At 35.9% G+C, this 144,179-nt stretch overlaps 6 protein-coding genes and 2 long non-coding RNA genes across 8 annotated transcripts; all 8 read right to left on the reverse strand.

Moving 5' to 3' along the window:
* Positions 1 to 6,968: 6,968 nt before the first annotated feature.
* On the reverse strand, positions 6,969 to 8,609 carry LOC128222488 (uncharacterized). Its single transcript, XM_052931515.1, has 2 exons — positions 8,104 to 8,609; positions 6,969 to 7,845 (listed from the first exon to the last, which is right to left on the reverse strand). Exons 1-2 carry the CDS (start codon positions 8,411 to 8,413, stop codon positions 7,439 to 7,441), a joined length of 717 nt encoding a protein of 238 aa, XP_052787475.1. The 5' UTR covers positions 8,414 to 8,609; the 3' UTR covers positions 6,969 to 7,438.
* A 32,090-nt stretch (positions 8,610 to 40,699) lies between these two features.
* LOC128221143 (uncharacterized) lies at positions 40,700 to 42,053 on the reverse strand. The gene is made up of 2 exons (XM_052929599.1): positions 41,649 to 42,053; positions 40,700 to 41,364 (listed from the first exon to the last, which is right to left on the reverse strand). Exons 1-2 carry the CDS (start codon positions 41,980 to 41,982, stop codon positions 40,958 to 40,960), a joined length of 741 nt encoding a protein of 246 aa, XP_052785559.1. The 5' UTR covers positions 41,983 to 42,053; the 3' UTR covers positions 40,700 to 40,957.
* A 7,392-nt stretch (positions 42,054 to 49,445) lies between these two features.
* LOC128221357 (translation initiation factor IF-2-like) lies at positions 49,446 to 55,402 on the reverse strand. The gene is made up of 6 exons (XM_052929957.1): positions 54,801 to 55,402; positions 52,963 to 53,145; positions 52,769 to 52,797; positions 51,853 to 52,533; positions 51,403 to 51,616; positions 49,446 to 50,759 (listed from the first exon to the last, which is right to left on the reverse strand). The coding sequence occupies exons 1-6, from the start codon at positions 54,967 to 54,969 to the stop codon at positions 50,419 to 50,421; spliced, it is 1,617 nt and encodes a 538-aa protein (XP_052785917.1). The 5' UTR covers positions 54,970 to 55,402; the 3' UTR covers positions 49,446 to 50,418.
* Positions 55,403 to 55,821: 419 nt separating this feature from the next.
* Positions 55,822 to 66,061, reverse strand: LOC128221412 (uncharacterized; the record flags this gene model as incomplete). The annotated part of the gene is made up of 7 exons (XM_052930023.1): positions 55,822 to 55,918; positions 57,582 to 57,705; positions 61,222 to 61,384; positions 61,850 to 61,940; positions 63,722 to 63,897; positions 64,996 to 65,150; positions 65,945 to 66,061. Coding segments are annotated over 7 exons (885 nt in total), but the record flags the coding sequence as incomplete, so codon positions are not given.
* LOC128221873 (uncharacterized) lies at positions 66,062 to 67,874 on the reverse strand. Its single transcript, XR_008259011.1, has 3 exons — positions 67,787 to 67,874; positions 67,056 to 67,129; positions 66,062 to 66,087 (listed from the first exon to the last, which is right to left on the reverse strand). It is a non-coding gene; the product is annotated as an uncharacterized LOC128221873 (long non-coding RNA).
* A 3,866-nt stretch (positions 67,875 to 71,740) lies between these two features.
* Positions 71,741 to 109,538, reverse strand: LOC128222566 (protein-glucosylgalactosylhydroxylysine glucosidase-like). Its single transcript, XM_052931644.1, has 12 exons — positions 109,281 to 109,538; positions 108,604 to 108,815; positions 91,886 to 92,096; positions 91,003 to 91,187; positions 89,777 to 89,988; positions 89,004 to 89,187; positions 88,178 to 88,387; positions 87,579 to 87,788; positions 86,734 to 86,834; positions 83,331 to 83,456; positions 80,776 to 80,933; positions 71,741 to 72,032 (listed from the first exon to the last, which is right to left on the reverse strand). The coding sequence occupies exons 1-12, from the start codon at positions 109,445 to 109,447 to the stop codon at positions 71,783 to 71,785; spliced, it is 2,226 nt and encodes a 741-aa protein (XP_052787604.1). The 5' UTR covers positions 109,448 to 109,538; the 3' UTR covers positions 71,741 to 71,782.
* Positions 100,198 to 102,813, reverse strand: LOC128222567 (uncharacterized). Its single transcript, XR_008259167.1, has 4 exons — positions 102,674 to 102,813; positions 101,508 to 101,584; positions 101,093 to 101,174; positions 100,198 to 100,319 (listed from the first exon to the last, which is right to left on the reverse strand). It is a non-coding gene; the product is annotated as an uncharacterized LOC128222567 (long non-coding RNA).
* A 17,537-nt stretch (positions 109,539 to 127,075) lies between the features above and the next one.
* LOC128222230 (uncharacterized) lies at positions 127,076 to 133,297 on the reverse strand. The gene is made up of 3 exons (XM_052931177.1): positions 133,204 to 133,297; positions 130,969 to 132,062; positions 127,076 to 130,366 (listed from the first exon to the last, which is right to left on the reverse strand). Exons 2-3 carry the CDS (start codon positions 132,052 to 132,054, stop codon positions 129,320 to 129,322), a joined length of 2,133 nt encoding a protein of 710 aa, XP_052787137.1. The 5' UTR covers positions 132,055 to 132,062; positions 133,204 to 133,297; the 3' UTR covers positions 127,076 to 129,319.
* Positions 133,298 to 144,179: the final 10,882 nt, after the last annotated feature.

The following is a 144,179-nucleotide window of genomic DNA, read 5'->3' on the forward strand; positions in this document are numbered from 1 at the left end:
AAAGACATAGAACACAAAAACAAACATTCACAAACAAAAAACATGGAACAACAGCACAAAACTACACAAACAACACAGTGCATATATACCATATAAAATACTAGGTATGTTATCAGGGAATGTTAGGTACTCCCTTGGAACGGTCAGTAAAATGTAAATTTTCTGGGAGTTTAAACCATTAGGTATGCACAACCTCACTCTTATCCCAACAATCTCAAATAAAGTAAATATGAAAACGGTAAATCTTACAAAAGTGGGTAAACGTCAAAGACATAGAACACAAAAACATTTCCATAATGAGCAAATACGTCAAGGATGGAATATAAATGGAACAGAGGAAGAAGAAGAAGAAGAAGAAGAAGAAGAAGAAGAAGAAGAGGACAGGTGCATACGATATAATAATTATCACTCGTGGTAGTTTTAAATACTGAGAAGAGATCCATTTAAAGAGTTTTGAAGGTGAAATTATGCAAAGAGTCTACAAGATAATTCTGGAATAAGATACATTAATGTGGTGTTATTCATGTCCTTAACATGAATGATGTTATCATTAAATTATGGTTATCATATAGATAACCATTTAAGCCGGGCACAGGGGTTGTCGAAAAATTGTTGTACCGGGTGATAAACTATAACCTTAACAATCTGAACGTTTTGCAAACATATCAAGACAATAAGTTTCATCATGACCTTATAAAGTTAATGATGGAAATAAAATTAGAAAAAAGTGCGCTGGCAGCAGCATTCGATAAGTTTCAGTCTGCTGTCATGGATAAAAACCAGTGCGCTAGGGTATTCATTTAGGTGGTAAAATGTATCAAAACTATTTATTTTTTGACATTTGAATGTCTATATTTATGTTGAAAATGTCAAGAAAGCATACCTTTGAACAATCTCCACACTTTGCACTTTCATACAAAATGTTAATAAGAAGTTTTAAAGAGGTCAAGTGCAATCAATAAAAATGAAAACACTGTCCAAAAATGAAATTGGGACTTTAAGTAGTAGTACTGTCGATGAACAGGTTCAATCAAAGGGAGACGGCTTTGTTCAAATTTTGAATGTATTTTGTACTTCCAAAGGATCGTCCTTCCTAAATGCGTTGTTTTCATAACAGCCACTTAGAATTTCTGACATAAATGTTACATAACAGCTACAGGGACAGAAGTAAACAAATAAAAATGTTCCCGGATTAGAGGCACAAGGCAATGAACCAAACGACAGTGTATTAGAGACAGAAACGTATAAATACCAGATATATTAATACACAAATACATATCACACACACATCAAAATTACTTTACCGATAATGGAAGCAAGTACTGCCTTGGAACGGCCAGAGGAACACGAGTTCACCGGAACAAATGTCTTCTGGGGGACTTAAATTAGTCTGTATAGCCATAAACTCATGACGGACAAATGCTAACGGTCATGCGACATGTGCTCGAGAAATTGATCTTACGGCCTCCATGTAAAATGAGTTAATGAAAATTTATTAAAACCCTTGTTACGAACAATTATTCAAACGTTATTAAATAAAAGAATTCAAACTCTGTAAATATACGCCGTGCTTAGTCTTATATTGCGAGTCATTACGTCTTTAAGCATCGTTTTCTGCGTTATTTTGATGAAATGTAAAGAAACACTGGATTTATTTGCTTTCCAATCAAGTACAAAACACGAGAAGAGAGGCTTTATGGTCAATAAGTAGCCAATATTATTGCTATAAGTCTTTTTCGTCCGCTAGATTTGGCAATACCATTACTAGACGTCCATAATAGTCGTACCTAAAACTGCCGTGAGGAGAATCTTAAGTAGAAAAAACGCCATTGTCTACACGTTTAATAGCACTGTTGGTAATTTTGTATTGACCTCAATGCATATCTATCTGTTGACGTCATTTCATTATCGGAATCAATTATTCGGTACAAGTAATCTTGTTCAATAATTTAGGCATTATCATTTCTTACCACAAACGATACAATCACTCCTGTATTAATTGTATCTCATCAAATTACAACAATATGCCGCAATGTAAAGAAGAAATGAAATCGTGATTGAGATTGCGAGTAATGACATTAAACTTACATTGGCATATGTCTGTTGTTCTTCAGGCAATTCCTTGTTATACAGTTCAATGGTGTGCAATGACATCGCCAGTGACATCTTGTTAAGTCACTTTCGGCATTTCGGTCTGTGCGTTGACGCCAAGAATGACGAGTAATTAACAGCGTTTCTAATGAATGCCAATTGCAGAAACATCACATGCGTCCATAATCCTCAAGGCCAAGGCAAGGTTTTTGCCTTTCATAAGGACATCAAGTATGACCTTTTAATGGAGAAGTGGCAAACAAAGATTTTATCATCCAAGACAAAACGTCCATTAGGCATTACGGCAAGGGTCGCTCAATGTTTATTGCCGCCATCTTCTCAGGGCTAAAGAAACTTGTGCCTACCAGGCTTACCTACGGTGACCTATATTACGTAGAGAACGTAATCCACCTGGGAATCATTGGCGACGATAACGACCAGTATCTTTTGGACGCGACTACCAATGGTACCGATGTGTCGCTAGAGCGACTGATACTCCGATATAGTGGCTTACAAATGGACTTTTCTCCGAGGCACTATCGGGTCTACTCTTACCATACAAATGCTAACGGCTACAAATAAATACGTCGGTTACATAGATACATAGATGGGATATGATGAGGAGGACGAAATGTACACTACACACTTATTGCCAACGTGGATAACACTCAAAGCATGGTGTCCTATCAATTGACTGATATTACTGACATCGGTGCCGATTATGCCATTATTCATGGGCAAAAACGGGTAGTGAAAATGGTAAAACGAAATATCGAACAAATCGTCAAATCTATGGACAAGTGAATCTATTCATCTATCGGAATCAATACTGAAGCGATCAAGCTTCTTGCCAAATATCGAGAGGAAATCAATGGTGAATCTCGCTGGTACCGATAGAAGTGATAACAATAATGACAGGTAAAAATCCCTCCCAATATTTTTGGAGAAACTAACATTGAGCTAATGAATGGGAAGCGGCACAGCATTTGGTTGAGGTATTTATCAAATCACGATAGTATAGATTAACAACTTTAATAACTTTAAAAGAAATGCCAAGTTACTTTTAACACGGATGGCACTGAATACTCGTTCCATGCTAGCCCAGTTCATATGTGGATGGAACGGATTCAACGTTTGGTACGATCAATGATAACGGTAATCTCATCTGTTTCTTTGTTTGACTGTTGTAAATTTGTGTGTAACACAAAGGAGCGGAATCTTCCATAACGACTCAACCTTAATTCATTAGCATTTTTCAAGAAAGATACATATTCAATATATAGCTCTCGTGTGCACTGTATGGTAAAGTTCGGTTTGATGAAAACTTGTCATCCTGGTAATTACAACGACAGAATGTAGGAAAGCGGTAATACGTCCAAATTTATTACGGCCTGTCTTGTTCTAAAAGCGTATTAAAACTAGGATGTACGACAATATCGGAGAATTCCTGTCAACTTCATTTTTGTTATGTATTGCAAATAAAGTAATAACCAGTTTCAATGCTACAGAAGTCTTTCTTCTACTATGATTCTCGTTTTGGCTGAAACTCCCATGTAAGTGTAGGGTCCTTATTAAAATTTGAGTGTGTATAGCATGTAAGATTGTAGTGAATCCCTGAACTCACCACAATTGTTACTCTGTATTTATTAAAAAAGGTTTTACATTTATTAAATCTTGTTCTGATTCTTTTCAATACATACACTTGACAATACATTAATGATTTGGTATTTCGCTGATTTCTTTACTTTATAATTTGTTGTCATTCTATACTCGCATAAAATGGTTAGTGCATGTTACTCTGATGAAGTTTAGATTAAACATGTATTGATCCACGGGAATGCCTTGGCTAAGGGTAGTGCAGGCTGCGGGTCAGAAACAAGCCTGACCCCTCCCCCGGATTTTATTTCCAGCTTCATGTTCGGTGTTGCGTTTTGGCGTACAGGTAAAATATAAGCGATATTTTGGCTTTTCTAATGGGGAATATGTCGCCACGTAGCTTTTAATTTAAAAACGGCTGATGAGTGTTGATCTGTACACAAATCATTTGCTTTTTTATCATTTACGAGTCGAAAGTCAAATGAGGGAAAATGATAATGCATTAAAATTATTAAAAAATGTTTTTGCAGCAACATTTATTGTGCACCTTTAAAGATGATATCTACAGTGTATTCTACCAGATATAACATTATGTAATCTATGAACGTATTTCCTGTTTATGATTTACAAATAATACATCGAATGTTTCATTTTTAATGATCACCTTTATAAAAATGGGGGGAATCGTTTTCTGATGCCATTTCCTCTTGAATAAGGTCATCCAATTTACATTTGGGTGAAAACGCGTCTTAAACTTGAACTTACTTTGTACGTATAAAATGAGATTTGCAATTACCGTGGTTTTATAAAATTTTATAAAGAAACCTATGTTGAAGGCTATGTTTCTTACATCAGTTTTAAAAGGGTCAATTCGTATTTACAGGAATAATCAGAAGCCTCTCCCTTCGCATACTAAATTAACATTTTACCTTACGGCCTAGTATATACGAACGGATATACAAAACATTGGTTTAAAACATACTACATATACTAATATATTTAAGCTTGATTGAAAAGACAGCGTTCAAGTAATATAAATCAAGCTCCTGACCTAGCAAGTAAGAATAAATATTATACCTTACATAAATTTGTCCCTTCCTTGAATATATAAAGTCGATCGGTCCGTATATCAATTTATTTTGATAAAAATCCAGTTTTATGACGTCAGCGGTCCGTATCATATGTTTGGCCGATCCAGACCTCGCCAAAAATGTGATATGAACCGCTGACGTTATACAACTGCTAAGTGCGGCTTGCTTTTTTCACGACTGCGAAAATTTGTCGCAAGTAGATATTGTCAGCTTTGTTCAATAAAATGCATCTAAAGCGCATTACAATATTGAATGGTACTATAAAATATTCGGAATAATAAAAGAAATATTTACATACCACTTCGGGATATATGGATTTATAAGAACCGGCCACTCAGCCCCTGAAGGTAAGAAAACCTCGGCTAACGCATCGGTTCATATACACTTTCGATGGCTGACTGGCCCGTCCTTATAATGTCATATGACCCTCAGTGATGTGTAATATTTCTAAAATATATGTTCTCTGATATAGTTAAAGCAATTTCGTCTTTAAAGTTTATGGTTATAGTAAAAAACCGTGCAAAAACAGAAATAAGCAAAACATCTGTAAACTATTTATGATTTGCTTAAAGTTATTTTTATATATTATACAGTATAGACTCAAAAGATACGTTAACGAGTACCCTAACTTTTTTCATGACACGAAACGTCGTAATCGAATATTTAGTTGCTTTACAACTTGCAAAGACACTGTGTTTTTACCACTTTTAAGGGAATGGTGGCGGGGCTCTCTGATCAAGGAAAAAATAGCGTCGTTTTGGCAAAAACAGGAATAATACTATTAACAAGATTTGTTTAATTTTTAACTGTTTTTAAATACTTTTATTCAACAAACATGTCCATCAATTGCACTATATTGCTACAATTGACAAAGGTTTAGAGGAAAATGCTCCTCCAAAAAGAAGAATTTAAAAGGATTTTTTTTTCCTTGAGAGGAGAAAATATATACTTTTTCTGGAGGGGAATAGGGCAAAAATTCCCCTAAAATGTCGATGAAACGATTTTCATCATGATTTCAAATGCTCTTTGACATGTCATTCAACTAACTGAGTAGTGGCTACACGCAACATTCTCTCTAATATTCTTCTTGATATTCGTTTGGCAGGATGAAAGCATTTCGCAAATGTTTATTATAAAGACATTTCCCTTTTTGGACGATATATTTCGTTATTTTATTTCATACGAAGAGGGTTTAAATTTCTTGGTACAATTTTGTGAAAACGAATAACAAAAGCACATGCTTAGTTCGCAAAGTTGCAAGCTACACCAAGGCTGCACCGATCAAATACTTGATGTATTTGTCAATATACATCCATTCAAGTTTTACCACATATGCTTGCATTTTTTAAACAAATGGGGGGGGGGGGGGTGAAGGTGAAACGGAAAACGTGGTGGAATAAAACATATGACATCAACATTTCTGCTCATTTTGCTTAACTAGGATAGACTTATCGAATGAAACCAATGTCACAAAGAACAATTCCTAAATATGGTTGTCTGGTTAGGGCAGTTGTCAGTGCATTTTCTTCTCATCAAAGCGACCCGGGTACGATTCCCGGCCTGGGCGCATGTGAGTTTGATAAGTGGTCAATCTGGATACTCCGGTTTCCCCCACAACACAAGACCACACTCTCGCGAAACATCGTGCCATAGTATAAGTCATCATAACTTTCCTAACAATCGTTGTAAAACGTTTTATGTTAAAACTGACTAAAAGGAAACATACTCCAGACCAATACACAAGGATATAATTACTTAAATGAATTAGCTGTGGATGACTGAACACAAGCAGCATACAACAAGTGGCTTGCCGGTATTGTAGTTTTAATCGTAGCCAGGCTTTAACCAGCTTACGCTGTTATTTTTACTACACTGACTTAAGCCTCATTTTATACATCAATAATAGCTAATTATATGCATCAGAAGAACTAAAGCAAAACCAAGCAAGCTATGAAATGGTTTAAAGGCAAATAAGGTTTTGAAAATAAAACAACGCAATAATTCAAAACGTTTACCATTATACCATAGACTCTCTCTCGATTTAGACAAATGAAACTAAAATGCATTCGGTGTTAGAATTTATTTTGATTCCATCACAGTTCAAACAAGTATAATTAATATTTGATAAAACTGCAGAATACAAAAAATGGCTTTTTTTCTAATGAAGGGTCTTTATCACGCCCCTCATATTAATGAACTTCGAGTATGTATTTTTAATGTGTATTTATCACAAACAAAGATCTGATATAAGTAAGAACTTCATGAACCGTTGAAATCATTTCAGGTGTTAGAAATATTAAAATCACATGACATATATAACATTTAATTTCAGAACCTCCAGAATGCCATGGGCCGTGTGATTAATAATCTAGTTTAATTAACAGTGTATTTTCTTAAAAGTTATGGCATAAAATAATGAGTTCATTATGACATCAGAGCTACATAATAATTATCCTTTGTTGCCATTTGTTCAAACATGCTATAGCTTGGAAAACAGTATATGGCAAATAGCTAACTTAGTTTTTAATTAGCCAAGGAATATTTCCAATTAATCTCTTATAGAGTTTTTTGAGCAATTGGTTTATCAGCTGACTATGTTAAGACACACTTTACTCAGTTGAACCCAATACCACTAATACAATCAATTAAAACAAGGGACTTTAGCAAACGTGCATCAGTGCTCCTGAGAAACTTGAATGAATACTTTCTACGTCATATGTACCGGTAATGTGACCGGTACCCTCAACATACACAATATCTCCAACTTCTAGGTAAAGAAAGGCTGTTTTTCCTGCCTGGTCCCACCCGGAAGTGTACCCGGCGAAGACATATTCGATGGATTCTAAATTTTTCTTCAAGAAAACTCGTCCTGGCTGTCCTGTTGGATTACCTATGGAAATTTGAAACACATACGTTCCGTTTAAAGGAGGCGTAAAGATGCCATTCATAGGATTGTAAGCGTTGCCGAAATTCTCATGGACGATATCGAAGACGGCAGTTTTCACAGTGCTTAATGCCAAAGAACGCGTACTAAGTGTTGCTCTGAATATGATCTTGTTGTTTGAACCTACAAAAAAGAGTTAAATCCATCAAATAACATGTTTTTTTAGTGTTTTAATGTGCCCTCAATTTATTTTATAAATATATAGCTTAAATATCAAAATATGTAATAATTGATACATGTTCAATTACATATGTTAAACTAAATGAATGGTTCAATATTGCAAATTCAATCATACTTGCAGACATAATATTCAAAATATTAATAAAGGAAAAATTAAATTGCACAAAAACGACTATTAGGAGAAATTTGTGCAGTACTTACAATATCCATTGGTATATTTTTCCACTTCAGCAAATCGTGTTTCGATGTTCAGACCATTTGCGAGTCTCTGCGCTTCTAATTCATCAATCCTTGTTTCCAAGGCAGTTAGACCAGTATTGTAGTTATACTGTGCAAACAGCAGCTCTCTTTTTAGTTCTTTGTTAGCTTTTTGTAACAATTTTATTTGCAGTTCCATTTGCATAGTTTTTTCCAGAATTTTCTCTTGAAAGTCGTAGCCAGAGCATTCAGGTTCAGATAACACTAGAACACTCAGTTGAATGAAAATAACAAAACATGTTATCGTATTCATGGTGAATATCAATTGATTTCTCTAATACGAATCAATTGAATATGTCCTCCGTATCCTTTTTTTACGTTTTGTACAGCTTACAGTCAATCACTTTAGGATGAATATGACGTTTGTTCACAGTATTTGACATAGCAGACAAGATTAAAGTTATTTTAAATACACAAGTATATAAGAATGCGGGTATGGGCTTGCGGAAACAAAACAATTTATATTTTCCGCTTCAAAATTATCAAAAGGATAGCCGCAAAATACCTTTTTACATTAATTCAATAAACAAACCATAAGCCGTCGGCGCCCAACAATAGGAAGTTTTTCCTCTTTGTTTAGAAAAGAGGAAGAGTTGCATAATCTTTTGTGACCAATTATTGTCGATGCTCTTTATGAACGCCATTTATTTAACAAGTTTACCGTGACTTTTGAGAGGTTATTCATAAAAGTTATAAACATGAATTTGAAAAGCCTTCATTTAAAATCTGCAAGAATACTAAATAGAATAGACGTAGGTTATTTCATTACTTGTAACCAATTTAATTCATCGCTTCAGTACTTGTGGTCAACGATTACCTAAAATATAATTACTTGCCAAATAGTTTAATCGTTTTTCAACAAAAGTAACTCTCCCCGAAGATAGTCATTGACTTGAATCATTTGGTATACACTGTTGAAAAGTTATCTGTTTTCGTCGACACGTTTTCTCTACTCATTGAACTTCAGGTACTGTTTGTGAAAGGGCAACTGCCAAATTTCTTTTTGGCAGTACTATGGATGTATGACTTTCGGCAACTGCCAAGCATCTTCCTTGGCAGGTAAATCGCCCCTTTGGCGGCACTATGGTAATTGTCGAGAAGAGGTGGCTGCCAAATCTCTTCTTTGATAGCACCGGGAAAGTATACAGCAGTAGTATACTTTGGCAGCACTGCAGGATTTTGAGAAGATGATACTGCCGCGCTGGAGGCACTACGGAAAATTGAGAAAAGACCGCTGCACTATAGGAATCTGTAAATCCTCTTTTTTGACAGCTCTACTAACGTCTGTTGAAACCACTGCTAAAAACCTCCTTGGTGGCATTACGGACGTTTGGGGAAAAGCCACTTCCTTGGTGAAACTACGGACGCCAGAGGAAAAACAGTGCCAAACATATTCTTTAGACATACTATGGACATTTCAAGACGAACCACCGCCAAACCAATCCTTTGGCGGCACCTCAGACCTTTGAGGTAAAAACAACTGCCAAGACATTCCTTCGGGGGACAACGAATGTTTGAGCAAAAGCCATAACCAAACCTCTCGTTTGGTGGACTTACGAACTTCAAATGAAAGGACTCTGCCAACTTTTTTGTTTGGTGACTTTACGGACGTTTGAGGAATGGACGCTACCATTTCCTCCTTTGGTGACCCTTCAGACGAGTAAGGAAAGGTCAAGCCAACTTTCTCCTTTTGTGGTCGTACGGGCGTTTTAGGAAAGGACGCTGCACATTTTCTCCTTTGGTGGACTTACGGATGTTTGAGGAAAGTACGCTGCAAACTCTCCCCTTTGGTGAACCTACAGACGTTCGAGGAAAATACGCTGCAAACTCTCTCCTTTGGTGAACCTACAGACGTTCGAGGAAAGGACGCTGCAAGCTCTCTCCTTTGGTGAACCTACAGACGTTCGAGGAAAGGACGCTGCCAACTTTCTCCTTTAATTCTCTTACGGGCGTCAAATGAAAGCTACTGCCATCTCCCTCCATTGTTGTCCTTACGTACGTTTAAAGAAAGGAAGTCGCCAACTCTCTTTTGGTGGTACTACGGGCGTTTAAGGAAAGGACGCTGCCAACTCTCTGCTTTGGTGGCCTTATGGACGTTTAAGGAAAGGCCACTTCAACTCCCTTCTTCGGTGACCTAATGACGTTTGAGAAAGGTAGCAGCCAGCCCCTCCTTTCGTTGCATTGCATTACAAACTTTAATCCAGGGAAAGATCTTGGCTAAGGGTGGTGCACGCTGAATTCAAGTTGGTCAGGAACAAGCCTGACACCTTCCCCGCATTTATTTCCAGCTATATTGTCGGAGATGTGTTTTAACGTATATATTGTACGTGTCAATACTTTAACAATTAGAACTTCAATATTGTACCGGTAAAATACTTTAACATTAAGAACTTCGATATTGTACCTGTTTATAATTATACATTAAGAACTTTAATATTTTACCGGTAAATACATTTACATTTAGAACTTCAATATTGTATCGGTAAATACTTTCACATTAAAAACTTCAATATGTTACCGATAAATACTTTAATACGTTGAACTCCAATATTGTACCGGTCAATACTTTCACATTACGAACTTTAATATTTTACCGGTAAATACATTTGCATTTAGAACTTCAATATTATACCGGTAAATACATATACATTTAGAAATTCAATAGTACACGGGTAAATACTTTACATGTTATACTCCAATATGTACCGGTGAATACTTTCACATTAAGAACATTTTACCGTATATTGATATGTTATATTACATAATAAGACATTTGTCAGAACTTATGATATAGTTCAATTTAAAAGTTTCGTTTTAATATCGCCCCTGGTATCAAATCAATATTTATGCAATGTGACATTCAAGCAACCCTTTTAATCCCGAAATAAATACTAATGTTTCAATATTATTTCTATCAAAATAAAAAAAAAAAATTTCGTCATCATCTATTGTGCACCTGTAAAAATAATATCTACAGTGTATGCTGCAAGGTAATCTTTATTTCATCTTTATACGTATTTCTTGCAAATGATCTACAAAAAAAATCACCGAATGCATCATATTTTATTATCACCTTTATCAGATTTATTAACACATTAAATTTGTTTATCAATGTAATCCTGATATATTTCAGGCCGAAAAGTCATGTATAATTGAAATTTTACAAAGTAATATTTTCAAGACTCACGGCTATAAATATATCAATTAGAGCAGTGGAAATGTATTAACGTCAATCTTTTTGATCCCTTTATCGTGATATGTTGCAATTTCCTCTTGATTAAGGACAGTTGAGTATATTTGGGCCATATCTGCTCGTCGTTTTGTAAAAATCCCCATTTGTGTTGGTATGTACGAGTACATGTATTATTCATTGAGCGCTTTACAAAAACAACAAGGACTGCAGATAAAAATAAACTTGCAAAAATATTCATTGGTGGGGAATTAAATATTTCGCTATAATTATTAATGAGAAACTCATATTAGCAGTTATGTCAATGCCTACGTGCATGTGAGTTTGGTTAGTTGTCACCAAGTGGGCTTTCTCCGAGTACTCCGGTTCATCCCAAAACAGAAGACCAATGAGTTTAAGCAATTCCCTCATCAAAACTTGATATTTTCTGTAAAGAAGAAAATCATGTCGTACCCTGGAATAGCATGATAATTTTGATGAAAACCTGTATATAAGGAATTCCTTTTGAATTCCACTTAAAATATATTGGTATAGCTGAATTTGTTTTGTCAAGCAACATCGTGCAAACGAGAGTGACATAGTATAGGTTATCATAATTTTCTTCACAAAAGTTGTTAAACATATAATGTTTACATTAACATAAAGGGAACATACTCCAGACCGAAACGTAAGGACATAACCGTATTGAAATAATTAAGCTTTGTTTGACGGAGCACAAACGGCATAAAACAAGTGGCTAGCCGGTATTGTGGAGAGAGAGTGAGAGATTGAGAGAGAGAGAGAGAGAGAGGGGAGAGAGAGAGAGAGAGAGAGAGAGAGAGAGAGAGATAATACACGTTAAATATAATTTAAGGATTTGCATTAATATATTGAATCGGATTGAAACAAAAGCATAGCTTATATAGTTTTTCTCCGTGAATTCGAATTGTAGCCTGGCTTTGACAAGCTTACGTTTTTGTTTCCAACTTCACTTACTTAGATCTCATTTTTAAGCAATAAAAGCTCAATACATGCATTAGGACAACTGAAGCAAAAACAAGCAAACTATGAAATGGTTTAAAGGCAAATAATGTTTTGGAAATAAAACAACACAATAATTCAGAACGTTTACCATCATACTCTAGACACTTTCTCGATTTACATAAATGAAACGAAAATGCATTCGGTGTTAGAATTTTTTTTATTCCATTACACTGCAAACAAGTTTAATTAATATTTCATAAAACTGCAGAATGCAAAATAATGACGACCTTTTTTATAAATAAAGGTCATTATCACGCTCTTCATAATGATGAACTTGGTGTATGTATTTTTCATGTCCATTTATTATAAACAACAATCAAAAAACTATTCGCACAATAATTGTATTCCCATTGCGAAATGTTCAAGCATGCTATAGCTTGAAAAAAATATGTGGCAATTAGTTTACTTAGTTTTTAATTAGCCAAGGAATATTGCCAATGAATCTGTATATAGTCTTCCTTGAATAATTTATTCATCAGTTGACTATGTTAAGTAACATAATTCAAGTTGACCCCATGCCACTGAAAACAAACAATTTATAAAACAATGGTCTTTAGCAAGCGTGCATTAGTGCTCCGGAGAAACTTGAATGAATACTGTCTACGCCATATGTACCGGCAATGTAACCTGTACCCTCAACATACACAATATCTCCAACTTCTAGGTAAAGAAAGGCTGTTTTTCCTGTAATGTTCCACTCAGAAGTGTGCCGGCGATGACATAGTCGATGAACTCTGCATTTTTCTTCAAGAAAAGTCGTCCTGGCTTTCCAGTTGGATTACCCATGGAAATTTGAAACACATACGTTCCGTTTAAAGGAGACGTAAAGATACCACTGATTTGGTTGTAAGCGTTGTCTACTAAGTTAATTTCGATTGATGTTCTCCATACGGAGCTATGTTGGCCTACTCTATCAGAAAGACGCATTAATCACAAACTATGTCTCTTCTATAAAATGAAAAACGGCCTTGCCCCAGAATATCAATCATCCCTTGCACCTTTAAATGTCAGTACACAGAATTATCCACTACGGAATGCATCTAACACAAGAACGGTTATGTCACGCACAGATTCTTACTTTTCCTCATTCTTACCTTCAACTATACGTGCATGGAATGAACTTCCACAGAATATGCGGGATTGTCGTTCAATTGCATCCTTTAAATATGCACTTCGTAGTCGATTGCCAGTCTGCCCGCCTTACTATTATTACGGTAACCGCCGATTACAAGCACTTCACACTCGACTGCGTACTAGTTGCAGTGGTCTTAACTATCACCTTAATTGTAAAAATATTATCAGCTCTCCTCTTTGCGAGTGTGGTGAAGTTGAAAGTAGTACTCACTATTTTATGCATTGTCCTTTATATACCGACTCTCGACAAACTTTCTTTCGTGATATGTCAATTATCACAGAAATTAACATTGGTTTCATTCTCTATGGCAATACAACCCTAAACAACGAGAACAACTCCAAAATATTTTATACTGTTCATAAATTCATACAAGACTCGAAACGTTTCTGATCATAACCTGACTTACAATGTGTTTCCCCAATATGGTATGTACCCAACTTCTTTTCTTCCTTCATATCTGTCCACACCCTACTTATATATCCTTTATACTGTCACTTGTGCTTATTTTGTATCTATTATGTATCATGTTTGATTTATTGAATCCATATCTAAAAAATAAAACAAACTTATTCCTATTTTTTTAGCATTAGAAACAACCTTTCTCGCATAAATGATATATATCGTCTAATCGTCAATCATACGCATTTTTCTGGAAATGAGTAATTTAATTCCTTTGGAGAAGAACTCTATAAGCTTTGCTTTCGTTCCAATCCATTTCAATATTAAAAACAACTTGTGTGTGTGTGTATATTCTGTGTAGTTTGTTTGTATATGTTGAATAAAATATGTTTAGATCAAGCGTTGCCGAAATTCTCATGAACGGTATCGAAGATGGCAGATTTCCCATTTCAAAGATCGCATACTGAGGGTGGCTCTGAACATAATCTTGTTTTGTGTACCTATGAATAAAATGAAACTTAGCTCATCATAAAACCAGATTATAGCTGTTGTTTAATTTTACCCCCAATTTGTTAAAAGAATGTCAGATGTATAGCTATAAATGTCAAATATGAATTGATATGATACACGTTTAAGTCTTTTTTAAATGTTAAGTGAAATGAGCTCTTGAATATTGTTCCAAATCAAATCAACTTTGCAGAATTAATACTTAAACGTAATTCTGCAGAATAAAGTGTGCGATTAATATCTTACAAAGGAAAAATTACACAAAATACGACCATCACGAGAAATATTTGTAGTACATACAATATCCGTTGGTATAACGTTCCGTAAGAGAATCTGCGGCTTCAGCAATTCGTTTGTCTGTGTTCATACTGTTCGCGAGTATCTGTGCTTTTATTTCATCAAGCGTTGTTTCCAGGACAGCAAGGCCAGTGTTGTAGTTATTCTGTGCAGCTGATTTTCCAGTTCTTTATTCTCCTTTTGTAACAATTCTATATGCAGTCCCATCCGCACCGTTTTTTCCAGAATTTTCTCTTGAAAATCATAGTTGGAGCACTTAGGTTCAGGTAATGCAACCAATAATTCGAAACTAAGTGCAACCAAAAACACAATGTATGCTATCGTATTCATTTTAGATATAAATCAATTTTACTTACACAACACTTTTTGAAATCATCAGTTTTACGTTATTCCCCCTTAATGTTTCAATCTTTTTTACAGTCTAGTAATTCCCGATAAATGTTGTTTATGGTACAACGGTATTTGCCAAAGCAAACCAGATGGTAGCTGTTTTGAATAGATAAGCATGTGAAAATAAATGATATCGTACTCATGATGAATAAATATTTAGTTTTAATTAACACAGTACGTGTGAAAATAAACATTTTAATCGTTTGTCCGTGTTATGTTTGAAACAACTTCCAGTCAAATATGTTTAAATAGATATAACTATTGTAAACTATGTAACAATTTGCGCGTTAATATTTACCATATCTGAAAGGGACTCAAGTTTTATGAGGTTAGACATTGACTTTTGTTGGTATGAATTGTGAACAAAAGGATTGCAATAATGATAAAACTTCATCAAAAATAAAGCTCTTTTGTAAATGATTATTGAAAACTGTGACAAATTATTCTCTTTTTGCGGAAAGGCCTTTGCAACACTATTGAAAACAATATAACTGACAATATTAGGTTAAACGGAGTTTCTTCCAATTGTCGTTTGGTGTTTTTTCATAAAAGTAAGTAAAATAACAATATTCAACAAAATCAAAAAGCAAATTGCTATTGCGATCAAAACAGTGAACGACCCATTGAAATGACATTATTAAACGCTGGTACCAATTAGATAGTCAATAATGTGTAAATCAAATGAAAGAAAACAATGGAATATAATTATGCTCTATATTGCGTCAAAACAGCAGAATCAATAGTACATTTTTCCAAATCCCACTTGCCAGAAATAAAATTTAACAAACCCAAACATGCTTTCTGTGATATAAATATAAAATACCTTGAACATTTAGTACATAAAAGAAGAGTATAGAAAATCACCAATGTTTATCTTTTGCACATGTTTTTATTTCTACTTATTAACAATGATTTATTATAATACTTGTTTAACATTTATCGCCCGGGGAATTATATGCTTACGACAGTTTTGTTATAAACAGCACAATTATGGCATCGTTCGATCTCAATATTTAGGCAGAGTATCTCTAGAGTTCCATTCGGGGCTTTTTATACCTGATAACCTTTATTGCTTTGTGGTCGCTTTGTTGCGAAACGCTTCTTGTGCAGGTATGATAAAATTGGGAGTATGTCATTGATGTATATGCTATTTGTACACGTTCAATTATTATTTAATTTAGACTGTATTAAATATATAACTTTTCACTTAGACACGTCTGTATTGTTACGAGATTGAATATTTTCACAACGTTTCCATGTACAAAGATTCCCTGAAGGATGCCACCTAAATAGTTTTAAACTAAACTTAACTAATTCAGATAAGACTTTTACAAAAGTTTTAGTTATTTCTCTTAGGCTCCCAATAGTATCGTTAAAGGTATTTGCAAATATAACTCAATTTATTTTGTGTCCGCAACACATTTTCAAGTAAACAGTTTTGTTCCTTTTATATTTCGACGTATTTTAAAATCAAGTAATCTCGGATGAATATTATTATTGTAATGGTATTAGCCAGATTAGATTCTAGATCATAATTGTTTTAGATAGAGTATGTTAAAATGCAAGAGTAAAAACGGTTTATGATCTTGCGCAAAGAAAATAATTTAATTCCGCTCTAAACAGATTAAGACGATACCTTAAATTATCTTTGTCACAATTAATAAATAAACCAACCATGCCCGAAAACAGGATGCTTTTCTTCTTTTACATCATCGTTTGTGCCACAATTATATGCGAAACAACCTATGCGTTTGAGAGGTAATATGCTTTCATCGCCTTACTTGCCATGACTTTAGTTATAAGTAAATATGTGAGGTAGGTGGTGAAGGAGTACCAGGAAAAAACTTTTCTCGACTTGATAACCACCAACCAAATTCAAATGCGACAGGGCCTGAATCGAACTTCGGACGCTTTGGCGAGAAGCGAGCAGGCGTACCACTGCGCTAACCGGTCAACCGGACAACCGCTTATTTCAAAATACTATTAATCTTTTGACCGGAATAGACAGCCGTTCCCAAAAGCAGTATCCATCCTAAATGATTATGTCAGCTAAAGTAAAGCTTCCCTATTGATAAATCCGAAGGGGTCACTGCCAAACCTTTCATTTGCATTAGGATGGACGTATAACTGGAGTCTGGACTAACGAACAGCGATGAGAAAGAAACTTATCAAAACCACTAACCTAAAGCCCCATGTTTGAAAATGTTTTGCATGACAAACTTACTTAAATTACCTAAACTAACTGAAATGCATTAAGTAGCAAAATGTTTACCGTTCAAACGAAACCGTCATTTTTTATACCATATATTTCGTTAAGGTCCATACAATTTGTACCAGCTAAGAGACAAAACTTAAGCAGTCACTTTTATAATTAGATACAAATATTCGTTAATCAGAGGAGGTATAGCGTAATTTCCTTCGGGACAAATAACTGAAACTGTTTAAGTACCATTGAAAGATCCACATCTGTAGGTATATAAATTATTTCAAAATCAATTGAAGGAAATATGCTCAAGCAATTTTTTTTTAATTTTTTTACGTTTCCCCCTTCTGAAAGATTATCAATTTCTATTTTGATACATGCAAACTTTCTTTATCGGACTAAAACGCGTACAACGAATAATGAGATATATATTTTACAGACTAGACAATTCCAGAAATGTATCATGTTATGGAAATTAGTCATGCATCGCTGTATATAAACTAACATTTTCGTAAAATTGTAGTTTCCGGTGTCTTTTAGCCCATCTAACACCATACATAGACCAGACCAATTGGTTACCAATGTCTTGACCCAAATCTCAAGAGACCAAATCCTCATTCCATTTTAAAATTGAGTCTAAGTCTTAAATTCAGACTCAATATGCTAGATAATATCGGTATTGTTCTTTCTTTCCTGCAGCTGATGTCAAAATGTGAAATTTATAAAGCGAGCAACAGAACAATATATGGATATGATTACAAACACGTGACTCTCCTGAAGCTTATGTCAAAATGTGAAATTGGTAACGCGAGCAACAGAACAATCTATGGATATGATTACAAACACGTGACTCTCCTGAAGCTTATGTCAAAATGTGAAATTTATAAAGCGAGCAACAGAACAATCTATGAATATGATTACAAACACGTGACTCTCCTGAAGCTTATGTCAAAATGTGAAATTTATAAAGCGAGCAACAGAACAATCTATGAATATGATTACAAACACGTGAACCTCGGATGCTTGGTGACCCCTTATTATTTTGGATTCATTTGAAAGGGTTGTGTGTTCAATAATAGAAAATTAGATGTAAAACAATCCCGAGTATAGTAAAGCAAACACATTTGTTTGGACTTCAAATAGTCCAAGATACATCATTCACGTGCGAGTAGAGTTCATTGAGAGCAATAATACCGACATTTTACTTATTGTAATAGCTTTACGAACGATATAATGATTTCGGTTATTTTTTTATCTATGTTAAGCAAGCTTATACCCCACAAATGGTACAAAAACTATGTGGAGTAGCCAGGCAATATAATGCTTATTTGTTGGTCGGATTTCTAAACAGATGAAACTCTTGCAACAACAACACCAGCAACTGCGACGTCCCATGCATGAAATTTGATCAATATATACACTGTCAGCTCATGAAAAAGTTCAGCCGAAAGCAAGTCTCAATTTCTGATTGCAACAGCAAAAATGTCATCCTGGATTCACGCAACAATAACTTTAATTATCATTCTTGATCACAGTGCGACAGGATGCAAGAAGTTCGCCTTTCTCTGTCATTTTCATTTTTACCACAGACATCAAAAGATTGAAATATTATTATTATTACAGGCGCTGAGCTCAACAATCTGGCAAAGCAAACGTTTAAAGTAATGCTGTTTACTTGAAGGTTGATAACACTAAAATTAATCTTTTATACACGTTAAACTTAGAAAATTACTTCTGATTTGCTTCATGGTTATTAAAGGTTTATTAAGTTTTTTTTTCTTACTTTTGATTTAATTTCAGCAAATGTCTGGGTGTTTTTTCCCAATTAGCACTGTTCTCCGCGCTGTTACCCACTAGAGCATTGCTACCCGCGGCTGATTTCATAGTACTATGCGATACGGGGTTTATCTTCTACCTTTTTGCCTGTGCCGTTTAGGTGCTTTGTTTATATTTTGAAATCAGACGACAATGTTAAGGTTTCGTAACTTTTTTCGATTGAAAGAAATAAGGTAAAAATTATTCATTATAATAAAATGAATATCCTCGCCCCCGTTGAGGCGAACATTGCGAATGCAAATGTAAACATTCGGCAAACAAGCCGCGCTGCGCTCCGTTAACAAGATGCACCCTTCCCCTTTAATGAGTCATTTTTTTAATCACGTCACTTATTCCTTAAAACCTATATATTTGGAATGTTCCAAGCCACTCACCATATTGTCCTGACTGAGGATCACTCATCGGACCATAGCAACAACAAAGCGACGGTGTATTTTTAGTTATTCGTTCACCTGTTTGTTGCAATTCTTTGTTTCAGTGCATTTGCAGCTTCACCGATTGTGTATTTTTTCAAATGCGTTATCTCTATACGTCACTTCTGGCGTCTCGGTCTGAGCATTGACGCCAAGAAAAAAAAGAGATTCGTATTGCTTTTTATGAAGGCAAGAACATTGAAATATCACGTGGCCAAAGTCCTGATCGGTTAAGGCAAGACTTCTAACTTTCATCAGAACAGCAAGTATGGCTTCTTGGTGGAGAAGTGGATGGCAAAGAAACGTATCACCATCAAAGACATAACGCTCACCTGACATGACGACAAGGGTCACTTATGGTTTGTCAAGCTGGCAAACAATGCGGCCACCTACTCAAGGCTATACCACCTTGAGAAAATTTTCTTTCCGCCGCGAATTTTAGTGATATTGATGCGTCGATAGAGTTTATTGGCGGGATGCAGCACACCATTACGCTTACATAGACAACCTACAGAACAACCTATACCGGTCCTTGTTCTAGGACATTAGGACTAACCATAAAGACCCCTAGCCAAGTTTTAGCACCCTCGGTCTCCGGCAGCCCGAACTCCAACAACAGCGATGGTCCGATATTCCAACTAACGTTAAATATCGCTCCTTTACGCGTGAATGGTGTAAGTGTTTCATTTTCCTTTGTTGAGGGATAAAACAAATCAAGAAAGTATAGATTAACAACTTTGTGCGATTGGTTTATAAAGGTTACGTGAAATAATTTAAAAATATTGCTATTTTACGTCAAACATGGGTGGCACTGAATGCTCTCGCCACACTAGCCCAGTTCATATGCAGATGAAACGGTTTTACTTTCGGAACTTAATGATTACGGTATTATTGTCTATTTGCCAGAAATATGTGTGCTTTACAAAGCAGCAGAATCTTCCATACCTACTGAACATTTGTTTTTGTTTTCAAGAAAATATATTCGGTATATTTGATCACGCATTCGTACTATTTGGATAATTGCATTCAAGGTTCGCCTTGGATAAAACCTTTCATTCTGATTATTAATAACATCTAGGACTCTGGTAATACGTCAACAATTATTATCTCCTGTCTTGTTCCTATCCATATTAGCACCACGATGTACGACAATATAGGGTAATTTCTGACAACTCCACTTTCGTTATGTATTGTCAATTACGTAATTAACCAGTTTCCATGCTATAAAAGGAATATGTCTGCGATTTTTTTCGTTTCAGCCCAGACTATAATATCGTTGTGTGTTATTCGTTATGCGTAAGTAGAAATGCGCCCTATGGTTTTCTTGTGGAAGCCTGTAAATTATGTAATGAACCAGTGAATGCACACCATTTGTTACACTTTATTTATCAAAGATGCACTATTACTCCCAAATAAAGTTTTACACATTTAATACAATTGTTTTAATATACCGAAAAGGATGAACAAATGTCGAAAAGGTGTGCTTATGAAAACACGGGTATGGCTACCTTATGAGACGAAAGTAGATCGCAGTAAATCTTTAAGCATTCACCGAACATTTAATATATTTGCGTTTTCAGCAAATACTGTTATCAGTAATTAATATTTTCCATAAATGCATTATTTAGTAAGTAGCTGACGGTTTATACTCAAAATGTATGTGTGTTAAACATGTGTATGTATTGATTTTGAATAAGAGTGTCACTTTGAATGAGTTTGACGCATATCCGATCGTTTTGTTAATTTCTGCAATAGATGCATTACACATAAAGACATGATTTGGTATTTCGCTGATTTATGTGCCTATGTTACTTTCTTATTTGTTGCCATTTTGTGCCCGCATTCAAATTGTGCCAACAGAGCCTCCAGTAATGCTTATAATAGTAAGTTAAACATAATTATATTCCTGGCTAAGAGTCGTGCCGGCCGAATTCTTTGGAGTCTGTAAACAAGCCTCACCTTACACATATTTATCCAGGTGCATACCTTGGCTAACAGTGGTGCAGGCATAATTCTTGGGAGAAAACAGGACTGGTATTTACACAAACTATAAACAAAATAATTTACTTCCTCAAAAAATTCCAAATCATTTAATAAAGTGATTTTTTTTACATTTAAGAGAGCAATATAGGATAAAAGTTTGTTTAAGTAAGATCAATCAGCTTAACAATAATAAATAAAAAATATATTGCAACATGACAGTAAGGCAAATGGCTAAATATGTTTTAAATGCCGTTTTTATTTCACTTGTAATTATCGGCTGATTTTGTTTTCGTATAATTAAGTCGTTGAAGCATTGCGATCTTAATTGGCAATTAAAAACGAATGACAAATAACTAAATTTTATTGACGTTTGCATTTCAATACACTCAGTCATGTATTTCATGAAGCTGCATGCACTCTTATTTTACATAACATTTTCTATTATTTCGTTCGAAATATAAGTGATTTAAGTGATTATTGTTTACAGGTGAACACTTATAAAAAAATCCGATTTTCTCAAACATGTTTCTTGGATAAAAGCAACGTTGCTAATTTAGAACAGAAATGGATGCGTTTATGACAGGAACTGGCTGGCGACCAACTATCACGTTAACGTATTTCTTACAATAGAATTAAAAAAAATTCTCTAAACGAGGCTCAGGTGTTATGGCCGTTCAAACTTTTGGTTTGAGAAAAATAGTTTTATTCGCAAACGATAGGTCCCAAAATGAGTTATTAACTGTTAACAACTTTACTACTTAAGGATTTTTGATAAACTTTGTATTTCTACAAATGTCAGAGCATGCTTAACAAAGCAAGAAAACGAGTAAACAAGGAAAGGTGCAAATTGCGGGTTCACAGAAGTTACCCGATAGAGAATTTCACATCAACGGAAACCAAAAATCAGCCCCTGCAGCAGCCATATCAAAGTCAAAAGTTCAGCAGGGTACGTTCGATTACAAGAATATATTTTAACAATATGCTGATTTTCATCACTATGTTTTCAACTCCTCCCGGTACACTAACTCTCCAACACAGCCCCCGTGTAACTCTTTACTGATGTCATAAAGCATGTCATCAGCAGCAAACCGTTATACCCAAATGCTCATTAATCCAGTCAGCAAAATAAACGATAGACTGGCAGTGATTGAAAACAGCTGCTATTAATTGTCTAACAGAGAAGCAATTGTATCAGCAGAAGTTACAACACTCAAGCAATGTCAGTATGATTTTACAAAACAAAACTATCTGATGTGGAAACATTTATGAACTTCATCTCAGATTAAACTTATGATAACAAAAATGCTATTGAAACATTTCAACGTGAAAATCAAAATTTGCCAACAAAGCTCAACGACGAATCAATCTCAACTGAAACTATGCAAACACAAATCAATTAACTGACCTGAGGTGTAAATCCCTGCAAAACAACCTTGTATTCACATGCATCGCAGAAGATCCAGATAATAGTCCAGATGGAACACCAGGCAGGGAAAACTACACTCACAAACTTTACCACTGATAAACTATAAAATGACACAGATATAATATAAACAAGTTTGATTTATCAAACAATAAACTTCTAAAAGGTACATCGAATAGGAGGCCCGAATTACTCTTAATGTCCGATACTGGCGACTTTTCAAAATGTAAACGATAGACAGCTAATTCGAGAATCAGTCAAAGGAAAAGGATACAAATGTTCTATTGTTACAGTCCGCCTCTATGTTTATGGTCAATGATATGATGTTAATATATACTATGTGCATTTGTACAAGGATCAACCACAAGAGTGCGACACAAAATAATCGATCTCGCCAAAAAACCTTCTACGAAAGATATACGGGCCCTATGAAATTCGAAACATCGGATAGATAAGGCCTCTTTGTGAACGCAGTCATAGTCAGCAAAATAAACACAAAGCATCTCCCCTTGAGGAGACCGGTGTTAAACGCGTCGGTGACAATTCGAACGATGTAACGACTGTGTCCCCCGCCGAACCTCAATCGGGAGGTTTGCATACAAGCGAAACGCACGAGGAGATTGACAGTAACCTTAAAGACAGGCCGGTAGAATACCCCGTTAGTGATCACAGTCAAATCAATGACGCTGAAACGTGTTCACATAATCTTCGATTTCTTTTATTAAATGAATGCGGATTAAAATCGAAATTAATAAATCCAGAATTTATTAGTGATTTTGAAATTATTGGGAGTCAGGAAACTAAAACTGATTATTTAGATACTGTGTTGGTTTTTCGAGTTTGTTTACACATAGAAAAGAGTTTATGAAAAGAAAGTCTGTGGGTTTAGCATTGTTTGCTAAGAACAATATCTCGAAATATGTAAATCTGGTAAAAAAAGGATTCAAATATAACTATTTGGTTTCCCGCTATCAAACCTGAATTCTTAAACAAACGATACTGTTTTGGGTGTTGTGGACATACCACTTGCAAATTGATCTTTCGCCTCAGATTATCTATTTTTGGAAATAGATAACGTCAAAGAAATGTGTTATTGACAAAGTCAAATAACGAATGCATGTTTTGAGATTTTAACTGTAATGTAAACATCTGTAAAGATTATTTAAGAAGTTACTGTTTAATATGTACACTTTTGAATAACAATGAACTTCATTTGTTGGATATCTACGATGATATAATTATTTCTGAAATGAAAATGTCAGTGTAGAAAGAAACGGCAAACAATTATGGAAGCAAATGTTTAGATTATTTTTTCAAAGATATTCTCTTCATATTAAATGGAAGGACTTATGGTGCTTAAGTCGGTTATTTCACATTAAAGGAATTAATTGACTGTTGTCTCACTTCAGCTGCTTTATTTACCGGTTTAAAGTAGTTGATTTCTGTCCAATCATGTTCGACGGCCACTGTCCGATATCTTTCACTCTTTATATAATCATAAAACATATAAAACACAATCACTTAGGCTTCGATCCTGATTATGTGGAATAAAAACCAAATCTAAGCTATTTATCGAAAATATTGATGAAACTTAAACGTGTTTAATTGATGCGAAATTAGAAGATATCATAAACAGTAACGATGTAACGCCAAGCGATAGTGATACCATTATAAATAAATTATCAATTATATTTTTACAATGCAGAATTGTCTTTTAACACCAGGCGGGACAATAATACAAATTAAAAATAAAGAGCAAACAACACAAAACATTGTTGGTATAATAAAACATTGAAAAAAAAAACCGATAGAAATTTCATCGCAACAATAACTTTAATTATAATTCTTGATCACAGTGCGACAGGATGCAAGAAGTTCGCCTTTCTCTGTCATTTTCATTTTTACCACAGACATCAAAAGATTGAAATATTATTATTCTTACAGGCGCTGAGCTCAACAATCTGGCAAAGCAAACGTTTAAAGTAATGCTGTTTACTTGAAGGTTGATAACACTAAAAGTAATCTTTTATACACGTTAAACTTAGAAAAATACTTCTGATTTGCTTCATGGTTATTAAAGGTTTATTAAGTATTTTTCTTACTTTTGATTTAATTTGAGCAAATGTCTGGGTGTTTTTCCCCAATTAGCACTGTTCTCCGCGCTGTTACCCACTAGAAACATTGCTACCCGCGGCTGATGTCATAGTACTATGCGATACGGGGTTTATCTTCTACCTTTTTGCCTGTGCCGTTTAGGTGCTTTGTTTATATTTTGAAATCAGACAACAATGTTAAGGTTTCGTAACTTGTTTCGATTGAAAGAAATAAGGTAAAAATTATTCATTATAATGAAATGAATATCCTCGCCCCCGTTGAGGCGAACATTGCGAATGCAAATGTAAACATTCGGCAAACAAGCCGCGCTCCGTTAACAAGATGCACCCTTCCCCTTTAATGAGTCATTTTTTTAATCACGTCACTTATTCCTTAAAACCTATATATTTGGAATGTTCCAAGCCACTCACCATATTGTCCTGACTGAGGATCGCTCATCGGACCATAGCAACAACAAAGCGACGGTGTATTTTTAGTTATTCGTTCACCTGTTTGTTGCAATTCTTTTTTTCAGTGCATTTGCAGCTTCACCGATTGTGTATTTTTTCAAATGCGTTATCTTTATACGTCACTTCTGACGTCTCGGTCTGAGCATTGACGCCAAGAAAAAAAAGAGATTCGTATTGCTTTTTATGAAGGCAAGAACATTGAAATATCACGTGGCCAAAGTCCTGATCGGTTAAGGCAAGACTTCTAACTTTCATCAGAACAGCAAGTATGGCTTCTTGGTGGAGAAGTGGATGGCAAAGAAAGGTATCATCATCAAAGACATAACGCTTACCTGACATGACGACAAGGGTCACTTATGGTTTGTCAAGCTGGCAAACAATGCGGCCACCTACTCGAGGCTATTCCACCTTGAGAAAATTTGACTTTTCAGCCGCGAATTTTAGTGATATTGATGCGTCGATAAAGTTTATTGACGGGATTCAGCACACCATTACGCTTTCATTGACAACCTACAGAACAACCTATACCGGTCCCTGTTCTAGGACATTAGGACTAACCATAAAGACCCCTAGCCAAGTTTCAGCACCCTCGGTCTCCGGCAGCCCGAACTCCAACAACAGCGATGGTCCGATATTCCAACTAACGTTAAATATCGCTCCTTTACGCGTGAATGGTGTAAGTGTTTCATTTTCCTTTGTTGAGGGATAAAACAAATCAAGAAAGTATAGATTAACAACTTTGTGCGTTTGGTTTATAAAGGTTACGTGAAATAATTTAAAAATATTGCTATTTTACGTCAAACATGGGTGGCACTGAATGCTCTCGCCACACTAGCCCAGTTCATATGCAGATGAAACGGTTTACTTTCGGAACTTAATGATTACGGTATTATTGTCTATTTGCCAGAAATATGTGTGCTTTACAAAGCAGCAGAATCTTCCATACCTACTGAACATTTGTTTTTGTTTTCAAGAAAATATATTCGGTATATTTGATCACGCATTTGTACTATTTGGATAATTGCATTCAAGGTTCGCCTTGGATAAAACCTTTCATTCTGATTATTAATAACATCTAGGACTCTGGTAATACGTCAACAATTATTACCTCCTGTCTTGTTCCTATCCATATTAGCACCATGATGTACGACAATATCGGGGAATTTCTGACAACTCCACTTTCGTTATGTATTGTCAATTACGTAATTAACCAGTTTCCATGCTATAAAAGGAATATGTCTGCGATTTTATTCGTTTCAGCCCAGACTAAAATATCGTTGTGTGTTATTCGTTATGCGTAAGTAGAAATGCGCCCTATGGTTTTCTTGTGGAAGCCTGTAAATTATGTAATGAACCAGTGAATGCACACCATTTGTTACACTTTATTTATCAAAGATGCACTATTACTCCCAAATAAAGTTTTACACATTTAATACAATTGTTTTAATATACCGAAAAGGATGAACAAATGTCGAAAAGGTGTGCTTATGAAAACACGGGTATGGCTACCTTATGAGACGAAAGTAGATCGCAGTAAATCTTTAAGCATTCACCGAACATTTAATATATTTGCGTTTTCAGCAAATACTGTTATCAGTAATTAATATTTTCCATGAATGCATTATTTAGTAAGTAGCTGACGGTTTATACTCAAAATGTATGTGTGTTAAACATGTGTATGTATTGATTTTGAATAAGAGTGTCACTTTGAATGAGTTTGACGCATATCCGATCGTTTTGTTAATTTCTGCAATAGATGCATTACACATAAAGACATGATTTGGTATTTCTCTGATATATGTGCCTATGTTACTTTCTTATTTGTTGCCATTTTGTGCCCGCATTCAAATTGTGCCAACAGAGCCTCCAGTAATGCTTAAAATAGTAAGTTAAACATAATTATATTCCTGGCTAAGAGTCGTGCCGGCCGAATTCTTTGGAGTCTGTAAACAAGCCTCACCTTACACATATTTATCCAGGTGCATACCTTGGCTAACAGTGGTGCAGGCATAATTCTTGGGAGAAAACAGGACTGGTATTTACACAAACTATTAACAAAATAATTTACTTCCTCAAAAAATTCCAAATCATTTAATAAAGTGATTTTTTTACATTCAAGAGAGCAATATAGGATAAAAGTTTGTTTAAGTAAGATCAATCAGCTTAACAATAATAAATAAAAAATATATTGCAACATGACAGTAAGGCAAATGGCTGAATATGTTTTAAATGCCGTTTTTATTTCACTTGTAATTATCGGCTGATTTTGTTTTCGTATAATTAAGTCTTTGAAGCATTGCGATCTTAATTGGCAATTAAAAACGAATGACAAATAACTAAATTTTATTTACGTTTGCATTTCAATACACTCAGTCATGTATTTCATGAAGCTGCATGCACTCTTATTTTACATAACATTTTCTATTATTTCGTTCGAAATATTTAAGTGATTTAAGTGATTATTGTTTACAGGTGAACACTTATAAAAAATCCGATTTTCTCAAACATGTTTCTTGGATAAAAGCAACGTTGCTAATTTAGAACAGAAATGGATGCGTTTATGACAGGAACTGGCTGGCGACCAACTATCACGTTAACGTATTTCTTACAATAGACTTAAACAAAATTCTCTAAACGAGGCTCAGGTGTTATGGCCGTTCAAACTTTTGGTTTGAGAATAATAGTTTTATTCGCAAACGATAGGTCCCAAAATGAGTTATTAACTGTTAACAACTTTACTACTTAAGGATTTTTGATAAACTTTGTATTTCTACAAATGTCAGAGCATGCTTAACAAAGCAAGAAAACGAGTAAACAAGGAAAGGTGCAAATTGCGGGTTCACAGAAAATATCCGGTAGAGAATTTCACATCAACGGAAACCAAAAATCAGCCCCTGCAGCAGCAATATCAAAGTCAAATGTTCAGCAGGGTACGTTCGATTACAAGAATATATTTTAACAATATGCTGATTTTCATCACTATGTTTTCAACTCCTCCCGGTACACTAACTCTCCAACACAGCCCCCGTGTAACTCTTTACTGATGTCATACAGCATGTCATCAGCAGCAAACCGTTATACCCAAATGCTCATTATTCCAGTCAGCAAAATAAACGATATACTGGCAGTGATTGAAAACAGCTGCTATTAATTGTCTAACAGAGAAGCAATTGTATCAGCAGAAGTTACAACACTCAAGCAATGTCAGTATGATTTTACAAAACAAAACTATCTGATGTGGAAACATTTATGAACTTCATCTCAGATTAAACTTATGATAACAAAAATGCTATTGAAACATTTCAACGTGAAAATCAAAATTGCCAACAAAGCTCAACGACGAATCAATCTCAACTGAAACTATGCAAACACAAATCAATTAACTGACCTGAGGTGTAAATCCTTGCAAAACAACCTTGTATTCACATGCATCGCAGAAGATCCAGATAATAGTCCAGATGGAACACCAGGCAGGGAAAACTACACTCACAAACTTTACCACTGATAAACTATAAAATGACACAGATATAATATAAACAAGTTTGATTTATCAAACAATAAACTTCTAAAAGGTACATCGAATAGGAGGCCCGAATTACTCTTAATGTCCAATACTAGCGACTTTTCAAAATGTAAACGATAGACAGCTCATTCGAGAATCAGGTGTCAAATTCAATATGCAAAATGGAATCAGAATGTCAACGAACTTTTTTTATATGTTGTTTATCAGAAGAGGAGGCAACTCTTCCCATGATACAAATATTAAAGGAAAAGGATACAAATGTTCTATTGTTACAGTCCGCCTCTATGTTTATGGTCAATGATATGATGTTAATATATACTATGTGCATTTGTACAAGGATCAACCACAAGAGTGCGACACAAAATAATCGATCTCGCCAAAGAATCTTCTACGAAAGATATACGGGCCCTATGAAATTCGAAACATCGGATAGATAGGGCCTCTTTGTGAACGCAGTCATAGTCAGCAAAATAAACACAAAGCATCTCCCCTTGAGGAGACCGGTGTTAAACGCGTCGGTGACAATTCGAACGATGTAACGACTGTGTCCCCCGCCGAACCTCAATCGGGAGGTTTGCATACAAGCGAAACGCACGAGGAGATTGACAGTAACCTTAAAGACAGGCCGGTAGAATACCCCGTTAGTGATCACAGTCAAATCAATGACGCTGAAACGTGTTCACATAATCTTCGATTTCTTTTATTAAATGAATGCGGATTAAAATCGAAATTAATAAATCCAGAATTTATTAGTGATTTTGAAATTATTGGGAGTCAGGAAACTAAAACTGATTATTTAGATACTGTGTTGGTTTTTTGAGTTTGTTTACACATAGAAAAGAGTTTATGAAAAGAAAGTCTGTGGGTTTAGCATTATTTGCTAAGAACAATATCTCGAAATATGTAAATCTGGTAAAAAAAGGATTCAAATATAACTATTTGGTTTCCCGCTATCAAACCTGAATTCTTATACAAACGATACTGTTTTGGGTGTTGTGAACATACCACTTGCAAATTGATCTTTCACCTCAGATTATCCATTTTTGGAAATAGATAACGTCAAAGAAATGTGTTATTGACAAAGTCAAATAAGGAATGCTTGTTTTGAGATTTTAACTGTAATGTAAACATCTGTAAAGATTTTTTAAGAAGTTACTGTTTAATATGTACACTTTTGAATAACAATGAACTTCATTTGTTGGATATCTACGATGATATAATTATTTCTGAAATGAAAATGTCAGTGTAGAAAGAAACGGCAAACAATTATGGAAGCAAATGTTTAGATTATTTTTTCAAAGATATTCTCTTCATATTAAATGGACGGACTTATGGTGCTTAAGTCGGTTATTTCACATTAAAGGAATTAATTGACTGTTGTCTCACTTCAGCTGCTTTATTTACCGGTTTAAAGTAGTTGATTTCTGTCCAATCATGTTCGACGGCCACTGTCCGATATCTTTCACTCTTTATATAATCATAAAACATATAAAACACAATCAATCAGGCTTCGACCCTGATTATGTGGAATAAAAACCAAATCTAAGCTATTTATCGAAAATATTGATGAAACTTAAACGTGTTTAATTGATGCGAAATTAGAAGATATCATAAACAGTAACGATGTAACGCCAAGCGATAGTGATACCATTACAAATGAATTATCAATTATTTTTTGACAATGCAGAATTGTCTTTTAACAACAGGGGGACAATAATACAAATTAAAAATACAGAGCAAACAACACAAAGCATTGTTGGTATAATAAAACATTGAAAAAAAAAACATATAGAAATTTCATCGAGCAAAACATAATAACAAATTAAGTAAGAATATATGTGCAAACTTACAATTAAGACGAAGAGAAAGTAAAGAGTTTAAGAAAAGATTTAAACATTTAAAAACTATTAAAGGACAATGTTAAAAATCTTTATTCAAACAAAGATAAAGAAAAACTTCCAACGCAATTTTTGAAAATATTTAGAGCAAAATAATGTTGAAGCATCATTAAAAGTCATATACAATCATTTCAAAAATGTATAAGCAACTTGTGTTGTATTAGGCACAAATCATAACCCACTTTTTGAGACACCTTAGCATATTGATAGTTTTCTAAACGCCCAAGTTAACTAAGTAAGATATACAAAAGTTTGTTGGAAAAGGGTAAAGCTGATGTTCAACATAGATTAATTTATTGGTGAATCATGGACAATGGAATAATTCATTTAAAAAAATGAAAGTCGTGCTGGATTTCAGTTCGATTGTTATGACAGCTTTGTAGAAATCAGTACAAATGCTATTCCCCGAAAACGAAAAGCAAACGCACCTGCATCGGCTTACTAAGGCAATCAAGGCTGCACTGAGAATATAGTTGATTTCTTTTTGGTCGCCCAGGTGAAACTAAACTAATCAAAACGAAGCGCAGGTGTTTTATTTAGTTATTGAAATAATGTGTTGTAATTGGTAGAAATAAACGTGTCTTCAGTTCTAATTGATACTGTATACGGGAACGTGAAATATTTCGACGGCATAAAACAAGTGGTTCGCCGCACTGGCACCGGATTTTCAAACTCAAACATTTTTTAAAAAAATCAAAAAAAATCTTATAATTGCTTACTAAAAGTTATAATACCGAATATGTAAAAAAATATTGAAAAATATTTTTTTTTTCAAATATGCACTTTGTACTGTATAATATACTAACATGGTATTGAACGCTTCTCTACCCGGGTCACGTAATCATCTTATTACTCAGTTCAAAAGAACTTCTGCAGATTGACAGTCATCGCAATCTAAGGACATGATATCCATCTTCAAAATAATCAACCTTAACCCGCGAAGAAATTCGCCGGTCATACGATTTTTTTGACTTTATTCCCATTTTTCTGTTTTCCTGGATTTTCTACCACCCTTGACTTCCGGTTTCAGAGTAAGGTTTTATAACGGCTCATTTCATTGGTCCATGAACTCCGCGAGACATTTCGCGTATAAGTGTCAACAACTGTAATATTTGGACCGAAAATGTTAATCACAGAGAAGTCTTTGACATTAAATTCCGCATTGAGTGACTTGAGCGTGCTTATTTCGGGTCAGACTGGTTCTGGAATTACACATACAATCAAAGCCGAATACGAAATTGCATGAGACAACGGAAAGTGGCTTAATATGCACCACAGGATTGACTTGTTTCCTTGACAGCGATCTGATTGCAAAAAACGTTTCACAGGTAAGAGGTGCAAAATGTTTTATTTATAAAAAAGAGCTGTTTACCAATACGCCGTGTTAAATAATAATCTATATAATTGTAAAAACATGCGTTTGGTTCATTTACACATGTATATATATGCCAGTGGTTCGCCGGTTTTGTAAATTAAATCTCAGTCTGGATAAAATTAGCTCACGAGATTTTTACATAATACGTTTCAAAATCACATATTCTTCCATCGAAATACACTGGGTTTGAAAAAAGAACAACACAATAATTCAAAACATTTACCTTTATATACTAGCTTTTACTCGATTACGCTAAATTAAAGAAAATGCTTTTTGTCGAGGATTTTTATTATTCCATTACAATAAAAGGAAGTATAATTACTCGTAATGTATATTGATAAAACTGCTTGAAAACATTATGTAAATTTCTTCTTTATCACGGTCAAAAATATGCAACTGGAATTTGCCGTTTTCATGTGTATAAATCATAAACAAAGGTAAGAAACCTATTTACAAAACAGCTGTATTCCGATGTTTTATGTTTTATATTGTTTCGTGCTATGCCCACGTGCACTTTAGGAAAGCATAGATCAATAGACATTTTATAAAAACAATGGTTGATCGTTCATTTGGGTGGCCTTCCGTGCAATTAATTTAAGTCTCATGATTAAAGATGCACTCTAATTCTCAAACAAGATTAGCCACAATTTATACAATTCGATATTTATCCAATGTGTAATTGGCCAAAGGCAAGATGCAGATTTGCCAATAAAATCTTGTAAACTTGTTTTAATAAACATTAGAAATGTAAAACAAGATGTACACTAAAAAAGTCAACAAAAATTACATACTGGCAATGTTAAGATTTTGCGTAATACTGGCAATATAAAAGTGATTTGATTAATAACTTAATAATAAGTGAATACTTTGTTTTATTTATTGTATCTGTCAGTTAAAGCTGTCAAACTGAAAAAGCGTGTCAAAAATTACATGTAAAAAACACACTTTTTATTGATAATATCAGATCACGTGTCAAAAACAAACTTAAATGAATAGTCACTTCAAAATGTAATTTTAAAGCTCAAATTATGAATTTTTAAATTTAAAGTCTCCTCATAAAAAATCAATCAACTATGTTTGGGAAACTTACAACGGATGTTGCAGCATTCGCTTGTGACTTTCGCTCTTTGAAGGCTGCCAAATCCACCACCATTTTTTTGAGGGGGAAAGAGATCGGAACTGCATCTTGCGCTTAACCTCTCGCCAGGATGAGACGTACGAGCTGTGTATGCTGTCGCATTTGCTCCTGCTGGTTTTCCAAAATCCCAAAGATCCAGGTGTCCCGATCTGGAACAAATAACATTCTGTCAAAAATAAAAATTTAAACAAGACACTTCAGGTAATATACAGTGAACCATTAAACCAATAATGTGATTGGCTGTTTATGAATGTTTATAATTATAAAAAGATGCAAGGTTCAATTATGAAAACCATTTTACATGGCATTAAAATTTTCTATTTACCTTCTTGGATTCTGCTCTGCCGAGCATCGAATAATGAACAGGTATCTGGAATGTTGGGGGTGTTGGTCTTGGCTGTAACAGGGCCATCATCCTCATCATCACCATTAGCAGCATTGGCAGGCTGTTCACCCTGGCTCATATCCTCGTACAGCCTCGATCCTTGGTGCACTTTTAAATTGGATAAAAGATTAATGATTGTCAGAATCCATTCAAGAGAAAAGAATATGTTAAAGTCTCTTTGGAGGTCTATATGTAAATAGGTTCCCCACAGCTGCATGAACCATTAATTTGCTGTTGTTTTTTAGTTTTGTTTTGGCATCTGCCATCCCGAATGCCTTTACTTTATAATTTATATATCATCGCGAAATTATGTGACAAAATACAAAATCGTAGCACAAACAATACCTCTACATGAAAGTCATGAGTAATTCACTTGTTTAAAACCAAATTACTATAAATATAAATACAAGTTGCTTTATAAGTTAAATAAGAACATTTACCTTTTCTTTAAAGATGAATTTAACCATTGTGTTTTCACTCAATCAGGTTCATCATCCGCGCGTCGATAAAATGTCACGTGACATATTTTTTGCATATTTATTTTTATTTGTGACTAAATCGTTATTAAAAACACAATTGCAAAAAGTTTATATATAAGAAGTTATAAAAAATGAAAATACGGAAAAATATATGTTCCTTGTGTATTATGTATCATCGCCATAACATCGTGCCTTACCATGCAACACTGCCCCACTATAATGATAATGCCGAGTATACGGGACCCATATGGGACCTATCTGGGGCATAACATGGTTAAAGATGTGAAGCCGATTCATGAAATAATGAACTTTTTTCTTATTGTATCGATGTTTACATATGTATATATAACAATGATCTTCGTTTCCCTTTGTGTATCCAATTGATATAGATGAGCAGCTATATGGGTCCCATCCGGGTCCCATCTGGGCATTTCCAACCATATGGGTCCTATGTGGGCCCCATATGGGCTTTTTGCCCAGATTCAGCCCATATGTGACCCATTTAGCCTTGCTTGCTGGGCAGTAACCTCAACATACACAATATCTCCAGCTTCAAGGTAGATGAAGGCCGTTTTCCCTGTAGTGTCCAATCAAGAAGTGTGCCCGGCGATAACAAAGTTCCTTTTTCTTTAAGGACGGTCGTCCTGGATCTCCATATGGATTGAAACACATACGTTCCGTTTAAAGGAGGTGTAAAGATACCATTGGTAGGGTTGTAAGCGTTGCCGAAATTCTAATGAACGGTAACGAAGACCGTTGTCCAAGCTGTTAATGTCAAAGATGGCATACTATGCGTTGCTCTGAATATGATCTTGTTTTGTGTTCCTTTAGGAATAAAAATGTTTGAGGGCACATTTAGACACTGAGTACTACTCAATTGAATCAGATGTATAGTTGAACAATGTATTACATTAATACACGTTTAAGTACGCATTAAATGTGAAGCGAAATGAGTTGCCAAATACTGTTCCAAATTCATGCATGTTTGCAGACTTAATTCTCAAAACATAACGTATATGTGCATAGTAGTGTGTGAGATGTTAAAAGGAAAACCAAAATTACACAAAACACGACCACGAGGAAACGTTTTATAGCCCTTACAATATCCATCTTTCCGTACGAGTATCTGCGGCGTCAGCAATTCGTTTTCGGTCTTCAAACTGTTCGTGAGTATCTGCGCTTCTGTTTCTTCAAGCCTTGTTTCCATGGTAGCCGGGCCGGTGTTGAAGTTATATACTATGCAAACAACATCTTTTTTGGGGTCCTTTGTTATATTGTTGTAGTAATAATATGTTCATCTCCATTTGCATCATTTTTCAAGAGATTTCTCTTGAAAGTCGTAACCTGAGCATATTGGTTAAGACACCAATTCCAACACTAATTGGACACTAAGATGAATGATACTCACACTATTTATGTGAAAAACTACTGAAACAAGATCAGTAACCAAAGGTTTAAACATAAAACCCGTTAAATGGCACAGATTAAACGCCAAATACATAAAACACAAAAACAAACATTCACAAACAAGAAACATGGAACAACAGCACAAAACTACACAAACAACTCAGTGCATATATACCATATAAAATACTAGGTATATTTATCGGGGAATGTTAGGTACCACCTTGGAACGGTCAGTAAAATGTTAATTTTCTGGGAGTTTAAACCAGTTTGTATGCACAACCTCACTCTTATCCCAACAATCTCAAATAAAGTAAATATAAAAATGGTAAATCTTACCAAAGTGGGTAAACGTAAAAGACATAAAACACAAAAACATTTCCATAATGAGCAAATACGTCAAGGATGGAATATAATTGAAACAGAAGAAGAAAAAGAAGAAGAAGTCTCGTGCATACGAGATAATAATTATCACTCGTTGTAGTTTAAAATACTGAGAAAAGATCCATTTAAAGAGTGTTGAATGTGAAATTGTGCAAAGAGTCTACAAGATACTTCTGGAATAAGATACAGTAATATGGTGTTATTCATGTCCTTAACATGGATGTTGTTATCATTGAGTTATGGTTATCATATAGATAACCATTTAAGCCGGGCACAGGGATTGTCAAAAATTTGTTATATCGGGTGATAAACTATAACCTTAATAATCTTAACTTTTTGAAAACATATCAAGACAATAAGTTTCATCATGAACTTAGATATAAATTTAATGATGAAAATTAATTGAGAAAAAAGTAATGCGCTGGCAGCAGCATTCGATCAGTCTCAGATTGCTTTAATGTATCAAAACAATTTATTTTTTGGCATTCGAATGTCTATATTTATGTTGAAAATGTTGAGTAAGCATACTTTTGAACAAACTCCACACTTTAAACTTTCATACAAAATGTTAATAGCAAGACGTTTTAAAGAGGTCAAGTGCAATCAATTAAAACGAAAACACTGTCCAAAAATGAAATTGGGACTTTAGGTAGTATTACTGTCGATGAACAGGTTCAATCAAAGGGAGACTGCTTTGTTCAAATGTTGAATGTATTTTGTACTTCCAAAGAATCGTCCTTCCTGTGATGTGTTGTTTTCAAAATAGCAATTGATAACTACTGACATTAATACTACCTAACAGCTACAGGGACAGAAGGTAACAAATAAAACGTTCCCGGATTAGAGGCACAAGGTAATGAACCGAACGACAGTGAACTAGAGACACAAACGTATCAATACCAGATACATTAATAGACAAATACATACCACACACACATCAAAATTACTTTATAATGGAAGCAATTACTGCCTTGGAACGGCCAGAGGAATCACGAGTTCACCGGTACAAATGTCTTCTGGGGGCTTAAATTAGTATGTATGGCAATAACCTCGTGACAGACAAATGTTTACGGTCATGCGACCAGTGCTCGGGAAATTGATCTTACAGACTTCATATAAAATAATTTCATTAAAATTTATTAAAACACTTGTTACGAACAATTATTCAAACGTAATTAAATAAAGAATTCAAACTCTGTAAATATACTCCGTGCTTTGAACAATTTGGCATTTATTGTGATTTCAAAATATTGCGCGTCATTACGTCCTTAAACAACGTTTTTTGCGTTATTTTGATGAAATGTAAAGACACACTGTATTTTCGCTTACCAATTGAGTAAACAACAAAATGGTCAATAAGTAGCCAATACTATTCAAGAAGTCTTTTTCGTCAGCTAGATTTGGCAATACCATTACTAGACGTCCATAATAACCGTACCTAAAACTGCCGTGGGGAGAATCTTAACAGAAAAAAAACAACATTGTCTACACGTTCAATAGCACTGTTAATAATTTTGTTTTGACTTCAATGCATATCTATCTGTTGATGTCATTTCATTATAGGAATCAATTATTCTGTACAAGCAATCTTGTTCATTAATTTACGCATTATCCTTTCTTACCACATACGATACAATCACTCCTGCATTAATTGTATCTCATCAAATTACTGCAGTATGCCGCAGTGAAAAGGAGAAATGAAAATGTTCGTGAAGTTGGCAGACTGGCAGCCCAGCAAAATCCTTATTGAAAATGCGAGTAATGACATAAAACTTACACTGGCATATGTTTGTTCTTCAGGCAATACCGTGTTATACATAGCAACGGTCGGCAATGACATCGCCTGCGATATCTTGATACGTCACTTTCGACATTTCGGTCAGAACGTTGACGCCAAGAATGACGAGTGATTCATGGCGTTTCTTGTGGAGGCCATTAAGAAAACATCACATGTATGCATAACCCCACTGGCCAAGGCAAGGTTTCTGCCCTTAAAAGGGACATGAACTATGACCTTTTGGTGGAAGAGTGGCTGGTAAGCAAAGGTTTTATCATCCAAGATATAATGCCCATTAGACATTACGGCAAGGGTCGCTCAAGGTTTATTGCCGCCATCTTTTCAGGGCTAAAGAAACTTGTTGCCCACCAGGCTTACCTACGGTGACCTAAATTACGTTGTAAACGTAATCCACCTGGGAAACAGACGACGATGACGACCAGTATCTTTCAGACGCGACTACCGATAGTACCGATGTGTCGCTAGAGCAATACCCCGATATAATGGCTTAGACATGGACTTTTCTTCGACGCACTATCAGGTCTACTCTTATCATACAATAGGCAAAAACTGAATACGTCGGCTACATAGATGGGATAGGGGAATTAGGGTACCATGGAATTTTACGAAGAAACGCATGTTAAAAGCTATGTTTCTGGCTTCAGTTTTAAAAGCGTCAATTCGTATTTACAGGAATAATCAGAAGCCTTTTCCTTCGCATACTAAATTAACATTTCAAACTCTTACGAGCTATTATATACTCACGGCTACACAACAAAACGTTGGTTTAAAAACATTATACTAATCTATTTAAGCTTGATTGAATAGACAGCTTTCAAGTTATATAAATTAAGCTCCTGACCTGGCAAGTAAGAGTAAATATTATACCTTTTCTTTGAATATATAAAGTCACTCACTCCGTATATCAATGTATTTTGATAAAAATCCAGCTTTATGACGTCAGCGGTCCGTATAATATGTTTGTTTGGCCTGTCCGCACCTCGCCAAAAATGTGATATGGACCGCTGACGTCATACAACTGCTAAGTGCGGCTTGTTTTTTCACATCGGCGAAATTTTTCGCAGCTAAACATTGTCAGCTTTGTTCAATAATACACAACTAAAGCGCTTTACAATATTGAATGGTAATATAAAATGTTTGGTATAATATAAGAAATATTTAGGCACCACTTCGGGGTATATGGTATTTTAAGAACCGGCCAAGAGGAATCAATTGCGTCGTTTTGGCAAAAATAGGAATAATGCTAGTAACAAGATTTGTTTAAAGATAAACTGTTTTTCAATACTTTTATTCAACACACATGTTCATAAATTGCACTATATTCCTACAATTGACAAATGTTTAGAGGCCAAAGCTCCTCAAAAAAGAAATCAAATGGATTTTTTTCCATGGCAGGAGAAAAGATACACTATTTTAGGAGGGGAATGGGGCAAAATATCGTGTTAAATGTCGATGAAACGATTTTCATCATGATTGCAAATGCTCTTCGACATGTCATTCAACTAACTGAGTCGTGGCTACACGCTACATTCACATTAATATTCTTCTTGATATCCGTTTGGCAGGATGAAAGCATTTCGCAAATGTTTATAATAAAGGCATTTCCCTTTTTTGGACGATATATTTCGCTATTTTACTTATTTCGAAGAGGATTTAAATTTCCTGGTGAATTTTGTGAAAACAAATAATAAAAGTACCTGCATAGTTCACAAAACTGCAAGCTACATCACAGCTGCACCGATCAAATACTTATAATTAGCATATTGGCGGCCACTCTGGTTTAACCATACTAATTATTGAACCGTAGCCCAGATGTTTAATGGAATAAATAGGATAGTTGTTATTGGTAGAAAAAGGAACATGCTGAAACAAACTTTACTTCATTTATATTTCTAATACCGGGAAGCTCGAAAGCGTTTCGCTGAAAGCCTGTCTAACTGCTTTAAGAGGTCGTACACGTCAATATGCACAACCATATATTCAAGTTTTCTTGTTTGCATTTCTTTTAAAATGGGGGTGAAACGGATAACGTTGTGGAATAAAACATGTGACATGAACACTTCTGCTTATTGTGCTTATCTAGGATAGTCTTATCGAATGTCACCTAGTACAATTCCCAAAATAGGGTTGTCCGGTTAGCGCAGTCGTCAGTGCATTCGCTTCTCACTAAGGCGACCCGGGTACGATTCCCAGCCTAGCGCTTGTGAGTTTGATAAGTGGTCGATCTGTAACATCGTGCCATCGAGAGTGTCATAGTTCAAGTTATCATATATCATAATTTTCTTCACAATCGTTGTAAAATATGTTAAAACTAACATAAAGGGAACATACTAAACACAGGGATATAATTATTGAAATGAATGAGCTGTGTTTGATTACACACAAACGGCAGAAAAAGTGGCTTGCCGGTATTGTAATTTAAATCATAACCTGCCTTTAACCAGATAACGCTGCTGTTTTTACTACACTGACTATACCTCATTTTATAAAGCAATAATAGCTCATTAGATGCATTAGAAGAACTGGAGCAAAATCAAGCAAACTATGAAATGGTTTAAAGGCAAATAAGGTTTTGAAAATAAAACAACATAAGAATTCAGAACGTTTACCATTATACCATAGACTCTTTCTCGGTTTAGACAAATGAAACTAAAATGCATTCGGTGTTAGAATTTATTTTTATTCCATAACACTGCAAACAAGAATAATTAATATTTCATAAAACTGCAGAATTCAAAATAATAACGACTTTTTGTATAAATAAAGGTCCTTATCACGCTCTTCATAATAATGAACTTGGAGTATGTATTTTTCATGACCATTTATCATAAACAAAGATCAGAAAACAGAAAAACACAATAGTTGTTAACCAATTGCCATATGTTCAAACATACTATAGCTTGGCAAATAGTTTACTTAGTTTTTATTTACCCAAGGAATATTTCCAATGAATCCAATATAGACTTCCTTAAACAGTTGATTTATCAGCTAAAACACAAAACTCAATTTGACCCCATGCCACTGAAAACAAACAATTAAAACAATGGTCTTTAGCAAGCGTGCATCAGTGCTCCGGAGAAACTTGAATGAATACTGTCTACGCCATATGTACCGGCAATGTGACCGGTACCTTCAACATACACAATATCTCCAACTTCTAGGTAGAGAAAGGCTGTCTTTCCTGCAATGTTCCACCCAGAAGTGTGCCCGGCGATGACATAGTCGATGAACTCTGCATTTTTCTTCAAGAAAAGTCGTCCTGGCTTTCCAGTTGGATTACCCATGGAAAATTGAAACACATACGTTCCGTTTAAAGGAGGTGTAAAGATACCATTGATAGGGTTGTAAGCGTTGCCGAAATTTGCATGAACGGTATCGAAGACGGCAGTTTTCCCAGCGGTCAATGCCAAAGATTGCGCACTAAGTGTTGCTCTGAATATGATCTTGTGTTTTGTACCTACAGGAATAAAAAAATAAGCTTAGCTCATAAAAAGACGGATTATGAAGTTTGTCTTCAGAATATCAGATCTATAGCTAAAAATGTCCAATATGAATTGATATTATACACCTTTAAGTACTTATCAAATGTTAATTGAGCATTGTTCCAAATCAAATCAACTTTGCAAAACTATTACTCAAACGTTATTCTGCAGCAGAATAATGTGTGCGACTGATTTTTTACAAAGGGAAAATAAAATTACACAAAACATGACCAGCACGGGAAAGAGTTGTAGTACTTACAATAACCATTGGTATATTTTTCCGTAATAGTCTCTGCGGCTTCAGCAATTCGTTTTTCAGTGTTTAAACTGTTCGCGAGTATCTGCGCTTCTATTTCACCCAGCCTTGCATTTTGGGCAGCCAGATCAACGTTGTAGTTATTCTGTGTCAATAACAGCTGATTTTTCAGTTCTTTATTCTCCTTTTCTAACAACTCTATGTGCAGTTCCATTCGCACCGTTTTTTCCAGAATTTTTTCTTGGAAATCGTAGTTGGAGCACTGAGGTTCAGGAAACGCGACCAACATTTGGAATCTAATTGCAGCCAAAATCACAATAAATATCATTGTGTTCATATTAAATATCAATAAATTTCACTCACGCAACACTTTTTGAAATTTTGTTTTACGTTATTTTCCCTAAATGTTTCAATCTATTTTACAGTCTAGTTATTCCGGATGAATGTTGTTTATGGTGTAACAGTATTTGCCAAAGCAGACCAGATGGAAGCTGTTTTGAATAGATAAGCATGTGAAAATCCATGATATCGTACTCATGTTAAATAAATAGTTTTCATTTAGTTTTCATTTACGATGCATGTTTGAAAATAAACATCTTAATAGGTTTTTCGTTTATGTTTCAAACAACTTACTGTCAAATAATTTTGGATAATTGTGAATATTGTGAACGGTATTTAAAATAAATACACAAGTATGTTAGAGTGCGAGTGCTAAAACAGTTTGTGACCATGCGCAAATAAAATATTATTTTACCGCTTTAAGATTAAAACGATTCTAACATGAAAATGAAATATTTTTCAAAGAATTGACTGAAATGTGTCACATTTTGGCATATAATTTCAGTATTTATTCTATCAACGCTTAAATCAAAAGAACAAAGAATACAATAGCATCCAAAACAGAATGATAAATCTTACATTAACAGGATATCTTATTACATTTTCCCTTTTTTAAAAAGAAAATGTCCCCAGACACAAAGCATTTCCTATGATTTGTATACACAATCTCATATTTTTCATGAATATTACAACCACCGCCTTATAGGGGTAATAAATGACAATCATGGTCGCAGATAAGGTGTCGATCCGCAAACAAATACGTCGTTGTATGCCTTAAAGTAGTGCTTAAAATAATGAGTGTTTATTCCCTTCTTGTATGTTATTTCATGTGTGCGCACGAATGTCAATCAAAATGCAGGATACTGTAAATATTTTCCATATCTTAATGTTAATAATAATAATTTGCATGAAGTGTAATAAAAGTAATGGATTTAAATTGTTCTTTGTTGGTTGAATAGCATAGCAGTCCAACCTCATTTGATATTGTTACATATGCAGGCATATGTTAATTAATTTTTTCCTCCACCTATTTACTTAATATGCAATGAATTGATTAGAAATGTATATGTCACTTCATATATTATGTAAACTAAACTTACCATGTAACAAAAGCAATATGTTTACGTAACTTAATAGATATGTTTGAATCTTGAATCTTAAAGGGACTCGTTCAAGTTCTATAGGGTAAGACATGCACTTTTGTTGGTGTGTAATGAGAACAAAAGGTTTGCAATAATGATAAAACATCATCGAAAATGTAAATCTGTAAATGTGACACATTATTCCCTTTCTTGTGGAATGGCCTAAGTAACACTATTGAAAGTATAATATCTGACAACATCAGGTTAAATGAAGTTTCTTCCAGTTTTCGTTGGTGTTACTTCATAAAAGTAAGTAAAATAACAATATTCAACAAAATCTAACAAAAATCGCTACCACCATATACTTTGTAAACGACTCCTTTCAAAGCTCTAGTATGCAAATGACATAAGAAAAGCTGGGACCATTAAGATGGCCAATATTATGTACATCAAATGAGAGAAGCAATGGAATATTATTTTGCTAGATATTGCGTCAAAACAGAAGAATAAATAGTACATTTTCCAAATTTTACTTGCCAGAAATCAAATATATCAAGACCAAAAAAGCTTCCAGTGATATAAATATAAAATACCTTGTTCAATTGTTATATATATCTGTTTAGTATATAAAATACGAGTATCAAAAAAATCACCAATGTTTATCTTTTGCACATGTTTTAATTCTACTTATTAACAATGATCTATTTCAATATTTGTTTGACATTTATCGCCCAGGGAAATATATGCTTACGACATTTTTGTTATAAAAAGCGCAATTATGGCATCGTTCGATCTCAATATTTAGACAGAGTATTCCTAGACAGAGTTTAACTCGGGGCTTTTTATAGCGGAAAATCTGAAGCGCTAATTTGTCGTCTGGTTGCGAAACGCTTCTTGTGCAGAAATGTGAAAATTGGGAGTATGTCATCCATGTATGTGCTAGTTTTACACGTTCAATTTTTATTTAACTCAGAATGTATTGAATATATCACTTTTCACTTCGACACTTACTTTCTGTTTGTTATGTTACGGGATTGAATATTTACACAAGATTTTCATGTACAATGATTCTCTTAAATATTTTACCATAACAGTTTAAACTAATCATACCTCATTCAGGTAACACTTTTACAAAAGATAATTTTAAAGTTTTGATTATTATTGTTCTTAGGCTCCTTATAGTTATCAAATTATTTATCTTACGCAACACGTGTCGAAGTAATCAGTTTTACGTATGGTCCTTTCATGTGTCAATGTCTTTTACAGTAATTTCGGATGAATATTACTTATGTGTATGGCATTAGCCAGATTAAATCATAATTGTTTTAGAAAGACTATGATAATTTTCAAAGGTTTAAACAATTTGTGATCTTGCGCAAAGCAAATAATATTATTCCGGTCCGTACAGAATAAGACGACATCTTAACTTATCTTTGTCAGAGTTAATAAATAAACTAACCATAAACAGTCGATGCCCGAAGTCAGGAAGTTTTTTCATCATTTACATCATCAGATGTGCCACAATGCTATGCGTTTGAGGGGTAACATGCTTTCATTGCCTGAATAGTCATGACTTTAAGTTAATAGTTTATGTGTGGGTAGGGGGCGGAGTACCATGGAGAAACCTTTCTCGACTTGGTAACTACCAACCAAAGTCAAATCCGCCCGGGCCTGAATCGAACTCCGGAGGCCTTTGCAAGAAGCGAGCGAGCTAACCACTGCGCTAACAGGAGATCCACTTACTGCAAAATACTGTTTTTCTATTGGAAGGAATAAAAGGCCGTTCCCGGGAAGAGTGTTCCCAATATGAGTGATTATATCCGCTAAAGTAAAGCTTCTCCATTGATAAATCCCCAGGGGTCAGTGCCAAACCTTTTATTTAGCAATAGAATGAACGTTAATAGCTGCAGTCTGCATTAACGAACAGCGATGAGAATGAAACTTATCAAAACAACTTACCTACAGCCCCGTGTTTGAAAAAGTTTTGCATGACAAATACAGGTTCAAACGAAACCGTGAATTTTATACTTTATATTTCTATAGGATCCATACAATTTTTACCAGCTGTCAGACAAAATTGAAGCAATCAGTTTTATAATTAGATAAAACTATACCTTTATAAAAGGAAGTATGGCGTAATTGCCTTCTATACCAATAATTGAAGCTGTTTAAGTACCATTGAAAGATCCACAGCTTTAAGTTTATCAATTTGATCAGAATAAATATTTCAAAGTGAATTGAAGGAAATCTGTTCAAGCATTTATTTTGCTTTATTTTGACGTTTTCCCCATAAGAAAGATATTCATTTTCCATTTTGATTAATGCAAACTTTCTTTATCGGACTAAAACGCGTATAACGAAGAAATGAAAGATATATTTTATAGACTAGACAATTTCAGAAATGAATCATGTTATAAAAAATAGTGATGCATCGTGGCATCTTAAAATAACATTTTCGTTAATTTGATTTGCCGATGTCATTTAGTCCAACAAACACCATACCTAGACCAGAACAATTGGTTACCAATGACTTGACCCAAAACTCAAGACACCAAATCTTCGTTTCATTTTAAATTGCATCCAAAAGTATAAGGTTAGGGAAAATTGTTGTGCAAATTACAAATAGCACATTCTAAAATCATAAACTACTAGTTTTTAAAACAAAATGGTAGAAAATGTGTTTCATAAGTGTTTTAAAGGAATAGCCTGTCTGAGTCTTAAATTCAGACCCAATATGTCAGAGAATATCGGCATTGTTCCTTCTCTCCTGAAGCTTATGTCAAAATGTGAAATTGGTAACGCGACCAACAGAACAAGCCATGGATATGATTACAAACACGTGACTCTCCTGAAGCTTATGTCAAAATGTGAAATTGGTAACGCGACCAACAGAACAAGCCATGGATATGATTACAAACACGTGACTCTCCTGAAGCTTATGTCAAAATGTGAAATTGGTAACGCGACCAACATAACAAGCCATGGATATGATTACAAACACGTGACTCTCCTGAAGCTTATGTCAAAATGTGAAATTGGTAAAGCGAGCAACAGAACAATCTATGAATATGATTACAAACACGTGACTCTCCTGAAGCTTATGTCAAAATGTGAAATTGGTAGCGCGACCAACAGAACAAGCCATGGATATGATTACAAACACGTGACTCTCCTGAAGCTTATGTCAAAATGTGAAATTGGTAACGCGACCAACAGAACAAGCCATGGATATGATTACAAACACGTGACTCTCCTGAAGCTTATGTCAAAATGTGAAATTGGTTACGTGACCAACAGAACAAGCCATGGATATGATTACAAACACGTGAACCTCGGATGCTTGGTGACCCCTTATTATTTTGGATTCATTTGAAAGGGTTGTGTGTTCAATAATTGAAAATAAGATGTAAAACAACATCCCGAACATATTAAAGCAAACACATTTTTGGGCCTTAAAATAGTCCAAGATAGATCATTCACATGCGGTTATAGTTCATTGAGAGCAATAATACCGACTAAATTCAACTGATTTTAATACCTTTATGAATGATATACTTTCGTTTATTTTGTTAACGTATCGATGTTAAGCAAGCAAATTCCTCGCAATTGATACAAAAACTATGTGGGATAACCAGGTTTCACAATGCTTATTTGTGGGTCGGATTTCTAAACAGAAATTCAATAACACCACCAGCAACTGTGAACGTCCCATGCATGAAATTTGATCAATACATACACTGTCAGCTCATGAAAAAGCCGAAAACAACTCTCCATTTCTGATTGCAACAGCAAAAATGTCATCCAGGATTCACGCAGCAATAACTTATTAAATTATTATTCTTGATCACAGTGCGACATGATGCAAGACGTTCCCCCTTGTGTGTAATTTTCATTTTTACCACCAACAACAAACAGTGAAATATTATTAATCTTACAGCTGCTGAGCCCACCAATCTGACAATGCATTTTTTTCTTAAAGTAATGCTCTTTACTTGTAGGTTGATAACACCAGAAGTAATCTAGTATAAACGGTAGTAAAATACTTTAAAATTTGCTTCATGGTCATGTAAGCTTTATAAATTCATTTTTCTTAGTTTCAATTTCATTTAAGCAAATGTCCGGGTGTTTTTCCACCAATTTTTACTGTTCCACGCTGTTACACGCTAGCGCACTATTATCCGCTGGCGCCAAAGTACGATGCGATACAGGGTTTTTCCTCTACCGTTTCGTTTGTATCGTTTAGGCGTTATATATATATATATAAATATATATATTGGTATCAGACGACAATGGTGGGATTCGTAACAATTTCCGAAAGAATGAAATGAAGTAAGTTGTGTTCTTTAGAATAAAATGAAAACCCCACACACACTTAAGGGGAACATTACAAGTGCAAATGCAAACCCTCGGCAAACACTAAAGCCTCGGAAGTGATGCATCCGTTGACAAGATGCACCGTTTACCTCAAGGGATGCAATACAATGATGTATCCATCATTTATTAATAACTTCCTTAAAACCAACATGTTTGGAATGTTCCAACCGACTCACCAAAATGACCTGACTTAGGATTACACCTCGTAACTAAGCAACAATGTATCAGGTTGGGTATTTATTGAAAAACGTCCATTTAGTTAAACAAGTCTGGATCAGGCAACTGAAAATAACTAAAGCCTAATTAGTCCATAGTAAGAAGTATTGCATCTCAAATGTTCATTTGTAGCTGTCTTATTGAGTTAACAAGCGTGCATCAGCACTCCTGAAAAGCTAGAGTGATGTCTATCGGTACCATATGTGCCGGCAACGTGACCTTCACCGACAACATACACAGTATCTCCGGCTTCTAAGTAGAGGAAGGCCGTTTTTCCTGCAATGTTCCATCCAGAAGTGTGTCCTGCGATAGCATAGTCGATGACTTCAGAATTCTTCTTCAAAAACATTGCTCCCGGTTTTGCAATTGAGTTGCCAATGGCAAATTGAAACACGTACGTTCCGTTTAACTGGGACGTGAATACGCCACTATAAGAGTTGTAAGCGTTGCCGACGTTGTCCTGAACGGTATCGAAGACGACAGTTTGTTGAGTGGTCAAGGGCAGAGATTGTTTACAAAGTTTTGCTCTGAATATGATCTTGTTTGTTGTACACAAAGGAATAATAAAAATAACGAATCATAAAACCGAATTTTCCGTGTCTAAATGTGCCCTAAATAAATTTCAACATGATCAGATGAATAGCTAAATTAAAAAGATGTGACTTAACTGAATTAATGTTTCGTTTCTTATTAAATTCGAAGTGAAATGAATGGTAGGATATTGTTTAGGATGAATTATCTTTGCTGACTTGGTCCTCATAATAATAATACACAATATTGCAGAATAACTGGAAAGATGTATATCTAAGAATGAAAAGTAAACAAAAACACAAAATACAACTATCACAAAATAGTTTCTGAAAACTTATATCCGTTAAGTATATCTTTCCGTAAGAGTATCTGCGGCGGCAGCTATTCGTTCGTCGATGTTGGAATTGTCCGCTCTATGCTTTTATTTCATAAAGCCTTTTTTCAAGGACAACAAGACCAATGTTGTTATTCTTTGCAGACGACAGCTGCTTTTTTAAATTCTTCGTTCTCCTTTTGTTGCAATTCGTTCGTTTCAGTGCAATTTGCAGCCTCACCGATTTCCCTCAGTTTGCCGTATAGAAAATCAAGGCTAAGGCATTGCGCATCACAAGACGCAGCCAGGATATAAACAGCTTGGGTTACAAATATCACGAAGATTGCCTTGATCATAATGATACTCTTTATCATACCAAGGGAATAAATTTCCGTAGTATCTATTTCATACATCATTTCAAGTACTCCAGATAAATGTGAGTAAAGTGTAATATAAGCTAGAGTAGTCACTAAAGATGACTGTTGTTTTTTTAGAAAAAACCCACCTTAAAATATGCAAGTTTGCAATTGTGCCAGCTTGAAACATTTTAGGGACAAGAAACCGCTCCAGCATAAATGAAAAGAGAGCGTTTGTTTGTAACAGATAAAAGACTAAACACCGATTATGTATCATCCTCATCATCATCATCATCATCATAATGAGTAGCAGCTGCAGCTGCTGCAGCAGAATCAGCAGAAACAGCTGCCAAACCACTACCGACACCACTTTAACTGTTACAGGCGCATTTTTATCTCAGTCTTTTTGAAACTTGGTCAGAGTTTGTATCTCTATAAAATCTAGGACAACCTCACTATATCTTTTGTTTCTTGATAATTTTATTTTTGCAAAATTATATATATACCTTTAATAAAAAATATTTGCTATACCTCTTTGTTGGTGCCTTTCACGTTTACACATAATTCTTAACATTAATTATAAACAAAATGATTTTAAAAATCTTTATTGGCTAAAAACACCTTAATAAATATTTCGAAGTCCGAAATACAATAGTATGCGTTCGTTGACTCTTCCAAAAAAAATTCTAGCAATGTCATACTTCTAAATAAATCACTTCTTTTTAAGAGCATGTAAACATAAAGATAAAACGTTAAAATATACGAGTTCACACAATGTTTACACATATCAATGTACATCATGCAAGAAATATTTTGAATTCAGATTTTTTTATCTCTCCGAGCAAAATCGAACTTAAAAACATAATAAAAAACTACGTGACAATTAACAAGAGCTTACCCGACTCCCATGGGCTGGGTCGGTAGGCAGTTGTTTTATTATTTTACTTCCTTTACCGTGAAATCCGTTATGAAAAGGGAAAATAAATAATTATGATTACCAGTGACAGTGGTCAGGTATTTGTTAACAACGTTGTTAACGTCATAGTTGTTAACTTTCAAATCGTTTCTGCTCCGGAAAATTAATGGATACACTTGTGATCTGCAGTATTGCTAGCAAGATTATAGACAACTGTTTCAGCTGTACCTGTTTCATTTCAATACATGATCACATCGTCAAACAGTTCACCTTTAAAGATTAACAAAGATTTTCTAAAACGTCATCCATCGCATCAAACAAACTTCAAATTAGCTAAATGGCCGATTCGGTTACAACTGGACGATTTAAGGTGAAAGGTAATCTAGAGTCCTGAAACAGACTGGCAGTATCAGTCAGAAATGAAATAACATAATTGATATAATTACAGCCGAAGCTCGTTTGCTCGAACTTCCGGGGACCGACGAAAATACCTCGAGTCTCGGGAAATTCGAGCCAAACGAGTTCGAAGCAACGGGGTTTCGACTGTTTATACTTGTGATTTTAAAATTATATCAAAATCACTGTCCGACTGATACAGCCACCTTCGGATTCGTTAAAATCGTCCCGAGCCTTCGACATTCGTTTATCAGATGAACGGCCAACCAGCCTTGCCCGTAGTTGACGTCTTTTTGGAGCCATTTCTCTGAGGATCGAACTTGATCTCGGACTGGTACTTGACGTTGGCGTGGTGCGAGCGGTCCATGATACCATTCATCCAGTGACTCCGGGGCGGCGACATGACGCGCCTCTGGCGACCGGGACGGCGCGGCGCCTGCTCAAGGTTCATGAGACGCTCTTCCAGCGAGACGAGGCGGCTCTCGCCGGCGCGCTGCATTTCCTCAAGAGCGTCTATCTGATCCCGCTGCCGTTCCTTCTCCTCCACGAGGGTGGAGATCTGTTCCTGCTGCAAGTTCCGCTCCATGATCCCTGGAAGGCAGATACAGAAGTAAACTTAAATTTATGTTCCGAACGTACACACCATAAAGGGGTCCAGTTAATATTGGTAATGGTTTAACAAGTAGCTTCTTGTGTTAATGAACTGTTAACGTCATAGAGATATAACAATATTAAGCCCTTAATATTAAGTAACTTGCATACGTTCACCCATACAGGTACACTCGTCCCACCAACGTTTTCCCAACAATCTGCTTCTAAAGTATACCCAACCTATTCGTCTCAATATATAAAACGCCCTCCAATGTGCTATTGTACATAATTATGTACATTAATCTGTCGCATCTCTCTACATTTTAACCATTTAATAAATTAACATTAAGTTGTCACGACCTCATTATTTTGATTCACCCTGAACATACAATCTAACTACTTCTTTTGTAATGTAAACAATATTTCAAAAATATTAGATTCACATTCGCTTTTCTGAGTATAAAGTTTACGCCCAAAGATCCCTCTCCCGAACTAAACCTCCATACCCAATCATGACCCCCACGACACAGACCTTTACTAGTTCATAGATGCCATTAATCAAAAACGTCATGACTACCAAACCTACTCATCATTCATCCCACCAAAAAACAATCCTCTAAATAAAACCCAAATCGTTCCCTACCTTCGTCCTGAAGCTCCTCGAGTTTGTCAATTTTCTCCCGCTGGGCGGCGTTCTCTTCCTCTATCTCTTCCAACTTTCGAAGCTGTGAGTTCAGCTCCGCCTCCTTCTCCTCCAAGGCGGCGCGGTGCTCCTCCAGCCGCCGCTCCATGGATTTCAGCTCAACCGCCTTCTGCTGCAGCTCGTCACCGCGCACGCGCCCCGCCTCGCTGTTCTCCTAAAATGGAAGGGAAGTAATTGCGGTTTACGAAATAATGCAACGTAGTACTTGTTGAAGACTAAATGGTTAATCGCAATACAGGCATTTTGATAGTCACGTGATACCTTTGGATCATCAGATTGTGTTATTTATGTGTGTACACTCATTTCAGTTTTGTGGCATAATAAAGAACAAACTTTGAGGTGTTCTGCGAGATATTGAAACGAAAATCAAGATAGAAATTTGGTCCATACCTTCAGGCGTTTGTTATCAAGTTGCAACTGTATGATCTTTTGCTGAAAAGCGTTCAGTTTCTCGATTAGGGATTTGTTTGTCTTTCGGAGTCGCTCGTTCTCCTCTTTGACTTTCTGCAATTCCTCGTCGCTCGTCGGAAGCCCGCCGGTCGTCTGTTGATGTATCTTCTTAAATAGGTCTCTGATAGTCGGAGCTATGCGTACCAGTTCCTGCTCAAGAACTTTCATGTCCATCGGCGTATCCGATCCCTTGGTTTCACTAGTTCCGCTTCCGGTGTTGTTTGGTGTCACAGCCACCTCGCGCTCCCCGCATCCAGACGCTTGTTGTGGGGTATTCGCGGCGGACCCGAACTCTTCAGTGGACTCCGAATTAAAGGACGAAAGCGATATCGTGCTCTGGCTTGCTCGACCTGACGATGCCTCACTTCCAGCGGCCATGCGGCTCTCAATGAACAGGGCCTGTGGAGTGCTGCTGGCTGATTCCGCTCCCATGCTGCTTTGTTGAGACGTCACTACAGGTGGCGCCTGCGCAGTTGACACTGGGACATGCACGGCCGGTTGGGGCGCGACCGTGGCGACAGGTGCCTGACCCATGACGTTGTGGGGGCTGTCGTCAGAGCGGAGAGTCTGCAGGTGCCGTCTGTGTTTTTCTCCAGTCTCGCTGTTGATAGTGCCACTGCTCTATTATATGTGAGGCAAGTTGTTAGAATAACACGACGTTGACCAGAAAAAGGTATGTTTGCATCGAGGACATTCAAAAAGTATTTGTTATTGAAACTTATTGAGAATAGAATTAATTCAAAACCCGTTTTGTTTAAGTTCATTTACGTTATACTTTCATTGCTTAAAGCAATGTTAATACTGGAAATCAGCAACAATAGAACAATAAATATTAAAAATAAGGTAGTTTACTTACGGTCGCAGTTGACGGTCTTGAGTCTGCGGCTGAAATGAAAAAGGAAAAGTAGCTGGCTTTAAAACCAAAACTGAAGATAAAATCTTTATAACTTCAGTACACGTTGTACTGGAACAACAGGTATCGTAAATTTCATCAAAATGAATAAACTATCAATAGTCATTTCAAAATAAATAAAAAAAAAAACGTCTTACGGTGCTGTGCATTATTTCCGGTGACTGGGCGTCCTGTTGGGGCGTTGTTACCGTGATTACCCGCTATACCAAGCGCCTCGGTGACCCGGGCGAATCGATTATCTGTCTGCTCGGTGAGAAAGCGGCAAAGCGCCTGGTAACCCGGACTTCCGGATTGTATCACAGCGTTCAAGAACTTCTCGGCTGAATTAAGAAAGTTTAAACTTTGAATTGTGTTATCCTCCGTTTCGGTCAATCGATAGGCATTAGTCAGTTTGGCGTACTTTTCTGTCATTTTATATACTTTTAGTCATATTATAAACAGAAAAAAGTGTTTGTTTCAGTTTAAACTCCCAAAATATTTCATCTCTAAAATACCAAAGTAAATATAGCTTTAGTTGTTCAGTCTTTGAAATATATTACTGTTTTACACTAAAACAGACAAGTATTTTTTTTAATATTTCATATATCAACATATTTTATCACAAGCAAGTTCGATCATAGGAAAGTGCACTTGACTATACGCCGTTTTGTCTAAGACATAAATACAATAATGATGTAAGGTATACCTGTCAAAAGCAAATAAAAGTAAAATTAACAAGTAATCAACAAACGCCGCAATGCGATGACACCTGGTTTCCAATGATTGACAAGAGAATTTCAACCTTCGTTGTGAGATTTAATTTCAACTGGGGGGGGGGGGGGGGGGGGGTATCGTTAGTAACAGTGACCTTGACTTTACCCTTTTGGTATCTAACGCAAAATCATTTAAGTCCTGAATAACACTTCCTGCATACCAAGTATGACAATAATATTGTAATTGTAAAGTGAAAAGTTGTGAATACGATTTTATATATCTATACATGTTTTGTTTTTTTAATTCTGGTTCATGCTTTAAGCTTTAACAGCATCAAGAAAAACACAGCCTCAATCATATTTACCTTGCGCATGCGCAGAGGACAGAGTTATCTATGAAAGTCAAACGACTGTACCAAGTTTCATGTCGTCTGACAAAATATGCTCTACGGAAATATATATGTTTGTTTTTACCGTCAAATCTGCTCTACATGATATAGAGCTACAGTAACTGGCCCACAAATGTGAGCGAACACCAATGATTGCATTGCAGCTTTTGGTCGGGAAAAATCCACGCGTGTTGAATACAACCTCCCGGATAATAAAATCAGTACTAATTAAAAGGCAACTCATTTAAGATCCAATATTAAGACTATTTTTTCCAAATTACCAAATTGCAAATTGTTTTTATCATTCAATACCATCCATTCTGAAATTAACCGAAATGATTTTAGAAGCTTAATTCAAAAGCTGCCCTCTTTAATTGAATTATTAGGAAGGAGTTGACACATTGTAATTACTTTCGTCTAATTCTTTGTGTTCCAATTTCTATTTCGATCTAGTTATTTGAAAGGCGTTTCTACAAATTGGTTCTAAGTACTTCAGAAATAAAATATTACAACTTGACGGTAAACCCAAGAAGAGGACTTTCTGTGTGTGTTTTTTTCGAAAGTGTTGAGGTTTACTCCGAAATAAAATTTTTAATCAATTGACAAGCAGTGAAACAAAAGGAAACACATTGTTGTTGTTGTTTTTACTTTCGTTTCACTGTCTGCGGTCTAAGCACAAATGCTTAATTTTAATTGCCCGATCGGGAATTCGTTGTCTTTATTTATTGACCGATCGGGAAAATTATATAAATATTGACTGCCTTGATGTTAACAGTGCATATTGTCAACCTGAGGTAAATACTGTCGACTTAGCGAATTTTCAATTAGGCTTGACTTCACATATTTTAAAAAGGGAATGCTTTATTTAAGATGTGTTTTTTTTTAAAAATGAACCTCTCATGCTTGGTGTATTTGGCAGCACGTTGGTGATCTCGGACCGCTGTGTAGGCCCCAGGACACCCTCGTCCACGAGGCGATGCACGAGCGCCTCTACCGGAAGTTCCGTCTTCAGAAGCGTCCAGTTTCGTCGCAGCCTCCTCTCATCGTCACCCGAGATTGCCATTGTTTATGAACGTTTCCGTGACAAGTTTATGTACCACTAACGATCCCAGCTTTTTTAACACCGAGCGTTCTTTCGTTTATTTCAAGCGTGTTAAAGTACAGCGCTGAACATACGTAATCTTACTATTACGTCAAAGTTAAAGCGTGTGTATTATTAAATCAAAATTTTTTAGTTGATTTACAAAATAATAAAACACAACAAACTTTCTGCTTAAAACAGCCTTAAACTATTGTAAAGATGAAATGGTTAAATTGTTATTCTGTTTTTCCGTTCACAACCTTCAAAAAGAAGTGTTCATATTTTACAGTTTTCGTTTTATATTCCATCTTATTAATTTTCCTCATTGAACATTTAACTTTACATGAAGAGGTGCATACATCTATGTTTAAGATAATGCAGACTGTTTATTAACAAAAATTCATCAAATTTCCGTTTTCTGCCTACACTTCCTAAATAATATATCGAACTGAGTAATCAATATAATTAATTGGATAAAACATCTGTAATGTATGTCATTGGAACCGCAGTATACGACACGGCCTTTGTTTTAATGCCGTTTTGTCTTAAAGCCAAGATTGAGATTATAATCAGCTCTTTGACGGAGGGGATTGATTAAAATATCATTGAATATGATACACGAGTCTTGCAAATTGTTTACAATGAACAAAATTGGTATTGTTCATTGTTTGTAAATATTAAATCGCAAAGTAATACTTGAAAGGTGATATTTTATAAATTTCGTTGCATGAACATAAATTAAATGGGCGCACGCATTGAATATTAGTTGAAATCAACTCTCAATACGTCTATAGGAAAGACAATGTGATAAAGATGAACGAATTGGTGCAGTTTGGGCAATTTATTCCTTTTATTCAATACAAGTAATTCGACTACACAAATGCGTGTCTCGACAGAAGGCAGGCTAAGGTCACCAACGCGGGAGAAAAGCCTGGAACAAAAATTAAAGTCTTAAAGAAGAGTTACACAACGTTAATTTAATACCTTACACGCATACTAACAATTTTGCAATTTTAAATGATGAAACAGGAGTGAAACATGCATATGTTTGCTTAGAATATACAGAAATCTGGGACAAAATAGGTTGATGTTAACTACATGTATCTTGATGCTCTAGGGTTTAAGACATCTGATGTTCATGTATAGAAAGTCCTGTAACCAATGATTGAAACAAAATAGGTCAAGCGTTGCCAACCGGTTGCGATGCTGTTATACTTGTAAGGGGGACGTCTCAAGTCATTGCCAAACTGTAGTTGACCTCTGATATTCATTCTATTTGCCAATTCAATAAAGGCGATTCTATAATTATCATTTTATTGAGGAATTCTTGATAATGTTAAAATGTGCTTTCTGGTGACCCCATATCATATTGGTATATTTCAAAGAAGTAAAACTTACTGATGAAGTAAATATAAAATAAATGCTGGAACAAAAACACATTGTTGATTTTACTTTTGCAGTTCGAATATTGTTTTTTTTTATATTTCATTTGAAATCCGATGGAATTTTGAAAAGTGTCCATTTAATGAGTCCAAACAAGCCTGTTTCCAATAAATTATTTTCGGTATATTTTATATATGAATTTATTCATTTTTTAACTAATTAACCCCTTTCAAACGATACCAATATAATAAAGGATAATCAGTCGTCATAAATTTATATACATGTTTGTTTTGTCAAAGTGAACATGCATTTAAAATTCAATGTTGATGTGTTCAATAATTATCCGATGAGTTTAACCAGTCAGTATTGGAACAGGGTGTTACATTAAACAAGATCATTAAGTTTGGAGAATAACGAAAACGTATAATGAATTTAGAACGGAGTGGTTTAATCTCTCGCTTCTCACCTAGGCGACCCGGGTTCGATTCCCGGCCTAGGCGCACACCAGATTGGTTGATGTACACAAAGCCAGACATGTCGGTTTAACCCACAAAATAAGACTTCACCCTCAACATCGTGCCAAAACAGTGAATAAGCTTAAGTTAATATAGCATTCTTTATAACCGTTGTTAAATGTATAAGGTTTAAACTAATTTAAAACGTATAAAATACAACAATTAACAATTAAATAAACTACACAAATTGAGAAATAACAAGTATTACGCCTATGGCCTGCGATTATAAGAAATTGCAAGGAGGCAACGACGATGACGAGGACAATACCGACGACGAAAACAATGCCGACGACGAAGAAAGTGTCGACACTAAAAACAATGCCGACGATAAAGACAATGCGACGATGAAAACAATGCCGACGACGAAGACAATGTCGGCGACAAAGACAATGCCGACGACAAATCAAATGCCGACGACGAAGACAATGCCGACGACAAATAAATTGCCGACGACGAAGACGATGACGAAGGCAAAAACAAAGCCGACGACAAGGACAATGTCGGCTACAAAGACAATGCCGACGACGAAGACCATGCCGGCGACAAATAAAAATGCCGACGACAAAGACAATGCCGACGGCAAATAAAATGCCGACGACGATGATAAATCCGACGACGATGGTAATGCCGACGACGAAGTCATAACAATAACTCGACTTCTTTCCATGAGAAGTAGATGAACTTACAACAACTTACCAAAGCGCATGGCGGATGACGGCACGATCCTGAGATGGGATACTACACTGGCTCTCCTAAGCGGCTGCAGCGATCGTCGTCGGGAGTGACGACGGCGACGGCGACGGCGACGACTGTCACAGTTCTGGGCAATAAAACGCATATTCTTCTTTATTAAATGTTTCCTCACCGATAGTTTGGTTAAAGGGAAGCTACGATTCCTTGGTGAGACATGTTTACAAGGAGAATTATTCCCCTTTCAAGATGAGTGTTATCTTCTTGTCTTTTGTTGTTGTTTTTTACATTTTTAAAGGGACTCATTCACGTACCTTATTATTGCAATGTTTGTTTGTTTTAATTTGTTAAAATGTATTTTTAGGTAACATTTATTAACAAACACCCAAAAATAAAAAGCAAACACCCAAAAATAAAAAGCAGATACTTGGAGCAGCCTAAAATATTCGATGTTCAATAGCGTCAGTCAGCTTGACTGGGTTATTTTCAGGCAAATCTTTGTGATGTTTTATTATTAGTACAAGAATTTTATTCGCATTTCACTCAATATGATTTTCTTCCATGTAAGACCATATAAAACATGATTGAGTTCCTTTAAAAATAATTAAAGTGGTAAACATGTTTATATCATAGTCATTGTCGTTTAAAACATAAAATCCAGAAAAAATAACACTTATGTCACAATTTATGACAAAGACTTAATTGGTATATTACATATTTCACAATAATGAGAACGAGACTAATCTGAGACAATAGCCATTTAAGTCAGAATAGGATTATACATCAATACTTTACATGTTCACATCAATCGATAAATTGGTTAATCAATTAAAATTAACATTAATTTAATTTGTGAAATAAAGTAATTAAGGATGCTTTTGAATAACTATTGCACATGTTCATCAACGGAATTAAAGCATTATTTTTAATCAATTTAATTTTCATACTGTAGATATATGTATTTTATTACCTGAATTTAGTTTCTGCATAACTTGGTTTGATTTAAAGCTGCACTCTCACAATTGAAACGTTTTGACAACTTTTTTATTTTTTGTCATGGAACGAGCAATTTTTAGCTTTAGATTTCTGACAAAAATAGATCGCAGATTTTTATATTTATATTCAAAACTTGATGTTTTATGCATTTTTCCTAAACCGTTAGTAACGGTTAAAGCCATAAAACATTAATTTTCGAACGGAAATATGAAAATTTGTGATCTGATCTTTTGTCAGCAGTATTTTATTATTGGTATTTAGATATTTACGCAAAAATTTGCTCTTTCCAAGACAAAAAATAAAAAAGTTGTAAACTTGGTAAATCTGTGAGAGTGCAGCTTTAAGGATTACGGACCCTAATGGGCACTATTAACAATTTAATGGAAACTTATCTTATTCAAATATATATTATGAAAGCAACTTATTTCCAGATTTAAAACACTTTAACTTGAGATATTCATATTTGACAAGAGATGTTTGTCAAACATTATCCCCCCCCCCCCCCCCCTGAGCGCCATGTTGTCAGGATTATATGGACAATTGAATGAAATATGCATGGACAGAAATGACAGCTGATTTGTTGCTGTTTTAAGATTATGACCATTAAAGTGTGAGGATAAAGTGTGTTATGACCGTCATGACCTTTGACTCTATGAACTCAAAATCCAGAGTCATCAGCTGGTCACCAGAAACCTAAATGTCAAGTTTGAGGTCCATGGGTGCAGGCATTGTCAAGTTATCACAAGACAAGTTTTTTTCGTTCAAGGTCACTGTGACCTTGACCTTTGACCCGATGACTAAGGGGTCACCTACAAGTCAGATGCAACTCCAAGTCAAGTTTGAAGGCCATGGGTTCAGGCATTGTTGAGTTATCACTCGGACAACCTTTTACCATTCAAGATCACTGTGACCTTGACCTTTGGCTCTATGAATCCTAAAATCAATAAGGGTGATATACTGGTCAGGCTTAACATCCATGTCAAGTTTAATGATCATAGGTTCAGGCATTGTTGAGAAATAAGTGGGGGAAGATTTGTTAACTTTTTTGCGTTAAAGGTTACTGTGACATTGACCTTGGCCTGATGACCCCCAAAGTCGACAGGGGTCATCTACTGGGCAGGCCCAACCTTCATGTCAAGTTTGATGACCATAGGTCCAAGAATTGTCGAGTTTGCTTTCAAGGTCACTGTGACATTGACCTTTGACCCCTAAAATCAATAGGGGTCATCTACTGGTCAGGCCCAACCTCCATGTCAAGTTAGAGGGCCATGGGTGCAGGCATTGTTGAGTTATCACTTGGACAACCTTTTATCGTTCAAGGTCACTGTGACCTTGACCTTTGGCCCAATGACCTCTAAAATTAATAGGGACAATCTTCTGGCCAGGCTCAACCTCCAAATCAAGGTTGAGGGCCATGGGTGTAGCCATTGTCAAGTAATCATTCGGATAACCTTTTACCATTCCAGGTCACTGTGACCTTGACCTTTGGCCAAATGACCCCTTAAATCAATAGGGACCATCTTCTGGCCAGGCCCAACCTCCAAGTCAAGTTTGAGGGCCATGGGTGCAGGCATTGTCGAGTTATCACTCGGACAACCTTACCATTCCAGGTCACTGTGACCTTGACCTTTGTCCAGATGACCCCCAAAAACAATAGGGGTCATCTACTGGTCAGGCCCAACCTCCATGTTAAGTTTGAGGGTCATGGGTGCAGGCATTGTTGAGTTATCACTCGGACAAGCTTTAAAATTATTTTACCATTTAAGGTCACTGTGACCTTGACCTTTGACCCGATGACCCCCAAAATCAATAGGGGTCATCTACTGGTCAGGCCCAACCTTCATGTGAAGTTTGATGACCATATGTCCAGGAATTGTTGAGTTATCACTCGGACAAGCTTTGGTCTACCGACGGACCGACCGACCGACCGACCGACATGCCTGTGCAAAGCAATATACCCCTCTTCTTCGAAGGGGGGCATAAATATGGTACCGCCCACCCCCAACCCCAACCTCCCAACCTCGGAAAATGCAGAAAATAAAGGATTCCTATGTTACAAAACCATGTCTATATTTTATAATTATTACTGAAGAATATCCAAATATATGTTTAATACTGAGCTTTCATCACTTTAATGAAAATGAAATTCTAAAAGCTAAATTATTTTCATCTTTGTTACTCTTTATTATCATAAGTGCTTCAAAACGACAATGCCTATTTTTTCCGAAAACTAAAATCATGTGCTATTATTTTCTACTTTTTAAAAGAAATCAGTTTCAGTACAATGAAAATAAAATTGATATTAACTATCTACAACAATAAAGAAAACTAATGACCAAACAATGTTCGGGTACGGTAGGCATTGGAAATGACGTCCGTGTACTACAGACCGACTTTTATTGACCTTTAGTGGGTAAGATTTTGAATCCTTTAAGTCCATGAAGTTATTTTATAGAATTGTCAATAAGTTAAAGACTCTACAAACGGGTGATCAAAAAATTAAAGTGTTAGAAACGACGTCGTCGAAACCGGACAACGTAACCAACGTGTCAGAGGTGATTCGCAGACGACACGCACAATTTCCGAAAGATTTCCAATGATCTTGCGGCTCATTATGATACAATTATCGTAAAAGGCTATAACACCGTACCAAAGCGCACGTGGCAGACCCTGCTTTACAAATGCGAACGCTGCATACAAGTGTGACGTCATCATGGGCGATGAACTTGAACACCAGTAAGGTCGTCTTGACGGTCGACCGGCTGCCTCCGAAGGCGGAAAACGTCTGGATAAACTTAGTTGACCTTGTGCATCTAAGGAAATAAGAGAATGACATTTTGAAAACAACAAAAAAATGATATAAACAAAAAAACTAAAAGTGACTGTCACATGTGAAAACATGTGAAAGACTATCCAATGTAGATGTTTTAAGAACAAAATGCGTTCATAATTGACCTTTGACCTAGTAACCTCCAAAAGGGTGTCATCGCTGGCCATTAGCAACCTTCCATTGAAGGTACAACCATTCCATACGTTGTCCGCAGCCTAGTGACTCCCAACACAATAGTGGTCATCTACTGGTCAAGGGCAACTATCACTGAAGTTTGACATTCCTACGGAGAAAGTTGTGTGACGGACGGACATACGTTTGCACGCACGGACAGTGCGAATACTATATGCAACCGCTCAGGGGGCATACAACACTCCAAATAAATACAGATTATTGAATCTAAATTGCATTTTTTCTGCTCTGAATATCGAAATGAATTGTTTCTTACCCTGATTCGTCTGTGAGTTGGATAGAGTTGGCCCCACCCACTTCTTTGCCGCCGTAGCCTATACAATTGTAAGGCAACAGGTCGTACTGGCCTGAAAAATTGATCAATATAAAATAAAATGCTAAGTACGAAGTTAAACGAAAACTATTTTTTATTAAAAGACTACTTCTCTCAATACATGTAGTTGTGAAAAGCTGGCACCAAAAACCGAATTTCTCAAAAAAATCTTAAGCGTCCCAGATTTTAGTATCTTATTTCAAAAGCAAAAATAATTACTTGAGCTTGGATTTAAAATTTACAAAACAAAAAATACGTTAACCTGATATAACTTTTCAGAACGCCTGACAAGGCCTTAAATTGTTTGTAAATTTAGGGGGTCAACATGTAGCCACCTCCATGAATGGCGACAAGGACGACAGTAGCCAAACAAACTACGGCAGGATCGAGGCGCAAATTGGTATCCTTGACCTTTTAACAATTATATTAATATACGTCATCATCGGAAGCGACATTCGGAACACCTCGGCCATTTACCATTTAAAATAACCTTGGATGTATGCCGATACATTGGTAGTAGTTCGTTATATTTTTAAAAAAAAATGGTATTAAAAAAGTGTAGTTCTTGACATGTATTTGTATTACTAGATTTAAATTGATTGCCAATAAAGTGTTTTATTGTGTAAATGTTTAAGATTCCCAAGAGTAATGTCATTAAGTTAAACAGCTAGATTGAAATTACTGCGCGATTTATTTAAAGCGTAGTTATAAATAAAGATTTCTGACATTGTTAACCGTCCATATACATCCGAGGTTGTTTTCGATGGAAAATGGGCGAGGTGTTCCGAATGCGGAGTCGAACGGCGACAACGACGAATAAGTTAAAATACGAAATAAAGATGATGATTTTGAATGTGTATTATCAAAGGGTGAGAGAACTATATATACTTCACAACGAAGCTATCAGTTGTTTCGGCATGTTTCGATATCCATTAGATGGATCATGAGAAACGTCAAAGAAACCTAATGCAACATGTGATTTATTTCTTAGGCTGAAATATCGACAAAATTTATAAAATTGCCAAAGCCAAAAACATCCATGAAAAATAGTGTTTACTTGCCAGCAGGGCAATTTTTTTTCTTCCCATTTTGGGAAAAAGACACTAAACATTTTGGGAAAATTTGCGTTGCGAAATATGCCGAAATTGGGAAATTTTACAGTTAAAAAAGAACAAGCTTTTCAGTCTCCTGCAAATGATGAAATTATTGAATATTAGTTTTTCCCTTTCAAAAGACCTGAATCTGCTGAAAAATCAATCCTTGGGGTGTAAATTTCTATTTTAAAAAATCAGGACAGATAAGAGTTCATGCTGATCTCTGAATGTGATGAAAATCAACGATTTCTAAATTCAGTTATCCCCAAAACTTTACAGCACATAGTTTATTAGGATGTTGAATGAACCATAACAGGTTTAAAGTCTTTCATGAAAAAACTTTTAATTGGGATTTTTTTCTGATGAATGGGAAAAATATTTTTTATTTTGCTTTGAGAATGGGTCCGATAGTCGGACCCATGGGTACTATTGAAGAAGGCCTGGGGCCGTATTCAATAATGAAGAAGGCCTGGGGCCGTATTCAATAAGCATATTAGTAAATATTTTCAACAAAGTGAGAATTTAGTAATTTTTGACAACGATTATTTTAAATAGCTGCTACTTTTCATCCGATTTATTCATATACATATACTGTTTAGATCATTTTCTTGCTTATTTTCATGGTGTACAAATGAGAAAAAAAGGCAATTTTTCACTTAGTTGAAAATTGTTACGAAGATGCTTACTGAAAACGGCCCCCTGGTCATTAATAAACACTTACTTGGTCCAAGTATTTTCCATACTAGCGCTTCCCCGAGAGTGGCAACGGAGACTTCCTGTACCATGTCGGAGTCCCAAAGAGAGGATGTGAGGGTAAAGGTCGGAGTGACGGGGGGATGGGGCGTCACAGTGGTCGTCGGCCCGGTTTGCGGCGCCTTGGTCGTGGAGGCGACAATGCTGAAATGTACGTACACGATTGCCTTACGCGGCTGGAGATTTAAAATATATATAATTATATTCAAACATGTTAAAGTGACACTCTTATTCAAAATCAATTCATACACATGTATAACAAACATCAATTTTGATTGATAAACCTTTATCTACTTACTAAATAATGCCTTAATGGAAAATATGTGTTACAAGATAAGATTATAACCGTGTACTTGATTGCAGAAAGCGCAAAAATATTAAATGATTGGTGAATGCTTAAATATTTAATGTGATCTATTATAATCTCATAAGGTAGAATTTTATGAGCATTTATTTCAAATTTAACTCGGTTTCCTTCATAAAAACCATTGTTTTAGACATTTATTCATTCTTTTTGGAATATTCAAACAATATCATTAATTGTGGTAAATCTGATTTGGGAGTGAGAGTGAATCTTTAAGTGTTCAAATGTCCACTTATTTAAAGGAATGCATGTCAGTCCCTGACAGATACAGCCACCTATGGTTTAAACGGATAAAACAAAAATAGTAATAAAAATGAGACTTCAATTTTATAGATTCTTATAAACTCAAGTCCAACAGCACGTGATCTGTTTCAAATCTACATGAGAGTACACGGTTTCATTTCCGAACGTCAAGCGTTAACAGCTACGAACCAGACCATTTTGTTCATCCATTAAAGCTGCATTATCACAGATTGAACGTTTTGACAACTGTGTTATTTTTTGTCTTGAAACGAGCCAATTTTTGGGAAAATCCATGGAAAAGGCTGCTTACAAGAAAAAGGATAGAGATTTTCATATTTCCTCTCCAAAATTGATTTGCTAATTCCAAGACAAAAAAATAAAGAGTTGGAAAAAACGGTAAATCTCTGAGAGTGCAGCTTTAAACCGTTAGTAGCGGTTTAAGCCATAACACATTAATTTTTAACAGAAATATGAAAATCTGCGATCGATTTTTTTGTTAGCAATCTTTTATCATTGGTTTGCAGATATTCACGCAAAAAAATTCTCTTTTCAATACAAAAATTTAAAAAAGTGGTAAAAATGGTATATCTGTGAGAGTGCAGCTTTAAGGAAACAAGGGTGGTAGATTTTCCTACTTTGGCACTGCCAGTTCTAGCCCTGTTCCGAAGATAATACCCTCGTCGCTAATCTCCTCACACATGATGGTGGTGTACTCTGACACACCTCCTCCACCCACCACCCCACCCCCAGTGGACTTCCGGTTACTCAGGGTCAGAAGAATCTCTGCATCCTGAGGGAAAAGATGTGGAGGTTATGCATAATATCAACATGGTGAATTACTTATCGGAACGCCAGGGGCGGTATTCATAATTTATCGTAAGTAATTTCTTAACTTAAGTCAATTTTCTAAAATGATCATATTGATCAAAAAACATCATTGTTGGTTTTTTACATTATTAATTTAGTGAATGTATTTTGAATGCAAATAAAATATTAAAGATATTCTTAAGTTATTATATGAAATATTAAATAGGATACTTCACTGAAGAAAATGAGGTATAAAGTTCGGTTATGACTTAATGTTTTATGAATACTTCTCCAGAAAAAAACGGGCCTTCTTTGGTGGTGCTTAAACCAACCACCGTTCTGTGCAAACCTTGTGGCCAGAATGTGTGTTAATATGTAAGTATACAGTTTAACTATTAGCTAAAATGTGTGAATCATCTATAATTATGCAATGCATTACAAAACAGAACATGAATCAATATACAATATGATAATTAAACGGTCTCAAACATCAGGCCCCATTTTCTCGGAACTTCTTAAGCTTTATAGGCTTAAGTAGCTTATTTCAATTAGACAAAACACACTTAAATGTGATTTCGGTAAATAAAATATGTTTTATTGTGATAACCATAACAGTAATTCCCTTTTTGAAGTCTTATAACTCTTATTGAAGTTGATATAACGCGAAGTAAATGCAAAGAAAAATAGTGAGATTAGCTTAATCCTGTTATAAAGAACTTCAGAAGTTTCGAGAAACTCGGGCCTGATGTTAGTAATCATATGTGCAAAGAAGCATACCTTCGGACAGCCTGCGATGTATATTTCAGTCTTGTCATCCGACAGTGTGACGTCACAGACGGTCTGACCTGAGCCAGCGGTAGCGGAAGAGTAAACATCCGTATCGGGGTTCTCCACCGTCACTCTGCCGTCAGAAGCACAATCTGTCGAGAAAAGACCATTGCTTCAATCTATTTCATACTAGCTCATTCTCAGGTCGTCAACAACCCTTTCAAGTTCCTAGTCAACTGAGTACACTATTTAGATAGTGTGTGTATTGTAAATAGAAAGGATGTTCTCTCTTCTTTCCCATTTTTGGGTGCGTGCGTGCGTGCGTGCGTGCGTGCGTGCGTGCGTGTGTGTTTTAATTAGTTGTGTGTACTTTCTTTTATAATCATTAAATATGCAAAATAGTTGAGTGCACTTCTTGTTTTCATTAATTACTGAAGTAAATTCTTGCTTTTAAATAAACTTAATATATATATACATACATATATATTATATACCACTCTTATCAATGAGAGGACATACTGACATTTAAAACTGGTTATACCGGTATTTTTTCTGAAAAGGATACATAAATAATAATCATCGACATTGATTTATAATAAAGAAATAAATAATAGGTACAATTGCATAATGTTATATTATTATATACATTATTTAACATTTTGAACCATGCTAGAATGAAAGGTTGTAACATCGTTTCATTAAGTAATTGAATAATAGCTTTTCGATGAATTGCGACCAAGTACTAGACTATAGTAAAGTGTCAATTTTGAGAGGGCAAGTCACGATCGCATTAGTGACAGGCCGACTCCTATACCACCAATCGTAACAACTCGGTAATCTCCGGCAAACTTCGGGTTGGATAATGGCCGAGGTGTTCCGATTGGTATACCGCTAAACTATATCGCTTTAAGGGAGCATTGCGGGTGAACCATTTTAAGTGTATACGTATCTAGCAAAAGTTATCGTTTATAAATGAAGTTTGTCCTTAAAAGGGCAAATGGGTGAAGTGTATATATACGACGTGGCAGGTTCAGATTCGCGTTAAATCTGGGTGTACGATTATTGGTCCTAGGTTGAATGAAGCGTAGCTTGATTCCTGCTTATACATGTATATGCTTACCATATGTGAGGGCGAGTTCTGCTTGGAAAGTCACCAACACATTCCTTAACAGCAGGAACATAATGCATGTACACCTGAAATAGAAAATAGAATCGATTAGGACTTCATTATATGCAATTCAAATATATCAGATTTTCTGGGCTACCATTAATGTTAACCTTGACACAGATAAAATGGCGAAGGCAATCGGATCTCCTCGGCCATTTTTAATCGAAATCAACCGCGGATTCAAATGGACGGTTAACAATGTCATAATTATTTAAATTTAACTTCTATGAACAGAAAAATATCAAATTCATACAAAGGAACGTATACGAAAGATGTATCATACGTATAAAATATATTTCAAGTAGTATAGAAAATACGTGATTATGTAGGCAACAGTACCACTAGCGGATCCAAGGGTGGCAGACCCATTACTGGCTCTCATACTGTCCAAGTGACATGTTTTATTAACAATATGGTAGAACAAGTATGCATAAATTACACTTTAATTGTTTTATACAAATAGCAAAATGTTCCTGTAGGAGGACCCCACCTCCACCCCATCTCCCTTACCAAGTTTAGAGCATGTTCTTTCCGGTTTCTGAGGGAGAGCACGCCATAACGTAAAACTGTTAAACCTAGACTCGCCCTTTAGCACAACCGTACAAATGAACAAAGTCAGTCATATTGCATATTCCATCACTGTGCTATTTAACATTTAATAAACAAATAAAAGCAAAACTTACCATTTGTGCCACATTTTCACAAAATATGTTTTCGTACTTCCCGTGTTTTGACTGATTGAATATGTATAACTCTGTTATTAGCTCCGCATTATCCCTTAGTTTTGCCACACATGCTATCCGCTGTCCCACATATAAGCTCGGCACGAAAATCTCGTGTTAGTAAAAGAACTCATGCGAGAAAAACGTGGTCAATAAAGTTAAAAGGCAAAGGCAAATATTGTACGTTTCTCAGACACCTATTTTAGAAAAAAGGCCAGGTCCACCAGTTTGTGTCATTGGGCAAACCAACTCTCTTGCGGTTTCAAATAGAGTTGTACTGCATCAGCGCAAAGATGTTCTTGTTGTTTTTAGTTTTGTTGTTTTGTTGTTTTTGTTGTTGTTTGTTTGTTTGTTTTGTTTGTTTGTTTGTTGTTGTTGTTGTTGTTTTGTTTTGTTTGTTTGTTTGTTTGTTTGTTTGTTTGTTTGTTTGTTTGTTTGTTTGTTTGTTTGTTTGTTTGTTTGTTTGTTTGTTTGTTTGTTTGTTTGTTTGTTTGTTTGTTTGTTTGTTTGTTTGTTTGTTTGTCAACTTAAAGAAATATTATCAACGACACCCTGACAGATCAACCGTACTGAATCATGTAGAACAATTTTCAACATCGGTCGGTACGAGTTTTAACTAGCCAAATGACGTTCAAGAGTTGAATTCTAAACTAGTCACACAATACGAAAGTTTGAAACTACCAAACAAGGGTATCACAAGCGGATTACAACGTTCTTTTGTTAATGTTTGTCGAAAGGGGGCAGAACTTCTCAACATTTTAAGGTCAGAGTTATCGGCCTTGTGCGTATGAACCATTCCATTTTCAGACATTTAATAACAGGAACTCGTTCACTGATTAATTGTGGTATATATTAATTGGTTCATACCGAATATTTTTAGTTGCTTTTATGACAAACAACAAACAACATACTATTAAACGCATAAAGTCTTTTGAACAGAATTCTAAATTCATTCAATTTTCAATAGCGTTATTAGCCTTTCTCGGCAAAATGAAGCATTTCTGTCAATTTTTAGATATGTGTTAACAAAATAGCTTATTTCATTTTTGATGATGTTTTATACGTGTTTTTGTTTACATTTTACTTGAAATGATTATATTTTATAGCTGACACTATAAATCATGAACAAGTCTCTTTAAGTAACACCTATGCAAGGATTATAATAGTTTCTTTCCAGGAGGTCAGCACTTAGTAACTTGAGGCCACCACTTAGTAACTTGTGGCCACCACTTAGTAACTTGAGGCCACAACTTAGTAACTTGAGGCCACCACTTAGTAACTTGTGGCCACCACTTAGTAACTTGAGGCCACCACTTAGTAACTTGAGGCCACCACTTAGTAACTTGAGGCCACCACTAAGTAACTTGTGGCCACCACTTAGTAACTTGAGGCCACCACTTAGTAACTTGAGGCCACCATTTAGTAACTTGTGGCCACCACTTAGTAACTTGAGGCCACCACTTAGTAACTTGAGGCCACCACTTAGTAACTTGAGGCCACCACTTAGTAACTTGAGGCCACCACTTAGTAACTTGTGGCCACAACTTAGTAACTTGAGGCCACCACTTAGTAACTTGAGAACACCACTAAGTAACTTGTGGCCACCACTTAGTAACTTGTGGCCACCACTTAATAACTTGAGGCCACCACATAGTAACTTGTAACCATCACTTAGTGACTTGAGGCCACAACTTAGTAACTTGTGGCCACCACTTAGGACACAACTAAGTAACTTGTGGCCACCACTTAGTAACTTGAGGCCACCACTTAGTAACTTGAGGCCACCACTTAGTAACTTATTAACTTGAGGTCACCACTTAGTAACTTGTGGCCACAACTTAGTAACTTGTGGCCACCACTTAGTAACTTGAGGTCACCACTTAGTGACTTGAGGCCACCACTTAGTAACTTGTGGCCACAACTTAGTAACTGTGGCCACAACTTAGTAACTTGAGGTCACCACTTAGTGACTTGAGGCCACCACTCTTAGTAACTTATTAACTTGAGGTCACCACTTAGTAACTTGTGGCCACCACTTAGTAACTTGAGGTCACCACTTAGTGACTTGAGGCCACCACTTAGTAACTTGTGGCCACAACTTAGTAACTGTGGCCACAACTTAGTAACTTGAGGTCACCACTTAGTGACTTGAGGCCACCACTCTTAGTAACTTATTAACTTGAGGTCACCACTTAGTAACTTGTGGCCACAACTTAGTAACTGTGGCCACAACGTAGTTTAGCCAATCAAAACAGCTGATTCATCTTTGAGTCTTTATGGCTTTTACTGTTGATAGTATGGTACTATGGATACCCCGGATATTTCCTGTACATACCGGCTTTATTTTGTCCTGATGGAAGTAACAGGGAAAAGAAAGAGGATGGAATGCTGTCATGGTGGCGAGTCATGGTTATGGACATGGATGATAAACTCAAATCTAACGATCAATCCATTCCCCAAGCATCGTTGTCGCATAACTCTGTAACCATGAGTACGTCTAGAATGTTCGCTCGTGTTGACAACGAAGTCACAAACAGAACGAGCGTCACTGTATTAACGTCAACGATCTAAGTGCTCTGTGCAAATGACGTAAACTAATTTGAATTATATGACTTTTTCTCAAAACGGTTAAAATATTAGCATAAGAAATGCCTTCCTGAAAGTAATCTGATATAAGGCTTTCCCTGTCTACGCCCTTTTTATTCACTTTTGCTAGGTACGAATGGCGTTTTAGTACCAGGGTTGCTAACTGTATAATTACAATAAAACGGCAAAGGTGAAACGATGATGTTTTGATTGAATAAACGAAGTCGTGGCCACACGTTTCTAAGTTGTGACCACGATTTAATAAGTTGTGGACATAAGTTACTCAGTTGTGGCCACAAGTTACTCAGTTGTGGCCACACGTTTCTAAGTTGTGGCGACGATTTAATAAGTTGTGGCCACAAGTTACTCAGTTGTGGCCACACGTTTCTAAGTTGTGGCGACGATTTAATAAGTTGTGGCCACAAGTTACTCAGTTGTGGCCACACGTTTCTAAGTTGTGGCGACGATTTAATAAGTTTTGGCCTCAAGTTACTAAGTTGTGGCCATAATATAAACAAAGTGTTGCGAATGTCACCTCCGTGCCACTGTTTTTTGAGTACACCAGAGCCCGTTTCAATCTTAATTCAATAAACTTCATGAATGTCATATTCTTTAGTTTCTTAAATTTGTTTTTTATTTTAGATACTAGTACTTGCTTATCCTCAATCCACTAAAATATTTTTTTTATGTAGGAAAATAAGTAACTTTGACACTTAAATAATTATAATTTACGAACAAAATCGATAGATCGTGGTAGTTAATAAGTAATGGCTTATTTAATTGTCATATGGATGTACAACACGTGTACTAAGTACTAAGTTTCAAGTGAAAAACTTACATCAAAGACACCCTTGTTGACTTTCGAATCTGTTCTGCTCGGGAAGTTAAATAGAACACTTGTGCTCTGCAGTATTTCTAACAAGATTTGAGGCAACTGGTTTAGCTGTTACGTACTTGGTTGTATCTTAGATATATGAGCATACCAACTATTTCAGGTTTAAAAATTAACAACGATGCCGTTAACCCCGTTATTAACGTCATCATTGTTTACTTTCATATCTGTTCTGCTCAGGAAGTTTAATAGAAACAGGAGTTTTTCTACGAAGATCTGTTGCAACTGTTTCATGTGAACTGATAGCATTTAAATATATGATCATATCATCAACTATTTCACGTTAAATATAAACAACTTAACTTTGTCGCTAATCACGTCGTTAACTTTAACAAAGTTCTGAACGAGCGGCCAATTGTGGTATACACCCATGACACTGCATGTGATTCTTTTGCGATACATTTCGATTCGAATCATATTAACTACCAAATCTCAAATTCAAGTTTGAAGTTTTTATTATATGGCAAAAAGTACATGTTTTATCCAACTATTTCCACCGGTACATTCACCCCGAACTGTCCAATGGGTAATTTTAAGGTCTGGTAACTGCTAATAGCCAGCGGCTGGCTAGGCAAGTCCACAGGAACGCCAGGTCTCAAAGGAATTATCTCCCTTGTTAGCGATGTGTAGAGATAGAGTTGTCGCCCATGAGATGTTCGGACAACCTTGGTGATTCTGTCATCACAGGAAATGTCCAAACTGTTTCCAAGGTAATCGAGTCCCACGATGCTGAGAAAGATAAGAAATTTAGTATTTATAGACGGCAAACAACTACTACATTTAGGCTTTCTCAACGGCCTATCAAGTGTAGTTCAGTCTCATTTGTAGAGGTATAAGGTATAAACAAAATCGCAAACAATATCATCTAACCAAATAATAAAAAAAGAAGTAACGATAGAGCTTTTAAGATAAAAGGCTCAAATTTTCAAGTTGTTCTCGACTACCATGTTATATTATAAGAGCAAAGAGACTATAACTTTACTAACAGACGAGCTTTTATGGAATAGTGTTACCTTGGAAATAGTCTGTGTTTTTATTTGAGCACAGATGTTTTCTAAAAAAGGGAATATTATTTTATACAAGGTTTTTTTCTTTCATTACTTTTATTTGATTTACTGCGATATTGGCATCTTTCAGCGAACGCTTGACAAAGAGTTCTTTAGAAAGAAACGTTTCAAATCCAGATAAATCTACTGATTGTGAGGAATAACATTTATTGCTTCTTATATTTATAAAGCTGTGTGAAGTTAGCTAAACATACGACATTGGACATTCAAAATCGAATGTTGTGCTGGCACGACATTGGACATTGGACATTCAAAAATGAATGTCGTGCTGGCACGACATTCATTTTTGAATGTCCAATGTCCAATGTCGTGCCAGCACGACTTTCGATTTTGAATGTCCAATGTCGTGACAGCACAACATTCGATTTTGAATGTCCAATGTCGTGCTAGCACGATATTCATTTTTTAAATCCCATTGTCCAATGTCGTGCTGGCAGGATATTCATTTTTGAATGTCCAATGTCCAATGTCGTTCCAGCACTACAGTCAATTTTGAATGTCCAATGTCCAATGTCGTGCCAGCACGACATTCATTTTTGAATGTCCAATGTCCAATGTCGTGCCAGCACGACTTTCGATTTTGAATGTCCAATGTCCAATGTCGTGACAGCACAACATTCGATTTTGAATGTCCAATGTCGTGCTAGCACGATATTCATTTTTTAAATCCCATTGTCCAATGTCGTGCTGGCAGGACATTCATTTTTGAATGTCCAATGTCCAATGTCGTTCCAGCACTACAGTCAATTTTGAATGTCCAATGTCCAATGTCGTGCCAGCACAACATTCTATTTTGAATGTCCAATGTCCAATGTCGTGCCAGCTCAACATTCGATTTTGAATGTCAACTGTCAAATGTCGTTCCAGCACAACATTCGATTTTGAATGTCCAATGTCCAATGTCGTGTGAGCACGACATTTATTTTTTCAATCCAAATGTCCAATGTCGTGCTAGCACGACATTATTTTTGAATGTCCAATGTCGTGCCAGCACGACTTTCGATTTTGAATGTCCAATGTCCAATGTCGTGACAGCACAACATTCTATTTTGAATGTCCACTGTCGTGCTAGCACGACATTCATTTTTTAAATCCCATTGTCCAATGTCGTGCTGGCACGACATTCATTTTTGAATGTCCAATGTCCAATGTCGTTCCAGCACGACAGTCAATTTTGAATGTCCAATATCCAATGTCGTGCCAGCACAACATTCGATTTTGAATGTCCAATGTCCAATGTCGTGCCAGCACAACATTCGATTTTGAATGTCCAATGTCCAATGTCGTGCTAGCACGACATTCATTTTCGAAATCCCAATGTTCAATGTCCAATGTCGTGCCAGCACGACATTCATTTTCGAAATCCCAGTGTCCAATGTAAAATGTCGTGCCAGCACAACATTCCTTTTCGAAATCCCAATGTCCAATGTCCAATGTCGTGCTGGCACGACTTACACTTTTGAATGTCCAATGTCCAATGTCGTTCCAGCACAACATTTGATTTTGAATGTCCAATGTCAGCACAACATTCGATTTTGAATGTCCAATGTCCAATGTCGTGCCAGCACAACATTCCTTTTCGAAATCCCAATGTCCAATGTCGTGCTGGCACGACTTTCACTTTTGAATGTCCAATGTCCAATGTCGTGCCAGCACAACATTCGATTTTGAATGTCCAATGTCCAATGTCGTGCCAGCACAACATTCCTTTTCGAAATCCCAATGTCCATTGTCTAATGTCGTGCTGGCACGACTTTCACTTTTGAATGTCCAATGTCCAGTGTCGTGCCATCACAACATTTGATTTTGAATGTCCAATGTCAGCACAACATTCGATTTTGAATGTCCAATGTCCAATGTCGTGCCAGCACAACATTCCTTTTCGAAATCCAAATGTCCAATGTCGTGCTGGCACGACTTTCACTTTTGAATGTCCAATGTCCAATGTCGTGCCAGCACAACATTCGAGTTTGAATGTCCAATGTCCAATGTCGTGCCAGCACAACATTCCTTTTCGAAATCCCAATGTCCATTGTCTAATGTCGTGCTGGCACGACTTTCACTTTTGAATGTCCAATGTCCAGTGTCGTGCCAGCACAACATTCGATTTTGAATGTCCAATGTCCAATGTCGTGCCAGCACAACATTCGATTTTGAATGTCCAATGTCGTGCTAGCACGACATTCATTTTCGAAATCCCAATGTCCAATGTCGTGCCAGCACAACATTCTATTTTAAATGTCCAATGTCCAATGCCGTGCTAGCACGACTATCACTTTTATATGTCCAATTTCCAATGTCGTGCGAGCTCAACATTCGATTTTGAATGTCCAATGTCCAAAGTCGTGCCATCACAACATTCGATTTTGAATGTACAATGTCCAATGTCGTGCCAGCACAACATTCCTTTTCGAAATCCCAATGTCCAATGTCGTGCTGGCATGACATTCATTTTTGAATGTCCAATGTCCAATGTCGTGCCAGCACGACTTTCGATTTTGAATGTCCAATGTCGTGACAGCACAACATTCGATTTTGAATGTCCAATGTCGTGCTAGCACGATATTCATTTTTTAAATCCCATTGTCCAATGTCGTGCTGGCAGGATATTCATTTTTGAATGTCCAATGTCCAATGTCGTTCCAGCACTACAGTCAATTTTGAATGTCCAATGTCCAATGTCGTGCCAGCACGACATTCATTTTTGAATGTCCAATGTCCAATGTCGTGCCAGCACGACTTTCGATTTTGAATGTCCAATGTCCAATGTCGTGACAGCACAACATTCGATTTTGAATGTCCAATGTCGTGCTAGCACGATATTCATTTTTTAAATCCCATTGTCCAATGTCGTGCTGGCAGGACATTCATTTTTGAATGTCCAATGTCCAATGTCGTTCCAGCACTACAGTCAATTTTGAATGTCCAATGTCCAATGTCGTGCCAGCACAACATTCTATTTTGAATGTCCAATGTCCAATGTCGTGCCAGCTCAACATTCGATTTTGAATGTCAACTGTCAAATGTCGTTCCAGCACAACATTCGATTTTGAATGTCCAATGTCCAATGTCGTGTGAGCACGACATTTATTTTTTCAATCCAAATGTCCAATGTCGTGCTAGCACGACATTATTTTTGAATGTCCAATGTCGTGCCAGCACGACTTTCGATTTTGAATGTCCAATGTCCAATGTCGTGACAGCACAACATTCTATTTTGAATGTCCACTGTCGTGCTAGCACGACATTCATTTTTTAAATCCCATTGTCCAATGTCGTGCTGGCACGACATTCATTTTTGAATGTCCAATGTCCAATGTCGTTCCAGCACGACAGTCAATTTTGAATGTCCAATATCCAATGTCGTGCCAGCACAACATTCGATTTTGAATGTCCAATGTCCAATGTCGTGCCAGCACAACATTCGATTTTGAATGTCCAATGTCCAATGTCGTGCTAGCACGACATTCATTTTCGAAATCCCAATGTTCAATGTCCAATGTCGTGCCAGCACGACATTCATTTTCGAAATCCCAGTGTCCAATGTAAAATGTCGTGCCAGCACAACATTCCTTTTCGAAATCCCAATGTCCAATGTCCAATGTCGTGCTGGCACGACTTACACTTTTGAATGTCCAATGTCCAATGTCGTGCCAGCACAACATTTGATTTTGAATGTCCAATGTCAGCACAACATTCGATTTTGAATGTCCAATGTCCAATGTCGTGCCAGCACAACATTCCTTTTCGAAATCCCAATGTCCAATGTCGTGCTGGCACGACTTTCACTTTTGAATGTCCAATGTCCAATGTCGTGCCAGCACAACATTCGATTTTGAATGTCCAATGTCCAATGTCGTGCCAGCACAACATTCCTTTTCGAAATCCCAATGTCCATTGTCTAATGTCGTGCTGGCACGACTTTCACTTTTGAATGTCCAATGTCCAGTGTCGTGCCATCACAACATTTGATTTTGAATGTCCAATGTCAGCACAACATTCGATTTTGAATGTCCAATGTCCAATGTCGTGCCAGCACAACATTCCTTTTCGAAATCCAAATGTCCAATGTCGTGCTGGCACGACTTTCACTTTTGAATGTCCAATGTCCAATGTCGTGCCAGCACAACATTCGAGTTTGAATGTCCAATGTCCAATGTCGTGCCAGCACAACATTCCTTTTCGAAATCCCAATGTCCATTGTCTAATGTCGTGCTGGCACGACTTTCACTTTTGAATGTCCAATGTCCAGTGTCGTGCCAGCACAACATTCGATTTTGAATGTCCAATGTCCAATGTCGTGCCAGCACAACATTCGATTTTGAATGTCCAATGTCGTGCTAGCACGACATTCATTTTCGAAATCCCAATGTCCAATGTCGTGCCAGCACAACATTCTATTTTAAATGTCCAATGTCCAATGCCGTGCTAGCACGACTATCACTTTTATATGTCCAATTTCCAATGTCGTGCCAGCTCAACATTCGATTTTGAATGTCCAATGTCCAAAGTCGTGCCATCACAACATTCGATTTTGAATGTACAATGTCCAATGTCGTGCCAGCACAACATTCCTTTTCGAAATCCCAATGTCCAATGTCGTGCTGGCATGACATTCATTTTTGAATGTCCAATGTCCAATGTCGTGCCAGCACGACTTTCGATTTTGAATGTCCAATGTCGTGACAGCACAACATTCGATTTTGAATGTCCAATGTCGTGCTAGCACGATATTCATTTTTTAAATCCCATTGTCCAATGTCGTGCTGGCAGGATATTCATTTTTGAATGTCCAATGTCCAATGTCGTTCCAGCACTACAGTCAATTTTGAATGTCCAATGTCCAATGTCGTGCCAGCACGACATTCATTTTTGAATGTCCAATGTCCAATGTCGTGCCAGCACGACTTTCGATTTTGAATGTCCAATGTCCAATGTCGTGACAGCACAACATTCGATTTTGAATGTCCAATGTCGTGCTAGCACGATATTCATTTTTTAAATCCCATTGTCCAATGTCGTGCTGGCAGGACATTCATTTTTGAATGTCCAATGTCCAATGTCGTTCCAGCACTACAGTCAATTTTGAATGTCCAATGTCCAATGTCGTGCCAGCACAACATTCTATTTTGAATGTCCAATGTCGTGCCAGCTCAACATTCGATTTTGAATGTCAACTGTCAAATGTCGTTCCAGCACAACATTCGATTTTGAATGTCCAATGTCCAATGTCGTGTGAGCACGACATTTATTTTTTCAATCCAAATGTCCAATGTCGTGCTAGCACGACATTATTTTTGAATGTCCAATGTCGTGCCAGCACGACTTTCGATTTTGAATGTCCAATGTCCAATGTCGTGACAGCACAACATTCTATTTTGAATGTCCACTGTCGTGCTAGCACGACATTCATTTTTTAAATCCCATTGTCCAATGTCGTGCTGGCACGACATTCATTTTTGAATGTCCAATGTCCAATGTCGTTCCAGCACGACAGTCAATTTTGAATGTCCAATATCCAATGTCGTGCCAGCACAACATTCGATTTTGAATGTCCAATGTCCAATGTCGTGCCAGCACAACATTCGATTTTGAATGTCCAATGTCCAATGTCGTGCTAGCACGACATTCATTTTCGAAATCCCAATGTTCAATGTCCAATGTCGTGCCAGCACGACATTCATTTTCGAAATCCCAGTGTCCAATGTAAAATGTCGTGCCAGCACAACATTCCTTTTCGAAATCCCAATGTCCAATGTCCAATGTCGTGCTGGCACGACTTACACTTTTGAATGTCCAATGTCCAATGTCGTGCCAGCACAACATTTGATTTTGAATGTCCAATGTCAGCACAACATTCGATTTTGAATGTCCAATGTCCAATGTCGTGCCAGCACAACATTCCTTTTCGAAATCCCAATGTCCAATGTCGTGCTGGCACGACTTTCACTTTTGAATGTCCAATGTCCAATGTCGTGCCAGCACAACATTCGATTTTGAATGTCCAATGTCCAATGTCGTGCCAGCACCACATTCCTTTTCGAAATCCCAATGTCCATTGTCTAATGTCGTGCTGGCACGACTTTCACTTTTGAATGTCCAATGTCCAGTGTCGTGCCATCACAACATTTGATTTTGAATGTCCAATGTCAGCACAACATTCGATTTTGAATGTCCAATGTCCAATGTCGTGCCAGCACAACATTCCTTTTCGAAATCCAAATGTCCAATGTCGTGCTGGCACGACTTTCACTTTTGAATGTCCAATGTCCAATGTCGTGCCAGCACAACATTCGAGTTTGAATGTCCAATGTCCAATGTCGTGCCAGCACAACATTCCTTTTCGAAATCCCAATGTCCATTGTCTAATGTCGTGCTGGCACGACTTTCACTTTTGAATGTCCAATGTCCAGTGTCGTGCCAGCACAACATTCGATTTTGAATGTCCAATGTCCAATGTCGTGCCAGCACAACATTCGATTTTGAATGTCCAATGTCGTGCTAGCACGACATTCATTTTCGAAATCCCAATGTCCAATGTCGTGCCAGCACAACATTCTATTTTAAATGTCCAATGTCCAATGCCGTGCTAGCACGACTATCACTTTTATATGTCCAATTTCCAATGTCGTGCCAGCTCAACATTCGATTTTGAATGTCCAATGTCCAAAGTCGTGCCATCACAACATTCGATTTTGAATGTACAATGTCCAATGTCGTGCCAGCACAACATTCCTTTTCGAAATCCCAATGTCCAATGTCGTGCTGGCATGACATTCATTTTTGAATGTCCAATGTCCAATGTCGTGCCAGCACGACTTTCACTTTTGAATGTCCAATGTTGAATGTCGTGCCAGCACAACATTCGATTTTGAATTTCCAATGTCCAGCACGACATTCATTTTCGAAACCCCAATGTCCAATGTCGTTCTGGCACGACAATCATTTTTGAATGTCCAATGTCGTGCCAGCACAACATTCGATTTTGAATGTCCAATATCAAATGTCGTGCCAGCACAACATTCGATCTTGAATGTCCAATGTCCAATGTCGTATGTTTAGCTAACTTCACACAGATAAGCTATTTGACATTGGACATTGGTATTTCAAAAATGAATGTCGTGCTAGCACGACATTTGACATTGGACATTCAAAATCGAATGTTGTGCTGGCACGACATTGGACATTGGACATTCAAAATCGAATGTTGTGCTGACACGGCATTGGACATTGGACATTCAAAATTGAAAGTCGTGCTGGCACGACATTGGACATTGGACATTCAAAAATGAATGTCGTGCTGGCACGACATTGGACATTGGGATTTCAAAAATGAATGTCGTGCTGGCACGACATTGGACATTGGACATTCAAAATCGAATGTTGTGCTGGCACGACATTGGACATTGGACATTCAAAATCGTGCTGGCACGACATTCGTTTTTAAATGTCCAATGTCGTGCCAGCACAACATTCGATTTTGAATGTCCAATGTCCAATGTCGTGCCAGCACAACATTCGAGTTTGAATTCCAATGTCCAATGTCGTGCTAGCACGACATTCATTTTTGAAATCCCAATGTCCAATGTCGTGCCAGCACAACATTCATTTTTGAATGTCCAATGTCCAATGTCGTGCTAGCATGACTTTCAATTTTGAATGTCCAATGTCGTGCCAGCACAACATTCGATCTTGAATGTCCAATGTCGTATGTTTAGCTAACTTCACACAGCTAAATATAACAAATCTTCCGTCGTCATTCCCCCATTGACTATGACATTTTATTGTTACAAATAAGGCTCGATGTTTCTAGGGGCATCCCGCAACATGCTCACCAAGATTTGTTTTATTTCAGGAAACCAAGTTTTCAAATATATTTCACAATGGAAAGTCCATTACTTTATAAAAGTATTTGCAGGCCTAAACTAGTGGTATTTTTATATAAAAGTGAATAGTGAATTACATTAAAACCCTGTTAATCCGACGTAGTCTGGACCCAGATAAACGATATTTCGGATTAACAAATATTAATTTTATTAGAAAATGACGGCCTACGTAAATTATTGGTGACGTGAAATATTAATAAAATCTAGACCGAAATATTTTTTGATAGCGATAGTTTCGGATAAACGGTGTTTAAATGCAGTTTAAAGTTTAAACTAATGAACTTTGAATTCTTTGAACTACAGCATGTTTAAATAGCTGATACATTAAGGCTGGTAAAGGAGATTCCTTGACATTGGCTATGATGTATGTGTTAATTATTTAAATAAGAAATCTGAGGGTATATTCTTCACATATAAATATGATGCTGCTTTTATGTGAAAAATAACAACACAAGACCAACCTTTTAACCGCGTTAATTAATTAACGGGACCTGTAATATTCTCCCAGGTTTATTCTACCTGATGCCTGTTGAGCCAGGAACAGGGCGGCAGTGTAGGGCGAGGCGGTCGGCGTATGGACGGACGCCCCCGTATCCGTGGATGATGGACTGCAGGTAGCCGCCCTGGCCCGTGATAAAGTTGGTTACACCGCCGCCGTCCGCATCCTCAGTCCAGATCTTAGTAAAATAAATGTATTTTTTGTTTTTGTAGTTGTTATGCTGCTATTTTTTTATTTTCAAAAAAAAAAAGATATGCTATCGATCTACGCTAGATGATAAACATATTTGGTAAAAACATATAGGCTATCGATCGACACTAGATAATATAACATATTGATCAAAGCTAGATAAAATAGGCTATCAATCGACGCTAGATAATATAACCTATTGATCGACGCTAGATTATATAACCTATCGATCGACGCTAGATAAAATAGGCTATCGATCGACGCTAGATAATATAACCTATCGATCAACGCTAGATAATTTATGTCATCGATCTAAGCTAGATGATATAATCTATCGATCGACTCTAGATAATATGGTCTATCGATCTAAGCTAGATAATATAGGCTATCGATCGACGCTAGATAATATAACCTATCGATCAACGCTAGATAATATATGCCATCGATCTAAGCTAGATGATATATTCTATCGATCGACGCTAGATAATATGGTCTATCGATCTAAGCTAGATTATAAGTATCTTCCATGGCCGAGAGTGTAAGATAGGTTCATTCCGACCCGAGCATAGGGTGTTTTGTGGAAACGAGGTTTACACGAGCGGCTATGGTAGATGCTTTTTCTCCCACCTCAGTTAAACAAAATTAAGTAAAAATGTATTTTTTTGCTGGAACTCTTTTGTGCTTAGTGAAACTAATTGCGTATGGATATGCGATAATTAGTGGTTGTCATGGATATGAGCGCAGTGATTCAGAGTATGTAAACTGTCTTATCGGTCTTAAAATAGTTCTAAGAAGAGTGAAGCATCATTTCTTGAAAGGTGCGTGAAACTTTTTTCTGGTGACATTTGAAGCGTAAAATAATTAACTAGCGTTCTAAATATTGCCACAAGACAAGGTTTCCATGATGCGCTTCAAACAGACGCTACAGACGACAGTCTTCAACAAGGGAGGTAATAACAATGTGGTGACCATTAAAAGAAGTTCCATACGGGCATTTTATCTTCGCCCGTGGGCAAAATAAGAATTACTAGCATGGTTAAATTAATGGATATATTTATCTGAGGTGGGAGAAAATATAGGTCATCAATCTACACTTGATTATAAACATATTTTGTTAAAATATAGGCTAGTGATCTACGCTAAATCATATTTCGTCAAAATATAGAAAGGTTACCGATCTATGTTAGATGATAAGCATATTTTGTTAACATGCAGACATGCCAGCGATAAACGCTAGATGTTGAACATGTTAAAATGTCAGCATCCGAAAAAACCTGATACACTACTGCGTTATGATTCGATGTGTACCTCGGGCGATTTGGCTACGAAAATCTTGTAGTCATAAATAAATGAGGCAGTTTCATTGGTTCCGCAAGGAAATCTCCCCCGGAAAACTAGCCAATGACTCTCACATATGCACAGACACTCATACTAATGTGTGTCCGAAAAGAAATGCTCAAATTGAACTCGATCCGCCTAATGGCGTGAGACCACAGTTATTTTTACTATATGTTTCATATAGACAATAACCTGGCTTTTCACTTTTAAACAGTTCCAATTGAAAAACAAGTAACTAGCTGCTGTAGAACAATCCAAGACACAAAATTTAATCACAAGAAAACATAGGGTTGACCAATGCGTTGTCTCACAAAATTAGTAGTAATACATGACCCTGAGGTCAATACAGAATAAGGCTACAAACAACCAATTTACATAGTTCCACAGGCAATGATTTTTCCAATTTTTACACTGAAAACTATCAGTTTTTGCAATACAGTGTCAAATTATGTTAAACTCTATGCAAAAAGGCCACCAGTTTCTTGCCTTTCATTCAACTTTAATAAAATATTGATACTTGAACACAGGCACTCCTCTTTCTGTATTAACATCCGGGTCAACGGGGGGGGGGGGCAGATAAATGTTGTGGTCTTGAGCCTAATCACTAAACATTTTAAACTAGTCAATTCAATTAGACGAATCGTCTGCGGAGACAACTGACAGTAGAGGGTCTAATATTGAAGAATATCTAATTGTAACATGCGATTTTATTGAAAGAAGAGTAGTCACCCCTGCCTTATACATCTATATGTATATCAACAAGATGATGTCAAATTTCCAACGGTATGGATAAAGTTTACCAGAAATAAGTACCATGATTGCCGACTATGTTTATTAAATAAAGTGTTAATAGGCCATCGATTTACACGAGATGTTCCACACGTTTTGTTAAAATGTAGATAGGATGGCGATGCACGTTAGATTTTTAACACATTTTTACAATATGATACAGCGTTATCATCTAGGCGATATGCGTTACTTGTATTACAAAAGATTGTCACTGCTTATTGGAATCGTATAATAATTTTCATTAACATACTAATCATACATTGAAAGCTCCATATTTGTTCAGCAGCTGCCGGAAGAAGAGTCCCTCCGCTCTGTCAGTCTGATTTAGCTCAAGCCAACCAATGGCGAACATACCCCACGTCATGGCAGGCCCCGCCCCTGTCGTCTGTAAGGTCAAAAAATAAACTATTAATTAGGTTACAAAAAGAGATATGATATGGTAGTCACAACTAAAATGCCCGCCAAAGGCAAACACCCCCCACTTCATGACAGGCCCTACCGTCTTGCCTGTGTGGGTTAACATGTAAGATTTTATGAGGTGGTTACAACAATAGATATGTCACAAGGTACATGGACATACACATTTGGCTGACTTACCCGTGTTACATGGACATACACATTTGGCTGACTTGCCCGTGTTACATGGACATACACCTTTGGCTGACTTGCCCGTGTTACATGGACATACACCTTTGGCTGACTTGCCCAAGTTTCATGGACCTTTGTTACGAGGACATACACCTTTGGCTGACTTGTCCGTGTTACAAGAAGATACCTTTGGCTTTTGATTTGTATGTCCATTCTACAAGGACATTCACCATTTGCTACCTACACCGTTGACGTACTTGCCGATGCTTCTTGGACATACAGCTTTGACTTACTTGCCCATGCTTCTAAGACATACAGCTTTGGTTTACTTCACTGTCGACTTACTTGTCAATGCTTCTAGGAAATACAGCTTTGGCTAACTTGCCCATGCTTCTAAGACATACATCTTTGGTTTACTTCACCGTTGACTTACTTGTCCATGCTTCTAGGACATACAGCTTTGGCTTACTACACCGTTGACGTACTTGTTGATGCTTCTAGGACACACAGCTTTGGCCTACTACACCGTTGACTTACTTTCCCATTCTTCTAGGACATACAGCTGTGGTTTACTTCACCGTTGACTTAATTTCCCATGCTTCTAGGACATACAGCTGTGGCTTACTTCACCGTTGACTTAATTTCCCATGCTTCTAGGACATACAGCTGTGGCTTACTTCACCGTTGACTTACTTTCCCATGCTTCTAGGACATACAGCTGTGGCTTACTTCACCGTTGACTTACTTTCCCATGCTTCTAGGACATACAGCTTTGGCTTACTTCACCGTTGACTTACTTTCCCATGCTTCTAGGACATACAGCTGTGGCTTACTTCACCGTTGACTTACTTTCCCATGCTTCTAGGACATACAGCTGTGGCTTACTTCACCGTTGACTTACTTTCCCATTCTTCTAGGACATACAGCTGTGGCTTACTTCACCGTTGACTTACTTTCCCATGCTTCTAGGACATACATATGTGGCTTACTACACCGTTGACTTACTTTCCCATTCTTCTAGGACATACAGCTGTGGCTTACTTCACCGTTGACTTACTTTCCCATTCTTCTAGGACATACAGCTTTTGTTTACTTCACCGTTGACTTACTTTCCCATGCTTCTAGGACATACAGCTGTGGCTTACTTCACCGTTGACTTACTTTCCCATGCTTCTAGGACATACAGCTGTGGCTTACTACACCGTTGACTTACTTTCCCATGCTTCTAGGACATACAGCTGTGGCTTACTACACCGTTGACTTACTTTCCCATTCTTCTAGGACATACAGCTGTGGCTTACTACACCGTTGACTTACTTTCCCATTCTTCTAGGACATACAGCTTTGGTGTACTTCACCGTTGACTTACTTTCCCATGCTTCTAGGACATACAGCTGTGGCTTACTTCACCGTTGACTTACTTTCCCATGCTTCTAGGACATACAGCTTTGGTTTACTTCACCATTGACTTAATTTCCCATGCTTCTAGGACATACAGCTGTGGCTTACTTCACCGTTGACTTACTTTCCCATGCTTCTAGGACATACAGCTGTGGCTTACTTCACCGTTGACTTACTTTCCCATGCTTCTAGGACATACAGCTGTGGCTTACTACATCGTTGACTTACTTTCCCATGCTTCTAGGACATACAGCTTTGGTTTACTTCACCATTGACTTACTTTCCCATGCTTCTAGGACATACAGCTGTGGCTTACTTCACCGTTGACTTACTTTCCCATGCTTCTAGGACATACAGCTGTGGCTTACTTCACCGTTGACTTACTTTCCCATGCTTCTAGGACATACAGCTTTGGCTTAAGTGTCGATGCTACAAGGACATACTTTGGATTACATGATTATGGATTTATTAACTGAAGGAGGCGAACAATCTTTTATGGTGAATATACACAATTTCACCCTCGAAATTACATATGGATAAATAATTCCCGGTGTTCATTTTGCAACACAATCACGAGTCTTTTACACATTAGTATGATTAATAGTGCTGGCTATTAAACAAAAAAGCGTTTAAGTGTCAAATATATATACGCATGTTTGTAGTCAAAACAAAATTACACAGCAAAACTGCGATCGCTCGAGGTCGCCGGGGACCGAGCCTAAACCTCGAGGGAACCGATGTTTCGAACGATCCGATTTTCAATTCTCCAATCTGTTATGAAAAATATTTCAGTGTATTTTAAGTATGAAGTAGTCTGTTTACTTAGACACAGAATATGTGTTGCGTTGTGAAAATCGCTCATATGTTCAAAGGCTGTCGTTTACTATATGTTTACTAAATATAAAATGTAAAAGAAATATCAATAAATCAATAAATAGATATTTTTTACAAAATGGCCATATTGCAAAGCAAAGTGACAAAAAGGAATTCTTTTCAGAGATTCCTATGTTGGATTGATTTGGTAGTGTTTATTCATATTTTTATTACTCATGTACATTTCTCACAACTAACTTCTAATAGTATCTTCTAAAATGCCCATATCGACTTATATCGATCATGCGTTAACAGTGTAAAACGGGTTTTCATACCTTATCAATTGCCTTTCAACTGCCATTGCACTTCTTGCAACTTGCGAAAATTTAAATACCTAGCAATAGTTTGGTTTTTTTGGAACACGCGTTCGGGAAAAAGTGTGAAATTATGACCTCGAGAGAGCCATAAGGTTTTTTGCATAATTTGTGTACTTGGGACCGAGAATATTGCTCGACTCCTCGACATAATTAGGTTTCGATGCAGTGTAGGTATATCTTATATGAAAATAGAAGGAAAAAGGTTTGGGACCAAGCTCCGATCTCGAGGGAACGCCGGTTCTCGAACGACCGCTTGTTCGAACGAACGCAACTTTACTGTATACCGGCAATTCGAATACGAGTAACACTGCGTCAAGCAGCGTCGCAAAAAAACAAGCAAAGATGTGATTTTATCAAATAACAGTGTAAAGGTTAAAAGATATGTAAATTATCTTATTACGTATAAAGATAGTTATGTAGGATATCGTTATCTTTGAAAATAATACTTCACATATGAATGCTACCACGTTCACAAGTTCTCACATTTTCGTATATTTCCAGATCGTTTCGTCTGACGTCAGACGTCATGGCTAGCTGCAGTGGAAACCCGAGGAGGATGCCGTCACCTTGCTTAACCGACACATCTGTAGGTACAAGGTAGCAGTAATGTTAGACGAACTTAAATACAAGTCACAGACTTCCATGATGAGTGATGACACGTGTGTTAGAAAAACACCTAGGTATGTTGCTGTGTTAGAACTTGTGTCTCCTTCATTTTTTTTTTTACTTTTTGATATATATGCGTTATATAAAGAAATATGATTTATTGAAACAAAAATATGTTCAAATGACTAATGCAACATAATTTAAGAAAAATATAATATCAATTAATACACATTTCCACATTTTTTAATATAAACTGATTTTTATTTACAAGAAGATTAATAAACATTTCTTTTTTTCAATCTTATCATCGATATTTGCTAAAATACGTGGAATGTTCATTTTGATGTGACAGTACGGCGACAAGTTTTCGTGAATAAAGAAAAACTGCGATCGTTCGAGGCCCTTTTATTTTTATATAAAATATACTAACGATGGATCGAAACCTATATAGTCGAGGACTCGTTACCAATCGCCAGGCCTCGAAAGATTGCCTGTTAGAACGATCGTAGTTTTACTGCAATATATGTTATTATACATTTGATGTGTTATATTAATCAAAATGGAATCGATTCTATTTAATTGAATTGAATTGCGAAACGTGGCAAGCAACTCACTGACTTATAGTCAAACGCACAATAAACTCTGATATCAAGTCCTACCATTATAAGTTATTAAAATATACATACGTGTATACCAAAATTAAACAAAACAAAAATAAATACTTTTAGTGTAACCGTCATATTCCGGATGGTAGTTTTTGTCAGCGTCAAAAGGAATGTACATTTTTCCAGCCACTTGTTCAAATTCAGGTGGAGCGAGACAGTGGATGACGTCACACAGGAAGTGAGGTAAAAGAAGCGCCATCTTGGCCACGTAGTTTGTGTACACAGAGTTGTTCACTGGGTAGTGCCACTCGTCTGGTGGCATCACGTCTGGAGAATAAAAACTACATGTATATAAATAGTTAAGTACGTAAAACATCGCAAGACATTTGAAATTTGATTTGAGTTCACATACTTTTAAAAGTTGTAACCATTTGGTTTGGTCTTTAGTTCAGAAACATAGGGGAATCTTAGATGGTTTAAAAAATGTTCCAAAGCATTTTTTCAGTAGTGCTTGAATCCTCAATTGCATTCATAATTTAAAAGATATTGACCATTGACTGCAAAGGTTTGCATGTTTTCAAATTTTCTGAAATAGGCTGACTTATGTTGTTTTTCTCATTGTTTATATGTACTACACGTGTGTAAAAACAATAGCAATTAAAAAATACACAGACCACTTCACCGTGCGCATTTGTGAAATATAAATCAGATCTCACTATGTATCTCGTACATTCCTGTAGATCTATTCAGTACTGATCTAGACTTCCAGAACTCTGCAATGGCGAATACAGTTTCGCGGAAGTGCACATCGTGAAGGAGCGGTGAATCTCCCGCCATCATGACATACTGCCGTAACGCCAACGCCACGTCACCAGTCACGTGATGCTCGTAGTCCTGTGCAGGCGGCCACGGTGTCACGTCAAGTCCTGACAAATAGTATAAATAAACATGTATTTGTTTTAATGTAGTATGTGTAAATTAAACAGGTTAGAATGTTCGCCAAGCTTACGTATCATATTTTATTTAATTATTAATGCATTATTAAAATTATAGTCATACGTATCGCAAAAAAGCACTTGTCCGTTATTCACTTTTGTTATACGGCTGCATTCCATGCCGTAGACGTCACGTCATAACAAGTGTCATTGCACGGGGTAAAAATGATAATATAAGACAAGGTAGCGCATCATTTAAGGGATATTTATTCTTAAATCATGTCCACTTAAGTTAGTTACCCTTGTAACGAATTTTATAAAAGGATAATTACAACTGCCTTTTGATTCGGTGGGTCGTATTTGACTCGTACGTGGAGTATTTGCGGAAATTTACTCCATTCGAATTCAACGCGCTGTATCGAAACGAGGTACTTATGACCATACTTTATATTACAAGTCGCTTCTTTGGATAAATTCGTTTTTAATACATTTTTAACAATTTGTTGTTGTTTTTTGTTTGTACGGGCATTTCAAAAAATATATTAAGAAGTTCAGTTCATGTTTGCAAATGTTCTGACTTTGTATGAAGGAAGAACATGGGGTGTACCAGTAAACGCGCTCTCCCATGCGTACTGAGCGCCAGAATGTCCGGTCCGGCGCGCGAACTCGCGCGAGGCGTTAAGAGTCCGGAAGCGCGTGTTTAAAAGGACAGGCGCTAGGTCCCCGTGCAGCACGAGCACAGGCGGGTACATCCACGTGTCCTGGTCCCAAAACACATGACCATTGTAACCCTGGAATTTAAGGTTTTGATGTTTTATCTAAATCATTTAAATGCTTATGTAAAGCCTAAAATAAAAACAACAGAACATGTTTTATTTGCGCAGTTCTTTGTTTTATTTTACACAAAACAAGAATCAAGTCTTCTGACAGAAATACCGTTTCTTATGTTGTTATTAAGTTATGAACCCACCAATAAATGAAACAAATTTCTTAAACATATAATTAATTATGACCTTAAAGCTGCACTCTCGCAGATTGACATTTTTTTACATTTAGTTAGTTTCTGTCTCAGAATCAGCTGATTTCGGTATCCATGCCTCCAACTCGGTCATGAAAGATAACTCACAATAGAACAAATCTCAGAAAAAAACTTATTTTTCTTAAAGCGGTACTAACGCTTTTAGCCATAAAATAGCAATTTTCGAGCGTAAATATGAATAAATGTGATCTGTTCTTTTGTCAACAGTCTTGTATCACTGGTTTCCAGACGCAAAATTTGGCTCATTCCAAGACAAACAATAAAGTTATCAAAACGGTCAATCTTTAAGAGTGCAGCTTTAAAAAGACCATATCAGTATACATATACCGCATATCTCATACATTATGCGCGAGGTCAGCGGGCGACAGTCCCACGAAAGGCCAGACAGTATCTTCCTGGAGCGGCATAGCGGAAGTGATGTAATACAGAGCGCTGTAGACGGAAGACGCCAATGTGACGTTACCGATGACGTCAATGCGACCGGTGTCCCACACCTCGTGCCATTTGGTCACGTGGGATGAGCGGAGTGTGCCTTCTAGGTAGAGTGACCTCCCTGGAAACGATTTACAAACGTTAAAGTGACACTCGTGCTTAAAATCAATACAGAAACATGGTTAACAAACATAAATTATGAGTGATAAACGTCTTACTAAATAATGCATTGATGGAAAGTATTAATTACTGATATCAAGACCGTGTATTTTAAAGCTGAAAACGCATAAATATTAAATGACTGGTGAGTTCTAAAACATTCACAGTGATCAAATATCGTCTCATATTTAAAGTTAGAAAAGTCGTGTTTTCTGCGCTTTTTTTCAAATTAAACACAGGTTCCTTCATAAGAACCATTCTTTTTTATATTTGTTCATCCCTTTTGGTAATTTAAAAACTAAAGCAATTGTATAAATTGTGGTACATTTGGGAGTAAGGGTGCATCTTTAAGAATACCGATAATGGCTGTTGTGTTACTCTACCATTGAACGTGCCTCAAGACTTGAGTGGGCATCGAATTAAAAGTGAGCACCTGTTGATTAAGATTCAATTCACATACCCGACAAAACAAGTTGAAAACTAAACAGTTCAAGCAGTGTAAATGGGAAACAACGTTGTTTTTTCCAAGATGAAGACATTAGCAAGGCAAGTTGTTGTGTTTAAACTATGACAAATAAACTTGCTGAGTCACATAACAATTGATACCACTGGTAGCCTGGTATATAGGCATTGTTATATATGTGCGTGTCGTTTCGTGTACTAAGTTTCATGTAAATAAAATACTCACACGGTCTTGAGTTTAGGCCAGGATTACACTTTTTACATGCGAGAAAAACATATGAGCTAATAACTACTTCTTACAAACGCTTTTGCCTGTGGTTCTTCGTGACCAACAGTCAAAACTCGCTATGTCGAAGTCGTTGAGACCTCGTAAAATTCTTCGACAAAACGAACATTCTGTATAACCGACATACCACACACGTCTTTCTAAACCCAAAATATTGGGAAGAAACGTTCGACATATCGAGATAACAGAGTTTGACATAGCGAATTTCGACTGTATATTATAGCTAACCTTTTGTAAAGGCGAACGCGGCGTCTGCTTGGTTCGTACTGACGGACATCAGAAACACAAGCGTCTCCGTGCCCGAGTGACCACTATCGACGGTGACGTCAAGGGGAACGGTTTTGTAGTACACGTGCACTGGGGTAAGCCCAGATTCGGGAGTCTCTGCCTCGAGTATGGTTCCGTACTTGTAGCTGAATGGAAGACACGGATGGGTAAATGGGTACGGAAATTAAACTTATACTTGAAACTATATCGCTGTGTATTGTAAAATCAGTGATTGTCCATTCGTTATGATGTCGAGTAACGAGTTAATTCATTGTCAGAATCTAATAATGTAAGTAATAGTTAAATGACCTGAAGTAAATTCTTAATGATTAAGAAGGGGCGGAGTGAGCTTAGAATACGACCTTATTAATTGAGACATTGCCAATGACGCAGGAACGTGTATTGAATGAGTGGCATTTGGCGGACTTTAAAACACGTTCGCAAGTTGAAATTCTTAATGATTAAGCCTAGCAGTAAATGATCGCTTATCTGCAATTTAATTGGCTGAAAAAAAAGTTTTATAAGTACATTTATATCGAATCGGATATCGTTTCAATTAATTTCCTCACAATCCAAAATATCAAGGTTGTCCGGTTAGCGCACTCGCTTCTCACCAAGGCAAGGCAAGGTTCGATTCCCGGCCTGGGTGCATGTGAGTTTGGTTAGTGGTCACCAAGCCGGACAAGTGGGTTTTCTCCGGGTACTCCGGTTTCCCCCACAACACAAGATCACACTCTCGCGCGATCGTACCAACGAGAGTGACTTAGTATAAGCTATCATAGCTTCCTTCACAATCGTTGTAAAATGTGTAATAGTTAAAGTAAATATCAAGGGAAAATCATACTTTGCTGAAGCTACGTCGCTGGTAGCATCTTGGAGCGTCACAGAAGAGCTTTGGTTCCCATGATTGACTTTAAGAGGAATGGTCAGCGTTCTCTGCTGGCCGTCTGTTGCTACGGTGAGCTCCGTTACTAGGAGACGGTTGAACACGCGATGGGCGTACATGGTAACCGTGACGCGCCAGTGATCACCTCGGTATATTTCTTCATAGATTCCTAGAACATAAATGGACCTTCTGACTCTAATGAATAAAATTGATCCGCAGCCTTTAGGTTTGGATCATAGTAAGTTATTTGACGTTCAACCAAATTAAAAGGCCCAGTTTCGATTCCCCACCCAAACATTTAAAAAATTTAATACATTGTAAACCGTCCATATACATCCGGCCCCAATATCACGAACATATTTAAGTCAAATCTCAAACTCAGTCTCAACACATTATACCATATAGCATCAAAATTCATTAAAAATCATATATGTTTGTTTGACAGTTTTATAAGCACATTCTATCATAGAATATGCTCATAAAAGATGTACGTGAAGTTAGCGGCCAAGCGGCCTAGCGGCCTAGCGGCGTGAAGTTAGCGGCCTAGCGGCGTGAAGTTAGCGGCCTGGCGGCCTAGCGGCGTGAAGTGTGCGGCCTAGCGGCCTGGCGGCCTAATTATTTTTTCTATTTCCAAGCAATTGTTAATGCGTTTTTTTTTTTAAAACACTGATAAATCAAAGTTTTTTATTCATATAGTTACATAGCGTCCTTAAATTGTTATCTATTCAGAATATTTTTCTTTACCTTTTATTCTAAAACAACTGTTTTATGAATCATTGTTTTATGCACAAATTATCACTCTGAAGCGTTTTTCAACTCTTTTTTTCAAAAAAGTCGATCAAGCACTTCAGCGGCCTAGCGGCCTACCGGCGTGAAATTAGCGGCCTGGCGGCCTAGCGGCCTAAATTGAATCCTATTTCAAAGCATGTATACATGCATTTTCTTCTAAAACAATGAAGAACAGGCATGTTTAATGCTTTGAAATAGATAACTAACAGTGAATTATTTGAATCTAGAAAAAAATATTAAATCTAGAATGCTTAGACCAAGTTGAGATTTATATCTTATATCAACACAGTGCATAGACTCTATACACTATATGGATATGCTCGATACACCGTGACAGTACATACACTGGTGTTATATTCTATACCAGTATATACTGTGCACGGTATATATTCTATTCATTCTCAGAGGTGTTGAAGCAGTGCTTCAACACCCCTGTTCTCTATACAATGTATACAGCCAGAGATTTTGAAGATTTACTTCAACTCCTCTGTTATAGTCTATATACATTGTGGAAGCGTGCACTATACTCTATTCATTGTCAAGAGGTGTTGAAGCAGTGCTTCAACACCCCTGCTCTCTATACAATGTATACAGCCAGAGATTTTGAAGATTTACTTCAACTCCTCTGTTATAGTCTATATACATTGTGGAAGCGTGCACTATACTCTATTCATTGTCAAGAGGTGTTGAAGCAGTGCTTCAACACCCCTGTTCTCTATACAATGTATACAGCCAGAGATTATGAAGATTTACTTCAACTCCTCTGTTATAGTCTATATACATTGTGGAAGCGTGCACTATACTCTATTCATTGTCAAGAGGTGTTGACGCAGTGCTTCAACACCCCTGTTCTCTATACAATGTATACAGCCAGAGATTTTGAAGATTTACTTCAACTCCTCTGTTATAGTCTATATACATTGTGGAAGCGTGCACTATACTCTATTCATTCTTAGAGGTGTTGAAGCAGTGCTTCAACACCTCTGTTCTCTATGCAATGTATACAGCCAGAGATTTTGAAGATTTACTTCAACTTCTCTGTTATAGTCTATATACATTGTGGTAGCGTGCGCTATACTCTATTCATTTTCAGAGGTGTTGAAGCAGTGCTTCAACACCCCTGTTCTCTATGCAATGTATCAACCAGAGATTTTGAAACTTTACATCAATTCCTCTGTTATAGTCTATATACATTGTGGTGGCGTGCACTATTCTCTATCTGTAAATTTGAACCTGTGTTATAGTCTATATACATTGTGGTAGCGTGCACTATACTCTATACTCATTCTCAGAGGTGTTGAAGCAGTGCTTCAACACCTCTGTTCTCTATTCAATGTATACAAACGGAGATTTTTGAACAAAAAATGGAGAAAACTGCACAAAAATAATTTTGATGAATTTATGTCATATCAGGCAACATATTTAATATACTTAAATCATAGAACAATTATATGGCGCAAAAAATGATTTTTGGGGTAAAATGTTGGAAAAATTAAATGAAAATGACAATTTATGAATTTTGCCAATAACTCTGCCTTATTTTGCAATAAAAACACCAGAACTACTGCAGCTAATATATATCATTTAACATTATTATATATTATATAGAAACACAGGTTTTTTTTTTAAATATGATTTTCGGGGTAAAATGTATGAAAAATTAAATGGAAATGAGAATTTCTGGAATTTGCCAATAACTTTTTCAAATATTGCAATAGAATGACCAGAATTACTGTATTTCATAAATATTACAGTTTAATATATCAAAAGTAAAGAAACTATGTAATTTTGTGAAATGTGAATTTTGGGGAAAATGTTTGAAAAATTAAATAAAAATGAGAATTTCTGAAATTGCAAATTATTAGCACAAATTTTGCAATACAATGACCAGAAATTTTACTGTATTCAATAGATACTATAATACAGTATAACAAACCTAAAGTGTAGAAACCATGTATTGTGTGAAGTGTGATTTGGGGGGTAAAATGAAATTAAATAAAAATCGACACACAGCAGTTATCAAACAACACAAATAAACAAAAATCATTTATGTGCATTTTTCTGAAATTGTCTCCTTAATTTTTGAAGCTCTGCATCAATCCTCTGTCAAATCAATTAATCTTGTTCTCTGTATTCATTTATGATGATCCCCTTTTAGTTAATAAATCTTTTGAAATCATTGAAAATTGACCTTTTTCTCTGTCACCTGTATGTCGATGAATTTTATAATGCAGATATTTGCCAGACTCGCAAAATTCATAACAAACCAAAAGCCCAAGGCATTTTTTCAAGAATATAATGCGACAGTCACTTGGGTGTGGAGCCTTGCCCAGCAACGTCTACATTTTTAAATTGTCATAGCCTAAAATTGTCATTTCCCGACATGCCAACATTTAGACATATCCAACATGATAACCCAAACTAAGGTCTCCCTAGGCTAAATACTTTTCCAGCTAGACACTAGAATTGGACCTACAATATCGAAGATGTCCATAAAACCCAATTCACATAACAGTACAGGAGACCAGGACAACCAAAAGACATGGTTGTCTATGTTATAAACAAACAAGACTATGCATTTACCATAACTGTATCTATTTTGAACATGAACAGAACATTAGTAAATTTAATCCTAAGAATCTGATGTCAATAATCCCGTACATGTATGTATATCTATGTCCATCAATATGATAAGAAATGGAAGTTTCTTCTAAAACATACACAGAAACAGCTATTGTTCATATAAACCATAATATAAGGTGTCTTATAATTATGTCAACAAGAGCTGTCTTTGGACAGCACGCTCAATTAAATGAGGCTTTGTCTTAAAAATGAATACAATAATGATGTAATATGTGCCTGTCAAAAGCAATAAAAAGAGTCAAATTAAAAAGTTAACTAGAAATGCTGCAATGCAACAAGAACTTCAGCCTTCATTGTGAGATTCAGTTTTAAATGTATTAAAACTGAAGTTATTCAGTACCAAGCATTTTTCTATTTTTAGTTACAGTGACCATGACCCTAGGGACCCAAATCAAATATAAAAATGAATGGAAATTTTGCCTTTAGACAGTTATTAAATGGTAAATAATATTTGACAGTTATCTATGTACATCTACATTTTAACTTTAAAAAGGTTTCCTTGACATTAAACAATCATTTGTTTTTATAAACAAAAAATTAACAAAACAATATGGCGAACAGATCAAGAATCTAGGTTTAAGAAGTGACATTTCTAGAGGCTTACCATGTGCTCCAATATGTATGGAACTTAATACCGTATTTTCTCGACTATAAGACGGGGAAATTGGGTCCCGATTTTTACCCCCAAAGTAGGGGACCCGTCTTATAAGCGAGTCGATAAAATATTAAAAAAAGATTCAAGTCAAAATCAGTAAAATTTTACATAGGGTATTCGTCTATCCAGTATATCGTCTGCTGATACAAGTATGGGGCAATTAAGTAAACAACAACACGAAATATCTTCACCGCGCGTGCTCTGACGTCACACAGTGTACCGTTATATCTGCATTTTTTCTCATGGCGCGTGTCAGTATAATTAGTTTGACAGATATATCAAATCAATAAATTGGAATCTTAATATGATGTAGGTACCTAACTGTCAATTTGATTAAGCAAACAAATGACAATGCGAATATGAATCCTTTATGTTCGTCGCCAATCAAGGGACAATATTGCCTGAAGCATTATTGCTAAACAAACACCTATTTATGCCGCGGCTTTTCGCAGTTATGTTATTAAAGCCATTTATTTTGCCGAAGAACTTCATTGGTGTCTTCAATAAAAAAAAAACTAAAACAAACATATGTTGTTATTGATTAATTATTACAATTCCGATAAGTAACGACCTGTCCTGCAAACTTATGTACTCATTTTTAACCTACCTCCAAATAGAGAGCTCACAGTTGACTGCCATTTTCTTTGAGGAAAACAAAAACAGTTACCGCGAAAGTCGATAATTGTCCGTTGAGCTTGAACATTTTTACACATTAGGAAGAATTTTAGCATTTTAGATTTGCTTAAAAATTGACCCCGTCTTATAAGCGAGTCGAAACAAAAAGCACCAGATTTCATGGGCAAAGTTAGGGGGCCGTCTTATAAGCGAATCGCCTTATAGTCGAGAAAATACGGTAACCATGGTTTTATTGAATTTATACTGTCATATAGGGTAATGTGCAATATAGTTAACAGAACACTCAAAAGTACAATGAAACATTTAAGTTAGAAGTTAAAATATAATTAGACAATTAGCCATAATTGACCAAGTCAGTATGGAAATTAACAACAGAACAAGGTAACTAAAAAAAAATATAGATTAAAAATAATAATATATGATTTGCATTCATTTAATTCAAGTTTAAAACAAACTTTTAATAATGAGCTAGCTCATTTGTTACTAAGCAATGTGCTTTATTGCTCACCTCAGAACCAGACACATTATTTGTTTCAATAATATGTTCACAAGATTTTATTCACTAAAATATGTGCCTAATTATTAACTTTTTACATGTTATGCCTTATTTGTTGAAAAGTCTTGCTGGCTAAGTTGTGATTTATGATGAGGAAACAATACCTCTATGAATAGCAATTTTTAAGGTTTTTAATACTTGATTTAGTGACTCCTGTTTCATCTTACCTACATTCATTCTTTAAGGAAAGCTTGGGAAGAGAATATGGCCTATAAAACTAGAACATAGTTTTTTTCTATAACTTGACCAAATTTCATTCATATAAAGTGGAACTTGAGGCCACTCTAATCAAACACATTTTGACCAATAAACAAGTTTCACCTAATATTATTTAAATGTTGACGAGAATAAATACTGACAAATATCATGAAAATTATATATATAGTTTCTGAAGCATTTACAGTTTGTATTATTAGAACAAACAACCTACATGCTTTTTGTCCAACCTGAACAGTTATCAATCTCTACTAAGATTTTTTTGGTAAACATATTCTGGCCAGTATGAATAAAGACCAAAGAGACAAGAGCTGTCACAGAGACAGCGCTCTCGACTATTCCGCTGCTTTTCAGTGAAAGGATTGAAAAGTTTTGGCGAAACATGCATGGATCACTGTTAGATTAGATTTCAATGCAATACATGATGTGCGGAGATATTAACATAAATGTGGTTACATGCAAAATTTTAACCAGAATTTTTATCTAACTTGATTATTCAATTAGGTTGGGTGGTTGTATAAAGTCTCAATGCAATTCATCCAGTAGTTGCTGAGATATTAACCTATGTGTGCTTACATGCAAAACCTTAACCAGAATTTCTGAGTGAAATAATAAACGCAAGTATTTGCATTAAATGCAAACTATAGTTATATAACTTGGAAAATTAAGTAGGTTGGATGGTTGAGTACCATTGTATCAAGTCTCAATGCAATACCTCAAGCAGTTGCTGAGATATTAACCTATGTGTGCTTGCATGCAAAACCTTAACCAGAATTTCTAAGTCAAATAATAAAGGCCTATTATTTACATTAAATGCAAACTAGAGTTATCTTACTTGTTTAAATAAGTAGGTTGGATGGTTGAGTACCATTGTATCAAGTCTCAATGCAATACCTCAAGCAGTTGCTGAGATATTAACCTATGTGTGCTTGCATGCAAAACCATAACCAGAATTTCTAAGTCAAATAATAAAGGCCTATTATTTACATTAAATGCAAACTAGAGTTATCTTACTTGTTTAAATAAGTAGGTTGGATGATTGAGTACCATTGTATCAAGTCTCAATGCAATACCTCAAGTAGTTGCTGAGATATTAACCTATGTGTGCTTGCATGCAAAATCTTAACCAGAATTTCTAAGTCAAATATTAAAGGCCTATTATTGGCATTAAATGCAAAGTAGAGTTATCAAACTTGGTTAATTAAGTAGGTTGGATGGTTGAGTACCATTGTATAAAGTCTCAATGCAATACTTCAAGTAGTTGCTGAGATATTAGCCTATGTGTGCTTGCACGCAAACCCTTAACCAAGGGGTGACGCCGACGCCGACGCTTGGGTGAGTAGTATAGCTCTCCATATTCTTCGAAAAGTTGAGCTAAAAATGAGTCCCCATACTAAAGTGTTAACACTGTATGAAACTGTTAATAAAAATGAAGGACAGACTATGATCAATCACAATAGTTCAACATGAGCACTTTGTACTGTGTTGAGGTAAATGTTAATCATCCAACTTATCTAAGGGTAATCTATTTTCAAATCTATAATGTATTTGTCTGTTAAAAGTTAAAATTGGTATATCATTCCAATTTTAGTGAATCTTTATGTGACGGATGTCTTGTCCATTAAGTTGCCTTCAATGAAGATTTTGAAGTCAGACTGTCTCTTGTTGGATGTGGGGAGTAGTTTTCTGAAAGAAAAAGGAACATTAAGCAATACATAAACACAGTTCCATTGTTGGCTTCAAATATTGAACTATTAAGGAGCTTTTCATTCATTTGTGCCATTGGCTTCAATGTTAAAATTTGATAGTTACCCCATATAAGTATCATTTGAAAGGGCTTTGCATACTGATTACTTATATGTAAAATCAATGACAAAAACATATTTTCACCTTGAAAAGTTATTGCTGGCATCCCAAAATCACATTATTGTTCATCAGATACATTAAGTTATTATCTATCTTGCAAAAGCTCTATGGTTGATTTTGAAATATGATAGTTCTTATACATATTATATCTTAATATTAAAAATTAGCCACACTTTTTGTGATATAGATTTTATATATATGCACATAAAAATATGTAACAAAAAATATACAAATAAATAAGAAACGATAAAAACACACAAATCTTAGTTTATTTTACATTGATAGATAGTTCATATAAACTTTGCTAAACACAGAAAGAAAATAATTGTTTCTATTACAGGATTTGAACCTGGACAATTAATTTTAATGTGAATGAGCATATTTGAGCATGATCACAACTGTGCATTACAACAAAGGATAACATTGAAAACTAACAAAGGGCAACTACTACAAAAAAAATCTTGAATTATGGTTTCTGTGCACTGCACTTCTGCTAAATGAGATCTATCTGTACATATTTGAAGTTTGAGATCAACACCTCAAAGACTTTTCAAGTTCTGCTGCAGACAAAAACTCAGTATGAAATATAACAAAGGGTTATTACAAAAAGAACTGTAAACAGAGTTATGGTCCCTTAACACTGCACTTCTTCTCAATAGGGATCTATCTGTATATGAAGTTTGAAGTTAATACCTGGGGGATTTATGCTCAAGATTACATTCCGTGCACACGCACACACACGTGCACAATTACACAATTACTGTATCCACTTTGCCTTTTGGCAAGGGATAATCAATAGATTAGTCCTCATCATCACGGTCTTAAACAAACATGATGAACATAATCATAGCATGCATAAAACAGTTTACAGTTGTATCAAATCTGGAATAAAAACTGTACCTAGATGTATTTGTAACAGGTGGCGATCAGTCATCACTTTCCTGTTTCCTGTTTCTCATTGTGTCATTCCTGTATCTCATTGTGTCTTAGTTGGTTTAGTACAACTCTGGCCTGGTCCACAATTGCAACAACTGAAAAACAACTGAACAATTAGCAAAAGAGAACTTATACCTTAAATGTACATAATATATTGCTACTAAAAAATGACTCATACTGTCAAACACTTGTTTCCATGAAAAACTACAGTTATCACCTATTGTAATAATAGGTTTCACTGAGAGTGATGTTTGCTTTTAAGCATACAGTAACCAATTAGGCAATAATTTTAAAACTGCCAAGCACAAAATAAACATAAGAAAATAATCCTTAATATACCAAAAACAGAATAGTGTTTTGTTAAATTAAAGTAAAAAATGAAAAAAAGTTATGAAGAGAAGAAAAAAAAATATATAAAGATAATAATCAAAGGTTTACAATTCTTTGACTACCATACACAATTTAATGATTCATATGCACAGCTATTTTTCTTATCACCTCCAATATGTGCATGAAGTTTGAAGTTAATACCTCAAAAACATAGAAAAGTGAAAGAAAAATAATCAAAGACCAATAACTCTAAAATACCATAAACAAAAATGTTTTTTGCACAGCACTTCTCCTCAACATATTTAATATGTGTTAGAAATCTCAGAAGCATTTGGAATTATGGATAAAAGAAGACTTGTCCAAATGAACCCTAACCATCAAGTGGTAGGAGTATAATAGCAGAGACAAATCATACATATATGTCTTTATATTTAATATGTCAATGTATGTTTGAACAGAATAATTATGTTAATTCTCATTTCTTGGCTTACCTCATATTTATATTGTTATACATAGAATTAATCCAAAGAGAACTTACCATTCACTGACAAGATTTCCTCATTATACACAGGAGTATCTTCATACTTTTAGAATCTCTCCATTTTTCTTCTCCATGGGAACTGCAATGCATAACATATAAGAAAGGAAATCAAACAATTGCATTTTTTAAAACAATTTGTAGAGAAAAATAAAACATGACTTCAGACACATGCAGAATTATTTGCATTTATTTTAAGCAAGTTACAATAGTAACTGTACCCTATGCCATCTGAGTAAAATCTGCATGCAACAAACATGTGCATGCAAAATTGCATGGACTTTCATTTATTTGCTTAACAGTTTCAATTAAACCTAACAACCTGACCAAATACTTGAAATATCTTATACTTGAATACATTATGTTATACTAGTAAATGACATTGAGTACATGTAAATATGTGTTAAAAATCTACCTTTCAAATCCAATGCTTTCTTTGCATCAAAACGTTTGTCTGTTTGCCCTTAAATTGGTCCCTCAAGAGTATCTGGTCTGAAATAAATATAGAATTCACCTACTTTTAAGCTAAAATTAGCTATAATACTAACTTGGCTGATCTTAGGAAAAATGAGTCTTATAGCTGCACTCTCACAGATTGACTGTTTTAACATTATTATTATCTCAGAGAATCAATGCCTTTAATTGCTAACAATAAAACAGATGTCATGTATTGAGAAATCTGCTTATTATTTCATTTTTCTGAAAGTGTTCAAATTTAAGTCACAGAACAACAATTATGAACGTACATATGAAAAACAGCTATCTGATATTTTTTCAGCAGTTTTAAATCATGGTTCGCAGACATAATTTATGCACTAACATTGCATGATTCATTCCATGATGAAAAAAAAAGTTGTCAGAATGGTAAATCTGTGAAAATGCAGCTTTAATAACAATCCCCAACAGTTCCTCCCAAAGACTTGTTTAAAAGGGGCTGTAATCTGTTTAATGAAATAGCGGAAAAAAAGAAAATTGACGAAAACTGACATAAACTTGGTATCTATGTGTACAATGCATTAAAACTTACTAACTGAAGTACCACATAATTTACAATAAAAAAAATTCGCCAATATATTACAAGTTAGGTATAAAGATTAAATATTCCAACTGTTTAGGATAAGCATTCATAGCACAGTGGATACAACACTGGACTGCAATTTTGGCGACACCGGTTCCAACCCATTCTCTGACTTGATATTTTTTTTTTACATTTTGCTTTTTGGTAAAAAATTTTTACCATTATGATATCAAAGATCAAAAGATTTTTTGAATAATTGTCCCGAGATTCTTTACAGATTTTTTTTTTTTTTTTTTTTTGGGGGGGGGGTCCCACCCCCTTTCTGGATCCGCTAGTGTGGGTTACTCCCGTAAAATGAACTGAATTTAATTTGGTGCAAAGCTCTAATAAAAATTTGTGTATACAATTAAATTCATAAAACTAATTAATGTAAACAAACCATTTGCAACTATCCCTGAATAACTTTTAAATGATAGTGATTATTTTCATTTGCATGATAACTAAGAAAATATAAAATAACACTTGAGTGTCCTGTATGGTATCCCGATATAGTCAATACTTACAACTTACATGTGCAGGAATCAGGAAGGAGTTCCATTCTACCAACTTAATACCATTCTTATTTGTCGTCTTCTTAACCGGATGCTTGAATTTTTGTAAACAAACCCAATGAACCCTGCATCGTTCCACTAGACTTTCTCGCTTAATATTTACGCTCAGTTGTGCCTGTATCGAAGAAAATGAAGACCAGTCCAAAACATTGCGTCATTTAGTATTTAGCACGCGCTAGAGTGATTCAAAACATCGAATTTGACCGACACTGAACAGAGGTAAATGGCTATTTTCTTTGAAAATATAACACTTTCTAGTTCAAAAGGTAATTGAATTTATGTAGATACGTAAACAATTGACAGTTTAACGAGTATATTTTATTGATATAACGAAGTACTCCTTAAAGCTGCACTTTCACATACATGTATTTTGACAACTTTGTTATTTTTTTTATTTTTGTCTTGGAGTTTGAATGAGCCAGTTTCTGTGTAAATATATGCAAATAAGTGATATAAGCCTGCTGACAAAAGATCAGATCGCAGATTTACATATTCCGTTAAAAAAATTGTTTTATGGCTAAAAGTGCTTCTAACAGTTGGAAGAAAAATGCATAAAACATCATTTTCTTAAAGCTGCACTCTCACAGATTGAACATTTTGGCAACTTTTTTATGTTTTGTCTTGGAATGTACTAATTTTGGCGAAAATCCATGGAAACCAGTTATATAAGACTGCTGACAAATATAGATTGCAGATTTTTATATATATACCAGTTCAAAAATTGATGTTTTGTTCATTTTTCTAAAACGTTTATTAACAGTTTTAGCCATAAAACATTAATTTTCAGACGGAAATATGAAAATCTATGATCTGGTTTTTCGTAAGCAATCCTATATCATTGGTTTGCAGATATTTATACAAAAATTTGCTCTTTCCAAGACAAAAAATAAAAAAGTTGTAAAAATGGTATATCTGTGATAGTGAAGCTTTAACTAAAATATATATGCAATCCAATGTTTTTTTAAGCAGTCTTGTGTCACTGTTTTTCTTGCACTTATGCATTTATTGGCTTGTATAAAGACAAAAAATAAAACAGTTGTCAAAACATTTAATCTGTTAAAGTGCAATGTTTATTTAAATATACTTGATGCTTGCCTCAATCATTGCCGCTGACCGATCATCAGATGACAGCACCAACATCCAACAATGCAGCGATATTTTTAAAGTCTCTTTCACATCATTCTGTATCCTAATATTTTAATTTATTTAAGATAGTTGCTTATCAAGATGTTGAATGCATATTTTACAGCCTTTTAGGCTTTAGAGTGTATTCAATGTCATTTTCAGACAGAAATATCTTGATCGAAGCTAGGAACATGCAGCTTCACGCCTGGTATCTCAGACAGACATTTTAAGGCTTATGTAGATGTTTGCAAGGCAAGGCTTGGCAAACCAAAGCGCCTGTCTCATTATATTGGTTTCAAAGTGCTTTTGCATGTTGTTTGCAATTGTGCATTTTGCGCGACTGGTAAATATCTGCAATATAAAAACTTAAAATTCATTGATGCCTAGGTGACCAAATTTCAAAATATTTCATTTCATTTGTCAAACTTTGTGCCCCAAAAGCACATTTCACATAAGTATGTAGTTTCTTTACTTAAGGTCTTTTATACTGTAATATAAAATATATCTAAAAACAGTAATTCTGGTTATTTTATTGCAAAATTTGACAAAGTAATTGGCAAAATGCAGAAATTTTCATTTTTTTTTCTAACAAATTTACCTAAAAATCATATTTTACAAAATACATAGTTTGTTTATTTCAAGTATCTTATAATGTTATATAATATCTGTTTTAAAAAGTTATTTTGGTAATTTTATTGCAAAATTTGGCAGAGTTGATGCTAAGTCCAGAAATTCTCATTTTCATTTAACTTTTAAAACATTTTGCCCAAAAATTATATTTTGTACAATGTGATTGTATTATACTTATAGTATATTAAATGTAGTGTCTGATATAACACAAAACCAACCAAAAAAAATCAAAGCATTTTTCTCCCATATTTCATTTTCACTGGACAAAGAATAAATAGAGGTGATGAGGTGTTGAAACTCTGCTTCAACACCTCTCTTTTCAAATAGAGAATAGTGCACGTCACCACCATGTATATAGACTATAACAGGCGTTCATATCTACAGATAGAGAATAGTCCACGCTACCACAATGTATATAGACTATAACAGAGGAGTTGAAGTAAAGTTTCAAAATCTACATTGCATAGAGAACAGAGGTGTTGAAGCACTGCTTCAACACCTCTGAGAATGAATAGAGTATAGCGCACACTACCACAATGTATATAGACTATAACAGAGGAGTTGAAGTAAATCTTCATGATCTCTGGCTGTATACATTGCATAGAGAACAGGGGTGTTGAAGCACTGCTTCAACACCTCTGAGAATGAATATAGTGCATGCTACCATAATGTATATAGACTATAACAGAGGAGTTGAAGTAAATCTTCATAATCTCTGGCTGTATACATTGTATAGAGAACAGGGGTGTTGAAGCACTGCTTCAACACCTCTTGACAATGAATAGAGTATAGTGCATGCTACCACAATGTATATAGACTATAACAGAGGAGTTGAGGTAAATCTTCATAATCTCTGGCTGTATACATTGTATAGAGAACAGGGGTGTTGAAGCACCGCTTCAACACCTCTTGACAATGAATAGAGTATAGTGCATGCTACCACAATGTATATAGACTATAACAGAGGAGTTGAGGTAAATCTTCATAATCTCTGGCTGTATACATTGTATAGAGAACAGGGGTGTTGAAGCACCGCTTCAACACCTCTTGACAATGAATAGAGTATAGTGCACGCTTCCACAATGTATATAGACTATAACAGAGGAGTTGAAGTAAATCTTCAAAATCTCTGGCTGTATACATTGTATAGAGAATAGGGGTGTTGAAGCACTGCTTCAACACCTCTTGACAATGAATAGAGTATAGTGCACGCTTCCACAATGTATATAGACTATAACAGAGGAGTTGAAGTAAATCTTCAAAATCTCTGGCTGTATACATTGTATAGAGAACAGGGGTGTTGAAGCACTGCTTCAACACCTCTGAGAATGAATAGAATATATACCGTGCACAGTATATACTGGTATAGAATATAACACCAGTGTATGTACTGTCACGGTGTATCGTGCATATCCATATAGTGTATAGAGTCTATGCACTGTGTTGATATAAGATATAAATCTCAACTTGGTCTAAGCATTCTAGATTTAATATTTTTTTCTAGATTCAAATAATTCACTGTTAACTGCTTTATCGGCGCTTTTGAAAAAAACTGTTGATAATCGCTAATAGCTTCAAAGTGTTAATTTGTGCATAAAAACAGTTAATATGTCATTGTTTTAGAAGAAAATGCATGTATACATGCTTTGAAATAGGAAACCATTTTAGGCCGCAAGGCCGCCAGGCCGCTAACTTCACGCCGCTAGGCCGCTAGGCCGCTAGGCCGCTGAAGTGCTCGATCGACTTTTTTTGAAAAGAATTGAAAAACACTTCAGAGTGATAATTTGTGCATAAAAACAGTAAATACATCATTGTTTTAAAAGAACAGGCATGTTTAATGCTTTGAAATAGCTGACTGCTTAATCGACGCTTTTGAAAAAAAACTGTTGATAATCGCTAATAGCTTCAAAGTGTTAATTTGTGCATTCAAACAGTTAATATGTCATTGTTTTAGAAGAAAATGCATGTATACATGCTTTGAAATAGGAAACCATTTTAGGCCGCTAGGCCGCTAGGCCGCCAGGCCGCTAACTTCACGCCGCTAGGCCGCTGAAGTGCTCGATCAACTTTTTTGGAAAAGAATTGAAAAACGCTTCAGAGTGATAATTTGTGCATAAAAACAGTAAATACATCATTGTTTTAGAAAAACAGGAATGTTTAATGCTTTGAAATAGCTGACTGCTTTGGCGACGTTTTTGAAAAAAAATGTTGATAATCGCTTCAATTTGTTAATGTGTGAATAAAAACAATTAAAATGTCATTGTTTTAGAAGAAAATGCATGTATACATGCTTTGAAATAGGTTTCAATTTAGGTCGCTAGGCCGCTAGCCTACCAGGCCGCTAATTTCACGCCGCTAGGCCGCTAGGTCGCTGAAGTTCCTGATCGACTTTTTGGAAAAAGGTTGAAAAACGCTTCAGAGTGATAATTTGTGCATAAAACAGTTAATTTAAAATTGTTTTAGAATAAAAGGTAAAGAAAAATATTCTGAATAGATAAAAATTTAAGACCGCTATGTAACTATATGAATAAAAAACTTTGATTTATCAGTGTTTTTAAAAAAACGCATTAACAAATGCTTGGAAATAGAAAAAAAAATTACGCCGCCAGGCCGCTAGGCCGCCAACTTCACGCCGCTAAGCCGCTTGGCCGCCAGGCCGCTAACATCACGCCGCTAGGCCGCTAGGCCACTAGGCCGCTAACTTCACGCCGCTAGGCCGCTAGGCCGCTAACTTCACGTATATTGAAAAAAGCTTTTGGTCAAATTCCAAGGGAAATCTTTTCTACAGCCAAAAATGTATATGAGTACAATTCTGTATTAATTATAAAATACTCAAGTATATTTTTTGCTCTTGATGTTTTCTTTGAAATATTGAAAAAAAATATCAACAAATTCTATAAGAAATTACGTTTTCAAAAAGTATAAAACATGGAAGATTTTGAAGAAAATTATGCTTTTATATGGTGACATGAGTTGAGACTGAGTTTGAGATTTGACTTAAGTGTTTTCGTGATATTAGGGCCCGATGTTGTTTTCGATGGAAAAAATCACCAACTAGGTGTTCCGAACAAATGCCTTCGGGAAGTACGTTATAACGGGGTCCCGTGTTGCATTGTAAAACGCCTGAGCACGTAAAGGGTATCTCTACATCCTGTCTGTGCTTTACGAGCATTATTATATACAACAACATTACGAGGCAGATATTGCCAATGGGGCCGGCGCCAATGGGTAGTCGGGCGGCGTCGTAAATTAAACTTTCTCACACAAATATTAGAATGAATGCAGAATAAAATGTAATGCGAGTGTAAACATGGGATTTATCAAATCGATCATACAAAAGATGGTGCCGTCGTTGTAAGAGCGTTGGACATACCCATGAAAAGAGACATGGAAACAAACAGGATATCATAATCAGTTTACGCATACGTTGATGTTGTTTCCATATAGTAAGCAAAATGCGCAGACGTTAGAACCACTTGTCTTCCACCTCAGATAAGTAGATCCAATAATTTAACCATGCTAGAAATTCTTATCTTGCCCACGGGAGAAGATAAAATGCCCGTATGGAACTCCTTTTTTAATGGTCATCATATTGAAGCTACCTCCCTTGTTGAAGACAGTCGTCTGTAGCATTATAGAAACCTTGTCTTGTGGCAATATTTAGGATGCTAATTAACTATTTCTCGCTTCAAATGTCACAATAAAAAGTTTTCACGCACCTTTCATGAAATAATGCCCCACTTTCATCAGTACTGTACTATTTAAAGACAGCTTTGACTATTAACATTATCTGAATCAATGCGCGCATATCCATGACAACCACGAGTTATCAAAAATCCATACGCATTATTTTCACTACGCACAAAAGAGTTCCAGTAAAAAATACATTTTTACTTAATTTTGTTTTGGGAGAAAAAGCATCTACCATAGCCGCTCGTGTAAGAGGTAAACCTCGTTTCCGCAAAACACCCTGCACTCGGGTCGGAATGAACCTATCTTACACTCTCGGCCATGGAAGATACTTATAGTCTTCCATTAGACGGGTTGTCATTCTGGTTGTTCTAAACAAAAGTTTTAGCGAAATAATTTAAAACGATTTGTAGACTGTCGTCTGAATAACGTCTTACCCGAATTCATATGTAAACAGTATGTCGTGGATACGTTCTCATCTGGTGCAAAGTTGATAACGTCGAGTGAGGTGAAGGCTGGTATGCGCGCGCGTGTGGAAGTTGTGCCATTTCCGTTGTAAAGTCCGTTCATGTACACACTGTCGCTATGGACAACTGTACCCACATGACCGTTACTGATTGAGGGCCACAGTTTGGCGTCGGCTGGGGGACTGTGGTAAGAAAGATAAGATTTTGGTAAGTATATATATTGAGGGCATAGCGGAAGTGATGTAATACAGAGCGCTGTAGACAGAAGACGCCAATGTGACGTTACCGATGACGTCAATGCTTCAGCACAAGAGAGACGGAAATCCAAATGAAAATAGTAGGAGCTACGTTCTTCTTTCGCTGAGCTATCGATATGTCTTCCATTATTTCATATTTATAGCATCATCATCATCATCATCATCATCATCATCATCATCATCATCATCATCATCATCATCATCATCACCACCACCACCACAACAACCACCACTAACAACACCACCAACACCACCAAACAGCAACACACAGCAGCAGCAGCGTCGTCGTCATCGTCGTCGTCTTGGTCGTCGTCGTCGCCGCCTCCGCCGCTGCCAACAACGACACCAACAACACTGTCACCATCATCATAATCGCCGCTTAATACTTACGTGTCTGTACAAAGATCCCAACCATCTTTATCCGCATCAATGTTTTTCTGCAAAGTACACCCATGGTTGACAAAATATTGAGTGGCGTAATTCGTTGTTCCTAGCCATTTTAAAAGAGTTACACTGATTATATAACAAAAGTACATAAATGCTTCTCCCAAATACATGCTTTATTTGGTATGTTTTGCCTTATAGATATACGTAAGCCAAATCACTCGAAGTTTGGTCATATTAATGAGCGGAAGTTGGTCATAGAAAATAGCGGTTGTTCAAATCAGTACGATAGCAAGTTAGCAACGTGTATGAAGGTGCAGTATATCGGTGAGTGTACAAAGAGCATATTTATTGGCATGAGTTTCCTTATTTAAAAGTGTTTTCCTCTCTCATTGCATCGTTCTATATAGCTCGTGTAGTTGTATTTGTATACAGTCGAAACTCGATGTGCCGAACTCTGTTATCTCGAATATCTGCTAACCTCGAACTGTTTTCGGATGTGTTGTGTTTAATAAGCCATGTTTTGTGTTTTGGTTATATCGAATATCCTTTTTCTCGAAGTATTGCCGAAATCCCAACGACTTCGACAAAGCGAGTTTTGGCTATATATATATGTAGTTTATAGGGGGATCACTGATTATTATTAGATTTTAATAGTTTTCGTGATAAGCTAAGTAATATTAATTTAGATAACTGTATATACATGTATCTATTACTATGAATAGTTCGTGTACTCACTCCAAAAACAAAAACAAGGAAGAGGAATCCTCCTACTCCACAGAATCCCATTGTTCTTTTAATTCACATACGTCCTCTCTCATAAATACAAATACATCCGCTTAAAAATCCTTGAAGTGTTTTTGCCACATTTGATAACATTCTTTGCATTGATAAGACACCGGCAAACTGTAGCATTCATTGCACCTTTAAGGTCATGTTAAGTTATCTGTGGCATAAAGGCCAGGCAAATGCCATTTTAATTGTTTTTCTATTATACTTGTTATGTTATGGAGGAATACATATAAAGATAAGAACGACACTAAATGTGCTCTAACTATTTATTGTGGCATGTATTGTATGATATCTAAAATTGAGCTACTACGAATTTTCTTTGATCTCATTCAATCTCTCCTATTCCTGCGGTAAATTTGACCGATATCAGTTTCGGCGACATATGATCTTTCATATGTTGATCAATCACAGTATTAAGACGCTGAATCCTAGCTGTGTCACCTACTTTTAAAGGTTGTTCCAAACAAATTTCATACTGACTAACCAATTCTTTGATGTCAGTAGAAATAACCGGCCAAAACATAACTGACCTTGCTCTTGATAAGCATTTTTCAATTCCCAGGTGACTTTGATGGAGTTTCTCTAATATCTGTGACCTAAGAACCCTAGGAATAACTAGTGTTTCATGACCAATCCATTTGTTACGGATAATTCATCTCTATAGGCTCAAATGCATAAATGCCGAAATGACAGTCTTTCTTATGCAATGGCCAACCTATGTTTATGGTTTCCCTTAATTGGCACAGCTGTTGTGACAGTATTAAAACGCAGCGATGTTAACGACCATAGAATGGCAAGACAGCTTATGTCCGAAATCTCTTATCAGTAGTGTGGTGCGCAGGAGCGTAGCTGCCTATACACGAGTATGTGGCTGAATCCACATGCTTTTGACAAAAGAATAAAAAAAATCAGCCAAAGTTGCAGTATGCGTACTTCACTACATGATCCTAAAACTCTCCATTTTCCAGTACTAAATAAAGCACCTCAAAACGCCGAGAAAGCACCATGTTATAATTAAGGTGTAATCAGTTCATTTTAACTTTAATTGCATTATAGACGCCATCAGAATGAGTTTTATCACCACAAATCGGCGTTATTCCCTCACCAACCGATGTCACTTTCACTATTTCACTTCGTAGCAATTGGACACAGTGATTAGATCTCTGACGTCGATTATTTCTTGGAATTGCCGCTAGATAATTTATTTTGTGACGTCACGTATTTTGCTGTCAACAACGTAATCCGCTCGGTCTAACTTTAACGGTTTCTAGAAGAACGCGTCTTGAACCACTACGAGTTTTGGTAGTTGTTGTTAAAGTCGTCATTGTTACCATCATCACCGAAATGATCATCATCGTCTACGTTGTTGTCGTCGTATCTAACGGCATCACATATTAAAACAACATTTCATTAGAATCGATGTGTGTTTGAGGTTGAACTTTGAAAATTTTCGATGTAACCGGTTGTTACCAATGTAACCGCGTAACCCGATATTTTACATGGAAAAAAACACTTTTGCAAACTTTTGAAAAACTTTGCTGTAACTCATTATTACTATTGTAACCGTACAACCCTAATTAGATTTCGACCAGAAAAGTCGATTTTTGAGGTTGTATTTGGAAAATTTTCGATGTAACCGATGTTACCAATGTAACCGCGTAACCCGATATTTGAAATAGGACCAAGCGCTTTTTCAAACTTCATGAAAACTTTGCTGTAACTCATTATAACTATTGTAACCGCATAACTCTGATCAGATGTCGACCTGAAAACTTGATTTTTGATGCTGAACTTTGATTTGTTTATTCAATGTATTCAACATGCTAGGAATATTTGCCTGTCACTAGTGATAAAACGATTACTGGCAAATACCGGGAATCCCGGCTCGATGCATTCCGTTTTTATAAATCTTATTTGGTATCGTTTGTAATTACCTACTTTACTTTTTTTGTGAAAGTTTTATGAAATGAAGATGTTCTAATGAAATGTTCAATATAATAGGTTATTGAATGTTATGCTGGTTCACAAATATTAAATATGCTCTTATAATTAGGAGTAAAATGCTTAGATAACTTACTTGATGCGGTGTGCATCATTTTGCAATTGTGTGCTATTATTAAGTATGTGTCTTTTTTGGTTGTTGTTTTTTCGTTTAGTTATTAAAGACAGAAAAAGGTTATGAAGATTTACTAACTGTTGCAAAAAGCATGACTATAGCATCACACGTACTGATTCCAGATTTAACCATTTAAATGATCATGATGATACTGTGTATAAGGAATGTATTCCTTACTGATATTACGAAATTTCGATTATTGTCCGATAGTAAATCGGAATGTTTGGTCCGATTCGATTCGATTATCGATAGCAAAAGGAGTCCGATTTTCAAACACTACCTGTAACCCATGTAATAATAATGTGAGAAGGGTTACAAAATTCCAAGGTCTAATTTTATGGGCGAACGTATTCGTTGTCCTAATTGATAACATCACGTGATAATGTTAATCAACCAATCACGCAACAATAAATCGGTAATTAAGTGCGTTATTAACGCTAATGAAAATAGTGGTCTTCAAAGACGATATTTGAGCAAATATCAAAATTTGCTGAAAGGTTGTAGCTTCTGCATGGTATCTTAGTTTTAACACTCCTAATGATTTGCAAAACTTTATTATGTCATACTTAAAAAGTGCGTTTTCAAAAACATGAGTGAGTACCTTTAAAGCTGCACTCTCACAGATCTACTATTTTTACAACTTTTTTAGTTTTTGTCCTGGAATGAGCCAATTTTTGCGTAAATATCTGCAAACCAATGATAAAAGGTTGCTGACAAAAGATCAGATCGCAGAATTTCATATTTCCGTTCGAAAATTAATGTTTTTTGGCTTAACTAACGGTTTAAGAAAACTGCATAAAACATCAAGTTTTGTACTTATATATAAAAACCTGCGATCTATTTTTGTCAGCAGTCGTATATAACTGGTTTCTATGTATTTTTGCAAAAATTGGCTCGTTCCAAGACAGAAAATAAAAAAAAGTTGTCAAAACGTTCAATCTGTGAAAGTGCAGCTTTAAACCTTTCGAAGTTTGTTGAAACGGCTCACTGCTTATCTGGCGTTACACATGTTACAAATTTTGAATTTATATTATCTTCCGGGTACAACAGATTCATCATGATGAATGCGAATGAGTACATAATTATTGGGTTAGAAAAGTTTCATATAATATCGACACACAGTCACAAAATAAACTGTTATCAAACAAATATACAAAATATAAACTGTAATTAAACAACTATAAAAACTATGTACATATAATATTTAAAAAATATACGATAGTTGATCACTGTAAATCATTTAGCACTCACCAATCATTTAACATTTTTGCGATTTAAGTTATTATATACACGGTTACAATCTTGTTATCAGTAATTAATAATTTCCATATGTGCATTATTTAAGTACTAATTAAATTAAAGCTTTATCACTTAAAAATTATGTTTTTTAAACATATGTATGCATTGATTTTGAATAAGAGTGTCGCTTTAACTTAAAAGCTTGAAAGTATGTAATACATGTGTTGAATACAATTGCAACGAGTTAAGAATTTGAGAAATATGATTTCTTAGTCCGAGCCAAAATGCTTTCTGGACATTACTATAGCCCGGAAGAAAATGAGTTATGCGCATGCGCATTTTGATCGTTAAATCGGCAAAATATACAGCTGTTTTGATTACACTTGAAATGCAATATTAATTTAATATGTACATATAAGTAAAATGTTTTGTAATTTGTGTTTAACTATTTGTTCAAAGTGCATAGACACGTGAATACATAAAAACAACATATAAAATCAACTAAATCATAGTCGAGGCAATGTTTGGCGTCAACTACTCTAAGCGAACTCATCAAAGATATCAAAGCAATTCTAGCTAGGTGTTTTTTTGACGAATACCATACACGAAAATGTATGATAAGTAAACAAGCAAACACAAACAAGTCAACTTCCGCAGCCTCTCAGATACTCTACGCTTAGTCCTTGTAAATTCCTTTAAATATTTGACACATGTAGGTAATGTCTGGCCTATCTGCCGGATTGAAGGTTAGCGCCTTTTTCTGCGTAACACCGACGGTATGGTCAATATGGACACCAGAGGGCCCCTCGGGTGTAACGCCCTTGGTACCAACTTCTTGAAGCAGGGTTTCGTACGACATGTCGAAGTATGGCTCCTCGTCAAATAACACCTCATGGAGTAGAAGCGCGAGCGACCAGATATCCGCTTTCATCATATCCGGTATCTTCAGGATTTCCCCAGACAGGACTTCCGGTGCGGAGTATCTCGGAATCGCAGACTTGTGAGTTATTTTGGCGCCAGCTACTGATGACGTTGCATCAACGTTAATTTTAACTTGGCCGAGTCCGAAGTCGGACAGTTTTGCCACGCATTCTTTGCCTTTCTTGTAATTCAGTAGCACGTTCTTAGGTTTTAGGTCTGCATGGGGCATATTTTGTGAATACAGATATTTCAAACCTTCACACATCTGGCGAATTATTTGCAAGCGTTCGTTTTCGTTGAGGTCAATATCGTACCTCAGATGTAAAGCGTCATACAACGTCATCGACATATACTCCATGAATATACAAATGTTCGGGCTCTCTTCACAGTACCCCATGTACCGGACAATATTTGGGTGAAATGAGATCCATTTCTTTACTGAAGTCCCTAAGTCTTTTGTTTGCCATTTTCTCACGAAGTTTTTTTTATTGCCAGTACATTGCCCATTCATACTCCAAAGAAAACATCGCCAAAGTTGCCATCACCGATTTGACTTCGCAATTCAAGTTCCGTATATGGGAGGGTCCCCTTAATGCAGGACATTCCTGTAAGGTTCTGCTTTTCGAATGATTTCTTGCTTTTTAGCCAATCAAGCTCCTCCTTTTGCCGGTTAATTCTGTACAGAGCCTGTTCAAATGCGACCTTGTATGTATCCTCAGAGATGCCCGGAAGATCCACACGGATATCTCGGTTGCTGCTGAATGATTTCATCTGGAAGACGAAACAATAGAGAAATAAAAATCGTGAAATTATCAAAGAAATAATTTTAATACATATATTTGGCTGGACATGCAGTCAGTACTTGATAGTTTCAGTAGACATTTTCCCGCTCATACGTTTAAAACGTTTAATCATAGATCCTCATCATAGTTAAATATACCATCACTGAATGAATGCAGACGGTCATCTGTTGAGGGGCATTACTCTGCCATTACTAAGCCAGAGTTATGGGTCTTGCTTAACATGATCGTTGAGACTCTGACATCACGTGCTGCATGTATTTGTTTAGACCTTGCGGTCAAGGATAAGCCGTGAAAGTGCAAGCACTTATTTCCAACGCGTTCCTTTGTTTTTGCTTAAGGGACATCACGCTGAAGAGACAGTGGTGGGATACAAGGAAGTCCGGATGCGATACCCTAGCTCATTTTTGAAGAGACTCCTTCGTCCTTTTACGTGCTCGGTTTAAAGCACCGATACACGGGGTACAACTTTTCTGGGTTAAACCAGATCTGAGTACATCACTTTTCCAAATACTACCCTTTAAATGCCGAGCGCCAAGCAAAGGAGCTACTTGTACCAACTTTTAACTCTTTCGGTATGATCGATGATGGAAAATGGAAACGACCCTGCTTGATATAAGGACACTGCCGTAAAACGGCCAATATCGGGTTTCATTCAATTAACTTTACACTCGCATGAAAGAAATGTTCCTATGTCATAGTACATAAAGGTATATCACTTACTGATGTGAAACTAGCTATTTGTATTCAAATTGCATCAATTTACATAACCTATTCTTGACAGACATTTATCAGTTACAATTTAGGGGCCGCACTCAAAATATTTGTCGGATTTCATTTTTTTATTGCCTGAAAATCGTTAAATTCAAATTTGTCGCACCTACAGGCTTTAAACGCTTTCAGCGCTTCGTTTTCATTTGAGTTAGGGTTAAGGTTAAGGAACAGAACAGAACAGACAGTTTATTCGACTTATACATGTGTACATCGTCGTAATACATATAGTTATGCATATAAACATGTCACGTATGTAAACTTACAAACATAATATAATAAAATAAAATATAAGCAAAAATATTATGTAAATTGAATACCAAATAATTATTATGTTAACTAGTAGTGAGGGAATGTTTCATAACTACTATATCAAGTTAAATTATTTATAAGTGAGTTGCGTATAACAAATGATTCTTTAATATATTTACAAACATTCATAACTTCCTTTTTATCACATGATACCAATAATTGATGGAATTTGAATACAGATGGATTAAGATAATAGCATCGTTTTATATAAGTTACGCGTAACTGACGATGACATGGACAAATACATATGAGGTGATATTCATCCTCTATGTCCCGACTATTACAACATAAACAATATCTCTCGTTACGAGGTTTATTATTACGTGCATAACGTCCTGTTTGTATTCTTAAAGGGTGAGCAGAAACTCTCAATCTAACAAAGTATAAACGTAAATTCTTTGGAACTAAATCTAAATATGTTTCATAATCAAAGGAAGTTTTGAAAATTATATGCATATCCAAAACAGAACTGTTACTAATATTACCATACCATTCTTGTTTAAATGTATCTATAATTCTACATTTAAATTCGTTTATAAGTACATTAACATGCACAATATTTGGGTTATCAAATACGTATGCAAAACCATAATCATTTAACAGGTTTTTTTTACCTTAGAAACCCAGTTTATATAACCCTTATTACAGTCATCAATGGCCTGTTTATACACGGACTTTATTTTAATGTTATTACTGTTGCAAATCTTAAACCAGTATCTCATAATTCTTACATATCGATTAATGAATAAAGGGTATCTACCTAGTTCTCCATACACTGTAGCATTACATGTGTTTATTTTAACGTGTAACAGTTGCTTACAAAATTTTAAATGTATACATTCTATTTCTTTTGACTTACTAAAACCCCATATTTCACAGGCATAATTCAATATTGAGCCAACAAAAGAATCAAATAGTTGACAAAATATTTCAGGTTTAAGGTCGTATTCTTTGCATTTATATAATAAAGTATTCATGGCTATAAGAGCTTTTCCAACTAAATGTTCTTGATTCAATGTAAAACTTCCAGTGTAATTTATCACAGCACCTAAATAATTAAAGTTATCAACAACATCGATAGCTTGGCCATTATATGTCCAATGCTCGTTAAGACGTATTCCACCCCGTTTACGGAAAACCATTATTTTTGTCTTTGATGTATTTACATTTAATCCCCATGCTTTGCAATACGAGTAAAGAGTGTTTAAATGGTTTTGGACTTCCTCTGGCGATTTCCCTAAAATGGCCATATCGTCAGCAAATAGCAACATAATTAATACAATGTCATCAATACTTAAACCGGAAGTTATGCTATCTTGCATGTATAGTTCTAAGTCCTCTACACACAGGGAAAAAAGAATTGGGGACATAACCTTCCCCTGGCGCAGGCCAACGGCATAACTAAAGTATTCAGAGTAAGATGAACATGATTTCACACAAGATTTAACATTTTCATACATATATTTCACTATTCTAAGTAATTTACACAACTTAAGCCACAGAGCATTGCGATAAATACTATCAAAACACTTCAACATGTCGACATAATTAACATATAATCTTTTATTATTATTGATATATATTTTTGCATAATAGACATAAAAAAATATAAATTGCGTCAACTGTTGAGCAACCTTTCCGAAATCCGAATTGTGCATCCGAAATAGTGGCATTAGCTTCAAAAAATGACTCAATGCGCTTATTTAAAATTGTTGTAAATACTTCTGAAAAACAACTAACAAGTGTAATTCCTCTATAATTATTGACATCATTAACAGAACCTTTTTTATGGAGAGGAATGATGACACCTTCTGTCCACTTTTCTGGAAAAAACAGACGCTAAAATGCTATTAAATACATCACATAAGTGGCTTGTTAATATGTCAGCGCATTCAATAAAGTACTCATTTAATATACAGTCGCTACCAGCCGATTGATTTCGTTTTAAATGCTTTATTGCGTTACTTACTTCAATAATAGAAATGGGTTGGTCTAACTCTGGAAATGTAGAGTTATCTTCATCAAAATCATTACTTGAACAAAACTGTTCAGCCTCGTCGTTTTTGCAATCAAACGTATTGTTGCTAAGATTTTTAAAAAATGTTATAAAATCTTCCAAAGGGATATTACAATTGTTAACTTTATTTTTTATTTTTTTTAAATTTCCAAATTCTCTAGGTTTATTTTACCTTAAATTCTCAATATCCTTCATTTTTTGACGATAAGCAAAGTTTTTCTTTTTACGAAGTAAATCTTTATAAGACTTCTTTTGTGCACACAGACTAGCTCTATTAATATCGGTTTTATTCGAATTAAAAATATGTAAGGCTTCTTGGTATAATCGCCGTGCATTAACACATTCATTATCAAACCAATCCGCTTTTTCGTACAACTATCAATATCAAACAATGGTGAAAAAAACAACAACAAAAACAACAACAACAGCTTGCATCGCGCCTATGTGAGAGTGTTCACTCTCTACTCTCCATAGAGGAACGTTTAGGCAAATGTTAGGCAAAGGTACTTTAAAAGAATACAGTGGTTTGATCACGGTGCTAAATAGTTATAAGTGCAAAGATAACAGTACAGATACAACTAATCTTAAGACATATACAAAACACATGGAATAACATCCAGTACAAGGATATAAATATTTCTATAAAAACCATATATGTATTCAAACATAATCATTTCTTTCTTTGAAAGCTTTTAAAAAAATACATAGCTAGTTTAACCAGAAGAGATGTATCATCTGTTTGCAGTAGAGTAATACATTTTTCCATACTAGGATGTCTTGAATAGTAATTTGGCAAATACCTTCTACGAATATCAGCATATAGTGGACATCTTAAAACGAAATGGTACTCGTCTTCTATATCGTTAAGGTTGCAATAGGTACATTTTCTATCATGACTTGCAATACCATTATGTCGGCCAACTTCAATATTTAACCTATGGGAAGATAGCCATAATTGTGCAAGCACTTGTCTGTATTTGATATTGTCTAATAAAGAAATATAATTAGAAACTTGGTAATTACATTTAATGAACTACAGCTATCCATACCCACTCTCCATTCTGAAATATTAATATCTCGTAATCTATTTCTAAGCAGAGGTACAAATGCAGACATATTCACTGATTCGGGGAATAACCAGATATCATTAAAACCTGAGCTTTGTAATACATCTCGAACATTCGAGGCCCAATTTATGACAATAGGATTTAGTTCTACTTCACTCACTTCCTTTAAAATGATAGTTCTTAAAATACAATTCTTAGATTTGCATGTAAACAATTTAACAAAGTATTTAATGCATCGCATGTATCTTTCAATATACAATGGGAACCGGCCCAGCTCGCTATATAGCGAAAGAGTATTTGTCGACCATTTCACTTTGAGGATCCATTTACAAAACCTTTTTTGCACTCTTTCCAAACATTCATACTTACAAAATCCCCATACCTCAGATCCATAATTAAGTATAGACACAACATATGCATCAAACAGATTAAAAAGAATATGGACAGTTTATATTATCAACAATATCATCGAATACAGGTAATTTTGTAATAATCCCAGTGCGAAATTGTTCACGTAGAGTAGTATCCCATTTAAATTGAACATCAGTGTATGTATCGTAACTATTCGAAAAATTATTACAACATAATGAAAACTGTATTGGAGCTTGATCGCTCCATTCATTGAAATCGCCAATAGTAAAGTTGGATATCAATGAAAAGTTACATGCATGGGTCAATAAGTAATCAATTACGGAAGATCCGTTATGAGAATAAAAAGTATGGTTACAACTGTCAACAATTCTACCATTTAAAATGCGAATACAAGTTGATTTACAAAGATCTAGCAATTTAATCCCATGACTATTATGTACATTTTCAACAGAGGCATAATCAGGTACATAGTCTAGGTCGTCAAAAACAGTATTAACATTATCATGTGTAATAAAATCGCATTTTTTGCCTACACGGCTATTAAAATCACCAGATAAGAATATTTTACCAAATTCAGAAAAATATGTGATATCATTTTCTAGAATTTCAAAAAGATCTACGTTAAATGTATTTTAAACTGGCGAACCTTCGCCCCATATATAAGATGCACAAATATATACATCCTCCTCAGTATTAAAGAAATTACGATCTAATTTTAGCCAGATAATGCTATCATAATGGGTTTTTTTACAATTTGAATGCCGTTTGCTAGATGGTCTTTAAAGTAAATAGCAATACCACCGCTATTTCTACGTGCGTTTATGTGTTGAAATTTTCTGTAGAAATTAAACGAACTATAACCGCTTAAATTAACGTTACTAGATGAATTTGTCCAAGTTTCATATAAAAAACAAATATCAAATGAACTTGTAAAATCAGTATTGCTTTTTTACAGTTAGCTAAACCATTGATGTTCCACGACAGGAAGGACACCTCACCGTCATCGTGACCTTATGCCCTCACAGCGGTTCCGTCGATGTAGAGGGTGTCGTAGGCTAGGTACGCCCTCTTACCCAACCGCCTCCCCTCGTTCATCTGGGGAACCAGCTTCCTTCTCTTCTGAATGACATCCGGGGGGAATTGTTCAAAAACTCGAAACTGGGTCCCATCAAGTTGTTTCCATGATTTACGAACCATTTCCTGGTCTTTGAAAAAGGAAAACTTTGCAATAATATTCCTGGTCTTGCCCGCAACTGGGGAACCTGGTGACCGGTGAACCCTCTCAAAACGAATACTGTCCGCTACCTCACGGGCGATCTTGAGGGCGTCTTGGAGATGCCGACGCAGCTTCCGCTCTGTCGCTTCCGCTTGCTCGTTCCCGTCGGTGTTATCCTCGAGCACCCCGGTGAAAACCAAGTTGTTTCTCATGGATTGAGACTGCAGATATGAAACGTCGTCACGCAGAGTATCTCCCTCCTTTTCCAGATTCTGCATCCGCTCTGTCGGGACAGCCGCGTGCATATCGACCCCCTCCACCTTGTCTTCGAGACGTATTACTCTCGCGTCAACTTTCTTCACCCGGTCATCCAGCGCTACCCACAACTTTTTTATGTCGACCTCAAAAGATGCCATTCTTTTTTCTAAGGATTCAATGGCCCTACTATTTCTACCTTTTCTCTTTTTATTTTTAGATTTAGTCATTATATTTCATTGTGAATGTGTTCCAAGCACTAAAATACATTAAATCCACCATTCAAGTAATTTTATAAAGCTTTTATTCTTAATTAATTCCAAAATTATTTCCACATTCAAAATTCGAGTGTTCGCGCCTAGATCACGTGACAAGGCTAGTTAAGGCTTCTAAACGACCCCGACGGTAATGACAACGACAACGACAATACCTTTTGAAAATCAGACGAGATGTAAAGCACCAGCATTGGCAGTCAGCAACAGAAGAAGCAAATATCAACAACAACATAAACAATTACAGAAGCAGCAGTGGCAAAGTCAGCAGCAGAAGAAGCAAATAACAACAACAACAACAGCAGCAACAGCAATGGAAGCAGCAGTGGAAAAGTCAGCAGGAGAAGAAGCAAACAACAACAACAACAACAACATCATCATCATCATCATCAACAACAGCAACAACAACAGCAACGGAAGCAGCAGTGGCTAAGTCAACAGCAGGAGAAGCAAATAGCAACAACAGCAACGGAAGCAGCAGGAGAAGCAAATAGCAACAACGACAACAACAACAACAATAACAGCAACGGAAACAGCAATGGCAGAGTCGGCAACAGAAGTAGCAAATAGCAACAACAACAACAACAACAACAAAAGAAGCAGCAGGAAAAGCAAGTAGCAAAACTAACAACGGGCAACAACAACAACAACAGCAATGGAAGCAACAATGCCAAAGTCAGCAGCAGAAGAAGCAAATAGCAACAACAACAACAACAGCAAAGGAAGCAACAATGCCAAAGTCAGCAGCAGAAGAAGCAAATAGCAACAACAACAACAACAGCAAAGGAAGCAACAATGCCAAAGTCAGCAGCAGAAGAAGCAAATAGCAACAACAACAACAACAGCAATGGAAGCAACAATGGCAAAGTCAGCAGCAGAAGAAGCAAATAGCAACAACAGCAAAGGAAGCAGCAGCATCGTCCGAACTTCATATTACTAGCCTTCGTGGAGAGGACGTAGAAATAGAATTAGCTTTGGTATATTTACAATGTGTTGTGATCAGCGTATATTTCGTATAAACTTTTAAAAAACACACACACACAATATTTTGCGATTTATGTTGACGAGGAAACAAAATTAGTCAGGTCATTTTTTGAAAATATACATTAGTTACATCCGTCAAGTGATCATTAAGAAGTTTCAAGTGGATAGAAAGTGAAGTATTACGAAACGTACACGAATAATTGATAAAAACACTACAAAGAAAGAGGTTGTGTTCTTGCTCATATTAAGTGCACTTATATTTGTTTGTTTATGTAGGTCAACCCGAAGTGTCCACATAAGTGTTATCATTGCTTAAAATAGATTTCATTAACAAACACACTTGACCTTAAGACGCAAGATGGTTCATTTAAAATGGTGAATAAATAGGAAAGTTATATTTTTTGTTTAAAGTCTTCATTCGAAGCAAAATATTGCCTTCTGATGTAGCATTTATGACGCAATTAATCACGTGGTATACACACAATGTTACTGTAGATACTATTTGGCATTCGGAGCTCCTCGGCAGTTTTTTTCGAAAACAACCTCGGATGTATTTGGACGGTTTACATACTCAAAAAGTGGTACGTTTAAGTCCGCTACAAATAGATCGCGTAGTAATCTTATTTAGCAGTTAAACTTTATGACTTAACTCTTGGGAATCTTAATTATGTTTGCAATAAAACACTTCACTGGCAATCAATTTAAACTGAGATCAATAAATACAACTCTTAAACACTACATTTAATTAATGATATTATTCAAAAATTTGCGAACTTCTTCAACTGATGTACCGGCATACATCCGAGTTTGTTTTCGATAAAATGGCCGAGGTGTTCCGAATTACTATTCGGTAGTCAGTGCAGGAAGTCAAACTGATCGGTTGCTCGTGTGTTAAGGCGCATCCCTATAGCTGAAATTAGAAGGATTTTGTTCAGCATCAATTCTTAAATCAGTATTTAGACCTTTTATTTACATATTACACTTGTCAAGTTTTTAATGCACCCGATGGTGAAGAACATACATGTAATTTACAGATTTTGACCGTCTATGCATCTGTATGCCCTGGCCAACCTTTGAAGTGAGGCGGTATGTCCATCAGGGCTAGGACTTTTTAGTTTTATATATGAAATCCTCATTAAATGGTAAAGTCGCTATATGTTAAAGACGGAAAAAAACAATTAACATTCTTCCTTTCCGTGTCTGAGACTTTGTTGGATTACTTCACGTCTACCAATAGGAGATGCTTATATTGTGGGCAACAAGTCTGTTATAGCCATATCAACTTCTTTATAACACTGATATGTTTCATAAAATCTATGGGTTGTTCATATATATGCATCACATATGCATAAATACATAGATGCATTTGAACAAGTATATTCTTAACAATTAATTTCAATAAGCAGTTGAACTGTGTTAAGGTCAATAATTTCAGTCTTTAAAATGATCTTAAAGCTGCACTCTCAAAGATTCAACGTTTTGACAACTTTTTTTTCGTGGAACGAGCCAACTTATGCGAACATGCATGGACACCAGTCATATAAGACTGCTGACAAAAAACAGATAGCAGAGTTTTATATTTAATTTAAAAAAAAATATTTTATGCATTTTTCTTAAACTGTTAGTAACGCTTTTAGCCATAAAACATTAATTTTCGGACGGAAATATGAAAATCTGCGATCTGATCTTTTGTCAGCAGTCTTTTGACACTGGTTTGCAGATATTTACACAAAAAATGGCTCATTCCAAGACAATTTGTTTTGTTTTTAAAAGTTGTCATAACGGTGAATCTGTGAGAGTGCAGCTTTAAGTTATGCTTTTGGAACTTTTGGATCTATCACCCTATGTACAGCCTATGAACTGACTGACACTGACTGACTGTCAGGCGTGTGTTGTCTTCATGATTTAAGAAGATTAAAAAAAAAAACTAGAAAAAATGGAAGAAAATTCCGTTTTATTTACTAGTGAACAGATGCAAAACGTATACATATCTTTCCAAATTACAAAGAATACTTACCTCATCACCATTTAATAACTTATCCGTCATTATAGGTATGGCCACAGTCACACGGCTTTTGTTGGTATCCGGCACCTTTCCCTTCGGTAGCCCCACGCGATTAAGCCTCCGGTTGATGGGGCTGTCCACATACATTACGGCGGGTATCCTTCCGGTCTCGGCATTGTACTGAGTTGATCCCAGCGGACGTCCCACTCTGTTGAGCTTTCGGTTTTGCGGAGTGTCTTTGTATACAAAAGGTTTCGATGGCGGCACGTGGTCATTTCGTCCCTTGTCTTTATCTCGCGCGATAGTCCGGCCCACAACATGCGCATCCGGTTCTCTTTTGCTCCGCGCCCCCTGCTCGAAATTCAAGTTTAAATCGCTGCTTGTTTCTGCGGGTGCACTTCGCTGCCCTGTCACCTGTGCGGGGCTCTCCCCATGACCGGCGGACGCGGTGCCGATGTTCTGCTTGCATCGAGTGACACCGTCATGCTGGTAAGGTTTTCAGGAGTCCGGTCATCTTCTCGGCCGTCCGTGTGCCCGTTTGAATGTTTGCCCATGTTAACATCTAGATCACTACGTGACTACTGGTCCACATGTTCAACAACAGGTTTCTTTGGCGTATTTTTTTCTTTATCAGACATTTTCGTAAGAATAATAAAAAGTATATACCATATCTCTTTATTTACTCCGCGTGTATCAAAACCCAATGAATACAATTCTCCGTACTTTTGATTTCAGAAAAAGAGTGAGTCATTTTTGGAGTCGATATTTTCATTTTTCGGAGTAACAGCCAGATAATAACATAGAAACCAAAAGTAGAATTTTATGAAAGGGATAAACATAGCATTTTCAAAAAAATATTTTGTGGTTGTATCTGAACTAAATTAGCAAAAAAATCATCGCAAGCTGGGATGGTGAAATAATTAATTTTGGGTTATTACAGGCGCGTAGCTGCCTATACAATTGATCCAATTGATTCCGACCAAAAAAATTTAATCGGCCTATGCGTACTTGACTACATGAGCCTAAAACTGTCCATTTACCAGTACTAAATAAAGCACATCAGAACGCCCAGAATGCACCAGACTGTACCATGGTTTTCAACATTTTCTGAGGGGGCATGCCCCCGAAACCCGTAGCACAATTATGAATTCACATGAATAGAAAGCTAGCTACGCCCCTGTTTAAGATAAAGATATCGAGTGACTACGGTTTTGTGTTGACGACAATTCTTTTTATATATTTACATATTTTCAAATTGAGTTCTATTACTTTTATGATCAAAGACCAAAACGCAATTGCAATAATCGAGGGGTGAATGCCTTCGGCTCACTTGATAAATTCCTCCGCCTTGCCAGATCAACTTCCTCCATCCACGGCACTAACCTAGTATTCTCTATTTATCCTGTCACTCGCATACAAATTGGTCCAATAACAAGGTGCCGTGTAAACTTTAGTTTATTAGGATAGTAGACCACGTGATGTTTATCTACAGTCCGGTGGTCATGTGACCGCGAAAACGAACTTCTTTTCTATATTCTGCAATGTCAGAGGAAAAGCACAATAGTGTTTCAGTATCTTATCAATAGACCACCAACAACCGAACTCAACAACCACTCGCCCATAAACTCCCATTACTCTGCATAATAATCACACTGGCAAAACAATCGACCTGAAAATCAACATGTGATGTGAAAATCTTACCTCACCCGCAAATGCTGGAAACTGTGAAACAGCATTCAACGATACTCGTCGATAGTTTATTCCATTTCTGTGGTAAATGACAAAATCTCACTTACAACAGAAATGAATGATCCCTTTGCCGGTGCAGTTCTGAACATCCAACACTACCAACATGAATTAAATCCATTTAACATGTGGCGATTGTTGGTAAACACTCCTGATCTTGAATCTTTACCTGTGTACTGTACTCTATGACTTGCGGAATAATTGTTACATCATCAGATAATGTTTGGAGACTGATCCACGTTTATGCACTTTTAAAAGCTTTATTATGTTTTGAATTGATATTGACGGATTATTATACAATGACTTTGAATATAAACGTATTGAAAGAAGTTGAACAGTTTTGAGAACTATTTTGGGGGCGATTTAAACATGGATACCGAGTGTTATGACGTCAGCAGTGAAAAAAAGTTTCCCCCCTTACTTTTAAAGATACTTAATAATTTTAAGGTTATTTATAGTGTTTAAAAAAACAAAGTAACAGGATAAATAGAATACTAGGTTAGTGCCGTGAATGGAGAAAGTTTATTTGGCTCGGCTGCAGATTTTATCCTATTATAAATTCCTCCGCCTTGCCAGATAAACTTCCTCCATCCACGGCACTAACCTAGTATTCTCAATATACATTTATATAGAATGAAGGATGTAGTTTACACGGGTGTTCTATAGTTGGAATTATAGTAAACGGGAAAATATTCGGCAAGATCGTTGATCAAACAAAATCATTTATCAGTCGGGAAGCCCAAAAACTATCCGTCCGCGGACGCTAAGCATAGAAACGATTAGGTATACGGTCTTAACTCCATGTAGGTAGTGTATGGGCTTTATATAGGATTTTCAGACAAGGTACTTTTTAATACTTTTCTGCCTTTTCTAGCAATTTTTTCCCGGGCTCTGAATTTATAACAACATCTTTTTCAATATAAAATAGTTTTTAATACAATAGATACAAATAAACATACATGTTTGATTACATAGCTAAGATTAAAACATAAAATATAGGGCACAAAATTCAGATTGCTATTGCCAGAAATATACATTTCCCTAAAAAAACAAGAATTCCGCGAATCGGATGTGTCGCCTGTCGGGAGCGCCCTTAAAAAGCCGCCGGCCCTAGTAATTTAAAAACAAAAACACAAAAACGGTCTTCCCAGCATTAACTGTCATTATGTTTTGACGGTGTAAGAAATAGCGCTATTTGCAAGAAAAAGATCTTGACATAAAGTATTGAAATAACATCCATTTCTTCCCTACCTAGTTATTATGGGGTTGTTACTATAAACAAACAATTTTAGGCCTTATAAGCATAAAGGGGGTACATTCAATTACAAAGCATTTAACAAAACTCTCTAACAAAGCATCTTAAGACAACAACACAATCATTAACAATAAGAATAAAAGCAATAAAAGACATAATAATGACACATACATGTACAATGACAACGCTTTCAACAAAATATCATTAACCATCTTAAAGCTGTACTCTCATATTGACCGTTTTGACAATTTTTTGTCTTGGAATGAGCCATTTTTGCGTTTCTGTCTGGAAACCAATGATATAAGACTGCTGACAAAAGATCAGATCGCATTTTTTTTTCATATTTACATTCGAAAATTGATATTTTGCGGCTAAATGCGTAATTAACGCTTATGAAATGTGAAGTATTTATGCAGTTCCCCTAACAATTGAGATCTGTTATATTGTGAATTATCTCATATGACTGAAATGAAGGCATTGAAACCAAAAGCAGGTGATTCTGGGACAAAAACTTTACAAAATGTCAATCTGTGGGAGTGCAGCTTTAACAAAGCATCCAACATTCATTCAGGTAGAAAAATACCCATGAATAAAAAGGAAAGAAAAGATATACTTCCTTAAACGAAATGTAAGAGCATGCGCAAGAAACCGTCAATATGATTGAATGGATTCTGCTTCACTTATTTGCCATTAAAAGAGTTTCGGGCCATCAAAAGAGTTTCGGGCCGCCGACCCTAGTAATTTAAAAACAAAAACACAAAAACGGTCTTCCCAGCATAAACTGTCATTATGTTTTGACAGAGCAAGAAATAGCGCTATTTGCAAGAAAAAGATCTTGACATAATGTATTGAAATAACATCCATTTCTTCCCTACCTAGTTATTATGGGGTTGTTACTATAAACAAACAATTTTAGGACCTCAAGGGGGTACATTAAATTACAAAGCATTTAACAAAACTTTCTTAAGACAACAAAAACAATCAAACAATAAAAATAAAAGCAAGAAAAGCCATAATAATGACACATACATGTACAATGACAACGCTTTGAACACAATATCATTAACTATCTTACACGTGCACTCTTATATTGACCGTTTTGACAACTTTTATTTTTTGTCTTGTAATGAGCCAATGTTTTTGTCTAGAAACCAGTGATATATGACTGCTGACAAAAGATCAGATCGCATTTTTTCTTATTTACAAAAATTAATATTTTGCGGCTAAAAGCGTTATTTACGCTTAAGAAATATGAAGTTTTTATTCATTTTCCCAAACAATTGAGATCTGTTTCATCGTGAGTTATCTTGTCTGAGACAAAGACTTAACAAAATGTCAAAACTGTCAATCTGTGGGAGTGCGGCTTTAAGAAAGTAAGTAGCCTTAATGCAGGCAGAATAAAGTTACCGTGAATAAAACGGAACTAAAAGAAATACTTCCTTAAACGAAATGTAAGAGCATGTACAAGAAAACCGTCAATATGATTGAATGGATTCTGCTTCACATATTTGCCATTAAAAGAGTTTCGGGCCATCGAATACATGCAGCCTAAATAATATACATCATTTCGTTCAACACGCCCGTATACATGTATACTAATTGTCTATTAAAATCATTATGTATTTTCATGTTTCACTGGAAACGTTTAAGTGATCGTCACTCGTTGCTCAATTTGTCGTTTGATTTCAGTATGTGTATGTTGAAATGTATTAAATCCAGTGCACTAAATCATGTGATATAATGTCCCTTTTGTGACCTCCGAGGCTCAGTATGTATATGTGCTGTTAAATGTTGTCGTGATTACACATGTGTATGTATACATGTAAATATCTTCATGTGATAGAGGTCCCTTTCTTCGTTTCGTCATGCTCATATGATCATGATCCCTTTTGAGCATACATGTATCTACTGAACATACAAATACTGTGCTAACTCAACTACTTCAGTAAGTTCTCCGATGTCAATGCGGTCTCTCGGTGCGTTTCTCCATGTCTGAAACAATGCCGTCATGACGTCAGGATTAACGATGATGTCATCATTTATTTCCGGTTTCAGTCCTTTTTCACCAACCTGCTTTTTTAGCTGTATCAAGCTCAGATTGTAGAATGGCTCTTCATCAAAAATAGTCTCAAAAATGACAAGACCTAGCGACCAGATATCGGCCTTCATCATGTCGGAAGCCTTCAACATTTCTCCTCGCAGAACCTCCGGTGCAGAATAACGGGGCGTGCCTGCATAACAGACGATCGCGCCGCCCCTTGAAGATGTTCCTGACTGCGTGCTGTTCTTTACGAGACTGAGGCCAAAATCTGTGATTTTTGCGATGCACGTTTTCCCTTCCGTGTAATTGATCAGAATGTTTAGGGTTTTCAAGTCGCAGTGTGCGATTCTTTCACAATGTAAGTATTGAATGCCTTTGCAGACGTCAGTTATAATGTCTAGACGTTCCGTCTCAGTGAACGTGATATCGGGCACGGTATGCAGGGCGTCATAGAGACTCATCTGCATGTACTCCATGACGATGCAAAAATTCGGACGTTCTACGCATGCGCCAAGGAACTTAACGATGCTTGGATGATCAAGAGCGCTGAAGGTCAGAATTTCGCGCTTAAAATCATCCTCAAGTCGCTTGCTGAACTGTGTGACTTTCAGTTTCTTCACGGCAACGGCGCTTCCATTCCATTCCGTCAGAAACACCTCCCCGAACGTGCCTTCGCCAATCTTCTTTTCAGGACTTAGACTAAGCTCCGAGAACGGTATACTCTCTTGGAAATTCGTCAAAAGGGACGCCCTTGTTTTTGGCTTGGCCCCGTGGGCCTTTTTCCATTCCATCTCTTCATTCTGTCTGTTCAGGCGGTATACGGCCTGATCAAACAGCTCCAGGTATCCGTTTTCGGATATACCGGTGTAGAAGTCGTCGTCAATACCACGATAGTCCCCAAAATCCACCAACTGAAATGACAAATTCCACGTTTAAAATTCTTTTTTTTAATAAAAGCTGCACTCTAACAGATTTACCGTTTTTCCATATATTTTTTTTTATTTTTTTTTGTCTTTGAATTAGCATATGTTTGCGTAAATATCTGCAAACCAGTAATGAAAGACTGATGACAAAAGATGACATCGCAGATTTTCATATTTCCATTCCAAATTTAATGTTTTATGGCTTAAACTGTTACTACCGGTATAAGAAAAATGCATAACACATCAATTTTGGAGCGGAAATATGAAAATCTGCGAACTCATCTTTTGCCATCAGTCTTTTATCACTTGTTTGCAGATATATACACAAAAATTTGCTCGTTCCAAGACAAAAAAAATAAAATAAAAAAAAGTTGTCAAAAATTCAAAACGTTCAATCTGTGAAAGTGCAGCTTTAAACCCCGTCGGAAAACCTTATAAAACATTATAACAAAAACATATACATATATGCGATATTCTTAATTAACTTACTAGTGGTATGGTATAAACTTATTTTAACATCAGACACTACCTAAACATGTAACATTTAGATTAAATTAAAAACGTGCTATACGGAAAAGCTATTTCTGTACCTCTTCTCCATTCTGGAGTTTCTCCAGCATCTTCGGTATGCCCTTGGTGATTCCGCATTTCCGGGACACCGGGCGGCACCCTCTTGGTTTCCCCGCCCTGTCCAACTTCTGATTCTGCGGGCTGTTCGCGTAAAACTCCTTGCTAACTTTTCCCGTTTTCTTGTGGTACACGGCCGTTCCAACAATCTTACCAACACAATCCAGCTTCCGGTTCATGTAGTTATCCACGTACACCTTAGTACTACCAGGGTCTTTTCTAGAGACGGGTGCACTCCCCTTAGGCAGACCAACCAGACCTAATTTCTGGTTTTGGGCGTTGTCCGTGTACAAGCCCGATGTAGATGATGTTGGTCGGGAGTACCTGGCAGTCTCCGGGCTTCGCCTGTCGGATTTGCTAACCACAGCTGTACCGCGTTCCATTCCGACACGGTCATGGGACCGATTATACGCGTTATCGACGTAGGTTTTCGAGCGTACAATTAGCTCCAGACTCGAACTCTCATAGGATCGATGGTTTCCGGACGCCGATTCTCCTTTGTGTATTGGCATGCTCCCCATCGGCATACCTACACGGCCTGCAGAACGATTATACGCGTTGTCGACGTAGGTGTTCGAGCGTACACCTAGCTCCGGGATCGAACTCTCATAGGATCGGCGACTTCCGGACGCCGATTCTCCTTTGTGTATTGGCATGCTCCCCATCGGCATACCTACACGACCTGCTGCGCGATTGTATGCATTGTCTACGTAGGAGTCCGCCGAGCCGTAACTTCCACCTCCGCTTCCGCTTTTAGAAATTGGCATACTGCCAACAGGCAAACCCACTCGTCCGACACTTCGGTTGTACGGGTTATCAACATACGTTTTGGTGGACGACCCTGAATAGCCGCTATAATCACCACCGCCATAACTATATCCGCTACCACCTCCGCTGCTAAATCCGCTACCACCTCCGCTGCTGAATCCGCCACCACCTCCGCCGCCGCCGCCTCCGCCGCTGCTCCTTGAAATAACCATACTGCCAACAGGCATCCCAACGCGCCCAACTCTGCGGTTATACGCGTTGTCCACGTACGAACGAGGCATGCTGCTTTCTGAAGAAAGAGTTCATTAATGATTAAAACTTAAAAGCGACAGTGTAAGCATAAGGACAAACCTTATTTAAACCAGTATTAATTGTCCCTAAAACACAGTTCGGGCACTCTTTTGATGCTCACGCTGTTGTATTTATAGTCTGCAGTCGTTAACTTGAACAAAAAATGTAAGTCCATATTACAAAACGATTCCACACAAGAACGTGGACAGTGCTACAAGGTTCAATACCTGCAACCACAGTGGCTTGATGACAAAAGCTCATTAAAGTCATAAAAATCTGTTCAACTAGCCAAAATTATATTTTACACATACTTGAACATGGATATCATCAAAAATATAACATTGCCTAAAACATAAAATGAGATTTGACAAAATTCAAAAATACCCAAAACTGAAATATTATTATTACTTTAATGAGACTTTGTTAAGTGTTCGTAATCAAGCCGCTGTGACTGCACCCCACCCCCATAAATTATACATAGATTTAACCTACTTATGCAACATTTAAGAGTAACAATTATGGTTAGTCGACCAATTTGCAGGGACCCCCCCCCCCCCCCAAAAAAAAAAAAAAAATTTAAAAAAAAAAAAAATATATATATAATATATATAATAACTATAAAAAATAATAATATTAATAAATTAATTATATTAATTAATTTATTAATTTATAATTATTTAAAATTAATTAATATTATTAAATAAATAAAGACCAACTAACCAACTAAAATTTAAATAAAAAATTGTAAACATATTCTTTTTAAAATGCAGTGTTCCCACTTATAAGGTCTCTCCTGATAAGATATAGTTCTCCTTGTCATCCAGAAAAACAGTAACTAGTTCTTAGTATACCTAGAGTAGCTCCGTAACCGGCGATCGTGAATTATATGAGTAGCTCCGTAACCGGCGATCGTGAATTATACAACTTATTCTGCTCACTACTGAGTTAAATTTATAAATGTATCTAAAGTCGTATAATGAATTAAACAATATTCTTCTATATAAATGAAAGCACATGCGCAGGTTGACATTTATTTATAGATAGACAGTTTTAAAAACAGGGTATTTATATATAACATGTATACGTATATAATTCATAAATTATTCTATATTGAGTATATCATATAAGCTTAATCTTACCACGGTCAGGTAGAGTCCACAGTGTGATAAACAATGTCGCACAGGACTGTATGTGTGCGTATAAATATGACTCACTGGAAAAACCAACGACCAATTTCAGAAAATGGTTTACTTTCGTTATCACTTCCTCGAATACACACGGTAATACTAGACTCGCGCTGCGGCTGAACGCATTATTGGGTCAAATTTCGGTCGCGATGTAAAAGGAATGTTATTGCCACATGATATTTCGATGGGTTATACCGAACGATGAGTAAGTGTACTTATCTCGGGGCCACAATCAATTTCAACAAGTAGTGTATTTGGCCTTTCTCTTCCGACTCACACAATTATACAACGATACCCCCAGCAGGGCTATTGAAGTGTTGTAAGCGGACCGTGCACAAGCATTTCGATTAACTCCACTAGCCGAAATATTGTATTTAGAAAGGCCGTGATAACTATTTATGTAATTGTCCAAGGTCAAAGTTATGTTATGTAACAGGGAAGTCGAACTAGTATGGATTGAAGGAAAACAAACACCGTTTGAATGAAAAACGGGCATTTATTAAAATGAAGTTTTAGGAATACATGTATTTACTGTGTGTTCCTATTCCAAGATGTTCCTTGTTCTGACCAATATTGCAGTATGTGAGCATTGTAAGAAAATGAAAAGGGGGAGAATGTTTGCATACAAAAAGAATATACACAATCACGTAACGACCTCCCCCCCCCCCCCCCCCCCCCATCGCATACCCAAGTTTAAGTATTAAAAGTTTAAAGTTTAAAAATGAAATGACAAAGTTTTCTTTTAGTGGGTGCTTGTGTTGATAAATGGTAGAACATGGATAACTTTGCTGAAAGTTTGTTTGCACTTTTTTAACAACCTTTGTACCTGATTTGTTTACCTTCAATGTATTCATTATATTTCTGCTTCACAAGTAAGTGTTATTACATCCGTCTGTACCAGAGTCGATCCCATCTCCCCATTTTTGTTGACTATATTTTTCTCATTTACGATCTGATTATTTAATTAAGACAGAAGTGACCACCATTAGCATGAGGTGTGTCTCGCTCTAGACCCGTGTCCCTAACTTCATGGTCAAGTTCACAGCAACCTTCGTAACTAAGTATGTGTCCGTTAGTCTGTACCGTTTTTGTCAAGTCCACATTTTCATGGTCGGATTTGAAAAAAATGTTTTGCAGGAGTGACCAGTTAGAGGAAGTGCCGCCCTTAAAACCGGTGTACCTTTGATGTCAATGTCACAGCAACAGTGTATTGCTATATAAGGCATACTGATTCTAGTATATGTCTGGTTTATATCTTTGTCATACAATGGCGGATTGTATATTATTTGGCAGAAGTGACCACCATAGTATGTCTATGAAGAGGTGTTGCACACAAGACCTGTGATCCTTAGCCTTCAAGGTCACGATCACAATTTCCTTCTGAACTTAATATATTTTGCTTCAGCAGTCTGACTGATGATATCTTGTGTCCGGTCTATATCTTTGTCATATAAGGTGAGATTTAAAATGATTTGGCATTGCGGCATTTTGGCGTGTTGGGATACACTACTACGCTTTGTCTGGTTCCCTGCTTACTTCTACTCCTTACAGTACCGATAATGTTAGGAGAAGGAACTCCAGACTATAATGTGCTACATATGCTACGTTGTTTACCTTTGGCGATTTTGGCTAGGAACATCTCGTAATTAAGAATAATAAATGAAAAAAGTTCCATTGGTCCCGCAAGATACTAGATGTGTAACGTGCGAGCCAAACAATCACCGACAGATCCCTTCAGGGAAAAGCAAGCTCGACCCTGAAGGGGTCCACTGGTCTTTATATACACTAACTTCTCTATTCTCACAGATCCCGGGCTTTGCTAATTTGCATATTACCAACCAAGTTTACATCCGGTATGAACGTACTTCCGTTTTAACGGAACGTTATTATGAACGCACATCCGCCGCCTACAGCGGACCATTTCACTAATCCGCCGCCTACAGCGGACCGTTACATTACTTTCCCCTCCGAGAAGACTCGTCCCGAGTCTTTGTCTGGGACTCTTAAGGGTAAGGCAACTTCGTTCCGGCAGTTGTGATTATCCCACCGCTGCCACCATTTGTAACGTGCGACCTCAAAGAGCTTTCTGGCGTAATGAAACAAACACCAACAGATCCCTTCAGGGAAAAGCATGCCTGACCCTGAAGGGGTCGAATGGTGTTTGTTTCATTACGCCAGAAAGCACGTTACAGATGCTTTCCCGTAGAAAAAAAATGGTGGCAAAAGACGCATTTGAAACTGGGTCCGACTTTTCAGTTCAATACTTTTGACAGCATATGGTTGCCGACGATGGCTTAATCGCTCATCCATTTAAGTTATAGGAGCGTATACCCAACGGTTTTCATCTACCATAGTGACTTCCAACTTATTTTAAATTGCAAAAACTTGACCATTTTGAGTGTAAAATGCAGATTCGCTTTGTTCTCTGCAAAATTAGTACAGATGCTTTTGTCCAACTTTTTGTCAACTTCATTGTAGGTTGCATCATACTATTACTGGTGCTAATCAAAGCGCTGAAAGCGCTGCAAGACTGTCGGTGATGTAACTGAAGCAAGCAAACACTACCGCAAAGTTCTTTCAAATGAAACGTGATCAAATGATTTCATACAAATGATGAACACTCTTTAAGGTAGATGAAGAAGGATAAATGTGATTATAATAAGCACAAATATATTGGCCCTACTTAATCATGTATCCAATGCCCTACAAAATTCCAAATTCAAGTTCCCTCAGTTTGAACCGCTTTAAATTAGTTAAATGCATATTCATTATGTTAAAATTGTTTCAATTTATGACATCGCTTATAACAGTTTCAGTAAGCAATTACATTCCTTCATTTCATTAGGGTCTGTTGAATGAAGCCAATGTCTTTAAAATGCAAATGCAATACAAACTATACCCAAGATTCAAGGGACATAATAAAAATATAACTTTAAAATGATGCTCTTTTAAGCCTAAAAATGCCTCCTAGAACTTCTATCAACAGAGTCAACATATCTACAAAATTTATGCTCGAGTTACTTTCTTTGATATAAAAGTGAAAACAAATATGCATGGTGCTGTGGCATCATACCATGAAATAAACTAATATCTTTAAAATTTGTTTTCTAGTTTCTTTTTATTATAAAAGTGTTAATAAATCTGCATGGTGCTGAAGAAAAAAACTAATGTCATCAATTTCAAACCTGCAGCATTAATTAGCATGTTGTCAAGAATATCTGGTAGTTGGTACAATTTTCAATTATAGTCAGATGATGGCTGATAGACATGTATCCTCTTAGCAGCAGGGACTAAGTAAATAACATAGTTTTAATGACCAATATTGGAGTTGTGACCTTGACCTCCAAATCCAAAGGTGTATTCTGCTGGTCACCCAAAACCTAAATTTCAAGTTTGAAGGCCATGGGTGCAGACTTTGTCGAGTTTTCACACAGGCAAGCTTTTTGCGTTCAATGTCTCTGTGACAAATCAATAGGGCCCACCTACTGGTCAGGCCCAACCCCAAAGTCAAGTTGTTGAAGGGCCATGGGTGCAGGCTTTGTCCAGTCATTATTAGTACAACCTTTAAGCATTCAAGGTCACTGTGACCTTGTCTTTTGACCCAATGACCCCTTAAATCAATAGGATCATCCAATAGTCAGGCTTAGCCTCCATATTGAGTTTGAGGGCCATAGGTGCAGGTATTGTCAACTTATCAGTCAGACATGGTTTGACACCTTCCTGTTCAAGGTCACTGTGACCTTTGACCATATTACCACTAAAATCAAAAGGGGTCATCTACTGGTTAAACCAAACTTTCATGTCAAGTTTGACAATAGGTCTAGGAATTGTAGAGTTATCACCTGGAAAAGCTTTAGTCTACTATCAGACGGGCGTAGCGGCCAACATGTGCAAAGCAATATACTCCTCTTCTTTGAAGGGGGCATAATAAATTGAAATGGAATAAATATTTTTGTTTATTATGTTAATTAACTTACACCACATACAACAAGGACCATTTTGATATTTTGGAATGCCCATTTGGGCATGTACATGGGTTTTAATCTGACTATGAACATGAAACTATATAGTGATGTTCCCTCCTATCAATTCTAAATTTAAATAACCATGAGAAAAAGCATGTTTTCACAGCACCATTAATAAATATGTCAAACAAAATAAATGTCAAGTTATTCAAGATTAATTTAACACTGTTTTTTTATGATTTCCGTGCATTCCTGACTGCAGGTTTTCCCATTTTCCCACACAGTTATTTCATATTGGCCTTACAAGGTCAGATCTTGAGTTGGGTCTTCATTGCTGAACACTATCTCTTTATCTCCACAGAAAACACACTGGTGCAAGTTTCACTGCAACAACTGCAAAAAAAAGTTATATTATATTCTAACTGAACTCTGCATCAATATTTAATTATTTTTTTATTGGATTTAGGAAATGTCTTTGTTTTAAAGGGTTCATATAAATTAATGCATTTTTTTTTTCAATTAAATGCATTATCATGCTGGACTCTTTGACATTGATGGTTAAAACAAAGAAGGCATATGATTTGTGTACAGATTAAACATTATTAATTAAAAATATGTTCTTTAATTAATAGCCAAGCGGCAACAATTTCCCCAGTTAAAAAGCTTACATTTGTATATCTGCAGATTAATCATTTGTATTTCTTTTGCTTTGATCATTTAAGTCAAATGAGTTAGACATGATAACGCATTAAAATAAGAAATATATTTTGGGGCATCAATCTATAGTGTGTGCCTTCAATCTAGAAATAAATTTCTTCTCAACAGATGCTAAATTATAAAAAAATGTATAAACGAAGATTTTGATTATGACATACCTGCATAGTTAGTTCTATAACTGCTCAAAAAATGCTCCCTATGACAAACTAAGTGCTGGTGTATGGCTGGAGAATAGTGCTGCTCCAACCAATAGCGCAATTCTTCCTACAGGTTAACCAGCTCCTCAATATGGTTTCTGTCATGGCGGTGATAACAGTATGTAACATGCCCTTTTCTACTTTCCAGAGAATGAATCTTCCAATCTAAAATACAATTTTTTTTTCAATTTTAATACAAAAGTTTATACATATGCAAGTGTAATGTTGTTAAAAACAAACCATTTAGGTGCCACAAAACTAAAAGATTTTAGGTGATAATTGAGTCAAATCAAAACATTTAGTCATTTAAAGCTGCACTCTCACAGATTTACCGTTTTTACAAGTTTTGTATTTTTTGTATTGGAATGACCTATTTTTTGCGTAAATATCTGCAAACCAGTGATATAAGACTACTGACAAAATATTAGATTGCAGACTTTCATATTTCAGGTCGAAAACTAAGGTTTTATGGCTTAAAGCGTTACTAACGGTTTAAGAAAAATGCATAAAACATTTTGAACTTAAATATAAACATTATATGAATGGTTAACATGCATTTTCACATAAATTGGCCCGTTCCAAGACAAAAAATAAATAAAGTAGTCAAAACGTTCAATCTGTGAGAGTGTTGCACTCTCAGTCACATATTGAAGGTTTTGACAACTTCTTTTACTTTTTGGCTTGGAATAAGCTAATGAAAAGCAGTATGAAAACTGATGATATAAGACTGCTGACATAAGATAAGATAATGTTTTTTACATTTACATTTGTAACTATTGGTTTTTGGTTAAAAGCACTATTAAGGCTCCTAATAATGAAAGTTTTGGCATAGAACATCATCTTTTGACCATATTAAAATAAGAAAACAGCGTTCCAATTTTCAGTTTCTTTTTTTGACTGAATTAATATAAGAAAGCAGCGATCCACTTTTTCCAGTTGTCTGTTATGACCAGTGTTCAGAAATTCGCATAAAATAATTCATTACAAGACCAAGAAATAAAAATAAAATAGTTGGTAAAACAGACAATCTGTGAGAGTGCAGCTTAAACATTTAAAGTGATATGCATTATCAGCCAAGTGCAGACCTATTCACATCCTGGCTACACAACCAGTACATTCATCAGCTTTACTCATTCGAACCAGGCACATTTATGTTGGTAGACTAGCATTTTACCATTCTGTGCTGGCCAGTAAAGTTCTCATTTGAATTAGAATTCAAAATGTATATACCTTTGTTCATTTTTTGCCAACTCTGTTTCAACTGAACTTCCTAAATGAATGAGAAGTTTCAACAAATAATTACAACATCTCAGCATATACCTGCATTTATGTGTTTCTTGTGCAATCTGTCAGCTTTGGTAGGCTCAGGTTTCATTTTGTCCATCTCAATACTTATAATCTTCTAGTCTGATGTATTGCCATCCGATTTTAAAGTCAGGTCAGGCAGCCATTTCAGCTTTGTTCCAGTTGATTGTATCGGATGATGTTAACAATATTAGCCTTGTATCCAGGCACTTCTCAATCTGAAAGTTTACAAAAGAGCATGGCCTGTAATATTTAATAAAAAAATAATTGACAACCCCTGGATGATGGGTTCTAAAGTAAACATGTGAGAAAAGATGCTACTAGTATAGTGCTAGATTTACAACAATCGGAGCCTTTTGGCCATGGCCGAGTAGTCTGGTTCCCTGCTTACTGATATTTCATACAGTACGTCAGGCAAAGGCCAATGATGGCGGCGCCCAGTGGACGCTATAAGGTTACCATTTATTTTACTTTTGTTGATCAAGTTAATATAACAACGGCATTTGAGCACTATTTATATGTATAATATAATGGTACACTCGAGTTTCGGTGATCACTTGTCTGGAAAGAAATATTTTGACTTGAGTGAAGTTAACGTAATTCGGACGTTGTGTATTTTCGGATGATTGTCAAGTGTAAATGAATGCCTTATATGACTTCACCTTCTGTTATTATTACTGATGATTAAAATGAGAATTTTAAATGAATAGTGGAACAAGTAAATTAAAATATAATTTCAACACTGTATTAATTGCATGATTTGTTTGGTTGCATAAAGATTAAATGTGTTATGTTTCAGATTTCCCAGTTCTGATGTTGGAAGAAGTTTGCTGTACAATGACTTACATCATCTGATTTAAACATTCTTAATGACAAGTGTGTCAGTTTATTTCCATTTGTCGTAAGAGTTTTCTTTCTGGGTGTGTAAGCTTTCACCATAGATACAGAATATAAAGCTCGCCAAACATGTTTGAACTTTCAACCTACATAAAGTGGAAAATGGATGTCACAGTGCATAAAGTATTAAAAAGATGAAATTGTGACTAGTTATGCTCTCCCCCCCCCCCCCCACCACCAGGTCGGGGTTTGACTTTCGGTCCAGCCAACCCCGGGTAAAATGCCTGCCCTGGGGGACAAACTGATGGTAAAATCCCCGTGGTTACAATTGACTGGTGCATAAGTTCTCAGCTCAATTAAATTAGAAGCCCTTTTTCCAATTTTAAGGCCAATAAAAATACATTTGCTTTGGGTTACCCGACCCTACCGACAGAATAGGCGCCGACACTACTGTTTTATAGTCAGTTTGAAAAACCAAAAAAGTTTAATCGCTTTTGACTTTGTAGTTAAAACCTAAATGCTTATACAGGAAAGATAACTTTAACACCATTATCTAATGATGAAAGTGACATTTATAAAGCCTAATAAAAAGAAAACCTACCCTACCTATTTCGGAAATGGATGTAACCATAACCAAACAAATTTATCTAGGTCTTATCTACAAGTTAGGTCAAAACGTGTTTTGCCATTATATCTTGGACAAGTTCATTTAACCATCCATATCCATTTATTATATCAGACTATCACTCTAAGAGATACAAGAAAGACCATTGATGCAAAGCATCAAAGGGCGCCGTTTAATAGTTTATGCACTTGTTATATGTTGAAAAACAAGGAATGTCAAGGCCAACAAGCATATTATGGTGCATTGAACCGCATCTATGAAATTCTCAAAATATTTGTAGTATTCTGCATGACAACATAGGCAAAAGCATTAAAATTGAAGATTTTCAAGTTGAACAAATCATTAGGGGTGGGGTACATTAATGAACACGACAGAATTAGGGTGCTTGTGCACTAAACTTTTTATCATTGCCACATACCCATATACCAAGTTTTATTTCAATACCATAGGTAGTTTTAAAGTAATGCTCTGGTCAAGAAAAAGCGGCGAAGGGCAATAATTATGTAATTAGCTTAAAAACAGCTATAATCATTGTGCACTGCACTTCCTCTCGTTGTGCTAAATACCATTGAATGATGTTTAATGAAATTCCAAAAAAGTAGTTTTCTAGTTATGTTCCGGACAGGAAAAGATACAAAAGGAATAACTCTTGCAATACGCTGAAATAGAGTTATTGTTCATGTACACTGCAGTTCTAATCATATAGGGGGAGGGGCAACGTCACCATGCTGGAATGACAACTTGTAGGGAAGAATAAGTGATATGAAATAACAATTTGTGTAGTACTTTAATAAACATTATCATTTCGTCCGAAAGTTGCAAACATAAATAGAACATAATTATTGAACTGTAAAGTTGCAAACATAAATAGAACATATTTATTGAACTATTATATAAAAAGTGAACATTGTTTATTAGATGAAATGCATTTATAACATAACATGCCTTGTTTTTAGCTGTTTAATAATACTAAAATGTAATGTAAAATTGCATAAAAATCTAGTCAATAGAGTTATTATGTTAACTTCTTCATTTGCATAGTAAAGAAGAGTTGAAAATGGATGTTTTTAGTTGATATTAACACAAAAACAGCATGTGTCTTATTGGACAATGGCATTTTTTTTCAAATATGATAACAATAACGCATTCAAACTGAATATGTATCAGACTATGTATGAAAGAAATAATACTGTTGCTATTTTTCACAAAGGTTTTGAAATACAACAATGCACATATAAGCATAAATAGGCCAAATATGAAAAAAATAATAGTAAACAATGTGTGAAAGTGATACTGAACACTTAAAACAATTTCTTTGTGCATTAAATGAATGTATACCAGAAAAGCAATACTAAATCAAGTCCAAAATGTATAATAACATGAAGAACACCCTTTTATGAATATCTTCATAACAAATCAGAGTACATGTAAACAGTAATCATTTATATCATTAGTATCAAATGTGTCTAGTTTAAAGTGTGTTTTCATTTGCATTAAATTACATTGTAATATATACCAGAAAAGCAATTATAAAAATCCTTAAATGTATAAGAAACTGAAGACAATAAAGAATAACACCCATTTATGAATATCTCCAAAACAAATCAGAGGTCACCTATATATAAAACAATAATCAATCATATAATTAGTATCAAATGTGTCTAGTTTTTGTGTGTCTGTTCATTACCTTTAAATGAGCATCATTAAAGTGAAACTCTTATTTGAAATCAATACATATAATTGTATGTATAACACACATCAAACTGAATGAAAAACAATAACTACTTACTAAATAATGCATTTACTGAAATATCGTTTACTGATAACAAGCTTGTCACCCTGTTTATAATAGCAGAAAGCATGACAAATATTAAATGATTGGTGATTGCTAAAAGATTTACTGTGGTCTACTATAGTATCACAAGGCAGAAATACCATGTTTTATGTTCATTCTTATTAATTAGCAAATTGAACTCAAGATCCTTCATTAGAAGCATTGTTGTTGACATATATCAACCCATTTTGAAAAATGAAAACAATAATATTAATTATCATAAGTCTTATTTGGGAGTAAGAGTGCATCTTTAAAAATAGTGTGTGTGTTTTTTCATGTATGTAACAATTCAATTTGACAAATGAGACAAAAGTTAGGAAATAGAAGTAGTAATTGTACATAATACAAAACAACAACAAAAATTGACAAAGCTCAATATAACAGGAAATCTATATGAAAACACAAATTCTTAAAGGCCATAATTATTTAAACTGAATTAAGGTATATGTAATACACACTTTTATAAAGCTTTTACCGACAACATAGTTATTATCATGGTACACTATGGGACTTTTATCCAAATTTTGAAGATTTTTTACTGTGAATTAAAAATACTTTGTCTATATTTGATTTTTTTTCACATTATCAGAGATTATGAAATAAACACAACAGTTTCTGGTAAAATAAACTTCAGTTAACAGAAAAATTAAGTTCAACCGAACATATTATTGATACACATGGAAAAAAATCATTTTGATTGATCTTGTGAGTCTTCGGAACAGAGCAGTATTTCGATGTTTGAAAATATATAGCAGTTTTATAAATTCATAAAAAATAGTTAATAACAAGACAACCTGCTGAAATCATTTTAAATATTAAAAGACAATTTATGATAGTTTACCGTTCAATTTCGAAGGAAATATACATAATGCCATGTAACTATACATTTTTATAACTAATAAAATGCTTAAAAATCAACCTTTTTTTGTAAAAAGCTTAATTGGACTTATTCATAAAATGTAATCATTCAAATAAATGAATTTTACTTGTGATACTAACTCAGAATTCAGATTTAAAAACAATGAATGTACTTTTAAATTAAAATATGTAAAGAAACAAGAACACTAAGTAGGCGGTAATGCCCCTCCAAAAATGTCAGAGTGAAAGTTCTCAACTAATGTCTTTTTAATATTATAAGATGTAAACAGTCTCTGTTGGTAATCGATGTCTATTTGTTTTATTTAGTCAATGGTATTCTAACATTTAGAATTTTTCACAATAATTCTTCACTCTTCAACATTTGAAATTTGGTTTGTTCCCATGCGTTTGTACTTGTAGTGTGTGCACAGATGAAAATTACTCAATGCTGAGTCAATGCTGAATTGGTTTTCATGCCCCTTCAGGTTCTTTACCCATCTAGAATGTTTAGTGCTGTAAAAGAAAAAAAAGTACTTTCTAACTAATTTGTATAGATAATAATACTGCTATACATATACAAAATAAAATAT

Source organism: Mya arenaria, chromosome 16 (assembly GCF_026914265.1).
Source record: "Mya arenaria isolate MELC-2E11 chromosome 16, ASM2691426v1".
NCBI lineage: Eukaryota > Metazoa > Mollusca > Bivalvia > Myida > Myidae > Mya > Mya arenaria.

Excerpts from the sequence above, each read along its gene's own strand:
- LOC128222488 (XM_052931515.1), bottom strand. The coding sequence starts at position 8,413 with ATGAATACGATAACATGTTTTGTTATTTTCATTCAACTGAGTGTTCTA. Across the intron at positions 7,846-8,103 it reads AAAATATACCAATGGATATT|GTTCAAACAACAAGATCATA; the intron begins GTAAGTACTGCA and ends TCTTTTTTGTAG.
- LOC128222230 (XM_052931177.1), bottom strand. The coding sequence starts at position 132,054 with ATGCCTCGTTCGTACGTGGACAACGCGTATAACCGCAGAGTTGGGCGC. Across the intron at positions 130,367-130,968 it reads AACTCCAGAATGGAGAAGAG|TTGGTGGATTTTGGGGACTA; the intron begins GTACAGAAATAG and ends TTGTCATTTCAG.
- LOC128222566 (XM_052931644.1), bottom strand. The coding sequence starts at position 109,447 with ATGTATTTGGGAGAAGCATTTATGTACTTTTGTTATATAATCAGTGTA. Across the intron at positions 87,789-88,177 it reads AGGAATGTACGAGATACATA|ACGTGATGCCACCAGACGAG; the intron begins GTGAGATCTGAT and ends TTTATTCTCCAG. Across the intron at positions 86,835-87,578 it reads ATATGACGGTTACACTAAAA|ATGTGTCGGTTAAGCAAGGT; the intron begins GTATTTATTTTT and ends TTGTACCTACAG.
- LOC128221143 (XM_052929599.1), bottom strand. The coding sequence starts at position 41,982 with ATGAACACAATGATATTTATTGTGATTTTGGCTGCAATTAGATTCCAA. Across the intron at positions 41,365-41,648 it reads AAAATATACCAATGGTTATT|GTACAAAACACAAGATCATA; the intron begins GTAAGTACTACA and ends TTATTCCTGTAG.
- LOC128221357 (XM_052929957.1), bottom strand. The coding sequence starts at position 54,969 with ATGGCAATCTCGGGTGACGATGAGAGGAGGCTGCGACGAAACTGGACG. Across the intron at positions 53,146-54,800 it reads AAATACACCAAGCATGAGAG|CCGAGAAGTTCTTGAACGCT; the intron begins GTTCATTTTTAA and ends TTCTTAATTCAG. Across the intron at positions 50,760-51,402 it reads CGAGGAGCTTCAGGACGAAG|GGATCATGGAGCGGAACTTG; the intron begins GTAGGGAACGAT and ends TCTGCCTTCCAG.